Source organism: Orcinus orca, chromosome 13, assembly GCF_937001465.1.
Source record: "Orcinus orca chromosome 13, mOrcOrc1.1, whole genome shotgun sequence".
Taxonomy (NCBI): domain Eukaryota; kingdom Metazoa; phylum Chordata; class Mammalia; order Artiodactyla; family Delphinidae; genus Orcinus; species Orcinus orca.
In genome coordinates, this window is record NC_064571.1 from 59935180 (window position 1) to 60045736 (window position 110557).

A 110557-nucleotide genomic window follows, 5' to 3' on the forward strand; every position below is an offset into this window, starting at 1 on the left:
AGGCTATGGCTTACGGGCCCAGCCGCTCCGCAGCATGTGGGATCTTCCCGGACCAGGTCACAAACCCACGTCCCCTGCATCGGCAGGTGGACTCTCAACCACTGCGCCACCAGGGAAGCCCCCTTGCATTCTTAATAGAGAATGTGAGATTTGAGGAAATATGTGATGGGCATGGAAGAGTGTCCAGGCATATGGAACAGCCATTGCAAAGGCCCTGTGGCAAGAGGGTGGCTGATGTGTTTAAGGAACAGCAGAGAAGCACCAGTGGCTGGAGTAGAGTGAGTGGAGGGGAGAAAGAGGGATTAAAGAGGAGGTGAGTGGTGGGGGGAAGGGGGGCAGGTTAGATCGCATAGGACCTTGAAGACTGTTAGAAGGCTTTGACTCAAAACCACTGTAGAGTTTTGAACAAGTCGCAATCTAACATACATTTTACAGGATCACTGTGACCACTGTGTTGTGAATCAATTGGAGGGAGGCAAGGTGGGAAGTAGAGAGGCCAGTTGGGAGTTTTTTGCAATAATCTTGTCCCAGGGCAGTAGCAGTAGAGGTGGTAAGAGGCAGCTGGATCCTGGGTATATTTCGCAAGTAGAATCAGCAGGTTCTGCTGATGTGTTCGATGTGTGGCGTGATCAGTGGAGAAGAGGCAGGAATGACTATAAGATTTTTGGCCGAGCACCTGAAACAGTGGAGTTTCCTAGTCAACTGATCAAGGAGAGACTACTGGAGGTCCGGGCTTGGTGGGAAATACCAGAAGTTTCGCTTCAGACTTGCTCAGTTTGAGATGGGCATTAAACATCCAAGTGCAGGTGCTCAGTAGGCAGTTGAATATACAGTCTGCAGTTTAAGCCAGACGTCTGTTCTGGAGACAGGAATTTGGGAATTTGCAGCGTAAAGGTGCCAGGAAACTGGATGGGATCACCAAAGGATGGAGTGGAGGAAAGAAGGGAAGAGGACCCGGGCCAAGCCCTAGGTTCCTCCAACAGAAGAGGGATCTGCAAGGGAGACTGAGAAGGAACAACCAGTGAGGCAGGAAGAAAACAAGAGCGGTGGCCTGGGAGGCAAATGAACAAAGAATATGGTGGAGGGAGTGACCAACTATTAAACGCTGCTAACCAGCCTAGTAAGAGAAGGACTGGAAACTGACCGTTGGGTTTAGCAATGAGGAGGTCATGAGTGACCTTGACAATGGGAATTTTGATGGCGTGGAGAAGAAGCAAAACCACACTGGGTTGGGCTTCAGAGAAAATGGGAAAAGAGCCAGAGGTAGTGAATATAGGCAACTCTTTCCACTAGTTTTGCTGAAAAGGGACCAAAGAATGGAGGTAGTAGGTTGTGGCAGGGGACATGGAGTCGAGGGAGTGACTTTTTCTTAAGACGGGAGAAGTAGCAGCATGTTTTTTTTATGTTGAAGAGAATGTTGCAGGAAAAGCAAAAAGCTGATGAGCTAGGAAAAGGGAGATAAACACCAGAGCCATGTCCTTGAATAAGGGGATGAATCCACAGGAGGAGGAATTAGCTTTTGATAACAGCGTGAATAATTTCTCCATGGTTACAAGTGGGAAGAAGCATGCAGGCATTTCTGCCATAACAGGATAAATGTGCCCCTGAACATTTTTTCATTCCCAAACTCATGCACTAAAAATAACAATTTATGGAAAAAATAGCGTTGGGGCAGACCATTCCAAACCTATCCAACTTTGCAAACTGCACACTAGCAAAAGCACCAACAAACATAGTTTTTAAAAACTTTATACACCTAACAAATAAATGCATCAGAAAATAAAGGATTCCACCTTTCCAAGAAAAGGGCAAAGACAGCTTGCTAGAATTTGGTAGGAGGGTAGAAGCTGCTGAGTTACACAACAAGCACTTCCAGGACAGAATCTGCGGCCAAACCACCAAGACCTGGAAGGAGCAGTGAGCACGCGTCACGTAAAGTACCTTATTCTTCTGCAGCTCCTCCGTTCAGCTCATCCTGTGGCTGTCCTGCACATTTGGCTGCTTTTATCTGGTGGAACAAAATAATGTGCTGGGGGAAAAAAATCACTTGTGATCCAACCCAATTTCCATATTACAGTGACATCATCCCCCTACTTAGCAATAATATTTAATGTCCATTACAGAAACACGCAGTGTAGAACAGACTGTAAGTGGGAGCAGATGCTGGAAGGTGGGCGGATGTGGTGGTGGAAGACCGTGGAAGTTCACTTCTGACTGTTTTAATTTTGTCAGTGAAAAAGTATGTGGTAATTTCCCCAGTTCCTGAGCCTGTAGTTGGAACGGTTCCCCTCGGCAATGAAAGAATCCGCACAATGGCTTCCGAACCCTGGGCCAAGGGTGTCTATTATTGCAGGACCAAGGTCACATACTCCCTAGGCTCCCCCTTCCTACCAAAATGGACAAACAAAAGCAATACTGTCTCTTTGTAGGAACCGCAGCTATTAGTGCCACCAAGAAGAAAGAGGCACGATGCTCAGTGGAGTTCTTTGGCATCTGAAGGCAAAGCTATGTCAGCCTGGGGTCTGCTGCTTTGACTCATTTACTTTTTTTGTTTGTTTCTTTTTGTGGTACGCGGGCCTCTCACTGCTGTGGCCTCTCCCGTTGCGGAGCACAGGCTCCGGACGCGCAGGCTCAGCGGCCATGGCTCACGCGCCCAGCCGCTCTGCGGCATGTGGGATCTTCCCGGACCGGGGCACGAACCCGTGTCCCCAGCATCGGCAGGCGGACTCTCAACCACTGCGCCACCAGGGAAGCCCTCATTTACTTTTAATGGAGGCCTGAGCAGGGGAGGGCTCTCTAGCTGGTCCAGGCACACTGTAAGCATCTCTGCATTTTGCCAGGAGGACCCAGGAGATCTAATTATGCTCAGAGTGTCTGTGACCTGCCGGGATGCTGCGTGGAGCCAGCAGCAGCTCCCAATAGGGAAAGTGCAGCTGTAGCCTCTTAGCTTTTGGAGCAAAGCCAGGCTTTCTTATGCAAGTAATTATTTTCCTCTTAGAAATAACTCTTGCTATGGAGGGCTTGACCACAGGAGACTAGGTGACCACGTGACCTAAACTGCCCATCTTGCAATTTGATCCACCAAGCCAAGAGTTCAGTGGGCCCAGCCCGGCAGCTCACCCTCATCAGGTGGGAGTGGTATATATCAGCACCGGGGGCCACGTGGCGGATGGTGCCCATGAGCTGCAGGGACCTTATCCTGCGGGGCGCCTCCTGCCTGCCCCTCCCCGCCCCTCCCCTTCCTCACAACCATGGTCCCGTGGAGAATTCCCAATGAGCAGTTTGCCAGAGGAAAAAAAATGTCAAATCTGGTTTGGAGACGGCTCTGCCAGTTTGGCTGGCACCTGTTGAGGCATTTCAGCCCCACTTGGGGCCGAGGGACAATGGGGAAAGGAGATCGTCTCAGGGACCAGAACTTGGGGTGGTCTGCATTGTATACTTTACCTAGAAGGAGAGATGATCTGGGAGGAAGATAACCCACCACGTCATGGGCAGTGGCTACCACTCAGAAAGGATGGTCGGCGACACGAAAGGAGGTCTGGGGTAGAGGAATGTGGCTGGACATCTCAGGACGGGCCCCAGTGTGGGAGAGTCTTTGGGTCTTAACCACCGGAAAAGTCAAGAATTCCCACCATGCATGAGGTTCTAAGTGTTCAAGCGGCAGATTGCCTGCCCTGTGCCTTCGGCCCCTGTCCTCAGCCACCCTCGCTCAAAGGCCTCATGGACAAAGTGGCCATGGTTTCAGGGACAGAGATAATGCATTGGCCCAACAAGGACTTCTCATCAAGGCTAACTGCCTACTGCCCCTGCTGATGAATTTTCAGCAGCAGTGACCAACCCCGAGACTTGTTATAATACCCCATCGAGGAGGGGGGTTAGAGTGGAGACCCTTCCCTTGCAGAGGGGGCAGTCATTTGTCCTCACTGGACTAACTGCTCACTCTGGACTTGGATTCTCCAGACCAGACACACCTTTCATGAACTTCCCAAATTGCCTTAATTCACTATCATTTGTTTCCCGGCCACAATGCTTTTCACCAGAGTTCAGTTACAGTGGTGTGTGTGAGGCAATAGACCTAGGCTCACAGAATTTCTAGTCTTATAGCATCTACGCCTCACCTGAAACGGAAGGCCTGAGGGCAGGGTGGAATGGGCTACTCGACACTCAACTGTGCCGGCAGAGAAGTCCTTGAGAGGCTGAGACGCCTCCCTGCAGGATGCTGTGTGTGCTATGACCCAGTGACCAGTAGATGGCGATCTTTCTCCAAAAGTCAGAAAAAAGGGACCGAGGGGTGAAAGTGGGAGGGATGCCTGTTACCATGTCCCTTCTAATGAAGCAGGCACCATGATGGAATCTGCTTACCGGAAGGGTGTCAGAAGCATCTAGCCTCAGGAGTCAGTAGGGACAGAGTGCAGCATGCAGGGCCCAAAAGCAAGGGTCCAAGCTGTGCTATGGGCACCCAGCAGAGGCTGCAGCGGGTCATTGTGACAACAGCCCTGTCATGTCAGTTGGTTGGTGTTTCCGGTTGAGTAGCCACCTAGACTAACTTCCTGCCCTCTTGAACACCTTAATATATTTTTTCAATGAACTCCTTCTCTGCTAAACTACCTAGAGCCTATTCTGTCGATTGCAGATGGAGACCCTGCCCCACACACCCGGGTTACTAAAGCCCACTCCCGTCCTCCAGGCACTGCCCAGCTCATTCTCAGTAGGATGTTCACATCTGTTTTGCATTTATCCTTTTGCCGAATTTTCCAGCTCTGCTTAATATTCTTTGCCACCTCCCACCCAAAATTGCTTTTAATGTTTGGGCCTCTCAAAGATGTTGAACGATACAGTCTTTTTCATTCTGTGCCTAAGCCTTAATTGAATCTTTAGGAGAAAAAAAATGTGTGAAGGTGGACATCTTTGTGTGTGTAACCAAGGTGCCGCAAATGGCAGGTAGAAAATGTGTTTCTTCATGGACTTGAATGACAGTGGCAGACATATTAAAGGCGGTGGTTCTAATTACCTTGGCGTACTTGGCAGAATTAAATCATGGTTTCAGTGTCTGCCTAAATAGCTTTAATATCAAATGCACAAGAGATAAAGCTCTTTGAGAATTTTCCAGTTTGAGGATATCTTCTAGTTGGAGTATTCTACAGGACTTTTTCCCCTTTGGCACAGGGTGTGGCCACCAAGAACAGTTAATATTTCTTGGACTAAATTAAACTGGCTCCTATTAGAAGCTAACAAATAGACGCCTGTGGATCTGAGGACAGTGAACCAAAGGGACACCCAGAAAGCCATGCGAGAGACGGACAGCTGTCAGGGGAGACACCTACTCTCTACATGACCTGGAAAACTAAGCCTCATCAGGGATTCAAAATATATTGATTTTTCAAGAGGAAACACTCACTTGGATATTAGGTAAATATGATTGTGCAAGGAGCTACGCAAGAAAGCTTTGGGGCAAATATTAGGTGAGATGCAAGGTCTTCACTGAAAAATCTTGGTAATAAATCCTGAGTATTTTCATGCATGTTATACAAACACTACGTATTTTCAGAGTGTTTATAGCCTTTTCAGTTCTCTTACTCTTTCGCTCATTCATTTGCTCCTTCATTCATTCGACTGCCAAGCATCTCTGGGAACTTGCTGCATGTCAGGCTCTGGGGATGCTCGATGGTAAAGCAGCCCTGCCTGAAATGCTGCTGTGACAGCTCTCCAGATGAAGAGGCAGGCAGGGAGCAGGAGAGTGATAGCCAGAGGTCCCAGTGTATGACAGATAGGGTTATCCTCGACCTCTGGAAACAGAGGGATGAAAGCACTCTCTGAAAAAGCTCGACAAAGAGAGAAAGATGAACAGAGTCCAGGAAAGTATTTGACAGTGAAGAAGAATTGATTTGTGGGGAGTTTAAAACAAAAAACAACTGAGGGCTTCCCTGGTGGCGCAGTGGTTGAGAGTCCGCCTGCCGATGCAGGGGACACGGGTTCGTGCCCTGGTCCGGGAGGATCCCACATGCAGCGGAGCGGCTGGGCCCGTGAGCCTGCGCATCCGGAGCCTGTGGTCCGCAACAGGAAAGGCCACAACAGTGAGAGGCCTGCGTACCGCAAACAAACAAACAAACAAACAACTGAAAACATGCCTAGGTGTGGTTAGCTTCGTCTTTTAGTTACATCCCATGAATTTAACATGTTCAAGAAAATCAAGAATTTGAAGTGTCATTTTGCCACCTGAATGCCACAATCATTTAATATTGTCAGTTTTCATCAAGTTCCTTCAGCAAGTAACTGCCTTCTCAACTGTGTAACAAATGAGAGCAATTACAATGGGTCCACCCCCTGCCCATCCCCCTCCTCTTACACATTTTTCCTACCACTGAGTGGCCATCCTTCTAGCTGCCCTTCTGTGGCTCCTGCCCTTGATACGTCTACGCTATTTGCGGTTGGGCACCTTGGAAGAGTGCACACATTAACCACATATTCTGCCAGGCATCCCCAAATGCCCAGTCCTGGCCTCTGGGTACTAACATGATTCACTGGGCCAGAGGTTTTTTGGTTTTGTTTTTATGTAAAGTTTTTATGTAAGTCAGATGATATCACTCTCTTGCGCAAAACCCTCCAGTGTTTTTCCATTTTCCTCAGAATAAAACCCAAAGTCTTGACCTGGCCCCTGGCACCCCTCTAACTTCATCTCTAGCACACCCCCTTTCATCTGGCTCCTTGCTGACGCTGGAATGTTGCAAAGCTCTGTCCCATTTCAGGCCTTTGGACTTGCTGGCCCTCTCCCTGGACATTTCCCCGTACGCCTACACTGCTCAGGCTCTCTGCTCAAATGCCCGCTTATGAGCATGGCCCTCCCTGGCCTCCCAACCTAAGCCAGCCACCACGGCACCCTTCACGCCTAGTCTCCTAGCCACTCCTCCATGTCTCTTCATGTGGCTGACATGCTTGCCTGTTGGCTGTCTCTCAGCCATGACAGTGGCCACTCCATAAAGGCAGTGGCCTCTTTGATTTGCTCACAGTTTATCCCCTGTACTGAAGTCAGTCTCTGACATGTACTAGGCACTCAGTATAGATTTGGTAAATGAAGGCCCCTGTGAAGGTTCCCTTCCATAGTCATCTGCCAACCAGACGAACAGAGCCAGAAAGGCCCCGGATGCTAGAGCAAGTTCCCCCTCACTCTAACCAAATCCATGCCCTCCAAAAAGGAAATGTGTTCAACTGTTATTCCCTGCAGGGAAATTTTTCCCCCCATTCTTCCTTTGTGACGTTCGAATGTATGGAATCATGCAGCACAGAACAAGCTGCTCAGTCGTTACTAGGTAAAAGCCTGACATTTTCTGTGCTACCCTTCTTGGTTATGTAGGCGTATCACAGCCCCGCAGGCTGATTGCTTTTAGAAATAACGAAATTGTACTAAATTTCACCTTAACCCATGACATTCTTCACTCCTCTGGCTCCCCGAGGTATCTGATGTGTTGTTCTGTTTGTTTGTTCTGACAAGGTTGTGAGAAGAGGGCGTCCACTTGTCCCGCCCTGCACCCTCTCAGCCCCTCAGCCCATCCCACATTCTTCCCTCTCCTTCACTTCAGTTCTCTTGAAAACCCTTTCCCACTCCTGTGAACACTCTTTAAGCTGTTACTTGATTTGGAAAATTCTTTGTTTAAGAACTGGCTCATCCTTCAAATCAATACTGCATTAATCACTTGTGTTATCTCCCCCAGATTACCTTTCACACTTGGTTCAGTTTCCATTCCCGAGTCCACTTTATCTGAGAAACATGTTGGCATGATAGCGATTTACTGTATTCACAGCAGAGACATATAAAGCAGAGGCTGATGCCACCTCGACATGTGTGCAGGAATACAGATACCTACTTTGGCGACCTCAAAACCTCATTAGCTCATCTGCTGGGGAAGATTAGACACCTCACCAGAGACTGGCTGAGAGACCTTGGGTTAATACTCAGAGTCTCAGTTTCCTCTGTTGTCAACAGGATGACAACCAGAGCCTCCACAGACCTCCCAAGGCTGTCTTGAGGTTTGCTTTGCTTTGGTTTGGTTTTGAAGTCACCATACAGCGACCAACCTCTCCAAGAGAAAATATAAAATGAAGTACTCGCCTTGATTCATAATAAAAAACCTGGAGGATATCCTTATTTGACTCAACATCAGATGACTTTACTTTATTGCCTGTGTAATTTCCATGCCCTGTTTTCAAAATCAGTTCTCATTCAACTTGGATAAGTAAAAGTTTATAGAGGTAGTCAAAGTATTTCGTGGGCTTCTCAAAAGTGTGGTTATTGAAAACATCCCTGGAAATCACATCAGCTCATGGAAGTGTCTAGAAGTTCTGTAGAGATGACTGGCTTTCAGGACCACCCATCAGGACAGTCACAAAACAAGGACTAACATTCAAGAGTCTCTGAGTTCCTATCTCTAACCATATAGTCTCCTTTTGTAGTAGTTGCTTTTATTTAATAATTTTTTTTTTTTTTTTTTTTTTTTTTTTTTGCGTTATGCGGGCCTCTCACCGCTGTGGCCTCTCCCGTTGTGGAGCACAGGCTCCGGACGCGCAGGCTCAGTGGCCATGGCTCACGGGCCCAGCCGCTCTGCGGCATGTGGGATCTTCCCGGACCGGGGCACGAACCCATGTCCCCTGCATCGGCAGGCGAACTCTCAACCACTGCGCCACCAGGGAAGCCCTATTTAATAATTTTTAAAAAGCCATCAGGAATGCTTTCCCAGGACAAAGGAAGGAGGACCTGCCCACTTAAATATTAATCTTTGAGCCACCCTGACATGGGAATTTCTCAAAATGTTCTGTCGGGGAGTGCCAAGAAGGTAATTAAAATTGCTGTCATACCTTTAGGCTACTGCAGGGGACAGGGTCTGCTGAAGGTCACTCATGTAAGGAGAGTTTCCATGCTTATAAAAAGTCTGACATTCTTTACAGAATTACAAAGGGCAGTGTGTGCTCCGGTTTAGAAATGCAGCAGCCTGAGGCCTTCCCTGGTGGCGCAGTGGTTGAGAGCCCGCCTGCCGATGCAGGGGACGCGGGTTCGTGCCCCGGTCCAGGAGGATCCCACATGCCGCGGAGCGGCTGGGCCCCTGAGCCTGCGCGTCCGGAGCCTGTGGACCGCAAGGGGAGAGGCCACAGCAGTGAGAGGCCTGCGTACCGCAAAAAGAAAAGAAAAAAATAGAAATGCAGCAGCTTGATTAAAAACTGCAGAGCAATAATTTCCAAGGGGCACCATGAAAAACGTGGGGGCCGGTGAACCTATGTAGATGTATAAAATTTTGAAAAATAAGCTCAGATGTGGTTCAAAGTGCACTTTAGGTGTTTGTGCTGCGTTTCGTGTAGGTGATGTGGATGTCATGTGGAAAAGTGGAAAGAGAAATGACTTTGGAGTGAGCAGGCCAGAATCCAAACCCTGGCTCGGCTACTTGGTACCGTAGGGAAGGTGGTTTAACCTCTAGGAGCCTTAGTTTCTCCATCTATAAAGCAGAGGCTAGAAAACCAAGATAAGGTTTGTAAGGAACATGGCCTGGGATCGTCCCTGAGGAAACAGTCCATCCCTTCAGCATCTCATCAATGTCGAGAGACAGAACTGGAGAGGACTTGAGAATCAGAGCTTTCTTTTCCACTTCTCATTTATATCTAACATTTACAAAACTGAAGGAGACCTAGGAATTGATAGGAACGGGACTCCAGCACCAGCCTCTTAGAATCAAGTGCTTTGAAAGTGGGAAGTGGTTTTTTGAGCACCTGAGAGAGTCCAGAACTAACAAATGGAAACCAGGGCTTAGGGAGAGATGAGAAAACCTCGACAATTTATGCAGGTGTCTGGGTCCCTTTTGTCCTCCTATGCTTAACAGCTTCAATCGGTGTGATGAGCTGTGATGTGTTTCACGTGTGGGGAATGAGGCTGAAGCCCACTGATGCCACAGCTGGGTGAATTTCAGTTCTGGCGTGGCCAAATCCCTAAAGCAAGTATTGAAGTGCTCATCACAGTCAACTTGACTGACAGGCAAAGCCATGAGGATAAAAATAAATGGTGTTTTATAATTCAAGAACTAAACATGCTGAGCATGACATCTGTCTGAGATTGTGAGGGACTTACTATGTTCTGAGGGCATCGTCAGTGGGGTCCCAGGCCCTTCTTGCCAGGATCTAGTGGAGCCTTCATGAACCCCCGATCCAGCAGTGCGTCCATGCATTTCCCAGAATCCCCAGAGGATGTCACGCCACATCTATGCAGCTATTGAAGGAATTTACCTCTATGGTCCTGTGTAGATTTAGAACGTTTCCTAAAGAGCCTGACGGTACAGTTCATCCATCCTCACCAACCCACGCTCAAGGTGACGGCATCACCTGAGTTTTGGCCATCCAGAATGAGCAGATGACGGGGCAGTGGTCTGTGCATTTTGTGAATGTCAGTAATGCCAGCCCTAAGACATGATGGAAACTTAACGAAAGCAGGGCAATAGTCTCTGAGGTAGGATTTAAGCTGGGGGTGGCCAGGGTGTGACATCTGCCTTACCATTCACTCACAATCACTATATCCTTTCCTCTGTGGCTGGACTGAAATCTTCCCAATCACCACTAATTGATCAAGTTCACACTCAAACTGAATCCTATTTGCCAACCCTGGTATAGGCAGCTTCTGGAGAACAACTAGAAACCAAAGAGGAAGAGGCTGGCCATTGGATCAGTTAGAGAAAAGGCGTGTTGGGGTCATTGGACCATATTCTCAACTATGGCTTTTCAATCCTGGGCTCCACTCAGTTAAGGATTTATCCTAACCTAGGTGCCATCCTAGGTGACACTGGATTTGCCATAAAACTTTGTGTTTTTTTCTTTTTTCAAATTATGGTGTCCCCTTTTTGATACAAGAACCATAATTTCCTTAGTAAATAACCTAACTCTCAAAATTACTTAGTTGTCATGCTTGATAATATCCCTTCTTTCCCCTCTCCATCCACTTTACCAGCACACCTCATCAATTCCATCTCTAAAATCTATCCGCCCACTTCTATCTTCCTCACCGTAGTCGTGGCCACCATCGCGTCTCCTGAACTCCAGCAACAACCCCCTCCTCAACGGGCTTCTCCACCTCCAGTCTTGCCTTCTTTAATCCATCCTCCATCCAGCGACAACACTGACATCGTTAAAGTAGAAATCAGATCCCACTGTTGTGCTTTAAAGATTCTCATTGCTTTCTATTGCCAGAATAAAACCCAGTGTCCTTATGGTGGCCAGCAAGGCTCTGGCTATCTTGGAAATCTCGCCTACACCACTGCCCCCCTGGCTCTTGCCACTGCATTCCTGTCTGCAGAGAGGCCCTGACAAAAGTCCATGTGTAGCCCAAGGTCTTACACATAGCAGGCAATATTTACAGTACATGCTGACAAGAAAAATAGGAAATAAAGACAGAAAGGTATCTTACTTTTTAGCCAACCAATTTGTTTTCCTCTTAAGGTTGCTATAAGAAGACATGTTCTATGAGGTTTTAGAACAATTAGAAATCTTGCTTTGAAGCATGGCAAAATATAGGTTGTATATAAAGAGTAAGTATGTTGGATAGCCATGTTCCCAGTATGCAGTGGGGTGCCCTGAGTGTCTTCAAGCATTTGTGGTTGTCCTACAGCAAGGAGAACTTCCAGTCAAAGGACAGGGCCTGGGGAAATTCAAATAATGCAATTTCAAAGGGTTAGGACTTTCCTGGTGGCGCAGTGGTTAAGAATCCGCCTGCTAATGCAGGGGACACGGGTTCGATCCCTGGTCCGGGAAGATCCCACATGCCGCGGAGCAACTAAGACCGTGCGCCACAACTACTGAGTCTGCGCTCTAGAGCCCGCAAGCCACAACTACTGAGCCCGTGCACCACAGCTACTGAAGCCCGCATTCCTAGAGCTGGTGCTCTGCAACAAGAGAAATCCACGCGCCTAAACGAAGAGCAGCCCCTGCTCACTGCAACTAAAGCCCATGCGTAGCAACGAAGACCCAATGCAGCCAAAAATTAAAACATAAATTAATTTTTAAAAATAAAATAAAATAAAAGGGTTCTTGGTCAGTAAAGCTATTTGCTTTCAAAGGAAATCCTTTTTGAAGCACTCCTTTCAGAATTCCAATTAGAGATTTGAGACATATCGGCGCATAAATGGAAGAGCTTTAAATTGTAGAACAATATTGAGGTTACTAACATAATACTGTTTGAGCCATCAAATAAACGTTCCACAGTATTTAGTTCATAACACATTTCAAGTTATATCTGTGTTAGTGTGTGTTAATAGTCCCTTTAATTATTCTAATGAGACCTCCTTGCTTGCCAAGCTAGATTCTCATTCCATTTAGCCTGTTACGCTACCGTTCAGTTTTTCATGGGTTCCCTAAAATTGGTGGTAAGGGAGTCAGTTCCGTCCAGGGCAGTGGATAGTTTGTCTCTGTGACTCTGAATTCACGCATTTCTTCCACAAAGGTTTATGAGCACCTATTGGGTTCCAGGACTAAACCCTGGAGACAAAACTCAACCAAGACACAGTTTACACCTTGCAAGAAGAGTCTATGATCCAGTTAGGGGTGAGCAGGTGATTAGCATGGAGAGCGTAATTGGGCAGGAAAGGGGTTAAAGCAGGGGAGTGTGCTCAAGCCTGGCTTCTAGGAGTGTTGTGTTGAAGCTGAGACACAAGGAAAAGTCAGCAGGAGCCAGGAAGAGTAAGAGCGGGTGTCCCAGCTCAGAGGAAACAGCCTGAGAAAGACCTGGCGGCATTAGCATCCCATACGCACTGGCCTCCACTGGGTAGGTTACCTTGACCTTGTGGCCTGAGTCTCCAGGATCCCAGGTCCCTCTTCATTGTTAGCTCAGATAACCTTAGGAACCAGGTTCCCTAGCTCGGGTGACTGAGGCGTACTTGTGCAGTACACCTTTGTGTTCTCAGATTTCAGTTTCAACTGGGAAATCTTCGAGGGGCAAACTCATCCCCCACCACCACAAAAAAAGTTAATAATATACTTTTTATGTTACTGAGGATAGATTCAAATAAAATGATATGAAGTGAAATATACAGCCAATGAAAACATAAGTCAAAAGAAACTTATTTTAATAACTGGGTTCAACTACTTTAATCTGGGATTTATGAAATCATGTGGGGCTTGAAAGGGTGACTTGACTTTTTTACTTGTACTGAATTTTACTAGTTTTACTAGTTTTAAAATTTTACTAATTTTACTAGAATAAGCTTCACAGGGGCAAGAACCTTGCTCTGTTTTGCTTCATGGATGTTTCCCAAGTGCCTAGAATACCACTTGGCACACAGTAGGAATTCAATAAATATTTGTTGAGAGATACAAGGACTTTTATGGAGAAATTACATTCTGGGTAAGTTTCCTACATCCTGGACCCTTGATTCTCAAGGGTCCATGGTGCTGTAAAGAAGGAGGGGGTAGGGTTCCCTTGGAGTGGGCAGCAATGTTCTAACATTGCAAATAAACCAAAAATAACATTGGTAAGAGGAGGGGCCTATGGGGCCTATGGTTGTCTCATCAAGGATTTGGGTAGAGCTCTTTTTTGGTAAATGTTGTCTGTATGTGGCAGATGGACATGAGTCTTAGTCTATAATCTCAGGTGTCCTGTAAATCCATTTACTTTCTATTCACAGTCCTTTCTTGTGGGTTTAGGGGGAATTGGCCCTCATTCATTACTGCAGACACACACACAGCTGTACCAATGTCCCTGGACCTTCCAAGGGTCAGACTGGCTGCCACTGAGAAGCCCATTATTCCAAGGCTTGGTCCTTCCCAGCCCATTGATTCTGCTGCTCTGAAACCATGGTTGGGTCATGAGAGCCACTGTACCAAGGGCTCCAGTATCTCTGGACACCCCATATAGCCATCCTTGCCGAGGTCCTGATAACCTCAAGAAATGCATGGACCCAGCTAATCACAGGACTGCCATCCTTTTTCTTTCCAGTCTCCAGGATGCCCTTAAGTACTTCTAGCCTACAAAGTCAGCCCTCTGGCCTATCCTCCCTTTAGGGCCCAATGCATCCTCACTTCAAGGAGATCAGCTACCTCTGCCTTCTGCCCTGCAAAAAATGCCCAAGGCAAAAAAAAAACAAAAAAAAACACACAGCCTGGCTATAGGCATGCAACTAGAATTGGGACAGGGAAAACATAGGAAGAACAAACAAATTATCTCAATGAATTCTTCTGCTCATGCAGTACTGTGCAGCCATTTCAATTACTCCTCATTTGCAAGCCAATTAAGAAAACACCCCTAAGAGAAGCCTAAGGACTGGGAACCAAATGCAAGACTGGCAACATTTACAGTCTGTGAAATGTAAATAGAAAGCAAGGAAGCTTGCTCTGAGCTCACTTTGGCTGAAAGGCAGGGAAGCTCTGTTCTCGCCAACACACACTTGAATCCGAAGTGAACTCCCCTGGCTTCTGGGCAAATCTTTCTGGTGTGTGAACCCTTCAACCTTCTGTCATTCTGAGGCTCTCTTCCACTCACACCTCAAACCCCTGGGAAGCTTCTCAGAAACTTCAAAAGTCACTCACTCAGACGCTGCTTTGGTGGTTGGAATATAAATGCTCAAGAGTCTTGACATCTTCTATGGGGAATCTTTAAAGAAAACTTCAAAGAAACAGCTCTCCTGCTTTGAAAAGTAAGTAATAAATGAAAGTAATAAATGAAAATAATTGCTCCTTTCTCTATGTCTCTGATCTCATCCAGAGGGATGGGTTTATTAAACAGGCCGGAGAGATTGCCAGGGAATACAGCCACAGGCCTTGGTGAGAGCTTGTGTGGTCACCGGGATCACCTAACCTCTTCCAAAAGGCTTACGTAACAATATGGGGACACCGTCACTTGGAAACCAGGCTTGATTTTTGGGTGGGGGTAGGTAGATTATCATTATCCTTTTACAAGTACCAAATCAGGTTTTATAATGAAGGGGAAAAAAGCATTTTTTTTTTGCTTTTGTTTTTTGCGGTACGCGGGCTTCTCACTGTTGTGGCCTCTCCCGCTGCGGAGCACAGGCTCCGAACGCACAGGCTCAGCGGCCATGGCTCACGGGCCCAGCCGCTCCGCGGCATGTGGGATCCTCCTGGACCAGAGCACGAACCCGTGTCCCCGGCATCGGTAGGCGGACTCTCAACCACTGCGCCACCAGGGAAACCCGGAAAAAAACATTTTTTATTAGATTAAAGTCTGAAGCACTGTTATACTTCTGGTGTAGCACCTTCCCTCTTTTACAGACCATCTTTCTCGTGCGTACAATACAGGATAATGATGGAGTTAAAAGGAAAAGCGTAGAAGTTAGCTAGTGCCCACCCTTCCATTTAAAGATAAAGAAATACCATGGAAGGGTTTTAATTTTGTCCTACACCCACGCGTCGAAAAAAATGAAGCAAATGTTCTGAGTCTGCCCTTCAGCTTCATTATCAGTAAAATGGAAGAAGAGTTACCTACCTGTATGGTCAGGCCGCCCCAGATGGTTCTTCTCTTGCTCTTTGTACATTCTCTGCTCAACTCAACCAGTCCCTGCTTCACCTACACCCTTCTCACAGGAATGTGCTCGCCTCCTGACCCTTAGGCCAGAAGGGCTCCACCTGCTAGTTTATTAAAGTGAAACAAATGCCCTCATGATAGTCTTAACCTGAGGGGCTGCTGGTTTCCTTGGTAACTGATGAGCCAACCTGACATCAATTCCCCCTATAAATGGGGGAATTCCTCCTTCTCCCCCAGGTAGCAGAGTGCTGCCATGTCCTGCCTGCCATCTATGGTGGGGTGTCCCTCCAGGACCTTTTGCTTCAGATGTGTAAGATCCCCTATCCAGTAAACAATTGATGTCTCTGTCGCTGTCTCTGGGCTCTTTCTTTGGTCTTGAGGCCGGGCATCCACAAGGCTTGCAGGCCTGCAGGGTGCAGCCCAACACTACCTCATAGAGCTTTTGAGAGGATTAAATGCAATTATACCTGGAAAAAACAGAGCCCAGTTACTGGCACACAGTAAGTGCTAAGTAAATATTAGCTATCAAGGAGATAACTGTAGCTCTGGCCCAGTACAGTGGCTCTAAATCCCAAATGAATATCAGAATTATGAGATTTTTTTTGAAAAATACTCAAGCCCAGGCCCAGCTGCAGACATTCTAAGTCAATTGGTCTGGGGTGGGGCCCAGTTCAGGCACAGGTGAAGATGATTAACCAGGTGATCGGATGTGCAGCCAAGGCTGAAACCCACTGGGGTAGGAGGTCCAAGGATACGGCCAGAGACTGAATCCTTATCAGTGGCTAAATACCAGGCAGATGGTAAACACAGACGAAGAGGGAGAGAAGAAAACTCAAAATACTATGGTAAGGTTTTAAAAGAAGCTTGGAAAATGATCTCTATTGTCAAGAGCATGTGTGTGATTGCTACAAATGATAAATAAAAATGACCAACCTAATTGAGATGAAGCAAGTCTCTTAAAAACAAAGAGTTCTCACCTGTCCGAATGGCTAGGGAGACCTACTGCCACGGCTGAAAGACAGGAAAACACACCCAGATTAACAAGGGGGCAGTCATTTAATGCAGAAATCCAGTTAACGTAAAGAGACAGGTCGAACGACAGATATGACTTCCCACAATACTGCATAGCATTACAGGTTAGCTCTTCCAGGGTTGATCTGTTTCTCTTATGATTTTGATTCCAGTACAAAGATGGAGAAGAGACTTCAATTAAAAATAAATAAGGCAACAGAAGAATCTCCCTGTGACAAAAAACATACACAAATAATGCACAAATGTTTGGTGCTGACACAACAAGACACCACTAGGACAAGTTCTGAAGGTGCTGCATTAAATTTAACAAGCATGGTACAATGACAAGAAAATTATACTCGCTTTGTCATGAATCCTTTTGCAAATAGAAATGACTCTCGGGTAATTGTTATGTACAAACTCTCTGAAATAAATGGCAATCATACAAATTTTTCCATTGCGGTTTCCTCTTTTTCTGAACCCAGAAATGTTCCACGGCTCTGCTCCCTACTCCTCGCCGTCAAAGCATAAATAGTCATTAAAGCACTTGAATCCACAGTAGTCTTGTCCTTAGAAAGGATGGAGGTTCTGCATGATTTGACATCAGTCATCCAGAAGGGGCTGGCAGGCAACAGGCTGGAATGTACAAGACCGATTTTGTGCTTGGGATCCTGACTCAGGCTCTGCTCCGTCCCCTTCAAGGTTCGTCCGCACTGTGGACGGGCCACCAAGCAGTGGACTTGAGTATGGACAGTCATACCGTGGAGTCCCTGCCAGACTTTAGATGTGCAATCTTGGTCCGGCTAATAAATGGGTAAGCGATGCAGAGACCTCCAGCTGCCACAATAAAGCCTAAACTGCACCAGGCACAAAAGATAGACCAGCTGTAGCCGTGTTCCACATCATCAGGCAGGCTATAAATGAGCTTCGGGACCCGGTTCAGATCATAGGAGATGCTGGCGGCGTAAGTGCAGAGGGAAATGGTGCAAAATATTCCTATAAATAATACAAAGAGAGCAGGGTGATGGGTTACGGTTTTGCCTGCTACAAGGCAAATGCCAGACAGGCCTTCGTGCACATCAGATCAACAGATGAGATGATGAATCCAAATGGATAAAGGATGGACAATTCTTTCACTTGAGTTACTTCATTCAACAAACATTGGCAAAACCTTTATGTGCCAGACTGTATGCTAGGTTCTGGAGATATAGGAGTGAAAAAGATGGGAAAATTCTGATAACTTGAATTATTCAGAATTATCTCAATTAAATGGGTATGTATACATGAATTTTTTTTTATTCTTAAAAACAACGTAGTAGAAATTTTAATTATTTTTAAGGAAAAAAATAATCACTCAAACCTAATACAAACCATTTTCATTTCCCTTTGTTCTACACCTGCGTTGACACCGTTTTAGATAGTTGCAATCATCATACCAAGTCTTTCTTTTTCAATTACCATTATCATTAGTATTTATCATGTTGCCTGGTAATATCTTAAATGAATTTTTACAAGTTTTTTTTAAGGCACAGAGCCTGCCACATTCTAGGGCCTCAAAAATCACTTTTTTTTAAATAATGAATGGATAAAAAGATTTTAAATAATATAAATTAAATCCAGGATGTTGGAATTGTCATAAAATAGCTGACATCATATATAGGGGATCTATAATTCAACCACTCAGAATGCAGGTAATTTAGGTAGCCTAAGGAAAATGAACAGACCCCAAATTTTACTTTTTTATACCAACACGTTATATATAATTGTCCTTTCAGAACACTAAAATCAGCATTCTGATAAAAATGCTTCAAAAGCCCAAAACACAGGATTTTTACTACTCAAGGATGTAGATGCTTCTATTTCATCACAGTGGACCCCCAAGGCTGCTCCTTTTGGTGGGGGGGGCATGGGATCTCAGTGAGGCAGTTGCTGAGCTGAACGTGGGTACTCAATACAAAAACTGGCACCTAGTCAAGTATGAGAATGTTCCATTCGGTTCCGAGTTCTACACATGTCTTTTTCATACTTTGGTTCATCCCTGTGTACAATGGAGGTTACAACCATTTGCTGAAAAATTGCTTTGGTAGCCTTAGGGACCTATGCAGCATCTCCATAGGAAAGAGAGACACAGAATTGGGAACTGAAAGGAGAGGGCTAAAAGTAACAGATCTCCACACCCCTTTTTAATAGAGCTTTGGGGATCAGAAACACTAGCAGAAAAACAAACTCAGAGCAGGCAGCAACTGGGAGGAAATAAAGATCACCTTAATGTCATTTTTTTTTCCTTAACGTCATTTTTAAGTGCTAGAATTCTGCCTGCACTCAAATCACATAAGAACACATTGCCTGAATTCTTTTCCAAGTGTGCATTTAGAAATGTTTTAAATTAAAAGGACACTTGATCTGAGGTGATTTGATCTCTCCTACTCTTTGCCTAATTCTACTTTTAGACTCTAAAGTGATTCTGTTTTTCTAAAAAGGATAAAATCTTGTTTTCTTGCTCCAAATTGTTATGGTAAACACATCATTTTTTGAGTTCTCCAAAGGACGATCATGATGGAAATAATTCTTTCATGAAGGAATGGCACAGTCAAAAACAGAATACTCTGCTTTTTTCAAACCTTGTGAGCAGCAAATGTTCTTACATCTACATGAATGCTTCCACTGGCCAAAACAAAGACGGTGTTTATATATAACAAGGTCCTTCTAATGAATGCTGGTAATAAGGCAGTTAGAAAAATGTGATCTCTGGAGTATCAAGAAGTAAAACAGAATAACAGAATAACCTGTTCACAGGAAAAACAACTCTTCTGCATTTAACTGTCTGCACACAGCTGAATACCTGAAAGTGAAGCTGTTTACAAGTAACATAGTTTTAATGACCTCTGAAAGCTTGAATTCAAACTAGGACTCTTAAGCATACTTTTGTGTCCAAATGCATTGGGCTGGGATGCAGGGAATATGTATTCTGGTCCCCAGCTCTACATCTAATCACTGTGTGACCTTGAAATTACCTAATCTCTCTGAGCTTCATCTAGGGGGAAAAAAAATGGGGGATTTGGTTCCTCAAGTCCCTTGCAGTGGCAAATTTCTGTGACTCTGTTATTCCGTAATATGGCATTGAGCGAGGACATTTCCCAAAATTTCCTAGTAAATCTAGTACTTGGTATTATGCAGCTAAATAAAAACTTGAATGTCATGGATTTTTCTTTCTGCACATACTCTTTGATTTTATACTAAACATTGATTTTATTAGCACCTCTCCCCTGCCAACTCCATAAAATTGCTTTTGGTGAAATGAATTTTAGCATAACAACACCAGTTCATACTGAATAGAAAAAGATAAGAAAAACCTAACCTGAGGATTTAACCTCAGGATGAGTAGTTGTGCTTTCCCAGGGCACTTAGTTTGTGCTTACCTCATGGACACTGTGAATGATGTCACTAATAGAATGTCTTTTTTTGACCGAGTTGCCAGAGAGCTGAAACTCCCCTAAAGCTAAATTAGTGGCCCCCCAGGGGCAAAAACTGGGGACTTCATGGCATGCTTTTTGGCTACTAATCTCACCCTTGGATTCATCTTGCCCTACAAACCTGATTGCTCCTTTGTCTTATTTGTATCCCTTATTTGTATTTATTTTATCTTGAAATATTATAGACATCTCTGTGCCACTTAAGTTATTTTAGGATTAGGGCATCGCCAAACCTTGAGGAAAACCTGCTTTATTTCCTTCTGCCTTTACTCACTCAGCTGAGATGGAGGGGTGGAGGAGGTTACGTGAGCCCATACATATGCCTGATGTCTGCCCCTCCCCTTCCCACAAATGTCCCCAGAGACTGCTCTCCAAGGATATTTTTTCTCCCTCCAAGATGCTCCTGAAGTAGTTCTGAGTGAGAGAAAAGCAAAGATGAACCAAAGAGCGTATCTAAGAAGTTCCCCTTTCTGGACCCTCACATATCTAAGGAAGTTTGCAAATACATAGCTGCCATAGCTGTTATCTGTGGGATGGGCAGGACTGTTTGATTATTACAGAGAAATGTAGGGAGAGGAGACAAAGCAGTGTTTCCAATGTAGGCAACTAGCTTTTGTAAAAGAGGCCTAACCCATTCAAGATATCTTAATAAGGGGAAAGAAAAACCCTTCTAACTTTGAAGACACTAAGGAAAAGTGTTTAAAGGATGAAGACATCTTTGTTGTAGCTAGATTAGTAGTCATAGGTCAGTTTCAACATATGAATGGCAGGGCTGCAGGGCGGGCACACAATTCAGCGGATAACATTGTGTGCGTGTGTGTGTGTGTGTGTGTGTGTGTGTGTGTGTGTGTGAGAGAGAGAGAGAGAGAGAGAGAGAGAGAGAGAGAGAGTTTGTGTGTATGGTCAATGTATGAAGTATATTTCCATCCCTTTTACAGGCCTAAGCAAGATTTTACTATTTTAAGTGTTATTTAATCAGTTATTCAAGAATTATTTATAAGCATCTACTATGTTCCAGACCCAGTTCTGATTATGTTAGACGTAGTTAAGTTGAATGAGTTCTTGATGGTCACAGCCATCATTGCTTTGACGCTGATGTGATCAGGAACCCCAAGTGTTCTTTCCACTCACTTTCCAGCATGCATGTCAGGGAAAAGGAGTAGAGACCCCTGGACTTCCTGTAAGTTCCACATGGAGCCTAATAGCACTGAGGACACGGAGTGTGCAAAACCTGCTTAAGAAAACTGAGTTCTGCAATACAGTGAGTTCTACACACCTAAGAATCAGTTCATCCTAAATCACCTCCTGTGGGATTTACCTAGATGGCAAGTTATTTCCGATAATGTTGCTTTCTTGTCAGTAGCAATCTAGTTAATGCAAGATATGGGATGAGGGCATGGAAAGATAAGGTACCAGCCCTGCATTTCAAAAGTTCAAAATCTAATGGTCATTCCTGAAAAGCCACAAGGAGAGAGGTCACCTCTCCTCCCTTCTTCTCTTAGACATTTCCTTCCCTTTCCCTTCTCCCCTGACCAGCCAGGAGTTCCCTTGGGCTACCACCACTGATACTCTTCAGCCCAGCTGGTGGCGCCAGGGGAGAGGGGTTTATAAGTCCCAAACTCAGTCCTGGCTACCGCTGGTAGCATCTTCAAAAGGGTGAGTAACTACTTGTTCTGAAGAGCGCTGTACGCAGCGACTTTTCTTATAAAATATCAAAAGGTGTTCCACCAAAGTTCTTCATTAGAAGATACAGTGATATCACAGAATTACAAGACCGGAAAGGATATTTTTGGATCAGAAGAGAAATAAATGTATGCTGCCATCCCAGATCATCAACCTAATTTCCTTCCCTAAACTTCATGGTGCCTATGGCCAGCTGGTATGGTGTAGTTAGGGTAACAGCCCACTCTTTTGACCATCCTCTTTTGATGTGCTTGAAAGGCGGAAAGGAGTGGAAGTTGCTTCACCCTGGTTAGCCTGCTTGATAAACATAGCTGCAACACCCACAGACATAAACATTGATTTTTTTTTTTTTTTTTTCACTCCTTCAAAAGACGGCCTGCCCATCATTCTGGCCTCTTTGCAATTCCAGAAAAAAAACCGCCTCAAGCTAATTTTCACACAGATTGCTCAAAAAGCCACTGCTAAGTTGCCTTAACTAAATGACTGGGCAGGACTAATAGAGACAGAAAACACTTTTTAAAAAAATCAAATACAAGACCCACAATCTGCAATTAACTAAATCCGAAAAACATCTGATCTTTTTCCCAAAGATTGCAGCAATCTCACCGACCGGCAAATCTGGCCTGACGTGACATAGGCTATTTAGAGTCCTTATTGATCCCACCTAGTGTGAATATTCATGTGTTTGGCTGCAGAAATGTTAATGTATACTTGATTTCAGACCCTGCTGAGGGTGTTAGATAATATAGAATACATGCGCTATATTACCTTTCTAAAATAAAACTTAAAAATCCTGAATTCCAGGGACTTACCTGGTGGTGCCGTGGTCAAGGGTCCACCTGCCAGTGCAGGGGACCAGGGTTCAAGCCCTGGTCCGGGAAGATCCACGGAACAACTAGGCCTGTGTGTCACAACTACTGAGTCTGTGCTCTAGAGCCCATGCGCCACAACTACTGAGCCTGCGCTCTAGAGCCCGTGAGCCACAACTACTGAGCCCATGCGCCTAGGGCCCGTGCTCTGCAACAAGAGAAGCCACCGCAATGAGAAGCCCGCACACCACAACAAAGAGTAGCCCCCGCTCACCACAACTAGAGAAAGCCCGCGCTCAACAACAAAGACCCAAGGCAGCCAAAAATAAATAAACTAAATTAAAAAAAAAAAATCCTGAATTCCAAAATGCACCTGGTCCCAAGGGCTTCAGATACGGCATTAAGGACCTGTAGTTTTAGATCATAATCAGTGGATACCCTAGAGAATTCAATACACCTACAGAGGAGTCTTTGTTTTAATTTGAATGTATTGAAGCAAAACAATGGGTGGCCTAGCGTGGGTGTTACCGGTCCCTGAGCTTTGCTGGGGCAGCCTGGGCTGTCTCTTCTTTCTCTACTGACCCGAAGGCCCTGCCTCGTAGGCAGTGGCCACTCAGAGCACAGCCTATGAAGGGGAATGGAGGCCCCCATCAAGGGAGGATCAAGCTTTATCCAATTTTTAAGACTCCCAGTATATTAAAGGGCAATTAAAACCCTACTACAGAGACATAAAAATTGTATTTAAAAATATTTGCATTGAATAAATTAACCTTTTAAAATATTTATATTCCTAACAAATGATAATCATCATACTAGCACAACAGCATTCTAATAGAATGCCTCATTTAAAGCTGATGGAAATGCTCACTCGCAGTGCAGGAGGCAGTGTGGTCTGGTAAAGGGCAGCCCCTCACCGTTGGATCGTAAGTCTTATTCCCTTATCTCTGGATATGCCTCCGTGACGGTGTGTGTGTAACTTCAGAGGACATGAGGTCAAAAGGCTACATTTGAGGCTCTGTGCCCCGGCCCTGCTGGAGGACCCCTTGAGAGGCCCCAGGGAATTAGGGATGGGAAGTGACAGTCAGCAGCCCTGCTGCTCCACGTGTGGGTAATCAAGAGCTGTCAGTATGCAATAAGGCCTAAGGAGAGAGATTGTTTCCAAGTTTCCATTTTAACATCTCAAACTGTCACATCACTGATGATCTTCACTGAAGGTTTGGCTAATAAATTCAGGTAGAGAATGAAGATGCCAGCGCCTTAGAAGAGGCTAAGTTTAGCATCAAAAATCTGTGGGGTGATGCCGACTAAGACTGCTGAAGACACTTCTGCTTCATTAAAATCAATTCTTTTAACCCTATTTGCTCTCATCTCCTGCTGCTACGTGGGAAGGTCCTACAGCTAATTTATCTCATGCAATGGATTAACATAGTTATCTTGGTGTTTACAAAGGAAATGGAAAGGGATTATTTGTAGTAGTGGAAATGGAAAGGGATTATTTGTAGTAGCAAAAATGAGACAAACCTCCCTAAATCCCACAGTAAGGGAACATAACGCGGCAAATCTACTCCATGGAAGAACATGCAGCTATTAAAAGCTATTACAAACCGAACACAGAACACTATAAGGCCACCGGGAATGCTTACGGTATGAGGATAAATGGAAGCCCAGAAAACAAAATATTCAATACTTTCCATGTGATGATGGTGGCAAACATTTTTTCTTTCCTTTTTTTCTGTTGTTGTTTTTTTCTTTTAAATTTTTATTTTGAGATAATTGTAGATTCACATGCAGTTGAAAGAGATAACACAGTGAGATCCTGTATACCCTTCACCCAATTTCCGCGAAGAGTAACGTCTTGCACAACTCTAGTATAATAGCACAACCAGGAAACTTACGATGATACAATCCATCCACCTTATTCCGATTGCACCACTTTTACATGCACTCACTCACTTGTGTGTGTGTGCACTTAGTTCCACGGAATGTCATCACGTGGGCAGATTATGTGGCCACCATCATGGTCCAGACACAGACCATTTCCATCGCAAGGATGCCCTGAGCTACCCTTTTAGAACCACAGCCACTTCTCTCCCTTTTGTTGTTGTCTTTAGTGAGACAAAGACTTGGGCAAGATTTGGTCCAGGATAAGGAAAATATTTTAACAACTAATTTTTCAGATGGTGAGATCTATAAGTGGGTTTTCCCTTTATTCCAAAAAAAAGCAAAAAAAAAAAAAAAAAGCCAGTGTTATGTGGTAGGTCTGTCCACCCTTCCGGACTGGTCATCAAACTTCAAGTTTACAAGTTTAGGGTGTTTGGGGGTTGCAATGGGTTTTTGCTACTATGGCTATTGTTCTGCTTCTGTTGTTTTTAACAGTTGCACAGGGGCTTTTGATGATAAATCCTGCTGAGCCCCGAGCCAGTCTGGCCCAGAGTTACACAGATGGCTCAGGAATGAGGGCTGAGCAGGGGAAGGTGGGGCTGGCTTTGGAAACTCAGCTCCTAGCTCTCCTCTGAGCCAATGCAAGACTGAACTCCCATCCTCCTTTCATTTAAAACCAAACCAGCCCCTCTGCCTCCCAAGAAACGCTCACTGAGCCTGACTTTATGGTCCTGTGATTTATTTTCATGCCAACAATTGTTTGATATCTAAGAGCATCCTAAATTATTCATGCATTACCCACATTACAAGCGTCCTTTAAAAACTACTACTACTGAGGCTTTTGTCTGGCCCTCAGCTCCTTTCATTTTCCTGAAGATGCTACGTGGGGCCTTTCCAGGGCTGGGGGGTCGTGAATACTTCTTTGATGTATATGAGGACAAGAGTTAGAAAAATGGGGGCCCAACTAATAAAGGAAGGGAAGAAAATGGGGGGAGATATTTCATGACCATTAAGCTTAAAGAAATCCCCTGGACAGCACAGGCCTCTATGATTCTTTGACACCCTCACCTGTTCATTCTACACCCTGGAGATTTTTTTTTTTTTTAATATTTATTCATTTATTTATTTGGCTGTGCTGGGTCTTCGCTGCTGCACGCAGGCTCTTAGTTGTGGCATGCGGGATCTAGTTCCCTGACCAGAGATCGAACCTGGACCCCCTGCATTGGGAGCGTGGAGTCTTAACCGCTGGACCACCAGGGAAGTCCCTACACTTTGGATTTTAATGAATCCTTTAGGCAGGCACCCTCCCAATGGCTGGTCTTGAAGGTTCAAATCCTCCTCCAAAACCTCAGAAACTAGAATTTTAGCCTCCCTGGGCTACAGTCCTGCAGCCTCTGTGTATTCACCCAAGTCTGGAAAACCTAAGTTGTTTTTCTGCTAAGAATTATTCAAAGGCCAGGTGACTTTTTTTTTTTTTTAATGCTCTGTCGGGATGCTTACAATGATCATCCGTTATTGCAGGTCACTGCTGGTTACAGCGCCATCTCATGGGGTCGGAAAGGCACCGACAGGACTTAGAAAGAAGGAAGGACGTCTGTCTGTGAATTGGGTTACAGGAGCTGACTGGTTGACCAACCAGAAGGCAAAGCACCACCTACCTGTCAGCCCTAAAAGACAGAAAAAATGGTGCCAGTCACCAAGGGGTGCTGCCGCCTCGAGGGAGCACGGGCTTGAGTGAGTGGCCATGACAGCAAGCAGTGCTAGAAACCCCAGCTGTGGTCGCTTGAGTAACAGAACTCCAGAGAAGCAGGAATAAGCTTATTCAAAACGGCTACACATCTAGAGTACTATTACCCCTGATGCTCAGCGTACTTTGTGAAACTGTTAACTTGGCATTCACTAATCACAGACACAATTTTCTAGGAAAAAGCAGGAGGAAAGATTTCTTCCCCGCAGCCACCTTCAGTCAATTTCAGCCATCAACTCAGCTGCTGACTCCTTCTTAGACAAAAATGTCCTTCACCCGACAATCGAAAAGACCATAGTTGTGTCTCCACACACCCCCTTCCAATCTCCTGATTTAACAGCAAGTCACTCCTCGGCGTAAAGCCTTCTGGTGGTTCCCACCACCCTTAGATTAAAATCCAAGCCCCTGCCTGCTTCTCCACCTCATGGGATACTGTCCTCTCCTTCCCTGCCCTCCGGCCACACTGGTCTCTCTGTGGCTCGAAACACATACGTCAAGCCATCCCTGCCTTAGGCCTTGGCACCGTTCCTTCCTCTGCCCGCAGCGCACTCCCTATGTGGAAGAGGGTCCCCTACATCACTTCCTTTACCGTCCTCACAGCTTTTATCGCTATCACAAATTATTCTTTGTGTCTCCCCACAACAGAAAGGGAGAAGGATTTTGTCTGCCTTAATCATTATGTGTCTTTAGTATGTAGAGAAGTGCCCGGTCCATAGTAAGTCCTCACAAAGCATCTGTGGAGTGAAATGAATGAATGTTTTGTGTGTAAAAATGACACCAATGACTCCATCACTAAGAAATAGACTTTGAGTTGACCTTCAGCCCAGAGGCATGGGCTGTGCTGAGCTATCACCCTCTCCCGGAGGGCTCCTGAGAAGCAATGGCCCATGTTTGCCAAGAGTCCATGCCAGGGTTAGGGGCACAATAGGAAAGAATGGGACAGAAAAATCAGACCTGCCTCATATGGAGATTAAACCCAAGACATTTCCATCTAACCTTGTAACAGGCCACAATGGGGAAATCAGGGCTGCGTTTTTAACACTGTTGTTTTCTTTAAATTCTGTATTGCCCACCAAAGCCAAATGACCTTCTGGTTGCTTTTCTCACAAGTGAAAACAAAATTAATGGATAGATAACAAAGTGAAGCTAGCTGCCTGCAGAGAGGCCTTTGCTTTTGCTGGGAGAGGTGTCAGAGGTGTTCCGCGTACCTGTCATGAGGAAAAGGAGTCCGGCCACATGCTGGGTCAGGCTCTCCTCCCAGAAGAAGCTGACCATGGCCACAATGCAGCCACAGAGCAGGACGGCCACAGCCATGCCCAGGAAGCCAGCAGTGATTCTTCTTAAATCTAATCTCAAAACACAAACATTCAAAATAATAAGCAGAAGGAGAGTTATTGAAAATTCGAGAACCAAGAGCTTTGTATACATTGTGAAAACTAATACGTTACATGGACAGGTGTAGGGTCTTCAGGGCCACGGTGATTTAGGAAATAAACTTCCTAGGTATTTCATAAGAGGACAGATGGGGCGTAACAAGTCGAGGGGTCAGCCTCTACCCTCCGAGTCCATGGACAAGTCCGCATCAAGTAGAAAATAGACCAGCGGACACCAGGGTAAACAAGGGTAAGAGGTAACAAGTTACTTAGTAAACTGAGAGTGAGGAAGCTTTGCAAAAGATCTTTATTATCCTCCAAAGAGCAACAGAATCATAGGTCACCACCACTGTAGTGGCTGTAATTAATCTGACTTTGGGGAAAGAGCGCGCCAAGGATGCCAATTACTTTATTTTTAAGTTATACTTCCTCCTGCTGATTTTCAAAAAGGATTTGAGAAAGTGAAGGCAACTGTAACTGAAATAGCGCCCAACATGCACATATAGGACATCTACTCATTAAGGCCCTCTTCCCTTAAACATAGGCCCTACAACCCAAGCTCCCAAGTACCCAGGTTAAGAAAAGGCTGTTCCCATGGGCCAAGCCCCATTGAACACACAAGAAGTTTGGTCTATCACAAAAACACGACTGTGATCACTGGGCCAGGAACCCAGGCCCTGGCCCCCCTTCTAGGTCAAAGCAAGAGATGGACTGGCTGGATGTATGGGTCCACTTCCACTCCAGTTGCCCACCCTCCTGCTATTTTGCTGTTTCTTTCTATTTCTCTCCCTCTTTTTTTTTTTTTTTTGAATGAAGCTAATTTTAAAAATCATGAGCTAAATTTCTCTGATCCTTTTTAGAGCAACAGATCCCAAACATAAGTCTGCCGCTGAAGCCAGTGAACAGGTCTAGGCAAGGTGGACCATGCACTCCTGCACACACATGGAACCAAGACTAGAGGCACACCCCGCTGCGTGAGCACGGGCTGCTCTGCGAAGGTGCCCAGGCAGCCACCACCTCACTGTGTGTTCCTGTGGCCTCTGGCAACTCAGGATGATGTATACAGGGTGGATCACGGTAGCTTTCAGTCTTGCCCTTGTCACACGTGGTCCATCCCTTTCTTTTCAAGGGATTTTTCATTTCTAGCTCAGAGCATCTAAACTGAAGCAGGGCATTGCAGCCTAGAAGGGGCAGTGTAGACCATCACAGGGCTAGGGGTCACGGGCACTGATCATTTAAAGGGGCTGTTTAATATTAAGGTGTAAGTCGTTTTGAGACATCCAGTGTAATCATAGCTCAGTCACCATTCTCTCACAACCTCCTAAACTCCCTGTGGTTCGAGTTTTATTTTCTATGGCCGTTAAAAGGCACAAGGTTCAGATATAATCCACATGGGATTTGCCTTAGTACGGGATATGCTAAGCTTATCTGGTAAACATGGTACAGATCACCAAGTGTGACTTTCTTGGAAAAAGCCATGCCTGAGACTGCTGAAAGCATCTTTCCATGAGAACCTCAGAGAGGATTAAGAGGAGGATGCGCAGTACTGTCTTGCTGGGCAGTAACAGGGTACAAACTCTTAGAGTAAAGAGATAAGGCTCTTTTTCAGGACCCTGTGATGATCTTTTCTTGCCGAAAACCAGTGACTGTGTGGCTTTCTGCATAGACGATTAAGGCAAAGAACTCCAAACATGCTCATGAAGAATGAAGATGTAAGAAGACTTAGATAAGGCTCTAACTAAGATCTGCTGAGAAGTGACCATTAAGATCAGCCAGCAAGAGATAATTCTCAGGAAGTGATACTACTCAGAAATAAACCACATTTTAGCCAATGACTTTCCAAGTCCTAAATTTGCCGATCATAATATTTATAACATTACACCACTGCTGTGGGCAATATCTTAAGAGCTTCCATTTACATCTTTGAGATTCAAAATAGAGCCCTTTGATCTGTAGAGAGACTTGACTTTACAAAATGAAACTCTACTTGGCTTCCTGTAGTGACTTTGGTCACCAAACAAGATCACTGAAGTCCTTGCGTTGATTGCATTGGAAATGACAATGTCAACCTCTGATTAGGGTAAACACTAAAAAGGATTAGGCCTAGTTTTTTGCTTTTCTGAATTATCTATCCCTAGGCAACATGAATCGACAGTTTTCAGGTAAATATCAGTCCTCTTTGGTGTCACACTGCACAATCCTTTCTACAGTTTCACATTTTCCTGACGGTAAAAAAGATAGTTCCTGCCATCGGGATGTGGAGATAACAGACACCTTCTGAGAAAATTACAACACACACTCATAAAGATATTTTAGCAGAAATACCAAGGTCTGAGATAGACACAGTAACTAAAATGAATATTGGATAAAGAAAACTAAAATAACACACCTAAGGTATAGTCTCCTTGGTTTACTAAGACAAGCGCCAGATCAGGGCCTTGTACCACATGGCTTGGTAAAGACTGCACTCAGGAGGTGGCTTGTATACCGATGCCACAAGGGCAGACACGCTCGCTGCACTGTCTCACAAAGCCCCACGCCTGACTCTCACACATCTGATCTGCAAACAAGTTGTGACCATGGCAGAGTGAAATGACTCTCTGAGTCTCTGACCAAGTCGGATGGGGCCCAGAGGCCCACGCAGGATCAGCACAGCATCTTTCAGTCCAAATCTGAAAGGGCTGGTGGGAAGGCTTTTTGTTCAGAAAGACACCATTTCCTCTCTGACCCTCTGTGACCCTTTCCCAGAAATACTCACGAAGCAGGTGCCATTCATCTTGCTGGATTGTCTTGGTCAAATTGAAAGGAATGTTTCGTAAGCGTATCGGCTGAGAAAAGTGGTACTTGATAGCTGTACATCGCTGTGCAATACCTTGAAGGAAATAAGAAATGTGATTTACTAGTCCATGCATTTGTAATAGGATTCTGGAAACTGAAGGCAGGACAATGCATCCTAAACTGGGTTGAAGGGGCAGGGGATAGGAATCTCTTGATTACTCTCATTAATAGAGACAAGTCAGAGTAGTAAAGACCCAAAACGTGAAATAATTTTTTAAATCATGTTTCATTTTTGAATGTATTAAATTTGATAAGAATCTAAACTCCCCTAATTATTTTTTCAATGTTGAATTTGTATGAACTAAACACAAAACTCCTCAAGGAGAAATGGCCTAAAAGTATACAGATGATTGGGAGAAATCAGCTTGGAATTTGAACACAGATAAATTTCACGCATCCAAATTTGATCCAACCTCAAACTCTCAAATGGGCTGAATCAAAAAGTATATCAGGAAGTGTGTTATTTGGAAACCAGAAGACATTTTTCAATAAAGAGCCTTCTAAGTAGTGGTTTAAATAGTGATTAGGTCTCTAGACAGCCCACGAGAGCCTAAGTAGCCCTACAGCAGCTGATATAATTCCTTAATACACATTTTACTGATCTGAATTCTAGGTTCTAAGACAACGGGTAATATTAAAAGTAGAAAGGAGAAAGAAATTTTTTCCTCCCTTTCCTGGTTGTATGCACAATATTTTGAAATGGGCAAGTATCCACTGCTTTATCTAGTATCTTTTCCTACCTTCCCTCTCAATCCATGCTTTTATTGCATAAATTAACACAGGCCTATTTTTCCCCTAAAGTCTTCTGAATCCCACGAAAGTATCTATCTTCCTGTCAAATTAAAATGAAACAAAACTTCCTTCTTTCCTTGTAAATCACCTTGGCCAGCTGTTTGGATAAATGCAGTCTGATTAGATTAATTTTAAAAGAGCTGTGAGTAAATGTTAATCTTTTCACTCCGGCAGCTGTTAAAAAATATTCTCATAGATGCCAATAAATCTCTAATTGGTGGAATTTGAGTAAATGTAATTTAAAAAGTGAAATTTTTAAAAACTCAGGCATTGAAAGGGGAGATTAGTATTTGAGCACAGTTAACATTGTGAGCCACTTAGTCCCTGATGGGAAGGCACCTACAGGATCACCTCCCTTGTTTCTCAATCATCAGTATGCATAAGAATCACCTGGGGAGCTAGTTTAAAATGTAGACTCCTGGACCCAACCCACGATATTCTGACTCAAAAGATATGGGATGGAGCCAGGAACCTGACTTTTAACAAAACAGCCCAAGTAATGCGGATGCAGGCAGCTAAGAAACTATCCAGGACTATCTCTGCTTTTTTGGAAGCTTTTTTTTTTTTTCCTTATGAAACCACAGATTCTCTAAAAGCTCACAGCTCTTTCTATTTTTCTCTTTGTTTTTTCAACATAGGCCCCTGGCGGTGGTTGTGAGGTCTAAGGCATGTAAGTTCGGTGTTTACATATAAGTTACGTGTTTATAAGTCAGAAAATGCCTGTGCTTACAAAGAGCAAATGACCTGGTCTGAGAATAATAAAAGACAACAGACTGCAATAATAGCTCTCATTTGTGTTTTTCAAAACTGTCATTCCACTTGATACTCATCCTCGGGCTAACCTTGAGGCTCTGTGTCAGCAGGAAGCGAAGGTTAAAGTAGAGTTGAACACACGCCCCAACACACACGCAGAGCCCATTGGCAAAGACTGGGGGACTTATTGGTTCCAGGCAGTTAAGAACACTTCTGTCCAATCATTAGCATCCCACTAAGCTAGCCAAGCAGAGGCTTCAGGGCCCACATATGACAAAGGATACAGACTTTACAGAATTAGTTCAGTAGAGTCACTAAAGGAAAAAACAACAACACAAAAACAATAACAAACCCTGAGGAGGAGGGAGAATCTAAATTCCAGAGTTGCTATATTATTTTAAATGTCCAGTTTCAATTAAAAAGTATAAAACATACACAGAAAAAGGCTCCTACATAGAAGAAAAATGTCAGTCCATAGAGACTGTCACTGAAGAAGCCCAGACATTGGATTTACCTAACCAAGACTTTCCGCGCGGCATGTGGAATCTTAGTTCCCCGACCAGGGATCGAACCTGCACCCCCTGCAGTGGAAGCACGGAGTCTCAATTACGGACCACCAGGGAAGTCCCTACCCAAGACTTTATATCAACTGTTTTAAATATGTTCAAAGAACTAAAGGAAACCATGTCCAAGGAACTAAAGACAAGTGTGAGAATGATGTCTCACCAAATAGAGAATATCAGTAAAGTGATGGAAAGTATGAAAAGAGACAGAAAAAAAAATCAAATAGAAATTCTGAAGTTGAAAAGTATAAAAATGGAAATTTAAAAATTTACTAGAGGGGCTCAACAAAATTTTGAGCAGGCCGAAAAAAGAATCAGCAAACTTGAAGATAGATCAATTGAGATTATCCAGTCTGAGGAGTATAATGGGAGACCCAAAAAGGAGGAGAGGGAAAAGGGGACAAAAAGAATATTTGAAGAAACAGTTGTCAAAAACTTCCTAAATGTGATGAAAAACATGAATCTACACATCTAAGAAGTTTGATGAAGTACAAATAGGATAAACTCAAAGGGATCCACACCCAGACTGTTGAAAGCCAAAGACAGATAATCTTGAAAATGGCAAGAAAAAAAGTAATGTATCATGTATAAGAGCTCCTCAGAAGATTAGAAACTGATTTCTCATCAGAAAACATGGAGGTCAAACGGAGTGGAATGACATATTCAAAGTACTGAAAGAAAGATTATCAACCAAGAATTCTATATTCAGCAAAGCTATCCTTCAGAAATGAAGGGAAAATGAAGACATTTCCAGTTAAACAAAAACTGAGAGAATGTGTCACTAGCAGACCTACCCTACAAGAAATACTAAAGGGAGCCCTTCAGGCTGAATGAAAGGACAGTAACTGAATCCACATGAAGAAACAAAGAACATTTGTAATGTTACAACACAGGTAAACATAAATGGACTAAAATATAAATAGACCAAACACTCCAACCAAAAGCAGAGATTGGCATTATAGGCAAAACAACGTGACCCAACTATGTGATGTCCACTAGAGACACACTTTAGATTCAAAGACACAAGTAGGTTGGAAGCAAAAGGATGGAAAATGATATACCATGAAAACAGTCACCAAAAGAGAGACGGAATAGCTATACTAACATCAGGCAAAATAGACTTTAAGACCAAAAGTGTTATTAGAGACAAAAAAAGACATTTTATAGTGATAAAAAGGTCAATCCACTAAGAAGATATAACAACTATAAACATATTTTATCCGCTTACCAACAAAGCCCCAAAATACTTGAAAAAACTGACAGAATTAAAGGAAGAAATAGACAATTCAACAATAATAGTTGGGCACTTCAGTATTCCACTTTCGATAATGGTGGAACAACTAGATAGAAGGTCAACAAGGAAACAGAAGATTTGAACAACACTATAAACCAACTAGACAAAACACACATCTATAGACCACTCCACCAAACAGCAGAATATACATAATTTTCAAGTGCAAATAGAACACTCCCCAGCATACCCCATATTTTAGGCAATAAAACAAATCTCAATAAATTTAAAGAAAGTCATACAAAGTATGTTCTCTGACCACAATACAATGAAATTAGAAATCAATAACAGAAGGAAAATTTGGAAATTCAGAAATTTGTGGAAATTAAGTAACACACTTCTAAACAACCAATGCATCAAAAACAAATCACAGGGCTTCCCTGGTGGCGCAGTGGTTGAGAGTCCGCCTGCCGATGCAGGGGACACGGGTTCGTGCCCCGGTCCGGGAAGATCCCACATGCCGCGGAGCGGCTGGGCCCGTGAGCCGTGGCCGCTGAGCCTGCGTGTCCGGAGCCTGTGCTCCGCAACGGGAGAGGCCACAACAGTGAGAGGCCCGCGTACCACAAAAAAAAAAAAAAAAAAAAAAAAAAAAACAAATCACAAGGGAAATTTAAAAACACTTTGAGATTAATGAAAACAAAATCACAATATATGAAAATTTATAGGACGCAGCTAAAGCAGTGCTTACTGGGAAATTTATACCTGCAAATGCCTACATTAAAAGAGAAAGTCTCAAATCAGTAGCCTAACTTTCCACCTGAAGAAATTAAAAAGAGAAGAACAAACTAAACCCAAAGCAGAAGGAGAGAGATTACATAATTAGAGTGGAAATAAATGAAGTAGGGACTAGAAAGATAAGGAAAATTAAAAAAAACAAAACTTGGTTCTTTGAAAACATTAATAAAATTGACAAATCTTTATCTAGACCATTTAAGATAAAGAGAGAAGACTCAAGTTACTAAAATCAAGAATGAAACAGAAGACATTACTAACCGTCTTAGAGAAATAAAAAGTGGTATAAGAGAATACTGTGAAAAAACTATATGCCAACAAATTATATAACACAGATTAAATGATAACTTCCTAGAAAGACACAAATTACCAAGACTGACTCAAGAAGAAATAGAACATTTAAACAGATCTATATCAAGTAAAGAGAATGAGTTAATAATTAACTTAGTAAAAAAATTCCCACAAAGAAAAGTCCAGGACCAAAGAGCTTCACTGGTGAATTTTACCAAATGTTTAAAGACAAATTAACAATGTTTCATAAACTCTTCAAAAAAATACAAAAACAGAAACAAAAACAGAAGAGGAGGGAACAATTCCCAAATCATTGTATGAGGTCAGAATTGCCCTGATACAAAAAACAAAGGTATCACAAGAAAAGAATATTACAAAATATTTCTTATGAATATGTATTCAGAAGTCCTCAACAAGGTACTAGCAAAGTGAATTCAGCAACATATAAAAAGGATTGTACATCACGACCAAATGGGATTTACGCCAGGAATGTAAGGTTGGTTCAACACATGAAGATGAATTAATGTAATATACCTTATCGATAGACTAAAGCACAGAAATCACCCCATAGATGCCAAAAAAAAAAAAAAGGCATTGACAAAATCCATTTGATACTCACCAAAATCCCCTATGAGCTAAATATGAAATAGGTATTATTAGCTCCAGTAAGCAGGTAGAAAAATCTGAAGCTCAGAGAGGTTAAGTAACTAGCCCAAGGCCACAGTGCAAAGCAATAACCAAGCTTTTAACATATATGGTGTTACCCAAACTTTGTATAATGCTCACTCAGGAAAGTTAGAAATCCTTACGCTTTTAGAAATGCATCTTAATTCTGTGGGTAGTGAGAACTGCAGCTTTTTTTTTTTTTTCATGGAAAGGCATTTTATTTTAAACATAGCAGGGTGTACATGTCAATCCCAAACTCCCAATCTATCCCTCTCCCCCCACCCTTCCCCCCTGGTAACCATAAGTTTGAGAACCGCAGTTAGTAAATGAACTGTCAGTTTGAAGTGAAAAACAAATTTTTTCAGTTTAGTACAAACATATGCTCTTTTGGAAACAAAGCGGATACCTAACTGAGCCTTCTGTTTGTATATTATCCATACCTTTCAACACACATTATTTGGAGACTGGATTGGCTCGTGGCTGACTTAGTGGCTTCATCCTTCCTGCATCTCACGGAAGCTACTTAATGGTAGAGACAGGGTTTGGATTGGGGAGAAATTCTCCTCTCGGACTCAGTGGGGCTGGCCTTCCACCAACTCCTGTGCCAGGGAAATATGTGGTCCCTTGACATCATTGCTAATACTCTCAGAGCCCATCTCCTCCTCCGCCCCTTGCTGGGAACAGGCGTGATCCCAGTGGACAGAGAGAGTAGCAGAAAGGAGGCAGGCAGCCGGCCAGCCCAGTGCTCTCCTGCTCCCCCAGGAGAGCGCCACACGTGTGCCAGGAATGAGGTAAGCAGTGCACACATCACCAAATTACCTTTCCTTCCCCAGTAGGCTCCCAAGTTAAATTTAGACTGCCAAGAACTTGAAATGAGAAGAAAAAGGAAGTGGGAAGAGTGACAAGGTCTGGACTGGAGAGTAACAAGCAGTAACCCAAAGGTCCCAAAGACTGGGTGTGTGGTAGGGAACCCAGAGCTTCTCTCTTGAGTTTGCAAGAAAATGCTCTACAGCCCTGGTGCTCTACTCCCTTGGAAGATGATTAGAGACTTCAGGCAGAATTGGAAGAGAAAGATGGAGTAAAGGACAGATCAGCAGTAGCGTCAGAGGCCTGCGATTAGCTCTTTTATTTCCTTTTTCTTAAACACTTGTTCCACTGTTAAAGCAGAAAGTGAAACAGATTCAAAGAGTAAAGTATGCTATTAAGTTTTGGCTTCCTACAGCACACATGTAAAACTGACAAAATGAAACTTGACAAAAATCACACCAGAAAAGACCTCTAGTTGCTTAATTTGCCAAAGACAAATTAAGTCCTTTCGGTAAAAAGACAAGTATATATATACATATATACATAGACAGTGGTAAAGACAGAAATGCCATGCAACATGTTGAAGAGTGATACTGTGAAAATCCACAAGGAGGCATTAGATGCAAATTTTTTCAAAGCCATGCATGCGAACTTTGAAATGAACTGGCTTTCCGGGTTTAGAGAGCAATGAATCTGGCTCTCTGAAAAGGAACACAAAAAGCATGAGCTCATAGCACCAGATGGCATCTCACAATGGGGGGAAAGAGACACGCAGGGGGTTGAAAAGAACAACTTGTGGTCTATATTTAGTGATTAATTAGCTTTTTAAAGGGCCAAGTGGAGCCACTTTAATGATGATATAAACCATAGAATAAGATATATAAAATATGCTGCACAGGGGTTAAAAATGGGGCTTAGGGGCTGGTGAATTTCTGTTGTTTCTGATGCTTAGAGAAAGGAATCAAATTCTAAGCTAACTTACAGAAACTCACACTCTAGGTTAAATGAGGGAGAAAAGTGAGAAACAGCAGAAGATGCTGTTAAAAGTCATTAGAGTCAATCAATGATGAGGCAGTATATGCAGTGGCTAAAGGCTTTGAGGTCAGCCAGACTCGGATTTGACTCCCAGCTGTGTGACTTTTGGTAAATTACCTTACCTCTCTGAGCCTTGGTTCCCTCATCTGTAAAAGAGGGGGAATAACGGCAGTTACGTTATGGAGTTATTGCGAGGAACGAAAGAGACGTCGCACAGGATGTGGCCCACTCTAAGGCCCAATAAATGTCAGCGCTGGATTATGAATTACCTCTCGGCATCTGCCCACGCTCACCAACAGAACAATCAGACGCACTAGGAGTCTGAACCCTAAATGAGCATCGCAGACCAACCAAGTACACAGAGAGATAAACAGACACGTGAAACAGCTGCCTGAACAAGGGTCTAACCAGTGGCTCTCATGTTTCCTCTCCATTCTCACCACTTCTCAAGACTCCTAAGGAGTCTTCACTTCACTCCTAAACAGTTGGCTAACTGGCCTCTTGGCCACTCTCTCCCCATTTTCCATCCCACCCTGCACACCGCTCTTAGATAAACCTGCTGTGTGAAGACCTGGGGCCTCTGGAGCCTCAGCTGCCCATCCGTAATGCAGAACATGAAAACCGTTAAGATGTTTGTTATATCCACCTGCCTTTCACAGTATCATGAGCTTAATATGTTTCTTTAAATTGATAACTATAAGTGGGACACAGCTTTACTTGCCATCATGTAACGTTGTATGTATTTTAGAATTATGTGTTTATTGAAAACTAAGGTGCCTGGCAAAAGGTAGGTGCTACGTAACTGTACACTGAATAGCTTCAACGCTGTGCCAATGTACCAACTTCCACACTTAGGCCAACAGGAGATGAGAAAATTTCTGGTGGTCCCTGAGAGCAATAAGCCTGGGGTTTTCATCATCCAGCTCTGTTTTGCCCCATCGAGAACATACCATCAGCTTCCCCTGAATCAAGCCCAGGCTACGGGCCCCTATCATCTATCCCTGCCCCCCAGCTCACTTACACTTACATGTGACTGGTCCCCAGGGGCTCCCCCCATCCCTCCCAGATGTGTCCCCTGGCAGTGTCACGCCCATTTCTTCCTATACCTACAGCCTTCACCTTAGAACGATCTACAACCTACTAAGCCCTCCAGGCCTACAGCCTTCATTCAAAAAGTCTTCCCCACGCATGCAGCCCATATAGCTCCCCCCCCCCACCCCGTTCTCTGGCTTTATTTTGATTTTAGAGGCTGAGCCACACAATCTGACTCTAGTTACTCAGTCTTCGTTATTTCCTAATAGGTCAGCAAGTCTGCCTCCCCCTGAATGTCCCAAGTTCCTCAATAGTCGAGGCTGTGACTTCTCTCTGGATCCATGACGTGTAAGAGGTTGCTGACAACTACAGTATAATTGATGCTTTAGGTCCTCTAGCAGATGAAAGTGTCAGTGAACAGTCTGCATTGTTTCCTAAAACATTTCAAAGGCAACTTGGAATTCCATAACTAGCCCATGGGCAGAAAAATGAAGAACGCTTTTCCTACCAGCTCTGCCTGTGCACATCCCGATTTAAAAGGAAAGATCAACTGTGGGGCACACAGGGCAGGGTGGCTACCATGTTCTTGTCCATGAGATTTAATTTCTGAGGGAATCAGGTGCTAAACAAACAAAAGAAAAGGTTTTCCTCATCCCCTCCTTGAATGAGTATGAACAGCCCTCGCTTAGATAAATAAACTAAGTACAGTAAGCTTAGTAGCTTAAAGATGACTTTTAAGCCCCAGATGACCAAAACCAGTCCTGAAGGGCAAACCCATCATGAAGTCTTCAGAATTGAAAGGAGAAAGATATAAAATCAGTAAATCTAGAGTGTTGACGTCCAGTAGAAATAGAATGCAAGTCACATATACAATTTTAAATTTTCTTATAGTCACACTACAAAAATAAACAGGTGATATTAATTTTAATATATTTTAACATGCAATCAAGATTTTGAAAATTATTAATGAGGTATTTGACACGCTTTTTTTCACACCAAGTCTTTCATTTCAAGCTCTCAGTCGTCTCATGTGGCTGGTGGCTTCTGTACTGGAGAGAGGAGATTTCCAGATGAAGGTGAATAAGACTCCAATTAAAGCAAAAGCAACTAAGAGCAAGAGGGGGTGATAGCGCAAGTGTCTGAAAGGTGTGAATGTTATTCTTTGCTTAGATTCTTTCTCCACAACATACTAGCATGTTCTGCTATAATTACTTCTTATTACTCATGGAGAATCAACTTCTTAGAAGCATATAATTATATTTGTGTTCCCTCTATACTCTCTTTGGAGCAAGACAGCATGGATTTGCATTCTGGTTTCACCGCTCACTAGCTGTGTGCCTCTGGCTAGTTCTTTAACCTCTCTGGGTATCAGTTTCCTCAGTTGTAGTATATAGACAGTAATAGTCCATCTATCTCATAGGAGGAGATACTTACATAATGTAATGCTTATATAATACTATTACTGTAAGCTTCCATTATTATTATTATTATTATTACTACTACTACTATTACTGTTACTACTTCTGCTGCTGCTACTTTATTTACCTGAACAAACCCAGACAACTGGACTATTCCTTAAAGGCAAGACTGAAGTGAGTTCCTTGAACTGTAAACACATGATCTCTACGGGCCAAAGAGGGAAGGTTCAATGCCAAGGCTGAGGGATTCAACCTATTGCAGAAAGAGTGAACATCATCACAGCAAGTTTTTTTTTTTTGAAAAAGTAACAGTGGAGAAAACCAGAAATAACTGTTCAAACAGGCCTGATCCTGTACAAAGGTGGAAATTCTCACTGGGTTACGGTAGTGGATGATGACTGGTTTGCTGAATTAAAATTTAAATGTCCTTTCATTTAGTTATGTTGCTGTGTCTACAATAAAAACGAATACAATATTTAAAACTTTCAAGCCAGGGATTCTCAGTTTCTCAGAACCATCAGAGCATACAGTCAATGATGTATCTGGTGGGTTGGGGATTTACGATTAGAGGCTGAAGAGAGGATGTGATTCTATGCGGCTTAATGGGGGATTTCAGCCCAGCTGGGTACTCTCTGCCTCTCTCTCCCTCCCCATTCTCTTATCCTCCCCTGCACCTTCTCTCTCTAGCAGGAGACCAGAGAATCGAGATGTGGAGACAGGCCCTGGCCTCTTTTTGCCATCTCAGAATTGCCAATGTGGGAAAGGGGGACATGATGATGCCATTGGAGAGAAGGCAGACACATTAATAACCGACACCCCATCCCATGCCTTGTGTCCTGAGCCCCATCTCATGTGAAACCAAATACAGCCATCGACCCAGTGGATGCAGGAGTCTCACACACTGTGGTATCTTCCCTCCCACAGGGGATACCGTGTTACAGGGACAGGCCAACAGTCACTTCTAGTTACTCTTGCTCTGGTCACAACATGCTGACCTCAGAGAGATCAATAAAGTCTGGACAAAAGCTGTCTTAATAGCACCTGGGTCTCAAGCTGTTGTTAATACACACTTGAAGTTAAAATCTCCTGGATTCAGGGAGACATCCAAATAGTCAGTGTGGGAAGAAAACCCAAGCTGTCTTCCCTCTCCCGTCCCCATGACTTTTTCAATTCGTGTGAATATGAATGAATATATATATTTTTTAATCGAAGGTTAAACATTTACACTCTAAATATCAGGAGAAGCTTGGGAATATGGGGCTTTTTTTGCATTTAACATGTGCGTATAAGAAGCAGCATGCAAGAGTGCAAACTAGAATGCTGGCTTTGGAACCAGCTGTGTGACTTAGAACAATAACCTGGACCACTCGGAGCCTCCATTTCCTCATCTGTAACATAGAGGTAATAAAACCTCCCAGAATTGTCATGAGGATCAAACGAGATAACATACATAGAGTGTCCTAACACCGCCAAGTCCATAGTCGATGCTTAATAAAGGACAGTGTCTATCCACCCCTTCCCCTCCCATCCCCCTTCATAGGCAGGACCAGTGAAGCATGAGTCCTGACCTGAAGGACAGCAGTAATTTTGTCCTCATCTTCAGCATTGGCGAAAAAAAATTAGTGGCCAAGTGTCAGTCACTGCCTTTTGCCAACAACAGTCAATCACCTCACCATTTATTCTTTCTTTCACTTACTTATCTGTCCAACAAACATTTATTCAGCAAGTGACTTTTAGACGGAGGACCTACTTTCTGAATCTACAATATAGTTCCACAAAAACTGAAAAGTAACAAAGTGCAACTAAACAACAACTCTGAAATGGGGAGAGGGGAAGGGAGGGAGAGAGAGAGAGAGGGAGAAAGCTATCTCCCACCTGCCACACGATGACCTATAAATACTGATACTTTAGCAATTTCCCAAGTACTCAAAAAAGAGCAGCGTACTGGAGAAAGGCTGCCCACTTTAGAGCGTGTTGGCAGTGTCCCACGGCAAATGATCCTTAGAAACAATGTACTCGGGCTTCCCTGGTGGCGCAGTGGTTGAGAGTCCGCCTGCTGATGCAGGGGATGTGGGTTCATGCCCCGGTCCGGGAAGATCCCACGTGCCGCGGAGCGGCTGGGCCCGTGAGCCATGGCCACTGAGCCTGCGTGTCCGGAGCCTGTGCTCCGCAACGGGAGAGGCCACAACAGTGAGAGGCCCATGTACCGCAAACAAAACAAAACAAAACAAAAACAATGCACTCTTGGCCCCTTCCAGGTGCCTTGATAGAATCCTTCAAATTGAGCTACACTTTCAAAAGTTTGTTTCCTTCATGAAGATAAGTCCTGGATAGAGCTGAATTGACTAATTGCTACTGTACCTGGAGATGAGGAAAGCAACGTCTGGTAGAGCTCATTTATGAAAATATAGACAAGGGCAATAGCTTTGCTCAGACTGTGAAAACATTTAAACATATTTGCTGCCGTGAACAATGTTCTTGTATCCTCTTCACCAGATGAGCTGCTGGATTTATGCTGGGAGGTGTCACAGATACACATCAAGATAAATGGAAACTAGGAGCCCCTTTAAAGCCAGCCTTCAGGATCTAAAGGGAAAGCCTATTCTATTGCTGGATCACTGATAGAATTGTACTCCTGGGCTTTGACAGATGATTGAAATCAATTTCCAAAAACAGTACAAACTGTTTTTAATTGATATTTTCAACTTTTTCTAAGTAATGATCAAGGCTAAGCAATGATTAAGCAAAACTGATAAGTTCGAACTTCACTCCCTTTTTTACTAGCGATACTTCAGTCCACCCTCTCATAGCTGGGTGGCCTGGTGGGTGCCAGAGACAAGAAGCAAAGGAGCAATAAAATCTCCAGATTGGATGAATTATCAAGGATTCGCTCCAACAAGAGCTGAGGATGGCACTCACCACCTTCCAGTGCAAGAACCTTACAGCAGAAGAAGCCAAATCTCAAAGCCATTTGCAGCAGCGGCAGGAAGATGACAGTCAGGACAGGACCGTTGTTTCTAGAAGCTTTTACACTATTTCCCATGTGTTCCGGCTCCTGCAACAGCTCCAGGCATCTCAAAATCAGGACATAAATCTGCAGCCAGATAAGCACACTTTTGAGACCCCCAGAATTGCTTTAGTGTAGTTATAGGAAAATGATAATCACGCTCTTATTTATTGTACGGCCTGTGATGCTGTATTGAAAGTGCCTTCTTCCGCATCCTTGTTAGTTACATAAGGCAGATATCCTGTCCCTCTTACAAATAAGGCACTAACTAAGGCACATAGCTAAATAGTGATGATGATAATTTACTGAGGACTTGCTATGTGCCAGGTTCTATCCCCCATGAGATAGGTTCTATTTTACAGAGAAGGAAACGGAGGCTCAGAGAGGTTAAATAATCTGCCTGAAATCCCACAGCTAACGACTGACAGAGCTGGCACTGAATTTGCATCTGCTTCCAGAACCAGTTCTTAGACATCTTAACAGACTTTGTCAGATGAGAGTCACTATGACTACATCTGATCATGCCTAATTAGTCCTCTTAAGTGAACAAGGACAGAGCAGGCGGGCACGGATTGACGCGTGGCATCGCTTTTCTCGTCATATTAATTTGTGTATTTCCATCCCCTTTGCTCTCACACTGCCCTCTACTCACAAGGAAGCACAAACAAAGACTGGAGGAAACCACTGTCTAAAGCGCTGCAGGCAAAGACTTCTTTCCCTGCTTGCCGAGCAGGTTTTCAGGTGCCTAAACCCCTGACCGAGGCAGAGGAAACACAAAAGGGGCACAGGAGTGGCTGGGAAGACAGAGGAAGGTGTGGGAATCATGGACGGGAAGGAGGGCCATTTGGGGCAGAGATTCCATCCCAGAGCCCCAGACCCACATAGGTCCCAAATTGGGGGAGCGGTGTTGGGATTCAATACCTAAAGCGAGGATTGGAGGGTGAACCTCCTCCTTGGCCAAGTGGAACCCGCCTCCGAAGGGAATCTCTGTTGGAGGGAAGGCGGAGAGGGCCCACCCCACAGATGCACACTTCAAACTGAAGTCCCCATCCTTTCTCCTACCAGAACTACCCACCTACCCACATAGTTCAAGCAGCCAAGATAACCGTCGGGTGCTTGAGCCTGAAACACAAATGTACCTCTGGTCCAGTTCCAGTGACAGCGTGAAGGAGAGCTTTAATTCTCTTTCTGTTTTCCACCTGCGCTTATCACATGTAGTGGTCACAAGTCCTTGTCTGCGGACGAGGACAGGATGAGATAACTTGCATAGAGTCCAGAGCTGTAGCTTATTTACTTCCGTGCTCATTGCACCTTATAACGCACACGTGGGTGCTCGTGCCCACACACACACACACACACACACCACCTTTCAGCCCACATCTCATCCAAACATGCCCACGAAATGTTTCCGACCCTAATTTTACATCAAGCAGCATGAATGGCATAGACAACTGGGCAGGAAAAAAAAAAAGTGCCAATAGGCAGTTTTGCTAAGCATCGCTTCAATCAGCTATTTGAGGATACGGTGCTAAGAACCCAGGAAGCAGGCAGAGTTGATCAGAATCACAAAAATTACAGGTTAACCCCCAGCCCCCATTCATCCAGTTGGGTCAGCAGCCAGGCCGTGAGCCTCTCCTCTGCTCCCCACACGGTCCCCCAGCCCTGTGCTCAGGGAGGCCTCTCCTTCAGCTGCCAGCTCAGCCCAGAGCTACAGCCCATTAGCATTCCTATCACTCCCCTCAGCCCAAGGGGAAGAACTTCCAGCTGCCTCATACTTAAGCATCACCCTCAGCGCCATAAGCCTGAGCCCGTGCATAATTGACAAGGAATATGCTGATAAGGAGTGGGGCCGTTCCAAGTTTCTGAAGGATAACTCGGTAATTAAAAGAAAAACCTAATTTAAGGAAATACGGAAGAAATGTTTTAAAACTCTCTGGCAGCATCCTTTATGGATTATTCTCTTTTCCAGAGACTTCTGTTCTGCCTCTGTCTGGTTTTCAAAGCCTGAGGCTGGATCACCGGTGTCCCAGGGCCTCCACAGCCCCCAGCCTCCAGCCTCCTCTGGGGGTAACTTTAAAAGCCCGGGACTAGAAGCAGAAAGGCCACCTCCGTTGCCCTGCAGGGCTCAGAAGTACCTGCGTTTGCTCAGGTCTGAGCACCTGGGGACTTCTTCCTCGGGATTTAGCACTGTGCCCTCCGAGGACCCTGGGACCCTGGCCAACAGCTGCCTCCACTTCTATCGGGCACATGCAAAAGGGCTCAGAGAACACCACGAATTCCCAGGAGCACCAATGTGCAGAGATAAAATCAGCCCCTGCAGGGCTCCCTGCTTCTGGCCGCACTGCTTCTCTCTGCCTGGCTGGTTTAAGGCCATACAACAAGCCAGCCAGCTGCCCAAATGCATCCTGAGACACACAAACGAACACCTGGGGCTCCACCACCACACACCAGGAGGTCTGTCACCTCCCAGTAGACAGCCTGGACCAGCATGTTCTTCATTCCACACAGCCCCCGCTCCTCGAGGTTGACTTAACATTAAATTATGGCCCTCCCCCCTGCTACCTTCATGAAAATATCTGAGTCTGAGTTCAAATGAGGCTGATAATGTTGATTTCATAGGCTATTCCAAGAACTATAGGAGATCACCTCTACTCCATGCGTCTGGCATTGCCCCACTTGGTGACTTGGGACGGACCTGGTCTCATCTAGCTTGATTTGTTGGTAGCTTTTCTAACGTCAGCTACTGGACCTTGCGATTTTCCCCCAAGCCAATCCTACCTATAAATGAAAACGAACACAAGTCTCACCCTCAGAGAGCTTAAAGTCTAGTGAAGGACAGTGGCATTATGGAAATAATAGCACAGACAGATGCCAAATCACAACTCTGACATAAGGGAGAAGCACACAGTGCTCTGAGAGCACAGAAGAGGGTGGCTGAGTGCTGAGGGAAAGGTGGAGGCCGTCCAAGAAGGCTGAGGTCCCAAGGATCATCAGAAGTATCCTCGTGGAACAGAAGGAAGGGCAGGTATGAGGGCTTTGACGAGGAAGGCCTGCGAGACTGGGCTGAGGAGATATCAGGGAAGATGGCGCTGGAGAAGAAGACGGGGGCTGGATCGCAGAGAGCCTGAACGTGGATCGAGACTTGGCCTCTATTGTGAGCCCCAGTGGAAGCCACCCCAGATTGTAAATGACCAGAATCAATGATCAGAATCGATTTTTTAAAACAAACCGGCCAGAAAACACTTCCCTCTTGCCCTAGCATGGAGAATGCCCTGGAGGGGGCCCAGAGTCATTTGAGTGATGGAGATCCAAGCAAGTCATTACAGAACTGTCCAGAGAAACAGGTTCCCGACGAGGGAAAGGCAGAGAAGGCCTCCCGCAGGGAACCTTAGAAAGGAGCCAGAGACAGCCAGGTCACAGGGGTGGTGGCATCAGAGGCAGGAGTGGGCATCCCAGATGGCAGAAGAGCAAAAGGGAAGGTGCAGAGGTAAGGAGCATTGAGAGGAACTGACAGACAGGAGGTTGTTCGGTGCTGTGTGAGATAGAGCGTGATGAGAACTAAAGAGCTAAGAGGAGAGGTTGGCAGAGACCAGGCAGGAAAAGCTCCTTCCCCCACACAGCGAGACCTCATCCAGCAAGTAACCAGGAGCTGCAGAAGGATTTAAGCAGGGAAGTGATAGGATCAAGTTTTATTTCTGGGAGATGATTCCGTCAGGTAGACAAAAAAGGATATGAGGAGAGGCTCGAGTAGGAGAGACTAGTGATTAGTTAGCTAGAAGGCGACGCACCCACATATTAAAATACTTTGCAGATATTAAAAATGATTACAATTGGAAAATTCTTGTGGCTCAATGCTGGATACAAAGCAGTATATAGCATATTATAGAAACATGTCTTTGTATATATATTTGCATAAAGACTGGATGAAAAGAAATCAAACTTTGAACAGGATTCTATAACTAAGTTGGAGGGCTACAGTTGATTTTTGTTTTCTTCTTTGCAGTTTTCTGCAGTTTCTATCATGAGCGTGTGTTTATGAAAGTTCATAATTAGAAAGAAAGATGTAGACTACATGGACGCAGCATGAATGGTCCTATCAAACCGATAGCAACAATTTACGTTTCAAGAGTGTGTGACACTTAGCGACCCTAAATCTTAAGTCACAAGGTAAACATCATTCTCTCTGTGTTCACAGAGAGAAAAATGAAAAACAGGGAAGCAAAATGATTCATTTAATATGACACAAAGGGTTAGAGGCAGAAGCAGACAGGAACTAGGTAGATGCATGTACTCTTGACCTGGTTCAATTCTTTTTTGCTGAGAAATTATTTTAACAGAACAGGTCATGCACAATCCAATAATTAAGAGAGCCAAAATAATTAGAACCAGCCCAACAGACTGCATGAGTATCAGCCCAAATCAGTAAAGAAGAAGTCAAAGCTGTGGATAAATAAGGCCTCAGGCTGCACTGCTACAAGGACTGTAATTCCAGAATCCTGAGAGCGATTATGGCGGTATTTTTCTAGAAGTCAGGAGGGGCCAGCCTTAAAAGGGAAGAAAGCAGATGTTGCTTCCACACTGTACCCATCCTCATCCTTCCCGATGGTGTTAAAAGAGAGGAAAATTCTAGCATAAGTGGGACACAACGGTGGCTCACTTAACTCCCATGCCAAAATGGGTGGCACAGTCCTGTTTCTCTAATTACCAATCATCTTCTGGCTTTTCCCCACACCCCCAGGAGTTAACATAAACACAATCCTGGATGAAGCCACAGCTACATATATTGGACCCTCCTGGCTTCCTCCTGCCCAGGATGAGCTCCTATCCCCCTCTTGGGCAGGGGAGCTGTAGCCCCAGGACAGCACCAGGCCTGACTGCTTTTCTCCCATGAGTGCCCAGAAAACACAGCAAAGAGAGCCCCACAGGAGACTGGCCCATGTGACATTCATTCATTCATTCATTCATTCATTCATTTATAAACTTCAGAAAAGCTTAGAGAAACCCAGTGGTATTTTTTAAATATGGCTCCTACAGCCTAAAATAACATTCTTGGCTTTGCTGGGTGGGAGAGGGGAGAGCGTGGGGAGGGAGGATGGAGGAGGTAGGAGGCCGCCCCAAACTGCCAAGCTTGCAGATTAAAGAAGTGCAAATTAGTCAGTGTCCACGTTTATGCTGAAATGGATGACACTGTATTTTGCAAGCTAATAAAGCGGCACGTACGTGTAAATACACAGAAATGAATAATCGATTTACATTTCCTTAAGCAACCCGCAAGTGGTCCCGAGGATCAAAAGAACAACAATTAACCAGAAGTTCAGCATCCATGGGTCCTAATTCAACATTGCCACTGCCAATCCCCCTGTATCTGCTTCATCTAAAGAAGGCAGTAATGGGCTGTCATGGTGGAGAATGGCTGCAAGCCAAGGCTGTGAACAGGATGACCTTGTGGGACGCCCTACAAATGAGGCTTGGCCCTGCCTGTCAGTCACCTGGACAGTGTCACGGATCCGCACACCTGCCCTCCTGCTGACACGCTTCTATTTCTGAGCCCTCTTGTAGTCCCTTGGGCTATGGCATTCCTGCCCAGCTCTCATTCTTATTTTCTCCTCTAGGAAGGATGGTCACAAACATTACATCATTCCATAAACAGGAAGAGCCAGACACCTTGATACTGTACTTATCCAAGGGCCGCTTACTGCGACACAGAACACCCCAAAGGCCTCAGGCAGTGACCTGAGGAAGTCATCAAATCTCCACGCTCAGGGCTGCCTCCCGAAACCTCTCACCTGGTGACCATCTGCCCTAACTTCAGACCTAATTCCAGCTTGCTTCATCCATGACCCCTGTTCCTAGCCCACTAGAAGCAGCAAAGCGGAATACAAAAAGGGACAGCTCGAGACAGACAATGGAAACAGAAAGAAGTGATATTTAGAAAAGCAACACACAAAAAATCAGAACCTCACAATCATTTCTGTGTAAAGGACAGTGTGCTGCGTCATTTGGTTCTGAGGCACACAGTTCTACACACCTCTATGTTCCCCAAGGGGACCTGGCTATTACATCATAGTTCATAGCAACAACCTTGAGTCATTCAGCGAAAGTTAAATTTAGTGCTCTCTGTTTCAGAAAGCAGAGATGTGCTTAATGCATTGAATAATATATCCATCCAGTCAGATAAAAACAAGTTTTTGAGGCACAGAAAGGTAGGTTTTGGCTCTCTGGAAAACTCACCCTTTCCTTCTGATGCTCTAAATAATCATAAAAGGTAATAATCTGGAAAACTCTTTGAAATCATGAAGTTCAACTTTAAAAATGAGAAGCTGAGATCTAGAGAGGTTTAAATGACTTGCCAAGGTCCCACGGGTGGCGGAAAAGCCAGGACCAGGGCCACAGCTCCCAGTTCCCAAGGTTGCTCATCTCCCCCACCGCCCCCTCCACGGGGCCACCTTCCCCTCCGTATACAAGCAGTAATTAACAGCAGTCCCAATGTTATTCTCCTCAATCACGTATGCTTAGTCAGAGAACGTGTCTCCTTTTTCTCTTTGTAAAAACCGCTCTGGGTTATGAGGAAGGAATCTGCTGTGTAAATTTAAAGTGCTTTTTCTCATGAATTCCATGAATATCACACTCCTCGTCATATGGCTTCTACAGAGTAATTTCAGTTCCCTAGTTCATAATCTCCCACAGACTTTGTAAGACTCTTCCTAGTGTTACTGTTTGTAAGAGGAAACAAACAAACAAAATTCCAAAAGAATGAAGAGACTTTCTAAGAATCAAGAGACCAAAGTTGGGCTTCCCTGGTGGCGCAGTGGTTGAGAGTCCGCCTGCCGACGCAGGGGACACGGGTTCGTGCCCCGGTCCGGGAGGATCCCACGTGCCGCGGACGGGCCGGGCCCGTGGGCCGTGGCCGCTGGGCCTGCGCGTCCGGAGCCTGTGCTCCGCAACGGGAGAGGCCACAACCATGAGAGGCCCGTGTACCGCAAAGAAAAAAAAAAAAAGAGACCAAAGTTAAGACGGTCATGTGATGACTCTCATTCTCCATGGGGTTGCCTCTTCCCCTCTCTTCCCCATCACCATTCAGTGCAGTGCTGTCAACCTGTTTTGAGCAGGTTCTTTTTTTCTTCCTCTTAGATAAACTTCTAAGTCTTCCAAATGACCAAAATGCTTATGATGGGGCAAAGGTGAGGTAGTACGCTTGCTACCTTCAGCCATATCCCCTCTTGTCTTCTGGAACTCACATTCTCTCTCAATAAGAATCAGCCTGACTGTGATGGGGATGATACAGATGATTGTCTCGTCTACCTCATCTCTGCTCTGTGTGGAAGGATTTAAGTAAAAACTGGTCCAACCCAGCATCAGAAGCGGAGCAGCAGATCTGCCATTATAATCATTGCCATGGATGCCTAAAGAGGTTTACCTGGGCGTATCCTTTCATCTACATAAAGGAAGAAATTGGGGGTCAAGGAAAGTCATATCATGTTCAAATTTTTTGAATAGGGCTTTCAGTGAAATTAACTATTATGCCAATTACAATGTGTGGCAAGCCACCTAAAATATCATCTGAGGGGAATAAAGAAACAAGCGAATAATCGAGATCCATAGTATGAATTAAAGTGGTCAAATATAACTTCCAGGTATTTAACACAGCGGATTATTAAATTCAGAAAGCGTATCTCTAAAACTTCTGAACAGCACGAATCGTAACAGATCATTGTGGATTTCTATTTAACTTCACGTGGCTTATGAGTATTAAATACTCTCATGAAGCAAAAAAGGAATAAACCTAGGATTTTTTTACCTGTAGTAACAAAAAGAAAGTATATGATTTCCTTTCTTCCATCAAAAGCTCTGAAACTTCTTCAAAAAAATTTAAAATGAGCAGGTAAGGCAAAATTTAAATTATACGATGCAATTTTCTAAAGGGTGCTCCTTTTTTGCTCTCTATTATGAACTCTAACTTCAGTTCCTAAAACCAGATATAACTTATTATTACCAATTCCCTGTGAAATCATCTAACAAGGAAAAAATTATACAGTTCAGTCCTTCCAACCAAATGGCAAACACAGCTCCTACGGAAGAGAATTCCTGGAACAATATAGAAAGTCCTGTTTTCTCCTTTGAAACCCTCAGGAAATGAAAAAGAAAATTAGCAGTAAGAAAGCATGTCGCATTCAAAAGAGCAAAGGAACGGCACGTGGGTGAACAACTGAAAAGAGACAAAGGCTCTTAGATTTGGATTGTCCTAACACTTACCTGCTTCTAGGGAGAACCGACCTTTTTCTATCCTTACACTTTGTGGAGTTAATTAAGCTGCTGTTTGCTGGGCATCCTGTAGTTACAGCCAGTTAATGCTCCAAGAGACCCAGCAGGTTACACTGATCCAACCTCTGTATGTACAAATGAGAACATGCAGATCTGCAGAGGTGAGGTGACTTGCTCAAGGTCACACAGCTAGTTAATAGCAGAGGGAAGAAGATGCCCCAAATCTCTGCCTGCTGTCACCTCAATAACCTTCAAAATAAACTTGCTGAGAGGGAGATCATTTCAGCACACCAGAAAAGCCACCAGTCTCTTGGAGAGCTATCTCAGCTTGAAGAGTCCGAAAAGCCCACTTGAACCCCAGTTGCTCCTCCAGGCTTTCTTTCAGCATACAGGAGCCTCTCTCTTAAGACGTCTGACACAGCATCAGAACAGCTCAGTAAAGAGCCTGATGAAGGACAGCCACCAAGAGTGTTTCAGATTCATTCTAGCTATTGTGCTTGCTGGTGAAAGGAAGTATGTAACTGGACTTGCAACAGTTTTACTGAAAAACAGAATATTTAATAAGTCAAAACTGTACAAGAAAATACTTGGAATGAACCTAGGAGAACAATACCCATCTATTGAGTTCCTAGTATCTGAAAACCACCCAGCTAGGTCCTGTGAGAGAACAAAGGAACAGTGCCTTGAAGGTAGGGACTTCCAATGGGGTATAAGCAGAAAGACAAGAAAATCGCAATAATAATGTAATCCTTTTGTTAAGGATTAAGAACATTTTATGAGGCAAATCCTCCATAAAAAGCACCCTGTTAGTTTTACGCTGATTTCTGGAATACGTTCAATATAAAAGCCACCATAAACGCTTCTTTTTTTACATATACTACTACTACTGCTTTTTTTTTAATGCCAATTACTTCATCTCCTTTGAGTTAATTATTAGTGTCCTAGTCTCTGAAAGATTAGAATAAGTCTCTCTTCTCCTTGTCCTTGAATTGAACGAGAAACTCTGGAGTGGGTGAAAAAGAATGGACCAGATATGACGGTGATTTGAATCAATCCAGTGGAATTTTTTTCAACAGCTATTCTATGGGAAGATCGCCACGTGCCAGATACTGAGCTGGGTGGCATCCATCCCCAACCTCAAGGTAGGGGGTAAAGTGGACAAGGAAATAAACCACAATACAATGTAGAAAGCACTATAATAGTACAAAGCACACTGGGGTCCCAGCTAATAAAGCAATTAATTCTGCAGGTAATGAGAGGCTAAGGGGAGAGTCAAGGAAGTCTAGAGAGGAAGTAACAATGGCACTAGGAAGCTTTCAAGGAAGAGCGACCAGATGGACAAGAGAAGGTGGCATTTCAGGCAGAGGAAACAAGTTCCACAATGACACAGAGTGAAGGGAACATGTATTGAGGGAAAAGCAAATGGTCTGGTGGAGCCTGACCCTAGATTTCATGGAGAAGTGTCTGGCTACACAACCAGAAAGGGAATTGGAGCCACACGGCAAAGGCTTTTTTATGACCTTCGAAGAAGTTTAGACTTGTAGATGTGGACAGTGCAAAACCATGAGAGATTTTGGTTTTGGTTTTGTTTTGATCACATTTTTTAAAGTGTGTGATTCCTTGTCCTTTAGTACGTTGTACAACCATCCCCACTATCTATCTCCAGAACATAGGTATCAACCCCAAAGAAAACCCTATACCCGTGAAGCGGTCACTCCACATTCCTCCCTCCTTGTCTTCTGTCTCTACGGACTGGCTTATTCTGGATATTTCATATAAACGGAATCTTACAATACTTTGCCTTTTGTGTCTGGCTTGCTTCACCGAGCATAGTGTTTTCACGGTTCATCCGTGTTGTGGCATGTACCAGTACATCGCTCCTTTTCATAGCTGAGTAATGTTCCATTACATAGACATAGCACATTTTGTTTATCCATTCATCAACTCATGGACATTTGGGTTGTATCCACCTTTTGGCTATTATGAACAGTGCTGCTATGAACATTCATGTATAAGTTTTTGTTTGAGTCCCTATTTTCCATTCTAGGGTATATTCCATTCTAGGGTATATTCCTAGGAGTGGAACTGCTGGATCATTGAGTCAGTCTATTTTTAACTTATTGGGGAATCCATCAGACCGTGATTTTTAATCAAAGGAAAGACATGATACGATTTTATTTTAGAAAGAGAAACCTGATAGATATTTAAAGAAACAAGATCCCAGAGAGCTGGTTCCCCAAAGAGCCACCCAATAGTTGTTCATTTGCTCCTTCCTGCTTTCCTCGCTTTCCTTCCTCCTCACTTGCTTTTTTTCTTTTTGAACCTACAAATTGGCGTGCAATCTGGTGGTCCAAATATATGTCCTCCCACATACCTTGTGGCTCTACACCATCTTTTGAGGCTTCTATGCTAACACCCTGCTAGCTCAGCCCATCTGCAATAGTTCAGATTGTTTTCTTGCTTTGTAATTCCTGCTCTAAAGAGGTATCCAGCTTTAATAAATAGGCCTCTCAGTTTCAAATGAGAGGTCCAAGAAGAGCACAGCAATTCCATCAGGAAAGGTGAAGTGCCCTGGAGTGGTCTGACTTGAACATTCCTGCCGAGATGCCTGAGCTCCATCAGAACACACTCTCCCTCCATCCCACTCTTCCAAACACAGAATCATATGTTGCTAAATAACCACTTCCTCAGGTGGCCTTCCAGGTGTGTAACAACACTGACCTCATCAATACAGTGTGTATTAAATTAATAACAACTGCACTATCAGATCTTGGAGTACATCAAAATCCCCTAAAATGCACAGTTTTGAACATTTTACATCCTTTTTTTTTTTTTTTTTTTTCCGGTACGCGGGCCTCTCACTGTCGTGGCGTCTCCTGTTGTGGAGCACAGGCTCCGGACGCGCAGGCTCCGGACGCGCAGGCTCAGCGGCCATGGCTCACGGGCCCAGCCGCTCCGCGGTATGTGGGATCTTCCCGGACCGGGACACGAACCCGCGTCCCCTGCATCGGCAGGCGGACTCTCAACCACTGCGCCACCAGGGAAGTCCTACATCCCATTTTTTAAAGTGCAATTATGAATAAGCCTCCTGAAAAACAACCATGCAGTCCCTGGGTTACCAGAGATTAAAGAGTCCCAAACAGCTCTTTGGCAAGCAAAGCACAGGGCTTTCAGGGTGCTCCGGTATGCCCATGAAGAAGAGCAAAATATGCCGCCCCCAAATATGCCACTTTGACATAAGAATTATTTTGAGCTGAAGCAATCGAGAAGAAGCAGATACAAGAAAAGCTTTCTGCCCTTCTCCTAAAAGCAGGACATAAATTTATAAAGGTGCCCCCTCTTTCTTCTCTGTACCAGGAGGGAAAGAAGTGAATTACCAGAGATAAGTCTAGACCTTTATCAGCCAGAGCTGGTACCAGAGGAATCTACGTAACGATCCTTGCTAATACTAGCCCTGATCTACCATTAGTTTCTCCTTATATTTGCCTTCCCACAATTTGTCAGCCCTAGAAACTCAAAGTCCTTTTCCTTTGTCTTATCACTTCCCTAAAAATGTATTGTTCTTAAAAATAAATAAATAAAAAATAATTTTAAAAAAATGTATTGTTCTTTCGTTAAGATGCTATAAAAACCCAAGTTCTAACCACCACTTTGAGTTACCCATCTCTGAGGGCTCCATATGCACGTTAATAACTTCTGTTTTTCTCTTGTTAATCTGTCTTTTATCAGTCAATTTATAGGACCCAACCTGAGAATTTAGGAATATAGTGGAAAAAGAGGTTTTTCCTCCCCTATTCCCATGAGGGCAGGATGTGGAGAGAGAATACAGTAAATCTGGAAGAGCTAGCAAGAAATCGGGGTTCTCCTCTCAGTCCTGTTCTCCCTATGGAATGATCACAGGTAGGACGGAACTGCCATTTGGACTTTCCTGCTGTGGCAGGCACTATGGCTGTGGACACAACAGCCATGTCTCCTGAGCTAACAGTAGCCAGACTTTATTCAGGTGTCAGGCAGGCAAGTGCTTCCTGGGGAGACTGAACCCTTAGCCATTGTCAGGGGAAGCTTGATTGGTCTAAGGGAATCACCATAATCCCATTCTACTCGCCAAGGATTGGTTTAGGAATGGTCATGTGACATAATTCTAACCAATGAGGCCTGTGGGAAATCTTCTGGGAGACTTCTGGGACGTTACACTCTTTTTTTTTTTTTTTGGCGGTACGCGGGCTTCTCACTGTTGTGGCCTCTCCCGTTGCGGAGCACAGGCTCCGGACGCGCAGGCTCAGCAGTTCACAGGCCCAGCCGCTCTGCGGCATGTGGGATCTTCCCGGATCGGGGCACGAACCTGTGTCCCCTGCATCGGCAGGCGGACTCTCAACCAGGGAAGCCCTACGCTCATTTTAAGAATGGTTTAGGAAAAGGGGGCATGGCCTCTCTCTCCTGCTTTATTAGCCTTTGAACTATTGCTATGTGATGAAGTGACTGACACTCCTGCTGACGACCAGCAAGAGACAAGCCTGAAGGCAAAATCGCCCCTGTTGCGACAACTAAAGCCCAACAGAATTCAATCTTTAATTAACCAGCCTAGGTACAGGCTTCCTCCAGAGTTCTTGTTATGGGAGATGATACACTTTCCTTGTAGGTTAAGCCATTTTTATTTGGGTTTTCTACTATTCGGCACTAAAGGATCCTTAACTGATAAACCCACATATGTGAGTGGATGAATGTTTATCAAGCACTTTATTAATTGCATTTTAAAAAATTAGACTGACAACCCAAATTATTATGTTTCATACCTGACCTTTTCAGGAATAAAAGCAACTCCGGAAAGCTAGATATATGGGAGAATACTTAGCCAGGGGCGAAAAAAATTAGGTCTGCCATTTTAACCTGCAAATAGAACTGGAAGAGTGCTAAAACAAGAACTGTGTGATAATTTAGGAAATAAAAACATGCTCTCGAAAATACCTATGCCACAAATTTCCGAAATGAAAATCTGGGGCATATTAGTAAGAAGCATCAATTTCTCCCATGGCATGATCGAATATGACCGCAGAATCCTCTTGTATGTGTGGTTTACTGAATAGTCAGCTACTCTGTTTAACGCCTTTCAGGGGCTCTCAGACAGATTTATTTCAAGAACTCTGTCACACTTGGAGGGCAAACAAAACTGTGACCTTTTATGATTTCTCCTGTCATTTTTTTTTAACTTTCTTAAATCAGGTATGTTGGGACCTGTTCATAAGGCTAACAGGTAATGAGTTATTAATACAGCTCCCAATTTCCAAATCAGTGGTGGTGCCTGGGGACGACTTTGGGAGACTGAAGTACGCATGCTCACAGTGTCCACCAGCTCCCTGTACCAGCCTCACCCCTGAAAAACACACAACCTGGATAAAGCCCCCACTCCCACAGCCCATCAGATGGCTGTCTCTAAGCCTCCTCTATACAAGATCAAAGGGCCTCCCCTGTCCAAAAGCTAGACTCCGTTTTATAAATTAAAACTGATCGAGATTATGCTGATAACAACATGCCCTCCGTCACAGGCATTCTGAAAACACGCGCTCAGAGAGAAAAGGAGGGAGTCAGAGCTGGTATGCTAGGAATTGCATGTGATTGACAGAAGTCTGTAGGGCACATGAAAATCCTCTATCACGGCATCACAGGAAAAAAAATTAGGTGAGGATCACGGCTCAAAGTTCCTTTCAACTCTGTGAATCTTTGATTCTACATGTGCTTACCCATTTTCCTCCAACCAATCTGAGTTTCTTTCAGAAAGAAAAGGTAACACTGAGGAAAAAAGGAAAGAAATACATGACTTTGAGGCTTCTTCAGCAGACATCTTCTGGCTGGATTTTATCTTTTACTGCTGAATAGTAAACAGTTTCCTTGTGCCCTTTTTGTTTTGTTTGTTTCAAACACCTGAACAGAAAGACAGTATTTTTCAGAAACGTTCCTGTCAGCAGTCACTGTCACTTCTCCTGCCACTCTAGTTCAGCCTCTTTATTTGTCTAGTATTTGTTCGTTTTAGCTTCTTTCAACCAACACTTCCATTGTCTGAACACCAAACAAACTCTCCCTAAAATATGTTAGGTGCTAAGGATTAAATCACCTGGAATAAGTGATTAAGTATCAGGGGCATAAAACAAACATACTGAGCTTCAATTGGCCCACACTCAATTATTATCATTGACCATTGTATTTTTAGTTTCTTCCCCCCTTACAGTTTATCTTCCGCTAGGTCAAACTGTCTCTCTGATGATGAGTTCCATAATTTTTCAAACCCATGACAACTGATCGATTCTGTTGCTTTTCAGGATAACCTCCTTGAGTACCATTTAACAGGATGCCCATGCTGAAAAATTCCATGACAACTGTAAACATGACTGTAAGCAGTTTTCAAAATTGTGAGAACATAAGAAATGGCATTCGAACTCAAATTAACCAACAGCCCCATCCGCCTGCTCAGACCCTCTTCCTCACTACTCTGGGGGTCCTTAGAGAAAGCACAACCTCACGGGGCAAGGAGGATACCGCACCCGTGTTTTTCACTGAGCAGCCTCTTCTTTGCAAAAGCAATTCGTTTCAACACTCATTAGTAACATTTGTTGACTGATTTCTGAGTGAAGCAAATGTTTACATCCCCCGCACCAAACAAAAATTCCTTAAAATGTAGACAAGAGAGATCCAAGTCATACAGCCTCCCACCCCTACCCTCACGCCCCACTCTCCCAATCTTGCCTGCTATAGACGCTAAGGATACAAGTCAGTGCTTACTGGCATGGCAGATGGAGGCATCAGTGTTGATTTACAGTTGAGGTACCTGTCGTAAAGGGACAATGAAGCCTTCTGGAATTATCTATACATCCAGAATTTCCCACATACTTCTGGAATCACTTCCCCGTCTACCTATGTGGTATCAAATAACCCGGAGAAACCAAAAGGGAACATATTACAACCTTCTGGTCCTTGAAGGAGAAATGAGTTGATTGATTTTTTCCCATGAACAAAATACTTAAAAGTCTGAACACTGGGGGACATCCAGCAAATTACAGAAAATAATTCAGTGTGTCCTCAGTCAGTCAAGATAACGGAAACTGAAATATGGTTTGTATTGTTCCCCTTTTTTCACTTGCTAATGCATTCCCTGATGGGTGTCCCCATGACATTATTATTTGGTCTGCAATCAGCTTATCTGGCTGAGTTACAAGAAAGATGGAGTGCAGCCTGTAGTTTCCCCGTACTCTGCAGCAAACAAAGGCTGTCAGCTTCAAGAGGGCCGATGTGGGCTCTCTCAGGCTCCAAGTTCAGCTACATCCTTTTAGTTAAAACTTGCAATAAAACAGATTAATCACTGCAATCACTTTTAACCACAGGGAAACACTGTAAAAAAGTGAAAAAATAAACCATCATAAATTTTACCAGGTTTTGAAGATAAAGTCCATTTTCTACTGAAAAACGCCTTTATTTTGATAAAAATCTTTACAACCAGTTGTGCAAAGCTTTAGACAATAGCAATGGTGTAGTGGGTTTTTCTTATGGGTTTTTAAATTTATTTATTTATTTATTTTGCGGTACGCGGGCCTCTCACTGTTGTGGCCTCTGCCGTTGCGGAGCACAGGCTCCGGACGCGCAGGCTCAGCGGCCATGGCTCACGGGACCAGCCGCTCCGCGGCACGTGGGATCTTCCCAGACCAGGGCACGAACCCGTGTCCCCTGCATCGGCAGGCGGACTCTCAACTACTGCGCCACCAGGGAAGCCCTATTTTTATTCTTTTAACCAGCAAATAATACAGGAAAATGGGCCTCAGATGGTCACACAATTGAGTGTCAAAGAAGGACAGTGGAATCTCTCTGAAAGACAAGGTGGACAGACACAAGAAAGATGGACTCAGGAATAAGGGCACAGTCAACCCGAGGTCACAGTTTGCTTGGCAGAGGTCAAAGGTCAGTAACCTGGGGTATACCACACTGCAGGTGGGCTCAAAGAGGAAAGGAGCGTTCACCCTTGGTAACTGTTGGGAAAACCCTAGGACCTGCCTAAATTCCTTCAATGTGGCCACTCCCCATGGTCTCCCATTTAGCATTGACACTGGGAGACTCGGTTACTCCCTCAGTGGAACGTAACTTCCAGATGCTCCCCAAACAAAAGCATATCTTCTGTGGTAATCAAGAACACTTGCAATTATGAGCAGTCTGCCTGATGGGGTTTAACGGCTCATTTTGAGCTTTGAAAAAGAAAAATGAAGAGCTAAGGGAAAAATCACAGCCACTCGGGTATAACTGGATGTGAACTTTCGATGGCATAGCCAAAAACTCTTCCGTTTTTCCCCTCAAGGCCATTGCTAAATGTTATCCATGAGACATGGTGGATACAAATGGCACTGACTCTGGCAATTTTGATCACAAACCACTTAAAGCACCAACCACTTTTGTGTTTATGAATCACTTTTAAAAGGTGACTTCCCTGTGCAGATGGAAAGAATGGAAGCAAGTATCTTTTTTTTTTTTGATAGCAGAGAGGCGAGTAAGAATCTAATTTCTATGCAAGATAACCTTCAGGAGTGTTAGCAACAGGATGTGTTGAAACATAGGGTATCACACTCGGGTAACGCTGTGCCTAAGGTCAGAAATGATACAGAAATAAAATGCATCTTCTTCTGTCCCCTGTGCAAGATGAATACGTGTGATACAACGGTGGCCTAGGAGACCCACCACAGAGGTCAGCCATGATAGTAAACAAACAGTCCTTCTTCTTCTGCCCAGATGAGAAACTCAGCTTAGCTGATGTGCAGTGAGAACAGCAGTCTTCCAAGAGGAGTGTATACATGCCAGGGGGTACACAAGCAGTCCTTTGGAAAGTGTGGGTGAAAATAGTTGAACTTCTTTTTCTATTTATTACCCCATCCCTTCAAGGTTTGCTTTTGTCTGTGTTTCATGATGTATATGTCAGGACAGTCCATGCACCTGATTTTAAAATGAATAAATATAAATTACATAGAGTGAGGCTGAAGACAAGTTTGGAGACCACTGCCTTGAGAAGTAAAGAAAGAAAAAGGAAGTCTTAATGATACCCCCAGCACCCCCAAAACTGAGGAATCCCTTTGCCAGCAGCATCTTCTGGTCCAAGAGAAGGTCTGAGAACAGTATGTGAACAAATGGGTCAGGGAAGAGAAACAGTGCTTGCCTCTCAGATTTCCCAGATACATCTGCTCTTGGGAGATAATTATTCTAACACAAATGATACTTTGGTCTACAAATGAGCTGGAGAAAATCATCAATCTATTTCTGTGTCAGGTAGAACGTAGTGGGTCCTGTACAGACTATTAATTTCATGGAAAATAAGCCAACAGGGGAAACAGATATATCATTAGCAGAGTGAAGAAGAGACCCAATGAATTCCTACCAATCCTCCTCCTTTCTTTTACTTGCAGAGAGCGAAATGACAAAGTATTTATGTCCTACTGTCTTTGATATCTCTGTTTATCTCATTAAAGGAAAAATGCTTCTGAAACCACAAGGACATGCTGTATTTCAAGTTTCAAGAATTCAATCCCAAATGATTTATCCAGGTTAACAGTATGCCTACAGAATTAGAATCTTCACATTGCTGAAATTCTATCACTTTTAATTTCATAAAAACAAAACACTACAACATTCATTTTCCTTTCGTTTATTGCAGGCAATATATAATATTAGGGTTTGGTTTACATAAACAAAGTACATCTATTTGAAAAATAGTGTTAATTGTTTTTAATGAAATTTTTTAATTAAAAAATTTTTTTCAATTAAAGTTAAGGCTAGTAAGAACAGTTGGCACTTTTGATATCATTTCAATGACTAACTCCTATTCAAAATTAATTTCTCCAAAGTTCCACATAATGTATTCATAAGACTCTTCAATGTTTATTTATTAAACTCAGTGTTTTCAGTAACTGAAAGAAGCATTATAGAATGTTTCCAACTGAGTCTCCTTCCATCTGTCCTCCTATTTTACTGTTCAACCAGTAGTTTAAAACCTAAGAATTGCACTTGGAACAGAATGGCCGGGCGTCCCCCAAAGGGTACAGCTCTCCATCACTCTGCACTGTATTTTCTGTCACGTACTTACCAGCTCTAGCAGCTTGCACAGCGTTCTTCCCACAGCCTACTAAGAGTAATGACTATATAATCCACTAGAAAATAACTCCACCACTTGATATAAACTCTATTAGGGCAGGCGTTTTTATCCATTTTGTTCAATCCTGTATCTTCTATACCTAAAACAATACCTGGCTTTCAATATATATTTATTGAGGGAATAAACTGGATGAATGAAGGAATAAAGAACCTACTCTTCTTTTTTGCGTTACGCGGGCCTCTCACTGTTGTGGCCTCTCCCATTGCGGAGCACAGGCTCCAGATGCGCAGGCTCAGCGGCCATGGCTCACGGGCCCAGCCGCTCCGCGGCACGTGGGATCTTCCCCGACCGGGGCACGAACCCGTGTCCCCTGCATCGGCAGGCGGACTCTCAACCACTGCGCCACCAGGGAAGCCCAAGAACCTACTCTTTAAACCCATTCTCTCAAGTTCCTACCACAAGGCTCCTTCAACTATTCTAGCCCCCCTGTTGCTGGGTGGAGGATGACTTCATTTGCATACTTATCAGAGACTGTCTTTACGGTGACAAGCAAAGCTTCCTTAGCAACAAAAGTTAACTGCAAGAAGGGTCTATGTATGGAAGAATAAGTTAGTCAATTGACCAGCTCAAACACAAAAGAATCCCCACATGTGTAGCCGAAATCTCCCTAATATGACCTTGCACATAACAGCCTTTCGATGGGCATTTGTTTTATTGGATAGTAAACTATGATAATATAGTGTGAACTTAATATCTCTACAGCATGTGTAAGTTCCCATGTTATCCCAGTGGGCAAGATAGTGAAATGTGGATTAGTCAATACAGTAAGAGGAAAAACAACAGTATGCAAACTGTGCTGGTGGCTGGTCTTTCGTCAGCCTGGGAGAGTAGCATCGAGTTCTAGTCTTGGTCCTTAACGGATTTATCTATAACTTTACCTCCATTCTTACTGAAGGTCCTGGTTGGAGGTCCAATCTAGGGGAGACCTTCTAGGGTCACTCTGGGCTAGAAGTAAACAGAATCATAATGAAAGGGTGACAATCAGAGTTTGATGATTTTCCCAAATACTTGTCCCAAAGAGACCGCTGCTCTTCTGGCTCATGTGATTTCTCTTAAGTAGATGAACACTACAGAGCCTATATGTTGCACTTCTAAGCCAATCTCTTATTCTCCACATTGTCTGTTTCTTTTTCCTCTACATCTCTCAGAAATATTTTCCCAGCCTCCAGGAAATGCAAACAATTCCAATTGTGAGAGGTCTTCCATATTATCAACTCTACATTTTCCCCTCTGTAACTTTCACCCACCTCCTGGCTTTGTTTTTGTTTTTGTTTTTGCGGTACACGGGCCCCTCACTGTTGTGGCCTCTCCCGTTGCGGAGCACAGGCTCCGGACGCGCAGGCTCAGCGGCCATGGCTCACGGGCACAGCTGCTCCGCGGCATGTGGGATCTTCCCGGACCGGGGCACGAACCCGCGTCCCCTGCATCGGCAGGCGGACTCTCAATCACTGCGCCACCAGGGAAGCCCCCACCTCCTGGCTTTGTGCTCTAAGTCCACACGAAGAAAGGCTGACCTCTTTTTCCCTCAAAAGCTCATTAAGTATGTCAGGCACTTCTTGTGGCCCTTTCCACCCCTCCCCACTCTCCCATCTGAGTCTACTTTTCTTCATTTCCTATCATTAACATTTCTAAATCTTAGGACTCATAAGGTAGTTCAGAGAAGAAAGTAAGAATGAAATGTGGGACCCTAGTTGTCCAAAGTTTTTAATTAGATGTCATGTTGATTTCTAGTTATACAGGGCTCATTTAAGACATTCATACCACAGCCACAGATGTCAAAATACACCACAAATGCCAAATTCATATCACAGGTGCCAAAACAAAGGTAATAATGTTTACCTAACATGGGTGTCAAAATAATCTGTTGAAATTATTCTTAGAATCACAGAATTTTAAAGCTGTTCATTTCACCCATTCATCTCACAGATGATGAAACTGAGATCTAGAAGAGTTATGTAGGTAGCCCAAGGTAGATGAGTAGCAATACTGAAAGTACTTGAGGCCCTTCTGGCCATCTCCCAAACAACAAATTATGATCAAGGACGTAACGTACTGAACGTCTGTCATTTCCTCCAAACTCCTCATGTCAATAATGTCAGGCTTCCCAGGAAGCTAAATTTACATTGCTATTAGTACAACAATGACAGATTTTAGAACTAGAAAATCCCCTAAAGAACAGTGAGCCTTCCTACTATGAACTAGAAAACTGAAGGCCAAGGAGGCCTGGACACTTGTTGGAGGAAGCCCTGCGATTTAGCAGTAGAGCCAGCAATGGAGCCCAGGTCTTCTGATGACAACCCAGAACTCTTTAGTATCCTACAAAAAGGATTAGCTAAACACCATCAGTATTACAAATCTGAGATCGTTTTTTTTTTTTGTTTTTTGGTTTTTTTGCGGTACGCGGGCCTCTCCCGTTGTGGAGCACAGGCTCCGGATGCGCAGGCTCAGCGGCCATGGCTCACGGGCCCAGCCTCTCCGCGGCACGTGGGATCCTCCCAGATCGGGGCACGAACCCGTGTCCCCTGCATCGGCAGACGGACTCTCAACCACTGCGCCACCAGGGAAGCCCTGAGATCGTTTTAATACAAACTTGCATTTATGAGTAGAAAACTATAATTCTTTTAATTAGCACACAAGTTCTGTCTTAGGAAAGTGCTAGGCTGGACAACTGTTTGTCAGAAAGATGTAGAAGAAGGGAGTCAACAATGGGGGGGAGGTTGGATTGAATGACCGCTAAAGTCCCTTCAGCCTCTGGGGTTATTTGATTCTGAACTTCCCTGGAGCTCGGCACCTCAGCTAGCTAGCCCAGGTGGGGAGGTGGGGAATGGGCAAGTGTCCTCTGGGACACCCTCTCCTGCCTGCCATTGGATTGAATGAACTCTACCCTGCTCTTTCAGGCATTATTCTATATCCAGTTTACATGCAATCAAATACTCTCGGCAGAGGAAGAGTGTAAGGAAATGCAGCTCTGTCATTTCCAGAGACAGACTACACTGCTTAGCTTTCAAAATTGCCTTGCCTAAGCGAGCATTCCATAACCAAACCTCCAAATTCAGCTTTTACAGTTTGTTCATGTACTACGCTACTATCCAAATTAATTATGCAGCATCTTCACGAGGAGAAATCAGATTTGGATGTGAGTTAGGAGAGGAAAGACTACAGCGCCCTTCCCAAAGGAAGGTTAGTGTATCTGCTTCCCCCCAAGAGCGCTGGAGTCCTTCCACACACAGACAGATTTCAGATGGCAGTCCCCAGCTGAGCTAGCCATGGGAAGGAAGAAGTCGACATGTTTGAGAAATGAGGAATACGCCAACGAACAACACTCTGAGGCCAACATGTTATTAACCCCCTCCTTTCCATGCAATTCCATTCCAAACCGGAATTCAACACAAATCTGCTTCTTTGCTTTCCTGAATGGCTACTAAATCTTTAAATGTACTGATTTTAGACGTCTTCTTTTTTCGCAATAATGAGTCCCAGGGAAGAAGGTGGGTTGTTTTATTCTTTCCATCTCAGAGAAAAAGAATTTGTAATACGGGTCAAGCTCGGAAAGTTAGAAGGAAGCCTCAGCAGTAGGACTGTCACACTGAATATTCTTACATGAATGACATTTACCAAAAAAATTCAAACGATCCGATTACGCACATGGGAGCCAGGTGTCACCTAGACCTCAGAAGAGCAAATTGATGCTCTACAACTCAGTGTCAAATAACAAAACAACAACAAAAACAGCCTTACGAGGTATCACAAATTTAAGAGAGAGTGATTCTGTAGAGACTCCATGTGCAAATACGGAAAGCTCTACTTTAAAAGGCTTGGACAGGTTTTCCACTCTCTTCGCCCTCGTGTGATTAGCCTAAGGATGGTGTGCCCAGTCATCAGGAAGGTTGGAAAAAAGTAGATGTCCTATCGGCATTCAGCTGCCTCCACCAATGCATTAATGTTATCTGAGGTCTAACCCAAAGGAACCCTGCACTTCGGGGGTTTAGAGGAAGGTTCCTCCCGCCTCCTGAGCTCCCCATTAGCCTGCCAGGCTGGCATACCACATCAGTCCCGGCTGCTACCAACATCAGCACAATACAAGAAAAAGCCCTTTTCCTCCTCTTCTGAGGTTTGCACCACTTTTCCTTCAAAGGTATTTCTAAAAGGAAAGTACAACTTAAGGGAAGGAGCCCAACTGGGAAAGGTCGGGTCTTTTTGATGTTTACCTTCCCGGGGAGCAGCGTCCAGAAAACAGACCCGTGCGTTCCAAGTCAGGCACGTGTACAAAGACAGCGAAGGACGAGAGGCGAGGAGAAGAGGGGGGAAAGGAGGCCAAGGAAGCAAAGGAGATAGAGGCGGGGGGCTGAAGCCCAGACTTGAGGGAAGAGGGGAAAAAGAAGAGGATGGAGAGGAAAGAAGAGAGCCGGGGAAAGAAAGAGGAGCGGAGAGAACAAGGGAGGGACGGGGAAAGAAAGAGAGAGGGGAGGGGTAAAGAAAGGAGGCGGCGGGGGAGACGAAAGAATGTGCCGGGGACGCGGCAGGGAGGCGGCAGCGGGGACAAGCGCGCCCCTGGGTAGCCGCGGGCTGCGCTCCACGCGCGGGCGCCCGGGGCGCAGGGCGCGCCCGCCGCTCACCTTTCAGGATGAGGGTGTCGATGTCCCGGTCGATGCCCAGGAAGTAGCACTTCCTCCAGAGGCCCGAATAGGTGGCGAAGAGCGGCCGGCCGCACTCGGCGTCCAGCCCGCCGAGCCCCAGCAGCGAGCGCCAGGACTCGGGGTCGGCGCGCCCGGGGCCGCCCGGGAGCAGCCGGCGCCCGAGGGGGGGCGAGTCCCGCAGCGGCAGGTGAGACAGCGGCATCAGGCGGTTCTTCTGGTCCGGGGGGTCGGCGCCCGCGCGGCTGCGCTCGCAGCTCTCCTTGTGGCGCCGGGGGTCGGTCTCGTACCAGTGGTCGGTGAAGATGGCCGTGACCAGCAGCCCCAGGGAGCAGAGGCTGAGGCCGAGGCTGAGCGCCGTGACGAGCGCCCGCGGCTCCATGGCTGCCCGCCCCGCCGCGGCCGCCGGTGGGCTCGCGCGCCGCCGCCAGACACAATGCACTTGGCCTCCGCTCGCTCCGCGCTCCCCCACCTGCCCCCCACCTCCCGCCCGCCCTCGGCTCCCGGCCCGGCGCGCTCCCTCCTCGGCTCCCTTTCGACCGCGCGCCCGCCCCCTCCCCGGTCCGCCGCTCCGCGCCTCCCCGAGCCTCGAGCGCTCCCTCGCCCCCCGCCTCTCCCGCAGCCCCCTCGCCTCCCTCCCGGCGCCGCCACCCCCGCGCACCCCTGCGCCCGCTCTGCACCTCGCGACCAACCCGTCCTCCCTGCTCTCCCGCGATCCCCCTTCCCTTGTGGATCCCTCCTCGCCGCCCTCACTTCTCCCTCGTCCCTTCCTCTCTCCTCTTCACCCTGTCCCTACTTTCCCCCTACTTTTCTTCAACTCTTCCTCCCTCTCTTTTCGTCCCTCTGTTGGCCTCCTCCTTGTCGCTTTCTATCGCTGCCCTGGACGCGATGTTTCTCTCCAGCTACCCCCGAGCACACTGCCTGCCGTCCTCTCCCCTCCAACGACCTGAAAAGACATCCACCAACATCAGACCTACTCTTGTCACTTGTCCAAGTTGATGTTGATCAGTGTCGCGTTTTCTACCCAGAAACAAATCCCATCCGGGTCGGGCTGCGTGGTGATATTTAACTCTTAGGAATCTCGATCTGGAGACGAAGACCCTTTCTCCGTCCTCCTGAAGGATGCAGCCTCGGAGACCCCTCGGCAGCTCTGTCTCCCTGTCATCTTCCCTTTCTCTCTCACTCGCCCACGGCAGCCTCTCAGCGCTCTCTCCGCTCCAGCCCCTCTTCTGAAAGAAAGGCACCGAGCGTCACTGGAGCCATAGGTCTCTAGGGCCAGAGATTTTCTCCCACTCCAGCCTGCTCGGAGATGGACTTCTTTTTCGTTGACCACCTCCATCTCCCGCCGGAGTGACGGCCTCCTGGCATTTCTAGAAGCGCACAGGATCAATAAGCCCTTGCAATGGCACCTGCTCTGTGAGGTGATTACTGCCTTTGAATAAAGAAAGCCCTTAGTAATAAATCAGAGGAATGATTTGTTTTTTATCTCCTGTGCAAGTTTCTTGCATGGACTGTGAGGGTCAGCAGCGAAGCAAAGTCAACATCTCAGCTTGCGTCTGTTTTCCAGGGCACTGGGCAGTCGCAGATGATAATTCGGAGAATGGCAGGCAGATTCACATTTTCTAAAACGAGGAAACGTTAGGACTCAGGGTCCTGAGTTAATTGTGTTGTGCAGCCTCACGACAAAGGAGCAATACCCTCGTGCCACTTAGTGCCCCTGGGGCCGCATCACAGACAGAAAACCATGCTGCCTGAGCCCAGGGATGCCAATTCTTGTGTTCTTATGCTGTGAAATATTAATGATCAAAAGATGATGAGGCATTCATTAGATGCTGAATGTCATTACTCCACGATTTAATGGGACTTACTAATTAGTGCCCCACGTCAATTGGTATGAATGTGATTTATATATTTCCTCTGAAATGACATCTGTAAGGGTGATATAAGAAACTTGCTGGGATTTATTTTCGTTGCTGTTTGTACTCAGCATCTTCAGAGGGTTTATTTCCCATGAAGACTGTGTGCCTCTCCTGAGCACCTCCGTTCACAGAGAGATCACTTAAGCAAATCCTTCAGTCATACTGGATGCCCCGTGCCCATTTCTGCTGACCTGACAATGTGAATTATTACCTGAATTTTATCACAGCTTCAGCAAGATCTATGGTGAGCTTCAGTCTAATTAAGGAAGACAAAGAATTGTAATTTTAGTGTTCCTCTCACCTATAAGCTTTTCCTTAACAGGAACCGCTAAGCTCATCAAAGGAGTCTTATCTGGATTTACACAAAAATGATGAGACTTAGAAGCTCTCTTTTATTTATACTCTCTCTATACTATGTGTAAATTCCTAAATCTTTATGGATACAGAGAGAATATCTTTAACTGTGAGCCCACGGCCGATATCTGAAATTCGCTCAAGTTGTCACGTGTCCTTTTATTTTTTAAAACACCTCTTGAGATAAAGATATCAGATAAAGATAAAGATATTACAAACCTTGCAAGTTCCAAGGGTGGTCAACCCTTTAGCAACTCTTCACCCCCTTTGCAAACCCTGAGGTACTCTAAGAAAAAAATATTCTGCCACATTTCAGAGTCATCTGATTATCTTCACACAATAACCATGACCCGACTGGGGCTGACAGAAGGAAACCTCTTTTTCAGGCACTTATGTTTAACTTAAAAGAAAGTAATGTTCTGCTTCATTTTCCTAGCCAGAACCCTTGATCATACCCTTCTCAGAAAATAGCACGATCCTGGAAGTGCATTTATGTCTATGTTGAAGACCAGTCTCAGCATATAATCCAAAGGTTACTATGTGATGGATTACCCTTGACAGTATTCCATAAACAATGTCACACGTTACAAATACGGGCCAGCAGCAGGTAATGAGAGCACTGCCTCCGCTGGTGTAGCATTAACAGCATCAGCGGGGATGTGACATATGATGTGTGTACAGGTTTTGCTACAGCAACTGCGTATCGTTCCATCCACGTTCTTACATCTTCTCTTTTGGATATTTCCAACAATGAACTATCACCCACGAGCCCCACTCTGTTAAGGGAGTGGGAAATACAAAGATGAATCAATGGTTCCCATCTTCTGGATGCTCCCAGTCTGGTGGTGAGAGACAGACACATAGATTTTTCTGTGCACTCCAGCACAAAGCAGAACAAAGTGTGTGGCAACGTGGACAATGAAAAGACCGACCACCTGGGGAAGTCAGGAAGGCTACTTAGAGGCAGTAACTTTTGAGTTAACTCTCAAAGGATGAGTTAAACTTTACCAAGAGGACTAGATCAGAGACACTGGCATTCCACTCAATATGTCTGACTTACGTATCTACCCGACAGATTTGGAGGCTTCCATATTTGAGCCCACTGTAAAAGAAGAATGCTCTTCTGTGTTTTTAAGTCATAAAGTTGACATCTTCTAATCCCTGACCACAAGCTAAATACTTGCAGGCGAGGAGAAGCAGGAGTCTAAGCCAGAGCACAGTCGATGTATGAGGGCATTTAGCCTGGCAGGTAGTCAAGGTGATGGGAGATCACATACCCAACCAGAACACCGAGGCATGTCTCAGCAGTGCTGAGGGCGGTGCTGTGCCCTCAACGTTTTCAAACTTAGCTTGTTCTTCACTTGTCTTAAATTTCCCTTTGCCATCTCCAGATCTGATATCACCAATATCTCCCTTGGAGAATAACAGTGTCCTAAAACGACAGGGATAGAGCTAGAGAATTTCCACCTGGGCGTTTCACTGTCTAAAGGTCAACACATATTTCCCTGTGGTCCAACTGCCCCTCCTCACTTCTCTCTGTTTCTGGTGTTGACAAGTCAGTCAAGACACTCAGACCCAATATTTCAGAATTTTCTATCGCATTCACAAAGTGGTAGGGATTCTTCCTTTTAAATGTCTTTATAGCCAATCTTTCCTCTTCATTTCTACCACTTGCTATCACTATGCCTCTATCACTTCACATCTGGATTATTATTCCAGCTCCCTCCTTGGCCCCAGTGATTCCAGGACAGCTGGGTTCACGGGCAGATCATCCTGAAGTTATCCTGGACACTGATGCCAAATGCATCTTCCTCCAGTGTTGTTTTGATGACATCATCCTTCAGCACCCAACTCTCCTTTCTAGGTTAGAGAGAATTATCCTCTATATTACACTAGAGTCCTTCTTTGTTACTGTCAGTATTCCCGTAGCATTTAAACATTCCAATTTATGTGTTGGCCATGTTTAAATATTGAGAAAACAAAACACTTTTGCCTTCTCCAAACACACCTATCATAATATCTAGGTGCTTTATGACATTCATCGTATTTCTCTACACAGAAAGTTCTTAAATAAATATTTTCTTACAAAAAGGTACACACACACACAGGGAGAGAGAGAGAGAGAGAGAGAGAGAGAGAGAGATCTCCAATTATCACAGAGCTATGGCAATGATTTATTGACATACCTATGCTAAGCTAACCATGCTAGCCATGAATATTCTAAAAGGCTTTCACCCTTTTGCCCCAGTGCTAAGACCAAAAGCAATATCTTTCCTCATCTCAAACATTTAAATTCCGTAGAATTTACACTATGAAGTTTAACCAAAACCACACACTGGACTTCCCTGGTGCCTCAGTGGTTAAGAATCCACCTGCCAGTGCAGGGGACATAGGTTCAAGCCCTGGTCCAGGAAGATCCCACATGCCACAGAACAACTAAGCCCGTGCGCCACAACTACTGAGCCTGTGCTCTAGGGCCCGCGAACCACAACTACTGAGCCTGCGTGCCACAACTACTGAAGCCCATGCGCCTAGAGCCCGTGCTCTGCAACAAGAGAAGCCACCGCAATGAGAAGCCCGCACACCACAATGAGAGAGTAGCCCCCGCTCGCTGCAACTAGAGAAAGTCCGCCCACAGCAACAAAGACCCAATGCAGCCATAAATAAATTTAATTAATTAATTAATTAAAAAACCAAAACAAAACCACACACTGGCTCTCAAAAAGAGGAGGGGTTTATTCATGGTACTATCAGACATTTTTCCAGCATTTAATGTAAGGATAGAGTCAATTATGTTATTGATCTACAATATGTCAATTCTGCAAATACCTGAGATATCTTATTTTAACATGATCATTCTAAACTGTTCCCCACTAACAATTTTATTTTAATTCAATAACATTTATTGAGCACCTCCAGGGTAAGTTATTGTGCTGGGTCCCACCGCGTTATGCAAAGATGAAACAAAACCCATGGCCTGTGCCCTCAGGGAGCTTTAGGTTAGTGGAGGAGAAAGATAGAAATGCAAGAGGCTATAAAGAGGGATGCCCGGACTGAGTGCTGTCACAGAGGTGCAGACAAAATTCAACAGGGAAACCTAGTGCAGGGAGATCAGTTTCCAGTGGGAAGAAGCTGGTTAAGCCAAGTAGATAGACGCTACCTCAGGGAGGCCTTGGAGGAAGCAAGGCATCTTCTGTATATGTGTCAATTTAGTCCGGGGCAAAGCCAAAAGTAAATTTTAGAAGTAGCACCTACCATGGTCCTCCTCTCTACCCCACACATGTGGTAATTCATCTTGCCATTTTGTCACTAACTGGAAGCCTGGAACCAGAAAATACCACAAAGCCCTGAAATAGATGGTGCCTGATAAGTTTCTCATTTCACTGACACACCATGGAATGTCACCATTCTTTTTCACATTCCTGGATTAAGCTGTTTCCTTTTCGGAGCCTTTAAGCACATATGGTGGAAAAAAAAAAAAAAAACACGTTCAAAGAAACCCAAAACCATGTTAAGTCCCACTCAGAGTGTGATGTTTTAGCAGATGGTGGCTCATTATTGCCATACCTAACTGTATTCCCCGCCTTATCTGTGTGTCTGGATACTGGCTTTCTAAGCTGAGGGCTAGTTCAGCTCGTTCAGGCCATGTTTGACAACCAAGGCAGAGCTGGACATAACTAAGATAGGTATGTACTCCCTCTGATTCACAGCAGCCTATGATGCTGCCCAGGTGAACAAAATCTATTGTTTCCAGGTGTCTCTCCTTTTTCTTACCCTTGAACCTCATCTCTGAGTTGTATCTACTCAGAGGCACCAGGATCTGGGGGACACACGTGCACGGGAGTCAGACGACCTATAAATTCCAGACCTACTACTTCTTACCTGCTCATCCTTAGCCAGTTACTCTGAGCAAGTTCTGAAAACCAGGGATATCAACATCTACCTCTCGGGATTAATAAGTCATCATTACCACATGCTAAATATGTTTCCTCCCACTCTTCCCTACTCCATCCACGTAAACACAGAAACATGCTTCAGAAAACCCACCGCCTAATCATATTAAGCCCACGTCATTTAAATGTCATAAATACAAATAGCTAAATAAGTTACTGATGACATGATTTTTTTCCTGTTACTTATTATTCATCTTATTCTTGTAGGAGAGGCAACCTACTATTCTTGTTTGTTCAGTTAACATGTAGTGAGCACCTGTGGGCCAGGGAGAGCGCATTCCCGGGAGAGGGGACTGCCAGTGCAAAGGTCCTGAGGCATGAAAGAGCTCTGTATCACTGGGGAACTGGAAAGACACCACTGTAGCTACAGAGTAGTGAATGAGGCAGTGAGCAGTATGAGATTCAGCTGCAAAGTTGGTCAGCAGCCAGTTCACACATGGCCTAGAAGGGCATCCTATGAAGTTTGGACTTCGGTCATAAGAAAACCTTGGCAGGGTTTTAAGGAGGGGAGGGGCACGAGTTGATTCATATATTAAACGTCACAGACGACTAAGTGAAAAATGAACTGGGGCTAGGGACGGCAAGTATGAAAGCAGGGAAACCCGTCAGGTGGCTATTTCAATAGTTCAGACAAGGGATGTTAGTAGCTCAGACTAAAGACACAGCAGTGGAGGAAGAGAGGCGGGTCGAGGTTGAACTCATGGAATTACTGGGGGTCCAGATGAGGAAAAGGATAAATCAAGAACCAGGCCCACATTTCTGGTTTGAGTGTTTGAATGGCGGTGTCATGAAGTGAGGTGTGGAATATTCTTGAGAACAAAGTAAAAAATTCTGTTTGGGGCATGTTAAGTTTGAGATGCCATTTAGAAATCTCAATTGGATGTATGAATCTGAGAGTAAGGGCAGCAGTCTGGAAGGGAAGATTTCGATTGTAGAATGTCAGCAGATAGGTGTTAAATGCATGTTGATATTTAAATTCACAGGACTAGGTGAGATTGCGGCTAGAAAAACCAGTAGGTTTGGGTCAAGGCAGGCTTGAAGACACTGAAGCATTTAAACCTCCATGGGGGGAGGAAGAGCCACAAAGGAGACCAGGAAGGAAGCCAAGAAAATGCATGTCCCCAAAGCCAAGGCCGGGGAGTCTAACGATATGCTCTGATGACACAGCAACAAGACATATAGAGTCTGGGCTGTGGGGTCGGAGGGACTTGGGCTCAAATTCTATGTGATTATTTTGTGGGGAGTAGGATTTGCTTAGCTTCTCCAAGCTTCTGTTTCCTCATCTATAAAATGGGGATCAGAGTAATAATAGAGCTGCTATGAGAATCAAACACACAATGAAAATAAAGCATTAGCAACACAGTGAATGTGAAGGCTGACGTGTAATAAGTGCCCCGTGTGTATGGCAGCTGCTGTGACTGTTGTGATTTACCATCTCCAACAATAATATCTGGTGGCTGCTCACATCTGCAGGTCATGACCCTCGTGCGGTACAGAACGTTACTCTCCCAAGGGTTGAACCCCAGTGAAAAGCCTGGAGGCTTACCATAAGGCTCCTGCAAACATAAATCATCTGTAGCATTGGTGGAATGATGGGCGTTCAAAAGTGCAAGAAACCATTATGCTCTTTCAATAGGCTATTTTGTTATGAGCCCATAAAGGGGTTCAATGGTGTTTTTTGGGGGGTTTTTTTGCGATACGCGGGCCTCTCACTGTTGTGGCCTCTCCCGTTGCGGAGCACAGGCTCCAGACGCGCAGGCTCAGCAGCCATGGCTCACGGGCCCAGCTGCTCCGCGGCATGTGGGATCTTCCCGGACCGGGCACGAACCCGCGTCCCCCGCATCGGCAGGCGGACTCTCAACCACTGCGCCACCGGGGAAGCCCTCAATGGTGTTTTGTAAATAACCAAAATGAACTGCCAGGGTAAGATAAAGTATCTCCAGTCCTCAAGGTCTCTAAATGGATTAGAGAGAAAGGCCTCTGTAGAAAATGACTGCCCATCTTTATGGAAACAAAACACATGAGGGGAACCTAGGCAGAACCTGGATGTCCCCTCCCCGTGCAAGGGGCTGGGAAAGCCCAGAGAGGACAGGGGGACATTAAGCCAGCTGTAAACAGCATCTGGATGAGAGAAGAAAAAGAGACAGCCTCCTCTAAAAAGGGGCAGGCAGAAAAAGGCAGACTCGGGAAGGGCCCAAGACCCAGCCATGTTGCGGCTCCTAGAAGCCATGAGGCAGCTCTCCACAAGTGATGAGAGAGCCAAACTTCGCCCACGTGACCAAAGTCGACATTCCAGATTCACATCTGGAATGCCACCAGGGGACGAAGATTGAGTCAAATGACCCCGAATGTGGGAATTCAACCCAGGTCTGGAGGCATTCTCCCCCCACTTCAGAGAGCGACATCACCAGCCCGGACAACTCTGGTTTTTTCTTCAGTTCTTGATTTGGATAAGCCTCTTGAAACATTATTTGAGTCCAGGTAATCATTAGCCAGTATGTGAACAGCTATCATGAATCAGATACTCCGAAGAACACAGAACAACGTGTCGTGTTCTCTACAGCTCTCAGCATGCCGGTATTTCATCAGGCGCTGTGGCGTGTGATCATCTGCTGCGCACGGTGCTTGGAGAACCATCCTGTTCTTTTGGAAGGAGTCACCAGTTTGGCAGGACTTGGTACACACCTCCCCACAGCCACACCTGAGCCCCTGTAATGAATGGGTGCCACGTGGCACTGACGGTCACTCAAGTGGAGAAGCAGATGAAAGCTTGAGGACAAATTACCATCTCACCTCTGACTGCTGGTATAGAGAGGTAGGACCTTGTCAGGGTCAGATTTATGAGGCCGATTAAAAAAGAGAGAAAATGTACCAATGGCCAAAAAGGAGTCCAAGTAGGTGGCTTTGATGTATGAGTTCCATCTGCCTAATTTATTTGCTGTCTGTAGTCTGCATGTGATCAAGAGCCCTGGACTAGGTGAGTGGCAAGTCAGGGAGGGGGCTGACAGTGGGGGAGATGTCACTTAGTGTTTTCCAGCCAGGCCACCATGTGCCCTTATGAGCCCCGCTGAGACAAAAACACAACAGAAAGGGATTCTCTCCAAAGAATCCTGGAATTTAGCCAAAAGAAATCCCTGAAGTTTCAAACAGTGAAGTTTAATCCCCACTTCTGGACTTTCTGAATATTTAGGGAAATGCTTCCATTTTTCAATTTCCTTTTCTGAACGCTGCCTGGCTTGTTTGGTCCTGAATAATGTGGACATAGTTTGAATTACTTCCTTTTTCCATCCTCACTCAGCAGTTTACCCTTTTCCATATTAACCACTTTTGCAAAGAAGCCCAGGTTCTTTGTGTCAATAAAATGACAATTGAGAATGGCTCTCACGGCAGTATTGTTAACTGGGTTTATAGAACACTCTTTTAAATGTTATATTTGGTAGCAATGACAGCAAACTCTAGATATAGAATCCTGAAAGGGGGAGGTCAACACAGAATAGAGCCAGGATCAGGACTAAGGAGATTTGGAGAAGAGGAGCTATCGGAAGTACTCTAGAGACAAAGGAAAAGAGGTGACAATAGCAAATAGTGCATGATCAAGAAATGTTAGAGGGGGCTTCCCTGGTGGCGCAGTGGTTAGGAATCCACCTGCCAATGCAGGGGACACAGGTTTGAGCCCTGATGCAGGAAGATCCCACATGCTGCAGAGCAACTAAGCCCGTGCACCACAACTACTGAGCCTCCACTCTAGAGCCCGCGAGCCACAACTACTGAAGCCCACACACCTAGAGCCCATGCTCCACAACAAGAGAAGCCACCACAATGAGAAGCCCACGCACCACAACGAAGAGTAGCCCCTGCTTGTCACAACTAGAGAAAGCCCGCACACAGCAACGAAGACCCAACGCAGCCATAAATAAAATAAATAAATATTTTTTAAAAAGAAAGAAATTTTAGAGGGACTTTCCTGGTGGTGCAGTGGGTAAGAATCTGCCTGCCAACGCAGGGGACACTGGTTTGAGCCCTGGTCCAGGAAAATCCCACACACTGCGGAGCAGCTAAGCCCGTGCGCCACAACTACTGAGCCTGTGCTCTAGAGCCCACAAGCCACAACTACTGAAGCCCGCGTGCCTAGAGCCCGCGCTCCGCAACAACAGAAGCCACAGAAATGAGAAGCCCCCACTCGCCACAACTAGAGAAAGCCCACACACAACAACAAAGACCCGACGCAGCCAAAAATAAATTAATTAATTTTTAAAAAGATGGTTAGCATAAATTTGAAAAAAAAGAAATGCTAGCTATGTACTATTATTCTATAAATCAGTAGGTAAAAACTGCACAAAATAAGCAGCATATCAAGTGGTAGGCACAGGTCAGAGCTGGTGGGAACAATTATCCCCCAGCCTCGTTCAGCTTAGGTTTGGGTATTTAAAGATCTAGATGGCTTTGCTTAGGAGAATGGCGATGTCCACGGTTTCCCTGATCTTCCTGCCTACTACTTCCCGCCTACAGTCATGGAGCTTTTATGGATTTATAGAATAATAGTATGGATCTGACAGTTGTTGGTCACATACCATTTGCCAGGCATTGTTCTAAGCACTTTATATGGTTTTTCACTTAATCCTTGTAACAGTTATCATCCTCCTCCTCCTCCTCCTCCTCATCATCCTTATTTTATAAATAAGGAAACTGAAGCACAGAAAGGGTAAATAACTTGCCCAAGGTCAGACCCTTAGTAAGTGGCAGAGCCAGGACTGAACCCTGCATGCTATGACTCCAGGGTCTGCACTCTTATCTGTTATTTGTATCATTACAGAGAGGACAGTGTTTTAGACCAGGTGATAATAGTAGAATGACAATGAGTGGTTGGGTTCCAGATAGATATTGAGAGTAGTGCCCACAGGATTTGCTGATGGTAAGAGAGAAAGAAAGGGACTGGGTGGAGTTGTCATCAGTGGACACGGGGAGACTATGGGAAGTGTAGGTTGGAGCAGTGATGCTCTCAAGAGCTAGGTTTGGGATGCACTAAATTGAGATGCCTATTAGATCTCTAAGTGGAGATGCTGAGTGAGCAATTGGAAACACACATCTAGGGCTTGGGGAAGGGGTTCAGGCAAAGAAATAAATTTGAGAGCCAACAGAATCCACATATAGATGGTACTTTAAACCATGAGACTGGATGATGTCACCCAGGGAGTGAGTGTTGATAGAAAAGAAAAAAGGGCCAAGGACTGAGACATGGAAATCTGCTACAAGTTGAGAAGCATGATGAGTTGAGTAAGAACTAGCAAAGGAGACTGGAGGGGCATGGACAGAGAGACAGGAGAGGGTGCGTCTGGAACACCAAGTGAAGAAGGTGTTTCAAATAGAAGAGAGTCATCAAGGTCACAACGTTTCTGATTGGTCAAGCAAGATGGGAAATGAGAACTGACCACTGGATTTAGCAAAGAGGAGGTCCTTGGTGACCTTAATAAGAGCATTTTCAGCAGACTGTTGGGGATGTAAGCTCAACTAGAATGCGTTCCAGACAGAACAGGAAGAGAGAAGTTAGAGCAGTGCAGATAGATCACTTTTTCAAAGGAGTTTTGCTGTAAAGGGAAGGAGAAAAATGAATAGCTAGAGGCAGGAGTGAGTGGGATTAAGAGAGGTTTGTTTGTTTGTTTGAAGATAAGAAGATAACAGCATGCTTATGTACTGATGGAAATGATCCAGGAGGGATGGAGAAATTGATACAGAAAAGAGAAGCAGAAATACTGGAGTGGGATCTGGTAGATAAATGGAGAGGTTGTCTTAGGTAGGTGCCTGCAGAGTTCATCCATAGTAACAGTGGAAAGAAATGAGGACATGGTGACAGTTGCGGGAAGATGAGTGGGTGGATGATTGGACCTTATGGAAGTTTTCTGCTGATTTGCCATGTGCTCTGCAAATGTTAATACGTTCAGAGGAAGGAGAAATCTTAAAAATGGAGACGGCCACAGAAGTATTGATGCGGAGATTGGTACTTGAGCTTCAAAAGATCTATGAGAGTAGATAGGTGGTGAAGGAGATAGTATTTCAGGAATGGAAAACCATGTGAACCCAGAGATAGTAATGAACAAGGTATGTTCATGGGATAGTGAACACCCTGGTCCTCCTAGAATTTTTGTCATGAAAAGTTTGATAAACTTGGAAATATTGATTAGATTCAGACAGCAGAGGGTTTAAACAATAGGAAATGAAGAAAGGAAGAATGACATGATGGAAGAAGAGAGATTAGGAATTAATCTAGCAGTGGTGGTAAAGTAAGTGCTGAGAAGGACTTCAGATCACCCAGGCCATGGTGGTGAGAATCACAAGGGCAGCACTGGAAGCAAAGGAAGAGATGCCAGAAACATTATGAATAAAAATAGTAAGTCTGGGCTTCCCTGGTGGCGCAGTGGTTGAGAGTCCGCCTGCCGGTGCAGGGGACGCAGGTTCGTGCCCTGGTCCAGGAAGATCCCACATGCCGCGGAGGGGCTGGGCCTGTGCGTCTGGAGCCTGTGCTCCACAGCGGGAGGGGCCGCAACAGTGAGAGGCCCGTGTACCACAAAAAAAAAAAAAAAAAAGAATAAGTCAACCAAATGGGATAAAAGAAGTCCCACACCAATGCTGGAATTCAAGGCAAGACAATTAGGATCATGATGGATCTGTTGACTAAAGTGAATAAAAAACCTTTATATAAGCAAGTCGGTACATAAATCAGGAAGGAGAAGAGATTTGGAGATTTAAGCTCTGGTCATTTGGGTTTGAGAGGGCAGAAGGATACCTGTGTAGAAATGTCCACCAAATAGTTAGAAAAGTAGACTCGGCGGGTATCTGTGGGAGTCTGGGTAGAGAAGAAGAGCAGAGGTCGTGTCTGGAGGCGAGGGCTGGGTGGAGGACGAGGGACCAGGGTCTGGCAGCATGGTGTGAGTGACTCAGGAGAGCCACACAAGCCAGGGACGGGGAGTTTCAAGAAAGGCCTGGTCAACGGTGTTGAGAATCATGGGAATATCCAATAGCAGATAGAAAAGTGAGAAAGTGTCTCAGTGACATAATACCTGGGGCCTTTGGCAGGTCATCATCCGTTGAGGAGTTAAGGCAGGAGCCAAACATCTGAGGTCTGAGGGGTGGATAGAAGGTGAAGGAAAAAACGGTAACGCGCTGATTAATTTTTGGAGAACTTTGGCAGTCAAAGGCAGGAGGGAATCATTCTACAGCTAGGGAGGTCAGGAAGATTAAAGTTTCTTGAAGGCAGAGGAAGCTACTGGATGTGTGAAGGAGAGACATGGAGAAGGAGAAATGAAAGTTACCCCTAAACCTTAAAGTAGTAATTTGAATAAAGAAAAATTGTGATGGAACTGATAATATTATTATTGCTTGCCTATAATAAAATTTCACTTATCACTTATTTGATGTCAAATAGAGAATTTTTAAAGATCTATGGCTGTCCCATTAGATCTGAGGGAGACAAAGAAGGTAGGTCTAAAGGTAGAAACTTCTTTTTTCTGTCTCAGGGAGGATATCGACTTCGTGGTGTGGTAGGATAGAATAACCTGCCCACTCCACCCCGGGGACCTATGAACGTGTTACCTTACATGGCAAAAGGGACATGGCAGATGTGATTAAGCGTCTTGAAATGGGGAGTTTATCCTGGATTACTCCAGTGGGTCCAATCTAATCACACGCATTCCTAAAACCAGAGAACATTTCCTGGGTACCGTCAGAGAGACGTGTAAAATGGAAAAAGTGTTAGAGAGATGCATTGTTGCTGGCGTTGAAGATAGAGGAAGTAGACCGCAAGTCAAGGAATGCAGGAAACCTCTGGAAAAGACAAGGAAACAGATTCTCCCCTAGAGCTTTTAGACAGGAATGCAGCCCCGCTGATGCCTTGGCTTTAGCCAGGTGAGACTAACTTTGGACTTCTGACCTACACAACTGTTAGGTAATAAACTGTCTTAAGTCCTTAAGGTGGTGGTAATTCGTTATAACAGCAATTGGAAACTAATACTTGTTAAAATGCTTTCTTTGTAGGATGGTAGCCCGCAATTCTCCACTACTTCCCCTCCTCCCTGACCCTGTTCCCCCTTTGATCATGGTCCAAGGTTCTACTGAATTCCAAGACAGGACAATTAAAATTCCTAACAGCTGGAGAGTGAATGCCTTGGCCAATCCTCCTGCACCGCAGGCATCCTTCTTCTCCAGGCATTTATTTCAGCTGAGCACTCACTCCTTCGCCCGAGGTGCTGCTCTGCCTGCCATCCAGGAATGGGAAAGGCTGGAGAATGACTGTGGGTGGACGCTCCAGGAAGCAACAGAGAAACCTGAGCGCCAACGATGTGTCCACTACAGTCACAGGAAAGATGCATAGGGTGAGCTCTTCAGATCTGTGCAGAGCAATGAGCTCTTTCCTGTATCAAACAGCTGGAAAGATTATTTTTTTCACCTTCACTTTGAATGTAGTCAGAATGGATTTCCACCTGACAAGAATTTAAAACAATGGAGCATATGTAGCTATTGCCCTGATTACCTGAACCAAGTTATCAAAGCCCTAGAGGTTGCTTTGAACTGTGAACATGGACTCTGAAAAAGGACCCAAGTATCTTGAGAGTTACTTATAAGGCAGGCGTGTACTGAATGAGGAGTGTTGATCCAGAGGAGGAATTTGTTGTACAGGAGGAAGGAAAGACATCAAGGTTAACTAGTAGATATAAAAGGAGCTAAGTTAATAAATCCAGGGGAATGTGGACAGGTCATGAATACTTCATGGAGAAAACAGCCAAAAGCAAACATACAAAAGAAAAGGAAGGAGACACTGAAGAATGTTTATATTCTTAGCACCGTAACAGTGAAGGGTGTGAAGAATACAGTTGGGGTGTAGACGTAAAGCGCAGAAGGTCTGCCCCAGTCACTGCTGCATTGGGGCTTAGTTCCCTTGTGAATGATGTTATGACAAGAGGAAAAGCGCATTAGGTTGGTTATTAGAAACTGGGTTACATGTGTCTGATTGGCACCATCTTGAGAGGAGATTTGAGCAAGGGTTTAGAGGAAGGTGGCTGTGCAGCCATGAGCGAGGTCATGAAAGAAAGGAATTAGTTACCTCTAAGAGGTTAATAAGCTGGACCTTCCAACAGAGAGAGCTTCTGGCTCAGAAACCACCCTACCCCGGCCCCGTCGCTTCTCTGGCTGGACCAGCAAATGGGTATAAAACATGTTTGTGTATAAGCATTGTCTTGCCAGACCTACAGGGGAGAAAATTCTCAGAACACAGGCCAGTGGTGCTCTGTAGAAGCCAGTGGCTCGCCCCGTCTCACTGGTGTTCAAGAGGGTGTGCCTGCCCCGTGGGTGTGTGTAGAAGAGGATAGAGTCAAATGGCACTCATCATTCACATGTAAAAATAAGACCAGTGTTCAATAATACATGTGGGCTAATTTTTTAAGTAGGCTTGCTCAAGGGCATCATACATTACAGCAGCACACAAATCTATTGATCCTGATGATGTCTTTACATAAGTCATTCCTGAAAAAATGAAAGATATGTGCTTACTTGTACGTTGTTCAGAGATCTCTAACTAGACAAGGGAAGGGGCAGGTGTTGGGAGTGGAGGGGCAATAATGTGATAAATCCTGTTCAACTTTAAGATGCTTTTTTGTTGAAAGTCCATGGTACTTAAATTAAGGTTTATGTTTTGTCTTCCTATACCTTGATTAAAGGTATGTATATATGTCAGCTTGCACTCACACATATTTGTAAGTATGTACTACCTCAATATATATAAGTTAATAATGTGTGTATGTATAGGGGTGAGGTGGGAGGGGCTAGAAAATCCCACCACTAAGAACCCACCGCCACCTGTTAATTGTACAGCTTCATTGCTGGAGAACTGAAGAAATAAACTAGCTCATAGGACAAAGTGATCTAGTGCTCTTGGAAGAAAACACATACAAGCCTTTCCCAGACTTACTAATGCCAAACCAGTGATCCACGATGAAAGTGTGCTATGTCAGTACACATAATATTATACAGAATGATAGGTTATATGCCCAATTTTTATTAGCACCGCTGCTTGACAATTCTTTGCTTCCTTCTAAGGCTGCCCTAATTTAGATCAGCCTTGTAGCATGCCTTTTTATTCTGAAGCTTGGACACCTGGGGTCTTGTTGACCCTGGAGAGACTGCCTCTCCCAGGGCCAGCCAATTCCAGAGAGAATTAAGGACCGGGCCAGGAGCACGCCTTTCATATGCAAACCAACCCACTCAGAGCCGTGGGAGCCTAACCACCGCCTTTATTGGGCTTCTGCACGCTGAGCCACTGTCCCCCTGCCCTAATCACACCAGGGCCAGGGTACCAAAGAGCCAGAGACAGCCCTTATATCCCAGAACCCATTGGAGTTATTCAAACTAGTCAATCCTAAACTTGTTTACCCTGCCTCACCTGCTTCTCCCCGCGGAAACCACAAAGAGGGATCTTGCCGTTGTTTTCCCCTTGGTCCTTCCGCCTCCTGACTGTTTCCGCCGCTTCCCCGCATTCTCCTCCCCCTCCCCCAGGCATGGCGGAGCCCCTCCCCTTGGGAACTGTGAGTAACAAACTAATTTTTCAATGACAGTCATCTCTTGATCTATTGTCCCCATCATTCCTGAATAAAAACAAAAAGCTATGTCTTAAAACACAGCCCAGGCTTCCCTGGTGGCGCAGTGGTTGAGAGTCCGCCTGCCGATGCAGGGGACACGGGTTCGTGCCCCGTTCCGGGAAGATCCCACATGCCGCAGAGCGGCTGAGCCCGTGAGCCATGGCCGCCGAGCCTGCGCGTCCGGAGCCTGTGCTCCGCAACGGGAGAGGCCACAACAGTGAGAGGCCCGTGTACCGCAAAAAACAAAACAAAACAAAAACACAGCCTTATGGCGGTAGGTTCATGAAAATTGTGTTGATTAGTGAAAAGATTAGGAATCGGTTACTTGGGAGATGGTACTAATAAGACCAATAGTTCAGTCATAGGAAAAGTAAATTTCTTTTATGACCCATCGCCAAATATTTACACTGCAAATCCAGTTATTAGCAAACAGTTATTTAGAACTACCATGTACCAACTAGACCTGTATAAAACCATCTCTCGACTCTAATTCACGTGGAATGCTTATATAAGTAGCTGGAATTACCAAGGCCAGGAAAGAACTACAATTCACCTCTGGTGGGCCAGGACCATCTGTGCCACCTGGGATGGAGGGTCATGGCAGGGATGTGACCATATCACCTTGGGTTCCTTCCAACCAATCTGCAATAATTTGTCCTTTGAATCACTTCACAAATATACAGCCTTTAACTTCACACCTAAATGTGCTAATAGAAAGAATGACTGCCATGTCTTTACAATGTATCTTTAAACACATCCATAGAATTGTCCCAAAGTTAATTGCAGGGTGTTAGATAGGAAGGACCTACTTGGTTTCACTTAAACAATTGTATACTTTTATACTTGGAGAACTTCACCGTCCCAGTTGCATAGTTGAGGAATCTGAGACCTAGAAAAACAGTGACTTCTAGAATTAATGGCTAACTGGGGATAGAATCCCTATTTGACTCCTACTGCAGTTCTGCCCTAATTGTGTGATTTAGAGCATATCTCCAAATTTCCCTGAACCCCAATTACTTTTTCTGAAAACAAGGATACTAGTACCCCTTCACAGCTTTGTTGTATTATTCAAGACGTGAAAAGTGCTTTGTAAACCATAAAATAGGAAATGAATAATGAATGTTATTAATAGTATCACTAAGCTGTTAGAACAAAGGGGTCAGGCCAATAAACAACTTGGACTTATAGTTGCACCTTCTCTTAAAAGACAGAACACATATTCCTAGAAATACACTCGGATGAAATGCTTCATTCAAGAGCCTGGAGCAATGATGGAACCTCTGTTTATAATTATGGATTTATTCTTTTTGGCTACTGTGTAATCCCAGGATTACTCTGGGCATCTTGACTGAAAAGCTTTTAAATTATTTAATCTCCTTTTTGCAAATATATATTTAGTTACAAAAATAATACATGTTAACTGCAAACTTCCCAGTAAAACAGAAATGTAGAAAGCCAGTGATGATCCTTCCCTCAGCTCTCCCAATTCCAGTCCCCCAGGGCAGCACTGCTACACACACATAATTTTTTAAACACAGAAATGGGATCATGATAGATAGATAGATAGATAGATAGATAGATAGATAGATAGATTAGACAGATAGTTTTTTCCTCAGCAATCTACAGTGGGCAGCTTTATTCACATAAAGCTGCCTGGCTGTTTTCACAGCTACATTATATTCCATTGCATAAATAATACCATAATTGATGGCCCCCCTCCCATTTAGGTTGTTTCCAATTTGTCATTCTTGTACGTGTCTTCATTGCGGATGGACTTGTAGACACTTGTTTGAGTATTTCTGTAGAACTGATTCCTGGAAGTCAAAGTGCAGACACCTTTATGGGGGCTCAGAGGACCTAGACTTGGGGGTTTCCACTTTAAGTAACTGTCCTCACTTTCACCATTCTTTATCACCAACTATGCTTCCAGGCAGACGATGGTGCAGAGTCCAAGGCAGACGAGTCTAGATGGGGCAGTCAGTAAGGGCACGAGAACAGAACCCGTTACATGAGAGGGGTCGTGTGGCATGCTCTGCAGTGACTCAGCCCTCGCATCGTTTGCCGCTCACCCTGTCAAACTCTGCGCTCCTGCTGACTTGCAGCATCTGTGTGTACAATGAAACTTTTGACAACACCAGCCTAGGGTTGCTTTAAATACACCAAGGAGGTCATGTCACAGTTAGTGGACATTCATAAATAACTTCCTAATGAATAGAAACAAGAGGAAGCTGAAACTCCCATCCTCCAAAAAGGTCAGACTTGGTCTCCATTTGGAGACAAGGAATATCCATGCTTCATCAGTCTGGCAAAGCCCTGGCCCGCCCAGGGCATGGTTCTACCCAGTGGGCTGTTCACTACTACGGCCTTTCTCAGCTCCCACAGTCCCAGTCCATGCATGTGAACTCCAACTCTTGGGAAAATGCTGGAACAAATCCCAACTTTTGGAGTTGTCTTCAGCTTTGAGAAAATGCCTTCAGTGGTCCAGTTGTATTTACTGAACATTCATGGAACAATTCCTGATGCATCTAATTTTCTATACCAACTGTAATTCACCTGCTACATTTGGACTTTGGGGCATGCTACAGTTTTCCTAAATTGAAATGTTTCTTACGCTCAAAGATCTCCCTGGTGTTTAAAAGCAAAATTGGTTTCCTATAAAAACTTGGCATCACTATCGTTAATTAACAGAAAGTAGGAAGACTCTGTGTGTTTACCTTCACAAAGTGTATCCATGCAATGCACTTCTTTCCCAGAGGCATGGTTTATTCCTATGGACCAGAAATTAAGAATGTATTTTAAAAAATAAATGCATGCTTTTCACCAGCAGGGAAGTTTTGAGAAGTAGACTACTATATTTCATGAAAAGACATCAGACACAGGGGTGTGAAAATTAAACAGAGCCTCCCACTATGAGAAAGTAAATTATGTTAAATCGCTCACTTTATCTGAGGCTACTTTTCTGTGGCTTGATCCAATTTGCCAAACAATGTATGGGCTGATCAGCCAGCCAGGCAGGAGCTATTCATTGGCCAGCATTATGGCCGATCTGACTTGCTAGTAACACTGCAAGGTGGAAGTGTGTGTGTGTGTGTGTGTGTGTGAGAGAGAGAGAGAGAGAGAGAGAGAGAGAGAGAGAAAGAGAGAGAGAGAGAGAGAGAGATTTTATTACTAGTTATAACAAAGGGACTCTTGGAACTTTGGGGCTTAAAGTTAGAATTCCTTTAGAGACTGGTGCTAGAAAGCAAGATTACAACAAAGTTTCTCTGTGTGGTTTCTTTTTGGTTGGTATAATTTGAGTCATGGTATATCTAAACCCATAAATCATATTGTGATAGTAGTTAGACTTCTATATACATTAAAGACTTTAATTCATAATGATTTCTGGGTAAGCCCCTGAAGTCTAGAACCATATTTTGTATCATTTTTGCCTCTGTGACTTTTATAACAAGGTTAGGGATACAAGTAAGACCAATAACTAATAGACATTTGATAAACACTTGCTGACTTTAATTAGAGATGATCTCTTCCCTCCACTATTTATGTTCTATGATAGACAAACATAAAATGAAACACTTTAATTGAAAAATGCTACTCAGAATCCTTCAGGCTTGTCACTCATAAGAAGCCGGGGGCACAGTGGGACTTAGAGTTGAAGGAAATGGCCTTGTTGGCAGCCCTCTTTTCTTTTCCCCTTCTGTTGAAATCAGGACCAGAGCCAAACAGGGCAATGCCATGTGTCCTGGGAGCGCTGAGTAACATCAATTCTATTAAACTGAAAATGGGACAGAGCCCAGACTCGGGCAGGCAGGAGGCTTGCTGAGGCCTTGGCAGCCAAGAGCAGGCAGGAATGGGCATCCTGAACCAGAGTACACGCCGGGCCAGCTGCACAATTGAAGGTCCTGAGCCCATCCTGACAGGTACACTGCCTGCCATACAAAAGGGTCACAGGGCCCACAGGACTCGTCCTTTCTACCACCATCCCTCACCTAGTGCCCTGCCTGGCCTCTGTGCTAGCCAACCGTTCATTTCAGCCCCAGTTTCAGTCTGGGCACCTCTGTCCACCTGTTCTTTTGTACAATAATGTACCCCTTCAACTCTAAGCTCATGATGTTTCTCCTTCCTCGTTTAGTGATGCTTCAACTCCTTTTCTAGAATCTCGGGCATCGCGGCCCCTTGAGCCTATCCTCGGCACTCACTCCTATAACTGCCCCCACAGGCAACCAGAGCGTTCAGCCCAGCATTCCCAGCTTATGCTTTGCCCTCGGCTCTGGGCGGAGAGAGTCAGACTCAGTCTCGAGGCATAATTATCCAAGGGCATAATGAGGTCAGGCGCAGTTCACAGTTTGTGGATATGCAGAGTTTCAGCCCAAAGGGAGGAACACAGTAGCAAGAGAGTCTTAGGGCAGGCTCAACTGCAATGTCAGGTAAGAGGCTGCTATCAGGATTGGGTGACGAGGAAGAGCATGGGGCCCACCGTGTCACTGGGTGCCCAGGCCGGGAATGTGAACTAATCCCAGAGGTGAGACTGATACACTTCCTGCCAGGATTGATTCTGGAACTGAGGTGGAAAGGAAGTTGGAATTAGGGCCATTTTTAAGGCCAGCTTTCAGGAGTTATGGAGGGTGAAGTCAGAGGAATAAAGACGGTCCAAGAAGCAAGTGATCTAGATGCCTCTTGGAGGAGATGCAGACTTAAAAGATGACTATTGCAGTTTCTTTAGGTCCCATTTGTTTATTTTGGGTTTTATTTCCATTACTCTAGGAGGTAGGTCAAAAAAGATCCTGCTGGGATTTATGTCAAAGAGTGTTCTTCCTATGTTTTCCTCTAAGAGTTTTATAGTGTCTGGTCTTACATTTAGGTCTCTAATCCATTTTGAGTTTATTTTTGTGTATGGTGTTAGGGAGTGTTCTAATTTCATTCTTTTACGTGTAGCTGTAAAAGACAACCCTCAGAATGGGGGAAAATATTTGTAAACGAAGTAACTGACAAAGGATTAATCTCCAAAATATATAAACAGCTCATGCAACTCAGTATCAAAAAAACCCAAACAGCCCAATCAAAAAATGGGCAGAACACCTAAATAGACATTTCTCCAAAGAAGACATACAGGTGACCAAGAGGCACATGAAAAGATGCTCAACATCACTAATCATTAGAGAAATGCAAATCAAACTACAAAGAGGTATCACCTCACACCGGTCAGAATGGTCATCATCAAAAAATCTACAAACAATAAACGCTGGAGAGGGTGTGGAAAAAGGGAACCCTCTTGCACTGTTGGTGGGAATGTAAATTGATACAGCCACTATGGAGAACAGTATGGAGGTTCCTTAAAAAACTAAAAGTAGAGCTACCATATGACCCAGCAATCCCACTACTGAGAAAACCATAATTCAAAAAGAGTCATGTACCACAATGTTCACTGTAGCTCTATTTACAATAGCCAGGTCATGGAAGCAACCTAAGTGTCCATCGACAGATGAATGGATAAAGAAGATGTGGCACATATATACAATGGAGTATTACTCAGCCATAAAAAGAAATGGAGTTATTTGTAGTGAGGTGGATGGACCTAGAGTCTGTCATACAGAGTGAAGTAAGTCAGAAAGAGAAAAACAAATACCATATGCTAACACATATATATGGAATCTAAAAAAAAAAATGGTTCTGATGAACCTAGGAGCAGGACAGGAATAAAGAAGCAGATGTAGAGAATGGACTTGAGGACACAGGGAGGGGGAAGGTTAAGCTGGGATGAAGTGAGAGAGTGGCATGGACATATATACACTACCAAATGTAAAATAGATAGCTAGTGGGAAGCAGCTGCATAGCACAGGGAGATCAGCTCTGTGCTTTGTGACCACCTAGAGGGGTGGGATAGGAAGGGTGGGAGGGAGGGAGACGCAAGAGGGAAGAGATATGGGGATATATGTATATGTATAGCTGATTCACTTTCTTATAAAGCAGAAACTAACACACCATTGTAAAGCAATTATACTCCAATAAAGATGTTAAAAAAAAAAGTGAATCAGCAAAAAAAAAAAAAAAAAAGAGTCATGTACCACAATGGTCATTGCAGCTCTATTTACAATAGCCAGGACATGGAAGCAACCTAAGTGTCCACTGACAGATGAATGGATAAAGAAGATGTGGTACATATATATAATATGGAATATTAGCCATAAAAAGGAACGAAACTGGGTCATTTGTAGAGACATGGATGGACCTAGAGTCTGTCATACAGAGTGAAGTGAGTCAGAAAGAGAAAAACGAATATCGTATATTAACGCATATATGTGGAATCTAGAAAAATGGTACAGATGAACCTATTTGCAGGAATAGAGACACAGACGTAAAGAACAGACATGTAGACATGGGTTGGGGGGAGGAGACGGGAGATGAATTGGGAGATTGGGATTGACATATATCCATTACCATGTGTAAAGTAGATAGCTGGTGGGAACCTGCTGTATAGCACAGGGAGCTCAGCTCGGTGCTCTGTGGTGACCTAGAGTGGTGGGATGGGGGGTGGGGAGGGAGGTCCAAGAGGGAGGGGATATAGTTATACATAGAGCTGATTCACTTCGTTGTACAGCAGAAACACAACATTGTAAAGCAACTATACCCCAATTTAAAAAAAAAGATGACTATTTATAGTATATTAAGACAGAAAAAAAATCTTTTATTCCACTAAAAGAATTATGTTTGAAAGAACTTTTAGGAAGAAAAAAGAAGATGGAGTAGGTAGCAGATTGGAGTTTTCCAAACTAAACAAAAAGTGGTTATGATAGCAGCTCTAAACTTACAAACCAAGAGCATTTATTTCTGGTGGCATGCATCTTGCAGAAGGAAAAAGAATAAGTGTCCCTTTCAGAACTCACAAGTTCAAGTTAAATGACAACTCTCTCCATAGAGCAGATAGTTCAAAGGAAATAGACAAGGAGAAGGCCTGCTCCTTATAAGGGAACATCTGAACTCCCAAACCAAGATCAAAAGGTGTCCTCCCCAAAGTGTGTGTCAGTAACTTAATCCTCCTCACTGTGTAATCTGATTTGCCACTATAAATCAATGCAATAATCACAGCAGCAAATACTTAAATATATGCTTCAAACCGGGATCACTGCCCAGAAGTAAAGTGCATCCAAATATCTGATATTCTGACATTTAATAAAAGTTTGAATTATATTTGCAGTCCCCTGTGATTTAATTTTCTTGAGCTCAATATTTAATAAAACAATAGAAAATTATTACAAGTATCTTGTGCCATTCAGAAACCACTGGATATGTGCCTCGTTCTGGGGTCAGACGGTAAGATTAAATCCCCATTTAGCCACATACTAGTTGTCTGACTAGCAACTGACTCAACCTGTCTGTCCCTCAGTTTTTCTCACCAGCAAAACGGGAATTATCCTCGAATCTATTTACCACGGCTGTTGTGAGGATTAATAAATGATTATATACAAATTGCTTCAAGCACTGCCTGTTTATATTATAAAGAGGACTCAGCAGAAGTTAACTAAGGTTATTATTTTTTAAAGTGGAACCGGGCTACTCACTCTTCTTGTTTTGTTTGCTTGTTTGTTTCAAATAGCTGTACAAACACCTGGACACTTTCCCAGTTTGTTTCAAATATTCTTAACTCTTTTTAGAAAGAGAAGAATTGAACCGATAACAGACTTCAACACAGAGAATCTGAAGTTATGTGGTTTGAGAAGATACCCAGTGAGGCATCTGAACTTCAGATCACAGAGAAATCTGACTTTAAGGCAAACTTAAAATGGGCATCGGCCTCTGAGTTCCAAATCTGAAAGAATTTCCAGAAAGCACAAAGAAAGAAAGAGCTGGTGAAGAAAGTAATGCGATAATATTGCTTATATTGATATAAGTATTGATAATACTTATATTACTTTTGTATTGATAATACCTCTGCCCTCTCTACTGTAAGCCCCGTGATAGCAGGGAAGATGGTACATTTGCCTTTTCATCCTCAAGGCCAGTAGGATCCCAAGAACCTAGAGGGCACTGGGTGAATGCTGGCTGGTTGTTTAAATGAATGAAATTAGAAATGAACCACAGACACGGCACTGAGCTCATAACGCATCTTCATGCATGCTAGCACTGAATCAGAGCAAAGTACTGGTGAAAATATTGCTAGCTGGGGACAGGGATCTTGCTTCATTTTCCAGTAAAATTTTGTTGAGGGCTTTGTTTTTCTTCCTGGATCTCTGATTATTTAGGTAACAAGAGCACACAATAGGAAGAAATCCCATTTATTGGGTTTAAGTGTGCCAGGAACTATGTGAAGCACAATACATTTGATCTAATAGTTCTTGGCTGAACTATTACTACTGTACTAGTTTTACAAACTGTGAAGATGGAGAACAGAAAGGTTAAGTGAATTTTTTAAGATCACACAGCTAACAGGCAGCTGACATAGGCCTGAAACCCAGCTTTATCCAACTCCTAAAGACTTGCTTTTAACCACTGCATTGCATTAAACCCTCTTAAAGTCCCAACATATCAGAGACTAAGAAGATCATTAAACCCTTACCTGTATTTTACAGATAAGGAAACTGAGACCAGAGGTGTGAGATGCCTTGCCAAATATAGCCTGGTTCATCAAAGCAGAACCTGGGAATTGAAATTAAGACTCTTATCTGACAATCCAAAATGATTTCCCCTGTACCTAATCACTTCCTTTTTAACAAAAGCAGCCTTATTCTAACTTTGGTAAACCCAATCAATCTCTTTACTGAATGCTAGAGAGAATTTCCCTTCCAGATATGACTTAGTCTTGTTTCATAAGCTCAATCAGTTCTTTTGTAATCGAAAATATGCACCACAAAATAAATTCCATGGGTTAGTAGTCTAAGCACTCATTTTTGGTTTTTGGTTTTTTCTTTCCCCTGCCTTCAAAATCGCTACTCAGAGCATGCTGCCTGAGACAGACTCCTTTCCAGGGGCTGGGACTGATGGAGAATAAGGAGGAAAAAAAAAAGACAAAGTGCAAATCTATTTTCACAGTCAGATCTAGCATTCACCAGATGATTGCCACATAATAGATGTGGGTGACAATAGTCACCCAGTGAGGTCTAGCATCTTAACCAAGATGTCTATTGTGTCCAATCCATTTGCTAAAGATGGTCTTACTACACCGACCATGTGATGATTAAGGCATTGTTCACCAAACCAGGCATTATGACTGATGTTTAAAAAAAAAGTGCGTATGTGCAAAATCTGACTACTGCAATAATAATCCTGTCTTTGTTTAAAAGGAGATGCTATTCCAGCATATATGTGGGGCTGTCCTACTCCAGCAGTGATGGAGGTTGGATCACAGGCCCGACACTCACTCTCCTGTTAGAATCAAGGGGTGTCTTCACAACGGAGGGAGGAGAGAAGATCCAGTTTATGGATATAGGACAAGGGGAAATGGACAAAGGATTTATATAGTCTCTTCGGAATCACCCGCAGAGCCCCCCAGTAAAAGTGTCCTTTGCACGTAGCTTATGTGGCAAAATGTTGATGATTACTGAATGTGGAGGATGAGTAAAAGAGTCTATTATTCTGTTCTCTCTGTTTTTGTGAATTTGAAAACTTTCACAGTAAAGGTTCTTGTTTTTTTTCCTTAAAGTAATCCTTTCCTTGGGAAGAAGCTTCCCAGAGTCTTGTCTTAGTGATGACACTCATCTAGGAGGGAAGGATTAGTAGAGGGCGCTGGACTTGAACTCAGAAGTCCATGACCTTAGCAGTCCAGCTATCTCCCGAGCCACAGAACCCTGAAGGTTCAACCTTCCCTAACTCCTACTTTGTTTCATATTCTCCCCTCCATTTGCTCCCATCATACCCCCGATAGTCCTTATCATTTCGTATTTCCTTTGTCTTCTTCCCCATTCCCCCAAGAGTACAAGAACTCCTTGAGAGGTGGTATCACGACCCATTTAATGCTAAATCACCAACACCTAGTATGATGTCTGCACGTATCCAATGCTCAGTAAATACCTACTTAGTCAAGGAAAAGAGCAACTGACATTAAGTATACATTTATTAGCAGTACCCGTTTCCCATTGCTGTTGTCAAGATTGAGACCACTTAGCACAGTGGTTGGTGTGTAGTAAGTACTCATTTAATGGTGGCTGCTTTAATAACAATTACTATTACTACTATCATTATTATTACCCACCTATCATATGCTATGTAATCATGACCTGAAAGACAATTCTCACAGAGGACCCAGTCACACCATTACTGACAGAATTCGGACCTAAGACCATTTGTGGCCCAAGTTCATGCTCTTAGCTCTGCATCATTCTGATTTATTTCTCGTAGATGGGCCTAAAGAAAGCCAAAGGATCTCAGTTGTGGGTCGCTATCCTCACCAACAGGATGTCAGATTCTAGAGGCAGGCCACCTGGCACTTGCCATGGCTGAAAGGAGAAGGCATCAAACTGTTCCAGGCTGCTTAAACTCAATTTAATCCCTGAGTGAACAGAAAGAAACAAATAGCAGTCACTATAGCCACGTGGTGGAAATAAATGTGTATTTCGCGAGTCAGCAGTTCTCTCCCCCAAAATGCATCAGTGTTAGTTTACTGTACATATACTTTTCTCTTTAGACTTAATCGTCACTATGTTAAATCACATGGGGGCTGCTAGTCCAACAGCACAGGTTTGAATTAAATGTTAAGAGAACACTGGACTGAAACAATTTCCTTTTCCTTCATCTGTGCTTGAATTTCCCTTTTCCTAAGGAGCTGTGGATGGCAGCTGTCAGGGAAGACTAAGGGTGAGGGTGACTGGCTGGGCAAGAGGTGCAGTAAGAGATAATTAGTCTATGAGCTCTGCCTGTTTCACTAACTCGGTGATCTCAGACCAGTCATTGCTGCTCTTTATGCTTCTGTTTGCCCAGCCATAAATGAGAAAAATCATGCACAGTGAGAGCTGGGAGTTCGCATTTGCAAAGTACTCTGAAAACTGACATAAGAGTTAATAAAAATTTATTACACATGCAAATCTCCATATTGTTACACCCCTTCCTTAAGAAGGTGTCAAGACAAAGGTCATAGGATATCCCTTATGTGTGGAATCTAAAAAAGATACAAATGACCTTATTCACAAAACAGAAACAGACTCACAGACATAGAAAACAAGCTTATGGTTACCAGAGGGGAAGCGGGGGAGGGATAAATTAGGAGCTTGGGATTAACAGATACACACTACTGTATATAAAACAGATAAACAAAAAGGTCCTACTGTATAGCACAGGGAACCATATTCAGTATCATGTAATAACCTATAATGGAAAAGAATCTGAAAAAGAATATACATATATACACACACACACACACACACACACACACACAAAACTGAATCACCTTACTGTACACCAGAAACTAACACAACGTTGTAAACCAACTATACTTCAATTAAAATTTTTTTTTAATTTTTAAAAAAAATTTTAAAAAAAGAAGCTCTCAAGAAAGCACAGATTTTCTTAGCTTCATTCTAGTATGCCTTCCCAGCCCACAGCTGAAGAGCATCAGGGAGCCACAGCCAGCCATTCTCAGGCAGAATGTAACCTTAGGGTCCTTTTGGCTCCCAGAGATCAGATATGTCCTCCTTGCGATGTGTTTTCCTTGTGAACTCAGCCAGGGACCTAGAACTGGACCTCCAGGACCAGCCCTCAGATACTCCTTTTCTAAACGTATCACCCAGACCATCAGATAAAATTATAATTGCATCAAACAACCTAGATTAAGCTCACATTTGTAGCTTTCTGGGGAACTTAGAGTGAAATGCAAAAGTACCTCCCTAGCAAAGGAAGGGAGGTCCTTAAAACAACAAAATGAATCATTGATGTGGCAATAAAGGGTTAAAGGCAGCAGTGCCTCAGATCCTGAAAGGTTTGCCAATGTCTTCAAAGCTCAGTGGCTTTTCCTCCTTCCATGGGTTGCGTTTTTTTGTTTTTTTCCTTTTCTTTTCAGCCACACCACTGGCATGCAGGATCTTAATTCCCTGACCAGGGATTAAACCCACACCCCGCCCCACCAGCCACTGCAGTGGAAGCGCAGAGCCTTAACCACTGGACCACCCGGGAAGTCCCATGTTGGGGCTTGTTTTAAAAGAATATGAAGAACCTTAAGCTCCTGGGAAGTCAGATATTTCCCTCTTCAACAGCAAGCCTTCCTGGGAGATATGGAGCTCCCCTTCCAGCTACACACATGAAATAAAAATAGGAAAATAGTGGGAAAAACAGGAGATAGTAGAATGGATGAGGACCAAATGTGCAGAAAGCCAAAGAGAAATCTCAGGAACCAGAAGGTGAGCTTTTAACAAGTTACTGACCTGGTAGGAAAGTCTAGAAACTGTGATGCTAATGGAATTCTGAGACAACTTCCTGAAGGAGTCCATAGACCTTTAATCATGAACAAAAGGGAAAAATGGATCAAGACACCCAGAAGAGATATGCACTCAGCCCTGAGAGTTAGAGAGGAAAAATTTGTCTTGCCCTTGTGTGATGAGAAAGAGCTAAACATAACTACCTGTGTAATGAGTTGACTAGTTGAATGAACACTAAATCAACTCTACTAAGCACACTGTGTTGTCTTCAAATAACCCACTCATGTTTTTAATCTTCAGTTCGAGAATCCTAACCAGGTATTACTTACAGCAGCAAAAACTGAAACTGACAGATCCTAAATGCCACCTGACATTCACACTGGTGGTTAGATCAGCCTAGATTGGAAATACCTGCACACTCTCCAGCACACGGGGAAAATGTGTAAACACCACATAGAAATGACCATATCCAGGCTCCATGCTCCCTTGTTAGTCTCTAAAACCACTGCTGTGACTCTTCACCTATTTTGCCTCTCCTCACATCACCTTCATGGCCCACTCCCCACCCTCTTCCCTAAAAATAACACTCCTGTTCCCAGAGTTTGCAGTAATCCGGTTAAAGTAATTTACATTAAATTATGTATTTTTGATAGCCCTAATCTTTCCAGAATAATTTTCATTTTTAAAATAGAAGACCCAGAGTCTGTCCCATCAGGAAACGTGCACAATCCTCTTGGATAGCCTCATCCACCAGAGGGCAGACAGCAGAAGCAAGAAGAACTACAATCCTGCAGCCTGTGGAACGAAAACCACATTCACAGAAAGATAGACAAGATGAAAAGGCAGAGGGCTATGTACCAGATGAAGGAACAAGATAAAATCCCAGGAAGACAACTAAATGAAGCGGAGATAAGCAACCTTCCAGAAAAAGAATTCAGAATAATGATACTGAAGATGACCCAGGACCTCAGAAAAAGAATGGAGGCCAAGATCGAGAAGATGCAAGAAATGTTGAACAAAGACCCAGAAGAATTAAAGAACAAACAGAGATGAACAATACAATAACTGAAATGAAAACTACACTAAAAGGAATCAATAGCAGAATAACTGAGGCAGAAGAACAGATAAGTGACCTGGAAGACAGAATGGTGGAATTCACTGCTGTGGAAGAGAATAAAGAAAAAAGAATGAAAAGAAATGAAGACAGCCTGAGAGACCTCTGGGACAACATTAAATGCAACAACATTCGCATTATAGGGGTCCCAGAAGAAGAAGAGAGAGAGAAAGGACCCGAGAAAATATTTGAAGAGATTATAGTCGAAAACTTCCCTAACATGGGAAAGGAAATAGCCACCCAAGTCCAGGAAGCGCAGTGAGTCCCATACAGGATAAACCCAAGGAGAAACACGCTGAGACACATAGTAATCAAATTGCCAAAAATTAAAGACAAAGAAAAATTATTGAAAGCAGCAAGGGAAAAATGACAAATAACATACAAGGGAACTCCCATAAGGTTAACAGCTGATTTCTCAGCAGAAACTCTACAAGCCAGAGGGAGTGGCATGATATACTTAAAGTGATGAAATGGAAGAACCTACAACCAAGATTACTCCACCCAGCAAGGATCTCATTCAGATTCTATGGAGAAATCAAAAGCTTTACAGACAAGCAAAAGCTAAGAGAATTCAGCACCACCAAACCAGCTCTACAACAAATGCTAAAGGAACTTCTCTAAGTGGGAAACACAAGAGAAGAAAAGGACCTACAAAAACAAACCCAAAACAATTAAGAAAATGGTCATAGGAACATACATATCGATAATCACCTTAAACGTGAATGGATTAAATGCTCCAAACAAAAGACACAGGCTTGCTGAATGGATACAAAAATAAGACCCATATATATGCTGTCTACAAGAGACCCACTTCAGACCTAGGGACACATACACACTGAAAGTGAGGGGATGGAAAAAGATATTACATGCATATGGAAATCAAAAGAAAACTGGAGTAGCAATACTCATATCAGATAAAATAGACTGTAAAATAAAGAATGTTACAAGAGACAAGGAAGGACACTACATAGTGATCAAGGGATCAATCCAAGAAGAAGATATAACAATTAAAAATATATATGCACCCAACATAGGAGCACCTCAACATAAGGCAACTGCTAACAGCTATAAAAGAGGAAATCGACAGTAACACAATAATTGTGGGGGACTTTAACACCTCACTTACACCAATGGACAGATCATCCGAAATGAAAATAAATAAGGAAACAGAAGCTTTAAATGACACAATAGACCAGATAGATTTAATTGATATTTATAGGACATTCCATCCAAAAACAGCAGTTTACACTTTCTTCTCAAGTGCGCATGGAACATTCTCCAGGATAGAACATATCTTGGGTCCGAAATCAAGCCTCAGTACATTTAAGAAAATTGAAATCATTTCAAGCATCTTTTCTGACCATAACACTATGAGATTAGAAATGAATTAGAGGGGGAAAAATGTAAAAAACACAAACACATGGAGGCTAAACAATACGTTACTAAATAACCAAGAGATCACTGAAGAAATCAAAGAAGAAATCAAAAAATACCTAGAGACAAATGAAAACACGACAATCCCAAGCCTATGGGATGCAGCAAAAGCAGTTCTAAGAGGGAAGTTTATAGCTATACAAGCCTACATCAAGAAACAAAAAAATCTCAAATAAACAATCTAACCTTACACCTAAAGGATCTAGAGAAAGAAGAACAAACAAAACCCAAAGTTAGCAGAAGGAAAGAAATCATAAAGATTAGAGCAGAAATAAATGAAATGGAAACTAAGAAAACAATAGCAAAGATCAATAAAACTAAAAGCTAGTTCTTTGAGAAGATAAACAAAATTGATAAACCATTAGCCAGACTCGGCAAGAAAAAAAGGGAGAGGATTCAAATCAATAAAATTAAAAATGAAAAAGAAGTTACAACAGACGCTGCAGAAATACAAAGCATCCTAAGAGACTACTACAAGCAACTCTATGCCAATAAAATGGACAACCTGGAAGAAATGGACAAATTCTTAGAAAGGTATAACTTCCCAAGACTGAACCAGGAAGAAATAGAAAATATGAACAGGCCAATCACAATTCATGAAATTGAAACTGTGGTTAAAAATCTTCCAACAAACAGAAGTCTAGGACCAGATGGCCTCCCAGGTGAATTCTATGAAACATTTACAGAAGAGCTAACACCCATCCTTCTCAAACTCTTCCAAAAAATTTCAGAGGAAAGAACACTCTCAAACTCATTCTATGAGGCCACCATCACCCTGACACCAAAACCAGAAAAAGATACTACAAAAAAAGAAAATTACAGACCAGTATCACTGATGAATATAGATGCAAAAATCCTCAACAAAATACTAGCAAACAGAATCCAACAACACATTAAAAGGATCATACACCATGATCAAGTGGGATTTATCCCAGGGATGCAAGGATTCTTCAACATACGCAAATCAATCAATGTGATACACCATTATTAACAAAGTGAATTATAAAAACCATATGATCATCTCAATAGATGCAGAAAAAGCTTTTGACAAAATTCAACACCGATTTATGATAAAAACTCTCCAGAAAGTGGGCATAGAGGGAACCTACCTCAACATAATAAAGGCCATATACGACAAACCCACAGCAAACATCATTCTCAATGGTGAAAAACTGAAAGTATTTCCTCTAAGATCAGGAAAAAGACAAGGATGTCCACTCTCACCACTATTATTCAACATTGTTTTAGAAGTCCTAGCCACAGCAATCAGAGAAGAAAAAGAAATAAAAGGAATACAAATTGGAAAAGAAGAAGTAAAACTGTCACTGTTTGCAGATGACATGATACTATACATAGAGAATCCTAAAGATGCCACCAGAAAACTACTAGAGCTAATCAATGAATTTGGTAAAGTTGCAGGATACAAAATTAATGCACAGAAATCTCTTGCATTCCTATACACTAATGATGAAAAATCTGAAAGAGAAATTAAGGAAACACTTCCATTTACCACTGCAACAAAAAGAATCAAATACCTAGGAATAAACCTACCTAGGGAGACAAAAGACCTGTATGCAGAAAACTATAAGACACTGATGAAAGAAATTAAAGATGATACCAACAGATGGAGAGATATACCATGTTCTTGGATTGGAAGAATCAACATTGTGAAAATGACTCTACTACCCAAAGCAATCTACAGATTCAATGCAATCCCTATCAAATTACCAATGGCATTTTTTACGGAACTAGAACAAAAAATCTTAAAATTTGTATGGAGACACAAAAGACCCCGAATAGCCAAAGCAGTCTTGAGGGAAAAAAGCGGAGTTGGAGGAATCAGACTCCCTGACTTCAGACTACACTACAAAGCTACAGTAATCAAGACAATATGGTACTGGAACAAAAACAGAAACATAGATCAATGGAACAAGATAGAAAGCCCAGAGGTAAACCCACGCACCTATGGTCAACTGATCTATGACAAAGGAGGCAAGGATATACAATGGAGAAAGACAGTCTCTTCAATAAGTGGTGCTGGGAAAACTGGACAGCTACATGTAAAAGAATGAAATTATAACACTCCCTAACACCATACACAAAAATAAACTCAAAATGGATTAGAGGCCTAAATGTAAGACCGGACACTATAAAACTCTTAGAGGAAAACATAAGAAGAACACTCTTTAACATAAGTCCCAGCAGGATCCTTTTTGATCCACCTCCTAGAGTAATGGAAATAAAAACAAATATAAACAAATGGGACCTAAAGAAACTTAAAAGCTTTTGCACAGCAAAGGAAACCATAAACAAGACAAAAAGACAACCCTCAGAATGGGAGAAAATATTTGCAAACGAATCCACAGACAAAGGATTAATCTCCAAAATATATAAACAGCTCATGCAGGTCAATATTCAGAAAACAAACAACCCAACCCAAAAATGGGCAGAAGACCTAAATAGACATTTCTCCAAAGAAGACATACAGATGGCTAAGAAGCACATGAAAAGCTGCTCAACATCACTAATTATTAGAGAAATGCAAATCAAAACTACAATGAGGTATCACCTCACACCAGTTAGAATGGGCATCATCAGAAAATCTACAAACAACAAATGCTGGAGAGGATGTGGAGAAAAGGGAACCCTCTTGCACGGTTGGTGGGAATGGAAATTGATACAGCCAGTATGGAGAAGAGTATGGAGCTTCCTTAAAAAACTAAAAATAGAATTACCACATGACCCAGCAATCCCACTACTGGGCATATACCCAGAGAAAACCATAATTCAAAAAGACACATGCACCCCAGTGTTCATTGCAGCACTATTTACAACAGCCAGGTCATGGAAGCAACCTAAATGCCCATTGACAGAGGAATGGATAAAGAAGATGTGGTACATATATACAATGGAATATTACTCAGCCATAAAAAGGAACGAAATTGGGTCATTTGTAGAGACGTGGATGGATCTAGAGACTGTCATAGAGAGTGAAGTAAGTCAGAGAGAGAAAAACAAATATAGTATATTAACGCATATATGTTGAACGTAGAAAAATGGTATAGATGAACCTGTTTGCAAGGCAGAAATAGAGACACAGATGTAGAGAACAAACGTATGGATACCAAGGGGGGAAGCGGCAGGGGGTGGGGGTGGGGGTGTGATGAGTTGGGCGATTGGGATTGACATGTATACACTGATGTGTATAAAACTGATGGCTAATAAGAACCTGCTGTATAAAAAATAAAATAAAATGCAAAATTTTTTAAATAATTAATTTAAAAAATAAAACAAAATAGAAGACCCATTAACTTCACTTGATGTTCAAGGTAAAGGTTTTAGTTACATGCAGATCATTTTTTTTTATATTAGAGTGTTTTAGTAGCGATACATGTTATTGAAAGCAAGTCAAGCTACTGCAAGCCAAGAGGGCATCTGTGTTTCATTCTTCTGTCTTCCTGTATACCATCTTAACAGCTTCTTCATCCACATGGCAGAATATAGCTGCCCCATGCTCTTGAGATTCCATATTGCAGTTCTAGAGACAGACTGGCTACCTCTAAATACCATTTTTAATTTACAAAGAGAAAATCTGACTGGCACAGCCTGGCTTCCTTTGCAGCCAGGGACATGGGTATGACAAAGCCCAACCATGAGAACTAAGGTCCGACCTAGGGGTAGGGAATTGTATTGTACTGTATTGGTGGCTATCATATAGGCTGAATGGACATCCTAAAAGCTATCTGCTATAAAAGGCCTTCCCGCAGAACCTCTGAATTTGTGTTTTCCAAATTTCTCTAATGGTAGAATCATCAGGCCCTTGCCTGAAGAGTCTGAATAAGTGGGCCTGGAATGTTTTTAGTGAATACATCAGGTGATCATTATCATGAGGGAAGCTTGGGAAACCCTGTCGAATCAAACCAGAGGCGACTGCCTACACAGAAGGACATCTCTGACCCGTGTAGCCAAGCTCCACCATCCCGCATTCCTCAGAATGTCTTGACCTGTGATTCTCAATGAGCCTACTGTCACCTCAATCTGATCTCTTGGGAGTCTTCTATCCTGAATCATTTTCAAAGTCCCAGGAAGTAACCGTGAGGCTCAAAACTACCCACGCTTCAACTTGAACAGGAGATAGGGGTCCATCCTTTCAATGCTGGATGTAAAGCAAGGATGAAAAAGAAACAGTCAACTTCCCATACAGATTCCTCTCCCCCTCCTTAGAGATCAGGATAGTATGAAAAACTCTCTTCCCTTAAGAACTCCAACTGCTTTGACATCTTTCATATTCTCACTTTACCCCTATCCCACCATTTCAGCCAACTAGGTATTCTGGTCTCAGACATTTTATCACATAGCTTGGAAGATCGATTCGCCTCTCCTAGAACATCTTCATAAAGGACAGTGTAATAAACTAAAGGCTTAGCTTTACATGTTGTTTGAAGACTCAAATACTATTATCCTAATAACGCGATGCTGGTTTACCTTCAGGTTGGGGTAATCAAATAAAGGACGCCACTAGAATAAGGAACAAGCAGACATTTAATAACAACTGCCAAAATCTTTTTCCTGTGTAAAGCGCAGCTGAGGTTTTCAAAAGACATATGTTGCAAAACCAGAAATACAAAAGGCCAGTGAACATGTGAAAAAATTGCTCCACCTCAGCCAGAACACAAATTAAAAGAACAATGAGCTCAATTTTTACCTATAAAATTGGCAAAGATAAAAAAGAATAATCCCCAGTGCTGGTGAGGTTGTGGGAAGGTTTACTCCCTTGCCGGTAGGAGTCTGAACTGGGACAGCTTTTCCAGAAGGTAACTGGGGTATGTATTTCTTTCTAAAGCCTTAAAAATGGCCACACTTCTTCACATAGCAGTTTTGCCTTTTAAGAATTTATCCTAAAAAAAGAACTAAGACTGGGCACAAAGATTTATGACAAAGTTGTTCATTACAACATTGACTATATTGGCAAATACCTGGAGGAAAGAAAACCCACCAACAGCAACTGGTTGAGCAAACCGAGGCAGAGCCATACACAGTGGATATGCCGATTGTATCACCATCACAAAAACTGAGGAGGTACGATATTATTTATAGGCAGGGAAGTATTTTGGCAAAATAGTAAAAAAAAAAAAAAAAAAAGCTACAAGAGGTATGATCTTATTTTTTTTTTAAATGTAGTAGAACATTTGGGCAGGGTTGCCTACTCTACAATCCATTATTTGGAATTACCCCCATGCCCCTACTGAAAGGGGTAGCCTTCTTGCCTTTATTTTAATAACAACTTGACTTGGCTGATTAATAGGAGAGATCAGTGAATAGCTTAGAATCCTCTGACTGGAGAATTAGAAATAAGAGACACAAAACCATGCTCACATGATTGCTGACGTGTGAAATGAAGGATGTTGTCCAATCAGGGCTGGGGTGGCCATTTTCATTCACCCATAAGCAGAGGAGTAGTGGAGACAGCCTTGCCTGCAGAAGGGAGAGGAAGAGAACAGAGAAACAGAACGTGTGCTTCAAGAGACTGCGATGGGTGAAAGGAGGGGTGTCACTGACTCCCTCCACCCCCACTTTTAAATAAGTCCCCTTTCCTTGAGCTATCTTGAGTCATGTAAGAGTAAACCTCCAAATTTAACAGACATTATTCCTAAAAGACGGTATTTCAGTTCAATTTTATGGTCTCAGTTTTGCTTTTTGTTTTTTTTTTTATTGTAACATATGAGATGAAAGGTCAGAGAGCCTGCACTCCAGCCAGGATTATGCCATTAACTATGTGATCTGGGGAAGTCACTCCACCATCTAGATTCTGTGGGACTTTTAAGCAGGAAATCCCAGGCTTTTTGGAAAGGACAAAGCAAACCCATGTGGGCAGGACCCACAGAACTCCCTATCTGCCCATCTTGTAGATGGCTCAAAACCCAAATGAAGGGCTTCCCTGATGGCGCAGTGGTTGGGGGTCCGCCTGCCGATGCAGGGGACGCGGGTTCATGCCCCGGTCCAGGAGGATCCCACATGCCGCAGAGCAGCTGGGCCCGTGAGCCATGGCTGCTGAGCCTGCGTGTCCGGAGCCTGTGCTCCACAACGGGAGAGGCCGCAACAGTGAGAGGCCCGTGTACCGCAAAAAAAAAAAAGAAAAAAAAAAAGAAAACCCAAGTGAAAAAGACTGAATCACGTCCTGCCAAAGAGTGGCAGCCTAGATGTAAATCCCGGTTCTCCTACTTAGGGCATGTGGGTTTGGGCAAATTGCTTAATGATTTTATATCTCAGTTTCCTTATCTGTAAAGTGGCATTAATTCTAATACTGCCTCCTTAGAACTGCTGAAGGATTAAAATGAGGTAAGTTGTGTAAAGTTCTTAGCCCAGTGCCTAGAACATAAAATAAGGATTACCTGTGGTCCCCAGAGGCCCTGTTCAAGGAAAGGGTGTTCCTTCCTTTCCAAGAGACACACTAGTCCCCTAGGCCCGTGCTTCTCAAACTTCAGTGTGCCTAGAATCCCCTAAAGATGTTGATAACATGCAGATTTGGGGGTGGGCCCTGAGAATTTGCATTTCTAACTAGTTCTAGCTAAACCGATGCAGGTGGTCCACCAGGTGGGTAGTGTTAACAATTTTGCCTCAGAGAACCCTTAACACATAAAAGCTTTTCATACCTGTTTCCAATATGCAAAGCACCTTCAATCAACCAGAAAGCTTTAAGAGTGGGGCCTTTTAATTACTTGGATGTTCCCATTAAATTGGAGTTAAACATCACCATGTTTTCAGTTTCAGCTCTTGGAGCAACTGTTTCTAAAATATATTATTAGTTCACTTTTTGGCTTTGGTAAGCTCAGGACATAATTTAGTCTTTCTCTGATGATTTGTGAGGCACTTCAGACCCTTGCAGCGCCTCGGGTCATTCATTTTAACTGCCTGGCTCCATAGACGCAGGAGTTATGGGATGAGAAATTGGACTGAACTTGTTCAGACCCAGAGCAGAGGCTGTACTCCACTGAAGGGTTTTACGTGTTTCTACTAACTCTTTGGAATGAGTGTCTTTGCTGGCCGTGAAGTGAAATGAAGGATGTTATTCTGGTTACTTGAAGGGCCCAGTCGCTCCAAATAGTTGAGCGATATATATACACACCGCTACAGAATAACACTGTGCCAGGGATGCAGCCAGGGACTCCCTGCCCTCCTATGGAGGGCGCTAAAGGACGTATCCCTGGGAAGCATTCAACCTTGAGGACGCCAGAAGCCCTTTCACCTCATCACTTATGCAAATACTCCTTTCTCCCCAGTCTTGTCTTAACAAAGAATTGGGGCAGCTTCAAAGCCGTTTCTCAAATAAATAGATTCACGACTGCTGCTACTGAACATTCAGGAAACCTGTTTTTCTTTACTTGTGGGGGTTTTACAGAGGATTTCTGCTCCTCGGAGTGGTCATTTCTCAAGCTGTTTCAAACTCACAAGATCTATCAGGGACCACACGAACCACGTCTAGCCTTGCGTGGCTATTTTTCTCAATTCAGTTCTATTTCCTTCCTTCTCCTCTCTCCCCTCCGTCCTTTCTTCTTTTCCTCTTTCTCCTCCCTCCCAGGCATCAGGCATTCTTGTTTTTGTTTTTTTTTAAACATCTTTATTGGAGTATAATTGCTTTACAATGGTGTGTTAGTTTCTGCTTTATAACAAAGTGAATCAGCTATACGTACACATATGTCCTCATATCTCCTTCCACTTGCATCTCCCTCCCACCCTCCCTATCCCACCCCTCTAGGTGGTCACAAAGCACTGAGCTGATCTCCCTGGGCTATGCGGCTGCTTCCCACTAGCTATCTATTTTATATTTGGTAGTGTATATATGTCCATGCCACTTTCTCACTTTGTCCCAGCTTATCCTTCCCCCTCCCCGTGTCCTCAAGTCCATTCTCTAGTAGGTCTGTGTCTTTATTCCCGTCTTACTGAGGCATGACACACTCGCAAAGAAGGCTGCACCTTCTCTCCCATCCCCACTGTTTCCCATCTTTGCCCTCTGAGGTTTCTCTGTTAATACCAGTTCTGTTCTTGTAGGAAAACTTGGTCTCCTTTCGATATATTTAAGTCAGGCCCCATTTCTCCCAGATATTTCTCTGACTCTGAATCTTTCCAAATGTCTGCAGGTCTCGGCACTCAGATGTACTTACCAAAGCCTGCTGACCAATGCTCCTTCTGGAGCCTGAGATTTATCAAGTCTGACCCTCCCTTCCGTTTTGGCCATCAACAGACAAGGGTGTGAGTGTCTGCTTGTACAACCCTGTAGCACCACCCATACCAACCCAAAATAAACACAAATCTAACTCCAGTAGCTTTGAAGAATCATGTAGATTAGTGCTATCCAGTAGAAATATAACATCAGTCACGTTATGTTTTAAGCGTTCTAATAGACACATTTTTTTAAGTAAAAAGAAACAGGTAAAATTAACATTAATGATATACTTTAACCCAATATATTAAAAATATTATCGTTTCAACAAGTATTCAATGTAAAAAATTATCAATGCAATAGATATTTTACATTCTTTTTTCTACACTAAGTCGCCAAAAATCCAGTGCGTATGTTACACTTGCTGCGCACCTCAGTTCGGACCAGCCACACTTCAACGGCTCAATAGCCAAAGGTGGGTCCGACGCCCACACTGGAAAGAGCACAATGTAGATGTTTACTGTGATTTTTCAGGAAGCAGCAGGGTGAGAGGTTTTACAAGCATATCATAAAGGCTACATCCTTAAAATCTTTCTTAGACAACTCTCTCCACCCGAGTGCTAAGAATCTCTCAGCCCGTTCACCCCCCAACTCACCCCCTCACTGCTTCGTTCTGTTCTTCCTCTTCCCTCCTCCTTCTCCACTCACCATTCCTGCCCTAGGCCCCTGACACTGAAAACGCTTCTCTGACAGCATTTCCTCCAAAACTTAGTCCTCCTGGAATTGTACTGAGTAAAATTATCTATTTTGTTGGCTGATTCTTAAAGGTTCCCGGTTCAGCCAGCACCTGCTCACCAGTCTCCCAGGTTTCTCATGGGTGCCTGGGTGAGCACAAGCGATCCCCAGCCGGAAACAGATGAGCCACTCTTCAGATGCGTGGGGACTTCACCAAGGCAACGGAACCTGCCTGCAGTGAAAATGCTCCTGCTAACCAGCCCACGTTGCAGAGCCCTTCTCAGGACCGCTGCCAGCACTGCAGCGCTAACAGGCGAGTTACTCAGAAGAGGCAGGGTTCTGCTCTATGGCAAACGCCATTCCCTCCCTCTGACACCTAGAGTCTCGGGAACAAGCGGGTAGAGAACATGGAGGCAAAGCAACAGTCCCTGGACCCCAGCTTTGTTATATTCAGCTGTAAGGACTACAGAATTAATCACGATCTGTTTGTACAACTTTTCTGTCAATATCAGTTATATCTACTCTGTTTCTCTAAGTACTCAGTCAGATGGGCTGTCCCCCAGAGACAATGCAGGTGGAGTTACAGCTTCCGGTGGTGAGAATGGATTTGCTCACGTTCAGCCCTATTTTCCCTTAAGATTCCTTTTGCAGCTCATAGTTTCAGATCATTTGGTTGGAATGAAGATGGCAAACTTTGCTCATGAAATAGATCCTCTATCTATGGAAAACAGATACACAGCATAACTAGATAAGTAGCCTTGACCTTCTTGAGACACTATTGGCTATAACTGAATGGACCCTCATTATTACCATATCCACACAAAAGATATGATTGGACCAGGCAAGATCTACCCCCAAATGACCCAAATTTTCACAGGAATCAAAACCAACTCAGACTCCCAAGGGTCATCCAGATCAAAAGAGACCTAAAGCTAGTCTAGGAAACCCGTGAAGTTTTCTAACCCAGTGCAGTACTGGCAGAAATGGGTCACCCAGGGAGAGCACGGATCTGAACCGCACTCTGTTCAGCATCTTTCACGTCGTATCAAGCCCTCAGAGAAAACAGGCTGAAGACTTGGCGACTCTCAGTACAACCTCTTGTATCTAAACATTAATAAATATCCAGGAAATATCAATTGTTCTTTTCTTCTTTCCCCAGCTGAATCGCATCATTCTCACACTGAATGGCTTTTTAATATCTCTGACACACTCCCCCTCCTGTGTCTGCCAGTATTAGAATGTATTATTTGGCTGGTGATTTTTCTCATTTCTCTTCTCAACTCAGCAGCCAGAACTGCTCCTCCTGACTTGGCAGAAGTTGAGGATGTCCATTCTTGCTGACTTTTGTGCCCGTTCATTGCCAAAAACCCATAATATTTAAGGTTTTTAATTCTTCCTCTGCATTTTTTTTTGAGAGGGGTTATTATTTGTGGCCAGAAAGTCAACATTTTTCATATTCACTCCACAGTTTATAAAGTACCTAACACAGGTCTCTACTTCCTTACAATCCTCAAGAAATATGTAATTGTCAAGTGAGACAAGTTATGCAAGAATTCTATATACAATCTAATTAACTGCATACAATCTAATTAATTCTATATACAAACTAATTAATTAATCTAATTGATCTGTTTTGTTATTGTTATATACAGGAGCATGTTTTCCTGTGTGTGGTACACAATCATAGTTTCCTCTGAGCTAGTTCATTTACAGTACCTCTCTCTGCTGATCTGGATGAATAATAATTTCAGATAAGTTTAAGACAGCTGAGGCACAGTGGAAAAGGTGTCAATGAACCGGACTCTGCCACCAACTAGCTGTATCCTTAGAAAGTCACTTAATATCCATAAACCACATTTATCTTCATCTGTTAAAACAGGAGACTGGATTAGATCAATGGTTTCCAAGGTGCAGGTCCCCAGGGCCCTCCAAATTCATGGGATCTCCAAATCCATTTGTATACCTAGTAGGCTATAGATGAAATACATGATATGTCTCACTCATACAGGTATAGCTATTTGTTTCAAATTTATGTAACTGCTGTTCTGATTAACGAAGTTTAAATTCATGCAAATGATTATTGAACTCATAGTGGCATATTGTCATTATATACCTTCTCAATCCATGCATACTACAAGTTTAAGTCCTACTACATGGGAATCCAAAAAACATTGAGATTGAAAAGGGGTTCTCACACTTGAAAAGGCTTGGGAATCTCTGTGGTATAATGATCTGTAAGATCCCTTTCAGCAATAAAATTCTGTGTCTAAACATTTCTATTCTGGCAGGGGGTCTTCCATGCTCTAACTCAAAGGCCAGTAAGGGAAATAGCTGAGCACGGGGTGGACTTGGAGTGACCCTCAGCCGGCAGCATGCAAACCAGAGCTCCATCCAGCCACACTGCACTCTAACTGCAAAAGCTCTTACAGAGGAGAGGAAAATTCCAGATGGGGCCTATTACTGTCTTAGAAGAGTTCTTGAGACTTTTTTTTTTTCCTCTTCTCTGTTCCATTTAACTGTTGACTCACTTCTGGCTATACGTTTCTGGAATCGGTATCAATTATGGCAGCCAAACATGAAGCAAGAAATCTGCTCTCATTTATAGCCTTAGTGTTTTAACTTGAAACACTAGGTCTTTTCAAAATAGGCATATGCAAATACTAAGCAAATTATACCCAAACCACAAACCACTTCTTTTGGGAACCATCTAACATTTTTTTCCCCTTAATATAAGCCTTAGGATAGTCCTGATGGTAAGAATTATTCCAAGGATGTAGGACTAGATACTCATTTATGTAAGAAGCCAAGTTTAACGATTATGCAAATAAAACGATATGAATGTCTTTTAAAGAAATAAGGAAGGGACAACTCACTTATTATGGGTTCCTTGAAGGATGGACCATGTTTTTTATCCCTCTGTGTCCCTGTATCCTAGCATTTACGGTTGTTGCTATATCTGTTAAATGGTGAGTTTCCTGAATATAAAAAGAAGCATTAGAATTGGAAGAGGATCTTGACTGCCCTTCAACTAAAAGGGACAGGATTGGAAATAATCAATCACAGCCTATGAAATTAATATGAATAATACAGAATTGAAGAATACTTATGTGAATGCATTTTCTAAAAGCTTGGGGGGAAAACAGGAAATGAGGCAATAGAACTACCAGAGCATATCACTGTAAAGTGATAGATACCAATTTTTCCACTATCTTAAAACTGACTTCTTGGAAACTGGTTTATCAGATTATATGTGGAGTTAGCAAACTACTGAGAGATATAAAGTGGCTAAAAATGTCAGAGGAATGACTCAAAGGGACCATTTGCTCCAATCTAAAGATGCCAGAGAGTAGTAGGCCCTAAAATTCATAGGAAAAGAATGAAGCAAAATAATTAAAAAGAGAGTTGGGTCAAGATGCTCAAGAAATAGAGTTTAGGCAAAAACAAAACAACTGACTTACAATGTTTCAAAAGAGAGAAGGCAGTGGTGAGTTTGTGATATATTACTGAATGGTTAGCTTGACAACAAAGAGAAACTTCAACCAAAGAAAGAATTATTTACAAGAATAATAAAAGTGGCAATCAACATTCTTTTTTGTAAACATTATGTATCTGGCACTATTCTCATCTAATTCCATCTTCTTGGGACTTCCCTGGCAGTCCAGTGGTTAAGACTCTGTGCTTCCAATGCAGGGGGCGTGGGTTCGATCCCTGGTCAGGGAACTAAGATCCCACATGCCACGTGGTGTGGCTGAAAAACACAATGGTAATTCCATCTTCTCAATTCTGCCATTAGGTATGTGCAATGTGATCCCGTTTTACAGACGAGGTTGGAAAAGTTTGCCCCAGATGACTCAACCAGAAAGTGGCAGGGTCAGGATTCGAAAATAGGACTCTTTGAGATGATGGGTGTTCAACATCACTCCCATTAGGGATCCAAATGGAAACTAAAGGAGCAAGAGAAGAAGCACCTTTGTGAAAATTTCAAGATCAGCTTCTACTAAATCCATGAGAAAAGCCTAGCTAGCTGCATGTGGAGGAAAGATGAAATGGTCCACTTCATAAAACAAGGGGACTGAGCCTCATATTAAAAGAAAGAAAAGGGAGGCATTAGTAGCAGAGGCCACTAACATTGCAACACACTGTTTACAAG

The 110557-nt window shown here is 43.7% G+C and overlaps 1 protein-coding gene across 5 annotated transcripts; it reads right to left on the minus strand.

The window, feature by feature from the left end:
* Nucleotides 1-16536: 16536 nt before the first annotated feature.
* TMEM178A (transmembrane protein 178A) lies at nucleotides 16537-109008 on the minus strand. Of its 5 annotated transcripts, XM_049695830.1 has the most exons (5): nucleotides 106329-109008; nucleotides 102888-102986; nucleotides 30235-30348; nucleotides 27312-27449; nucleotides 16537-17506 (listed from the first exon to the last, which is right to left on the minus strand). In XM_049695830.1, the coding sequence occupies exons 4-5, from the start codon at nucleotides 27415-27417 to the stop codon at nucleotides 17265-17267; spliced, it is 348 nt and encodes a 115-aa protein (XP_049551787.1). In that variant the 5' UTR covers nucleotides 27418-27449; nucleotides 30235-30348; nucleotides 102888-102986; nucleotides 106329-109008; the 3' UTR covers nucleotides 16537-17264. The 5 variants fall into 5 exon arrangements, with proteins under 5 accessions (XP_049551787.1, XP_004265075.1, XP_033275114.1 ...); XM_004265027.3 differs by lacking the exons at nucleotides 102888-102986; nucleotides 106329-109008 and adding an exon at nucleotides 65757-66273; XM_033419223.2 differs by lacking the exons at nucleotides 102888-102986; nucleotides 106329-109008 and adding an exon at nucleotides 65349-65576.
* Between the last annotated feature and the right edge of the window lie 1549 nt (nucleotides 109009-110557).

Bases quoted from the DNA above. Each gene is read 5' to 3' on its own strand.
- TMEM178A (XM_004265027.3), bottom strand. From the start codon at position 66,156: ATGGAGCCGCGGGCGCTCGTCACGGCGCTCAGCCTCGGCCTCAGCCTC. The intron at 27,450-30,234 runs GTGAGTATTTCT...TTTTGAGATTAG, and splicing joins AGATGAATGGCACCTGCTTC to ATTTAAGAAGAATCACTGCT. The intron at 17,507-27,311 runs GTACGCGGAACA...TATTATTTATAG, and splicing joins ACTCCTTTTCCTCATGACAG to GAATATTTTGCACCATTTCC.